Source organism: Xiphophorus maculatus, chromosome 18 (assembly GCF_002775205.1).
Source record: "Xiphophorus maculatus strain JP 163 A chromosome 18, X_maculatus-5.0-male, whole genome shotgun sequence".
Taxonomy (NCBI): Eukaryota; Metazoa; Chordata; class Actinopteri; order Cyprinodontiformes; family Poeciliidae; genus Xiphophorus; species Xiphophorus maculatus.
In genome coordinates this window covers 24,707,872-24,852,050 of record NC_036460.1, presented here as the reverse complement: position 1 = coordinate 24,852,050, position 144,179 = coordinate 24,707,872, and the positions used below count along the sequence as shown (strand labels likewise).

Below are 144,179 nucleotides of genomic sequence, written 5' to 3'. Positions count from 1 at the left end.
CAGCCAGGGCCAGGTTGAACATGTAGACGGAGATGCTGCTCCAGGGTCTCATGTGGCACACGAACATCCAGATGGCCAGGCTGTTGCCCACCAGCCCGGTGAGGAAAACCATGATGTAAACAGTGGGCAGGTAGTAGAACTGGAAACCTGTCTTGGTGAGGTTGCATCCTCTTTGGGAGGTTTCATTCAGGAAGGAGGTCAGGTTCAACTCCGTGGTCATGGTTTCAGGGGCGGGAGCTTGTCCTATTAGACAGATAAGGGGGGGAATTATGACCAATCTTATCTCGATTCAGTCTCATACAATTTACAGCTCGAATTCAAAATTCTTGAACTCTGCCTGTGTATTTTATTAACAAGAAGGCGGCAAAAATCAAACGGATTAAACACAACGCAGCGATGGACATTTCAGAGCACTTACCGTTGAGAGAGACTTATATTCCACATTCCTATACAGTGTCCTTCACAATTGCAGCAAAAAAGAAGATTTCCGTCATATCGCGGACGGGGCGCCTCAGCTGACAAATCCCTTCATTCGGTCTCCTTACGACGCAGGAAATAGTTTAGAAAGTTACAAAAAAAAAAAAAAAAATCCTCTGGGTTTCTATAGGTGGGGGGAAAAAATTAAATCTGCTGTCGGTTCCTCCATGCGTTGCGAAGCTTTCCCACACCAGTGGCGGTGGGACGCAACCGAGACAGCTGCAGGCTCTGGCATGAAGAGCAGGAATCGCAAACTGCCTCCGTAGAAAGAGAGAGAGAGAGAGAGAGAGAGAGAGAGAGAGAGAGAGAGAGAGAGAGAAAAGCGAGCGGAGACTGTTTGCGCCTCAGTCAGAAGAGGAAAGGGAAAGAAAAGAGAGGGGAGGAGAGAAAGAGGAGGGAAGGTGAGTTCGCTCACAAATGCGCTCTGACCCTCGCGTGGCTCGACTCCTTATCTACCTGCACGTATCCTGAACCTTTACTGTCAAAAGGCGCGTGAACCGCTTTGAAGCAGCCAGGTTCAGTTCGCGTTAATAATCGATTGGAGTCAGAGGCGGTGTTTGCATGAATGTCGCCAAGGGCGAGTCCCTCCTCCTTCGACACACCAAATAGTAAACATCTGTCTTTGAATAAAAAAAAAAAGTAAAATGGACCTAAGGCTTCAGTAATACTCAAATTGCGTTGCCATCTATGATTTGTGTTGGTTAATTCGGCTCAAACCTGATCAAAGTATTAAATAATATTACATTAGATTAATAGATTTTGAAGCAGTGAAAAAGAGCAACAAAAAAAAAAAAATTGGTGGATAGTTGAATTCTCTGATGTGCGTCCCACTTGTGGCTGGAATTGGGAAATTCCAACTTCCCAGTCCAAAAGATTAACTTGGATGCTCTCTGAATCAGATATCCCATCGGGAAACTGGGGGCAACTCCCAGTTGGGACTTGTACAGCAGTCTTTTTGTTCCAATGTGGCCGCTCTTCACATCAGCAATAGTAAGATGTGGTAAATACAAGACACACATGAAAAAGTGTGTCTAAAAATCCATACTAACGTGGAGTGCCTGCAACTCTAAACTGAACCAATTGAAAGTGGTGGTTAGCTTAAAATTATGTTTGTAAGAGCAACTGCAAACAATGTTTATGGACATCGGCCATTTTGAAATTCGGACTTTTTAAATAGAACGCTCTTACCTCGGGTCGGAGGTGAAACCCAACTCCGAGTTCCCACTTCTCAGGTAACTGGAATGCAGCACAAATATCCAGGTGCGTTGTGTTTTTGTTTTTTTTTCCAATGCAATTATCCATTACTGTCACTTTCTTTGTTCAGGCTTAATTTGCTCCCCAAAAAAGGGCATTGACCATTCTTAGATAGCTTTACAAACAAGGTCGTATTTTATTAGATATTTTTTAAATTCTTTTTTCAACAATGTCTATGAGCAACCCCATAATGGAAGGTGTCATGAACAGGGAGCTGTCTTGCTGATATCAAATATCATTACTGGACAGGTGACTTTTAAAGTCCGTATTTTCGCCACTTAACGTCAGACTGTCATTCCGATGGGGAATAATGTGGTATCATTGGAAAGCAATCAAGTATCCTTTGAACTCTTGTGTGTTCCATACCAAGACAGCCATTTGATCTCTCCGCAGAAGCTGAAACACAGAGCTCGGACTATGCGTTGCACAGCCAAGGACAAAGCGACCCTGGCACAAATGGTCCACAGGCGGAGGGTGATGGAGAATAGTGAAGGGATCCGGACATGCTGCTATGGCCAAGCATCTTAAAATAGTGTTCAGCAGAGTGAGCCAAGAGTTTCGCAATACTCTAATGGACACTGGGCAGCCAGAGGATTACGCATTGACCCGGGGCCCCCTTTACTGGTCCCACCAACAGAAGCCTAAACATCCACTGACTTTCTGTGAAACATTACAAAAGCTAACACTTTTATCCCACTAAGAAATATTAGTGAGTAAATATTGATGACCCAGCTGTCCATACACACATGAATATACGAAAACATGCCAAAGTCCTAAACTTTCTACACTGACTTAATCTTTAAATGATTGTGTTAGTTTTAAATCCCCCAATAAGTATGTACTCGTTTGATTGTACGTGCAAGTATTTTGGAGAATGTCGTTATGAGCCTTGGACACCCAAATGCTAAAGATTTACCCAAACTACACAAGCTTGGATGCAAAATAGCTCCAGCTCAGTAAATTTATCTGTGACCATTAAACGTTTAGCCATCTCGCACACTTTTAAATCAATTTACCTTTGAGGAAGCCTCAGTCAGGATTTACAGATTGACATGTTTTGAAATATTTATTTAGAGTCGTAGCTGTATGCTTTGCGCCATTATCCTGTTTAAAGGTGATCTCGCTTCCAGTTTTAAATTTGGCTTTAATTTCTATGACGTAATAAAGTACACTAAACTCTTTAGCTGTGAAGCTAAAACATGTACAAGTTTAAGAGCGATGAATACGTTTGCAAGGCAGTGTCCACGGCACTATTTTAAGGAGGTTACTGGAAAAGAAATATTCACCAGATCCGCGATTACTTTTTCAATGATGTAAGCAACATTATGGCCCGTGGCTTCAAACACAACAAAAGCCATTTTATAATGGCTTTATAATAGGATTATTTACATAGTGTTTTCACTTCCTGCCCCACAATATCTTTGTTTGTACCTGTGTCTCTAAGGCACTCCTTCCTGCAGGCCCAGGCTGCTCTTACTGTTGGAATAACTGGCCGACAGACCGGTGGACCCTGAGTAGATGCACAGTGGATCCACACCATTACTCGGCCGGTGCACAAACAAGAGACCCTGTTTAGACATGCAACTAGCATGCATCCTTCTCAACCTTTTGGGCGACTAAAGCAAATCTAGATTCCACTTCATAGGGCTCAGAACTAGCTACACTTCTAAATCTATTCAGTAACAATTACAGACGAGATGTCAGATGTCTACAATTTTGAAGATGAGATCCAATTTTAGCGACTTCTTACCACGACACATGAATGCCGTGACAGAATCTTAAATAACAGTGAATCCTCGAAGGCGGCTTATGATATTAATCTCCTCTTCTGTTTGAAAGTGACTGGAATGAATCACCTGGTGGTTGAAAACATTACACAGACAGGTTGTTGGCATCCAATAACTTAAAAGATTTTAAAAGTAAATCCCTGTGCCTGATTCAAAGCTATTGTATGAATTACAATGATCCTTCCTCGATTTTCTTTTTGAAGGTTTTTAAAGGACTGAGTCATTTATGTAAATAATTAGTGTGACGCAAAGTAAACAATAACAGCTCAAGCATGGAGATTTGTGGGACACCTAAAGTACATCTAAGGTCAAACTTAATTCTTTTTTTTTTTTTTTTTTACGAATCAAAGAATTACTTTTTCAGAAAGTGAAAGCGTACACATTCGAATACGTTAACTAAACGAGGATCGGTTTTTAAATACGCTCCTTAAATATGAAGAAACTAAACACACAAACCCTGGAACAACACAACTGCTCTTACTAACTAAAGATTTCAGAAAGTAATACCAGTCATCATTTATCTCTCATGCTTTCAGAAGAGAACCTTTGCATCACTTTTGCTGTTGCGGTGGAGGATAAAATGAGCTCCAGCTAAGTGGGTGTAGACTTAGAGAGTCCTCAGGGCAGAACAGAAGTTCTGAGAATCTAGTCTGATCTAGGAGCCGTATCAATAAATGACTGATTCCATGTCTGCTTAGCCAAGTCGGGGGCATTTTCTCTGCCTGTTTGCCTGCTGGGAATACTTGGAAAAAAAATAAAAGTGGTCAGTGGGCAAAGATATAGATTATGCTTGGTACAATGCCGGTTCTTTCTCTTTTCTCTTGAACACAAAGACATAAACAAGCTTTTAAATGGCGAGCAGCACCTTTACCTGCGCCGCAAAAGAAAACTTTAGGCCAGTTGCCATGCTACACAACGGCGTAGTCTGAAATCGCAAACTCACTCAATTTAGCGAATACGTTGCATTTCGGGCTGCTCGAAAATCCGAGGGGTGATTACTGGTATACTTTCGGTGACATATTTATCTCAAAGATTAACGACACAATAAACCTGGATCAGCGTGACAGATCATCCCCGCTTTTCCGTGATACATCATCCTACCTGTAAATGTTTTTTTATTTTTCTCTTCTTTTAATTTCACGGCTATAGCCGTCTCCCATTATCGCGTCTTTGCTGGCTGCGTCGGCATTAGAGAAAGTCAAAGACCAATTGTTGTTTAGGCTATGCCAAAGTAGTCACATGGGAGATATTAAGCAAATGAATTATGTGGTAACGAAGATAAGCGATGGCAAGGAGAGCCTGGAATACAAACGAGGTGTTTACGCCGGGAGCTGCCATTGCTTGAAAAGCAGATGCATGGATTCTCCCACTGCAGTGACAATTTCTGTCCTTGTTCTCTTTTTTTAGGGAGAATAAGCAATGCATTAACTTATTCAGATAGAAAATAGGGCCAGATTTTTAATTTTTTTTCACTTTCACAGTTTAATTGTGCAATCCATGTATCATGCATTTTCTTGTTGCTCCAAGAACAAATAAGGTTATTTATGTAGCCTTTTCCAAAATTTTATTAAATCAATCTCTTTCCTCAAAGTTCCCTAAGGACTTTAAGGAAGCATAACAGTTTAGTACAGTTTGGAGTAAGGCTCTAACAGACCAAGAAGTGAAGCACTGTGAATATTTTCCGTATCAAATCAGATTTTCGTGGGCCCGATGAGCAGGTTTGATAAGCTCTAATACTGATTCTGTATTCATCTGCAATGGTGGCTTTTGTCGAAACCTAGTCCCACGGAACAGGAGTTTCGTCGAAACATTTTAAAATTAAATGTTCCGAGACAAATTGAGCTAAACGAAGAAGTGATTCAGCCCTTCACCGCTACAGTTCCCGATAAAAGACCCTATCCTATTTAGCTCTGACCTCTATTTCCCCCACGAGCAAGAAGCTGACAAGATTTGAAACATATTGGACACGGCTGGATGCTCCCTGTAACACTAATGAATGCATTAACCATTCACATTTGCAAGGTCAGCGCACCTCAACCTGTCAGAACGAGCAGCTTTGCGGTGCAATTCCCCCCCCCCCCCTCCCCCACATCCTTTTTGAAATCGGGTCCTCGTCTCTTTGCAATACAAAAATTTTGGCAAACGCTAGAAAGGAAGCGCCAAAAAGCACTAACATTTAGTTGGTGGGTGATTTTTTTTTTTTCTGATTTAAAGCTCAGCTTTTGTTAAATTTTTTTCCCCCTTGTACCTTAATTTAACATTTGTTTCTCAATGTTGCTGTGCGTTGTTGAAGCTGTCAAATGCAGACAACGTATTCAAAATGCGCAACAAAGTAAAACCTCAGGCAAATTGTAAATTTGCTGAACATGAAGCACATAAACCAGAAATATAATCTTGTAGCTTAAGCAACTATATGAAGTAATGATAAAATTATTGACAAAATTGATACATTAAATACAAGATTTCAGCATCATATGTATAAAATTGCAAATGGCATGCTGACTTGAAAAAGCTTTGTATAAAACGACAGCTGACAACTTTGTTTTTTTTTTTTAAATCCTGTTTGTTTTTTCTACAAACAAACTACATTAACTAACTACATTTCTAACTACATTAACTACTTCCTTAGCTGATGTGAATTGCGTTACATACTGTACATGGCATTATGGACTTCTTGCTGATAGAGGCGTTTCATCTCTAGCAGTTGTGAAGCACTAGGCGACCTTTTGAACTGGGAGTTCTCATCACCTCAACGCTTTTTCATCTGGTTTCATCCACAGCGCAAGGTGATGTTGGTAAACAACTAACAACTTCTTTTTCTTTTCCTACATAAAAACAAAACAAGAGAGAGAACAGCATTTATTGTTTGTTAATCAAATGCAACCCGGTTTATTTATTTATTCATATATATTTAAACACACATTTACTTACAAATCTGTCAGTCAGTTTAATATGCAATACTACATTGAGTTATATTTTAGAGCAGTCAAACTTAGTTTGTACTGCCGATTGGATAAAAATTGTCTTGTTCTAAGGAGAATTGTGTCGAGCTATTTGCAGCAATCGCTCCACCTGAGTATGTATGTGGGCTTAATTATTATTAATTATCATTAACTTGCAGTTATTCCCCATTCTGATCAAGTGCGTGATGACAGTGGCAAGAAAAGTCTTCCTTTTTTCACTAAAATATCCAAACGAACCATGCTACGAACAACTTGCGGTTGAGAGGATGAAGAATGCTCATACTATCCGAATGCTTTTCCACCTTTAAGCCAAAAGGTTTTTGTTTTTTTCTCATAATTTCTATGAAGCCCTTAATAATACTAGACACTTTTCCAGTCCATCACAGGGGAGGAAAACAAATGAGGGAAGAAAAAAAGACTTTAAATACGCAGGATGTAGGGAAACCAAACAGGAAAGTATTAAAAATATATAACATATCATAAAACATGATGGTGGTTTTTGTGCTTTTTAACCAATTTGCACTTTTTCCACTTAGGTTATCTTCTGCTCAGCCATTTTTATATGAACAGAATCTGCTCAAATAAAAAATGCCTCTGCTTTCAATTTGTCTCCTCCTTAGGGGATCGCCTTTTAGACAAGCCTTTAAATACAAAACGGTAGATGTGAAATGGTTATTCTGAGGAAGAATCAAAATAGAAAATGAACAATTAGCATTTTGACAAACATACACTGTTAAAAAAGTCACTGTAGAATTTACAGTAAAGTATTGGCAGCAATGTTGCCAGTACTTTACTGTAATTTTTAAGGTAAAAAAAAAACACACAGTAGCCTTACTGTAATTTTGTTGCAGTTTCACTGTAATTTTATCACAGTCTTACTGTAAATTTATTACAGTTTTGCTGTAATTCTATGAACATCTTATTTAAAATAAAACAAATACAGTACTAAAAGTGTACAAATAAATAAATAATAATCTAACAACTACCATAGTGCTACTGCGACTGAACGTCGTTTGTGCTTGGACCGTGTATGACTCTCATTCACCCGGCTCCAGCTGTTGCACATTTTGGTGAGTCAGGTGTTCCTATCACAACTAATCCATGTCATACGGAGGAGCACCGCTGGTCTGCACACGCTTCCAGGTGTAAACACAGATAAGGATGAAGTTGAAACTACCTTCTGCAGCTCCCAGTGCGGCTCATGCATCTCTGCGTTCAACGACACAAAACAACCCGGCTGCTCCGGTTTGCTCTGAAATCCCGACATGAGATGCGGCTAAAAGAGCGGACACAATCTTTGGCCTTGAAATGTTCTGGGCTTTAGTAGAAACTGGACGTCTTTTGATTATTCGGTGGTTGATTGTTAGAGTCTGACCTCTCTTTAAATCCATTCCCCATCAGAACTGACATGGTTAACAATCCCCCAGCTGTTGCTAATTTTCCTTGACTATGTGAAAAGCGGGCCTCTGATCGGAAGACGTATTAGCTTGTTAAATTGAAGACACGTCTCTCGAAGTGGGGAAATCTAATTTGACAAATGAGGGTTTTGTGAGAAAACAATTTTCCACCCAGCTTTCAAGTCCTCTTTTTTTTAATCTCCTGAGCTCAAGTCCATGTAACCTAATTTATTTTTCTAATTCTGTTCTCTTTGTACTTCTGTCTATTCTTCTGCTCATTTCACGTCCATCTTTTCTCGACTGAGTTTACCAACACAGATTAATATGTTGTTTTTTTTTCTTTTTGTAATTCCATTTCCAGCCTCAGCCGCACGTCTATAACAAGACCAACACATGTGTTTCTGATGAGCATCTTCATTTGTTTTGATCTCTCTTATCAGCTTTCCACCAGACCAGGATGGAAAATATTTATATTTTTTTCCTTTTGCTTCCCCTCTTTCGTCATTCTGCATCAGCCTGCCGTTGTGCATCTTTCCATCCCCCTTTTTGGGTTTAACTCTCACACTGCCTCCCTTCTGCTCTCCATCACCTTCTTCAACTGTCTTTTGTAGGGAAGGGAGGAGATGGTGACTTCAATCTACATAATAAGACTTGGCGGCGTTGTAATTCCCAGCACTATGCACTTTCTCAGCTTACTTTCTGTCCTGAAAACTCGGTGCCGGAGGAGTTCCCTGGAGGAGGTCGGTGGGAGAAACTTAGATACATTTATGAATATTTGCCCTTCTTTAAACTTGGTTGACTTTTTTCCTGTGGGATTCATGGTGCACTGATGCCTCATGGGCCAAATTTGCGCATAAAACTCAGTGGCGACTTGTCGACAGCCATGAAAGGTCGACAAATTGTGGAGCGTCATGGCTGATGATCAGAAAGATATAAAAATACATTTGTTATGGTTTCCAAAGGTCATGTAATGATACAGGTAACCCTGTTAAACTGACTTCCTGGACATTGTCTTGTATAAGAACAGGTGTTAATTGAACTGTTGTACACTGTCCACGAAAAAATAAAATAAAATCACACACACAAAAAAAAAAAACACAAGTCAACCAGGGATGCAAAGTGAATCTGAAAAATCGTGCAAAAATTCAAAACAAAATAAAATGTTTTAAAGAGCATCAAATAATAGCTATGGGATAAAATATTTCTTAAAATACTGAAGTGTCCATGAAAGGGAACATCAGGCGTCATTGGCCCGGGCTCTGAAATGAAATCTAGGCAGAGCAACTTAAGGTCAATACCAAAGTAAATGAGCTTTGAGTCTGGGAATGACATGTTTCACTAAACATCATGCAAAACTCACTGCGAGCCAGAAAAAGTAAATGACACGCTGGAATACACGGAAGAGATCCCACAAATACATTGAATTCCTTATTATTTAGATCGTGGATGTTTGCCAGGTGACTCTAAACTGAAACGAATAGAAGAACAAGGAAACAGAAATGTTTTCTATTCTTAAGAACTAAGACAAAGACTGATGGGAATGACTAACTAACCTGTGCTTTCCCACATTAAAATGCATCACTTTCTATAGATCCTCTTGAAATTCAAAATAATCACGGCCAAATTCTGCTCAGTCTGAGGATGTGACTGGCTTCAGTTTTCTCAATGAGTCACTTTGGAAATTGAAACTTTGACTTGCCTGTAAGTCTCTGCAGTGTGTTTGAACTAAGGGTCGCTGTCCAGTCAGTGCGGTTCACCACCAACTTGGTCTTACTTCCGGGCTTTGACACAGACAATCGGCGCTTATCTTTCCCCTGATCTCACTCCTTATTTCCTGCCTCTCCCAGAAAAAAAAACATAAAACAACTCTGCTGCAGCGGTCAGCATGACTCCCTCACAACCACTTTTCGCTGAAGTCACACTCCCTTGTTCGATTGGCCTTTTCTATGCGAGATTGACTAATTTATGATTGCGAAAGTGCAAGGTTTCTTGTCTGCAACAAACTTAACATACGTGACAAATATAGGAGGAAAACAAAAACTGTATGATTTATTTGGTCATGCTGGCGCCCACTGGGACTCATGAAAAACTAAGAGATACACACGTCTGATCAAAATCTCAGCCGCAGTGAAAAAAGGTTAATGACAATTTGAAAAGGTTGTAAGTTGAGCCTCAATATGGAAAAGAGACAAAGGAAAAGGAGAGGGGGAAACATCTATTAAAATCAGCATTAAGTTGAATATGAAAATCATGGCCACAGAAAACATTAAGTATCAGGGGTCAGTATTGAATAGCTCCACCACTCTTGCTGATCACTTTGAAGACCCTAACCTTGATCTCTGGACGAATTAATTTTTCCCTCTCAAGATGAAACTTTTTTTCCAAACAGTTCAGTTATTTAATGTATTGTGCGGTTAATAAATCCCTGGTGACGCGCTTAGCTTCAGTCATCAGATTCTGTCGGGTGTTGCCAAGTGTGAGGATTGGCTTGTTATACCGCTTGAAACCAAGCACGTGGGTCTTCCAGGTCGGGTTTGGAGTGATTCCTCCTCTGCTTTTTAATGTGGAGAAGTTTTTAAAGTGACGACCTGCTGCTCTTTGACTGCACTCACACCTGAATGATGTTGACCGGTTGTCAATACGGTGACAGTACCTGAACCGTTACGCCTTTAATAATCGGCATCATTTCAATGTGACTAAAATATTATCTGTCACACAGTAAATGGAGAACCCTTCAAAAATAGTGAAATCATTTCGTCCGTGTCGTTTCGCGGGCCCCGTCATGTGGAGACCGTATTTTATTTGAGGAGAATACGGAGATGGTTTTGTGCTTTGACTTTCATCCTTTTTCAGACAAGATCATCTGAGCTCACACTAAATGAACTTCCGACTCTGGTTATCTTTTTACAACTTAGCTCATCATACAACTTCCAAACGACAGCTGGGCGATGCATCCTGTGCATAATAAAGTGATGTGAATGTCACCTTGCTTAAAAGAACTCAATTTGGAGTTTAAAGATGTCCCTGATGTATACATTTCCATTTCTTTGCCTAGTTTGGACACTAAATATCTATATTGAGTGTAGGGTCAGTGGTAGCATTAAGGTCTTTCACACTGAGACTTTTTTTTTTTTAACTTATTTAAACAGCATATTTTGCAAGCCCTCTTGTTACTTAGATCAGTAAAGATGCTGCTGCCTTTTCACTCTCTCGTTTAACAGAACCTTGAGCAGAGTTTCTAGAAGGAGAAACCAATCACTGGAGTTTCTGTAACAGGACTCAAACGTTGAACTACAGGGAGGTTTTGCGTGTTTATGGTAAATGGGTCATTGCAGCGGCTAGAACGGCTTCCCAGGGACATCTGCTATCCCTGCCCCACATTCACATCAAGTGCAAGACCTTAAAAGAAAGGTCAGTTAAATCAGGTGTGCTATTTATTTTTTCAGTAAACGGTTTGGGCGAATACACACTCGATCACACAAAGGTCAGCTGCTCCCCGGGGCTCCTCTGACTGCAGCTGTGATCAACTGGCTGCACCTTATGACCGACCCGACATGCGGCCTCTGCCACATGTTTTCCTTCTCCTTTAATCTTCCTTCTCATTCCCAAATCTCGTCGCTATCTGCAAATTACAGGTGCAGGTCAGTCTTAACTATCTGACGTTATTTTGGTTACTTTTGATGGGCTGGATTGATGTTATATGCAGGACAATGCCATAAAGCAGTGTGTGTGGGGGGGGGGGGGGGGGGGGGGTGGCTGTGGACCCCCTTTTGAAAAATGCTGCCCCAATCACGGTCCATTCATGCAAAGGTCTACAGAGATATCTAATCAAAAGGTAAATGTAAAACCCTATAGAAAATAAAATATCTATATGTGCTGATATTAAGATGCTATATCCTGCTAGTTAAGTAATTAACAGTGACAATTATTTGTGTATGACTGTAAAGTCTAACTTTGATGATTAATAAAACAAATGTTTCTTTAAAAAGTTACTGGTTATGATATTTAACGATTCATCGATGGCTCACCGCCTGTTTGAATCTTTGTTTTGTTTTGTAAATGTTACTCTGACGTTGCCACTGCAAATTCTGTCGTTCTCTTATCAGCAAGTCGACTGCGATTCAGTAACTGGTGACAGACAGTATGACATTAGCCTCAAGAGAAGTGATATTATGTTTTTGTTTCTGAATCTATTACGTCTACCTAAACTCACAAAAAGAATCTCTCGATTCCCAACGTTAAGAGCACAAGGCTAATATGTTTATGCTAGCTGTTACGCTGATACATACGATAAAATCTAATGAAGGGGCTTTCCGATGCTGTGTCTTACGTGGCAGTTCTAATTTGTCTAAAATGGCAAAACATGACAAAGAAGATAGACTTCATTTTCTCACCAAACTAAAATAACATAAAACGCATACTTTTTGGACTTTGTTTACAAAAAGTTCAATCTTCTGCTTGTCAGACATTTGTGATGCAAGGCCAGAAAAGAGGTTTCACTGACACGACTCTGAAACAACTGATTGGCATGTGTGGTACCTGCCGGTTGTTATGGAAACTGGGTGACCTGAAGATGACCACGTTTTGCTGCAGGTCTCATAACAGTGAGCTTCAGAGATTTATTCAGTGAAAGTTGAATATGGATCCTCTTTCAGCCTTGCGTTCAGGCACTTAGAGAAATTGGCCTTTAAGCTACATCAGAATTATACTGCCGGCAAACAAGAAGTCATGCATTATTGAAATGGTCTACTTAGAAAAAGTCAGGTTTAAATAAAAAATAATGGCTCACGTTAGGTTTTTAGGAATTTCAGTAAGGCCATTTCTGTTGCTAAAGTTAATACCAAACTGGAGGCAAAAACTTGATCTCCCAAAGATTTGTCAGTGTCAGATTACGCTACTCCAATACAAGATAAACCTATTCGATTACCTCACACATCTGCAGCGGATGAGCCAATGACAGTGGAAGGATTGGGTTTTTATAAGGTTGTGTGAAATTTTTTCAATCTAATTCTCTCAGTTTTGTAGAAAGCCATCTGTAACAGCGGGTGACGAGCGTAGCTCCCAGGAGAATGGAGTCAGTCTGGCAGTTAAGGAAATGAACGCTCTAATGGAGCGAGCTGCTCGGCTAAATTTAATTAAGGTGAGAATTGCTCCGGGTAGATTTACTCGACGCATCTCGACAATTCTTTGCGGAAGCATTTCTGAATTAGGCCGCGCGATGTTTGGTTTGGCCTATCATGAAGAAATGTTCTCCCAGTCTTTCTGTGTGAGGCAAATGTTGAGCAGCAGATTATAATTGGCACAAAGTTACTTCATGTTTATACAACCTGCGCTGCCTCACTTTAAATGTTGGTTTCTAACATCCATGAGGCGCCAACAATGAGTGCATTGGATGAGCAAGACTGTTTAAGCCATGCATAATACTTATTAGGTTGAAAGGTAAAGAAATTTGTGTGAGGTCAATAATTTCTCTCCAACAAATTTTATAAGCAGTTTATTTACTTAGAGAATTTGGGAGGCAGAGTTGAGGAGACTACCTGCAGTCCCTACAGAACGCTTTAATAACCTTTTTTTTTGTGCCAGAAGGACCAAAAGAAGTGAATTGGGTGAGTTGCGATGGTATCCCACAACAGCGTGTAACCAAGCTAGTGAGCAGGACCAAGGCTCTTGTTGGACAAAGTTTTCCAGTGCACTGCTGGAGCTCCTGTTTGTTTAACGGGTCGGCAGAGAAAATGTTGCCATGTTTTCCTTGGACTCAGTTCACATACTCAGCTTGTCGCTTAACTCACCAATAGTCACCTCACAAATGTGGCACATTTGAAGGGAAACAAATGATATAGGCTGGTCATTACTGGTCATTTTGCATGTCTGCCTTCAGGAATATGCAATGCATATCCTCATCATCAGAAATATATGCAAATTTATTGATCTAGAACCCGCATTGTGATTTATTTAAATCAGTTTGCCGGTGCTGTTTCTGAATCTGTAAGCAGGCGCAAACTGACGCGCAAAAATGTCTGCGGTAACCGCGGAAACAAGGAGACATGGATACAACCACAGAAGATATTGCTTGTCAAATATTTGGAACATTTAAAGAATATAAAAAATATAGAATAAACATATTCCCCAGCAATGCAAACTTTGAGCTGCAGGACTACAGAATAATCCCAGCACACCATCAATTTACGACGGCAAATCACTGCCGTGTGTTGACGCTTTGGAGGAGCCCGTCCACATAGCCCGGAAAAGGCGGGACAGATCATATTTATCCACTGCATGTTCTATAGGATTAGCAGAAAAAAGATATCTGCATGGGACAAATTACCGCCACCGAAATGCTGACGATATATATTCATTTAAACCAAAACGACAAACATAAATATTGTGCCTGGTTCCTTAAAAAAAAACATGGTGAAACTGAACATTAGCATTTACCAGAGACCAGAAATCCACCACAGATCCAAAAAGCAAGAAATGTCCTGTGCAGGACCTGCAAAATGTTACTTTTGCGATGCTTGTTTGGGATTTTTGTAGCTCAGACCCACAGAGTACTAGTAACATGCTAATAAAATCTGACAGCTAGCTGGGAATGCAGTTGACATAAAATCCCACATGGTGCCCTGTGATGAGTAGCAGCAGTTGAGTCAGAGACTCCTAAGCCGCTTCTTTGAAAGTGTTTTTAAGCGAAGCCGCTCTAATTCGACCTGTCTTTCATTATTTCAGGGAGTTGAGGCCGGTTACCCTTAAAAAATCCTTCAACTTAAAGAAATCGAGCGCATAGCCTGAAATCCACTGATTGAGCTGTAAAAACCGAGGCTAACCAACGACGCCTGTTGAGTAGCTGTGGTAAATGATAAAAACATTTTCCAAAGTGGACAGATTGGGTAAGTTAAGACGTTGGGAGGCTTTTCAGGTCATGTAATGGAAATGATCATCTGTTTCTCCATAAAGTTGACACTTGGACGAGTTACACAAAGTGGTAGATAACATGCTAATGGCTACTTGAATGTAAATCTCTTCCAGTGACCATATTTTGCGACCAAGGCCAATCCACAAACACTGAATGCACTCCAGTCATCGATCCCATTTCTGCTGGTTCACCCACAATCTGAAAATGGAGATTAAAAACTAATTCATACAAATCACTGCTGACTATGAAGCTTTAAGCAGTTCTAATATGCTGCTTTGAATGAGGAAGAAATATCTGGTGCCAATGAAACTTTTATTACCTTTCAGGATAACTATTAACTCCCATCTTCCTCCCCCTCATTTTTGGGGGAATCTGTCATGACTTGTGAGTGTGTGTGTGTGAGTGTGTGACTGAAGTGGACAAATGCAAACAGGAACTCGGGAGCAAGAGCAGAAACAAATGGGGACAAGAAAGATGAAGAGAAACGGAGAATAACGAGAGGAACCAGCAAGGAGAGACTGAAAAAGAGTGGATGTTAGCCAAGAGACTGGGTCTGATTGGCTAACGGGTATAAATAGCGGAACTAGGAAAACAATAATAACACATGGAATAAATAATGGACATAATCTAACTAAATTAAGAGCAAACTTAACTAAGTAAAACAGAACAAGGCATATCTAATCACAATAAGAAACTATGGAACAACAAATGAACAAAACTGCAAGTCCAGAAAAACTCAAAGCAGCCCAAGAGCCTGACAGAATCAAAATATTTCTGATGCTATAGATTTACTCACAATTTATGAAAAATAAACATTAAATGAACATTCTTATTAAAAAGCAAATTAGAACTTTTTTTTTTTTTTTAAAGGTGTTTTTGGTGATTTTGAGGACAAAACTAAAAGTTGTAACAGTATACAGTAAGAGAAAAATCTCAAATGTCAGATCTGGAGATGTGCCCGTCAAAACATGCTACGGAGCCTCCGCACTGCCAGCGTACACTGCATAAAGGAAAGGAAAGAATGGGAAGGCAAAGGGTTAAAGAAAGAAGTGTGAGAGGATAAGTCGGAACGGCATGACGCAACAAGTTTACATCCTTACCAACTCGACCTAATCAGGGCCTGTCTCACGCACACGTGGGCTTAACGATGTTTTTGTATATTTTGGAGCGCCTTAAGATTTTTTTTTTTTTTTTAATGACGAGATTAAAGACATTCTCCAGGTTTGTTTCCTGTGCATTTTTCTTCCTTTCATTTGTTTCCTTTTCAGCATGAGTCAGATTTATTCTCCCCCTCGCCCCATCATCATCACCATCATCATTATCATCGTGCAGCAACCTGTTTAAAGTTGTCATAGCACTTACAAAAACTCATTAAAAAAAATGACAGATTACATAAGACCACATGGCGGCTTGCCCACATAAACAAGCAGTCTGAGGTTGACTTGAATTAGCCCGGTAGTCAGCCGCCGTGGCGATCCCTGATATCCAGCTGGGAAAATATCATAAATGAACATTACAAGTGGATATATTTCCTATCAGATTAACAGCAAGAGATTCACACCAGAGGTCAGGGGAAACCCCCTCTAATCCGCAAATGTGAACTTAAACAATTTAGTCCGTGAAATAGGTTGGGTATAATAAACTGAAATTGCCATAAAATGTAGACAGGACCAAACTGCAATAAAAAAATGTATTAAAAAAAAAAAACTGAAAATACAACGGGGAGACCGGGACATGAATGAGACCTCATAGAAGAGAGATGAGAAGACAAATGGACGTAACCTGCTAAGATGAATGCAGTCTGAAGAGCTTAAGCACTGAGATGGAAGTGACACAGCAAACAGAAGAGCTATTCACTGGTGACTAGGCGCAGCTGGAGAGGGGAGCAGGCGGAGGCAAGTGGGGGAAATGAGAAACATCTGGGGAGGGAAGCAGAATGGCAGGATGAGGGAAAAGGTCAAAGATGAACAAAGCAGAAAGAATAAAGAAGGGGGAGAAAATCCCTGAAACTGACATAAACCATAAGCAGAGAGGAATCCAAGGCAGAAATGATGGGAATAAATGAGCAAACACGAAAATTAAATTTATTTGTCAACGGGATGCAAGCTGTTTATACGTAAGGAGTAGAGACATGACTGCCGCTTGGAATAAAAGAGGACTGGAAAGGACGGATGGAGGGACAGCAGAGGCAGAGAAAGTGACGTGACAACAGAGACGACTGGCGACGGCCTCACAGGGGGTTGAATGAATGACAGATAAAGACAGAGGGAAGGAAACAGAAAGGAGGTTAAAACCTGTAGTTGGAGCCGGTTTTGCCGTAATGGCGGAGGAAGTCAGAAAAGTGAAGTGAGAAAAAAAATAAATCTGGCTCACTGCGCGGACAACTGCAAGTTACCTGAATGATTGTTGCATTTTAAAATGTGACAATGCTGTGAAACGGCTACACAGTTTTGAAAGGCCGTATTTTATTATCATTATTATTGTTTAACAGTTCTCTTTGCAGTTGAATACCTAGCTGACAATATAAATCATAAACTCATGTCATATAAACATAATTTTTCTTGTTTTTTAAATATTTTATTTTATTTACAGTTCAATTTCTGGTAAAAAAAAAAAAAAAAAAAACAACAAAAAAAAACATTCTAGACTTTTTCCCTCTTTTGTTGCCCCCTTACTCTCCCTTTCTTATCACATCACACCAAACAACTCACTGGTCTGGTGACCAGAGTTTTCCAAACCTAATATGGTGACAGAGAAGGCTGCAGCCAGAACTTGGTAATATTTCACATACTCTGCCTCCTTCATGAGTGTTGGTCTGCTATTTTTAATTTTTTTTTTTTTTTTTGCTAACTTCTTAGATTTGTCGTAAACATTTGCATCGACAAAACTCTGCCTGGCTCGGGCCGGCGGTGCTTCAGATAAAAATAACACTTCTCGAGCCTCCGATAAACTGTCTGGGTCAGAACGAACGCTGTTGAAAATGATTCACACTCAGGTTCACGGGAAACCGCCTGCCTCGGGTTCGGCTGCTTGCGCTGTTCGAGCTTGAAGGCCGCCGAAGTGGGTTGGCTGCTTTGGAAAAAAAAAAAAAAAATCAGACTTTATTGTGCAAGAAACGTCCTTCTGACAAAAAAAAAAAAAAAGAAAAAGAAAGAAAACGATTGAGGACTTGTGACTTAAATGTTTTTATTTAAAAATAATGTATCGGTAAGAGCAGTATTATAAGAACATTTAAAAATGGCAACAAAATCAAAATATACATTCAGTCTGGAAAAGCCACTTGTTTTGTTGACAAGAGATTATTTATATTAGAAGATCATTGAGTATAACGGAGGTATTTTCAGGATAATTTTACAATGGTTTGGCCAATAGAGGCGGCGGCATTCAAGCCATCCGTCACCTTGTAGTTTATTTTACATTCGTTGTTGAACGGGCTCATCGGTGGCAGTTGGGACGACGCTTTCACTTTTAGTTGGTTAAAATAACCAGCTAAATGGACATATCCCCTAAGCTCCCCGTGGTTTGAGGCGTCGGCGGAGATCCGTCTCAACACGTGGCGTTGTTGCCACTTGAGATTGAATCTTAGCAGGAGAGGAAAAAAAGGCGAGGATTACGGACAACAATGGCAACGCGGTCAATTCAGTGATTATGACGGATCGCTCTGGCGGGGCCGCCGGTCAGATGAGCCGACGCAGGTGTCGATTGTGTGGCGGTGTCAAGTTTCTCAGTGGAAAATGCTGCTGAATTGTCCAATTTTAGATTTTCTAAAATAGGAAATGTCCATTGGTGTCCAGAGTTAACGTTGCATTTATCACAGGCTCGCCGGAACTTTATTCCGTACATGGGTTTTTACCTGTTTCATTTTTCAGCAAACACGCATGTCATATTGCTAGACAGTGCTCGTCATCTGTTGTTTGGCAATGGATTGGGCGGCATGACAGATGGAATAGCTTTTCGGCAGCTGGATCACTGGAGTAAACCTAGACCCTTGCATAATAAAATTAAACGCAAACTGAATATCTGAAGAAAAGTGGGACTTTCAGCCTCTGCCACTCACTGCCGCAATTTTTTTTCCCCCATGATATATATCGCATCTACAAGATAATTTACCAAACTTAAATACATGTAGTCGCCGTGTTGACTGTAACCGGAAGTACAGACTTTATGCTGGCCGTCTGCATCCGCTGGAGTAACACACATTTTGAACTCAGTCTGAATACAAAGTAGATCGTCCTGAGACAGATCTGGCCCAGCAGTCTGAAAAAGCCCTTGTCTTTTTTTTTTTTTTTTTATTGCTAAGCACATCCGGATTTAAAAAAAAATAATAAAAAAATACGTATTGAATCAGCCCGTCTGCATTGCACAACAGGAAATTGGGGATGTGTCAAATCATTCCTCGTAGAAAACCCTGGCGAGAGCGCACACTGGGTAATGAAGAAGCTGATTTATGGCGGGTAATTGCCTTTCTGAAAAAGTGAAAAGTAACGAGAGCGGCGGTAGATGAACCGTTTGAACAAAATGCTGCGCTTTACGGCATTAAGATAAAATCGATGAAACGGAAACAAGAGGAGAGGAGAAGAAAGGCTGCTGAGCGGCTGCTTTTACGCCAATATGGCCGTCTCAGCAGAGAGTCCGCTGACTCTCCTTAAATCATAGTAAGTTAAAAGCAACGCTGTGATTTAGTCACCAACTATTGCAGTGTGCAGATGGGCTATATAGATAAGTTACTTGTGGGGAAGCTTTTGACAGGAATGTGGAAAGAAATATGAAAGACGGCGCAGCTGAGAAAAACGAGTAACAACAGAGATGAATATTGCGCTTTATGGCGACTTAACGGTGTAAACTGGTGAAGCTGCGGGTAGTCCGGGTTGATTCGTTGCGCAATTCAGCATTTCATCCCCTCCCAACCGTCAGCGGCTACGGCGGCACACTTTGACAAAACTGGCTTGTGCCCATTGTAGCTTCTCGTCCCCCATTTCTTCAATCAGTCCCTCCAGCTCTCGACGCCGCCCTGCTGTCGAAAATGACGAAGCTTTGGTCGAGACCGAGGCGGTTGCGTCCTTTCGACACAACACTGAGATCCCTGTTTGACCCTCTCAGTCGATTCTCTGCCAGGTTCTCCTGTCGCCGTCCCTGTTTAAGAAAAAGACAGACCAATTAGCTGGCACACAGGAAAATCTCAGCGCATGCTAATGGGGCCTTCTGACCTCTTCGTTCTTTGCTCTGGCCCTGCCTTTGTGTGCGGCGCGGAGGGCCGAGGGACATCCTGTCACCAAGTGAATAGTGGCTGTTCATCTCTGAGTACAGCTGTGCCCTCAGTGCCCTCTCAGTGTGACCCATATTCCTCCAGAAACATGCCTGGAAACTTGTTAATGTGCTTTACAGAGTGGTCTTTCTTCCATCGTCCGAGAACAAAGATATTCAGTTAAATGTAATAAGAAAAAAGAAAAAGCAAAAGTAGGGTCAATACTTCACTTCTGAAAATTACTGATTGATTCAAATAGGAAGTTCTTGTTTCGAGCCAATACTTGTCTTCCTTTATTTGTGTTTTTATACAGCTACTAAAGATGAATAGAAGGGCCTAAAGACATAATAACCCTTCTGGTAAAAAAACCCAACAATAATAACATATAACTAATTACATTTTTTTGTTGTTCTTTTTGCTTAACGCATCAATAAACGCAAAAACAAGTTACAAAACCCAACCTTATCACTGAGCAATGCTTTGATTTCATGGAAAAGGTTAATAGTTTTCAGGTAAGCTGTCTGAGAGCATCAGAAGTCTAGTTTGATTAAATACGTAAATATATTGAAACAAAAATAATAACCCCAAAGACTTCAAGAGGCAGATAAAGGTCAAGGAGTTACAAAAAGAAAACACAGAGGTTGAATTCAAATCAGCTCAGTTTATTTATACAGCGCAGACTCAGACTGGATGCGAGCCTCAAGGCACTTGACGATGCGTTTGGGTTCAATTCATGTCCACAAACATACAACCGCCAACGCCGTCAAACCGTCAAGGCAGATTCAAAGTGAGGTCGAAAATTTGCAGTCTTTTCAAAGTTTGATCGCCGTCCTTTCTGAGGAAACCCAGCAGTTTGTATAAAGCCACCGATTTTGGAGTTATTCCTCTTACTGACTAACCGTGCAGCACGGTGACTGTCCTTATTCCACAGTGGACTTCAAAAATGTCTTTTTGTCGGCTCCACAAAGGCGTGTAAAGCAAAACTATTTGCAGTGTTGAACGACTCCAAACGTTGAAAATCCAGACAGAAAAACCGGGGAAATGAATATGATGAGTGTTTTTATTTATTTATTTATACAGCTTTTTACAGAGTGCCGTGAAACTCCTCTGCCGGAATGAAGTCCTCAACGGCTTTGGATCGACGTGGGCCGAGATGAACCCATTAAACTAACCAAATCCCAGGCTCCCGTTGTCGGCGGCAGCGCAGCAAGCTGCCTGGCATTACATTCCACCCGCCTGATCAATATTTCTCCTGTTCCAACAGGAAATGCGATTAGCCTGACTCTCTGCGGCTCTTCTGCTTCTTGTTCCATTTAAACCCAGGGAAAACGCTCGCAAACACTGCAAACAAACACTTATTGCAATTGCACACACCTGGATGGATACAGTTATACATACACACACACACACACACACACACACACACACACACACACACACACACACACACACACACACACACACACACGCCTACCGACATACAGTCTCGGGGAAGATGGGATCTCTGGGCCATGATTAAAGCAGCACTCAGGGAAAGTCGAGTAGTGACTCAGCAGACAGATGGGAAGGAGCTGAAGCCAAGACAGTGGGAGAGACGGTGGTACGCAAGAGTAATGAAATTAAAATCTTGTAATAATAAAACTGTCAGAATGACCAACAGAGTTGTTTGTTGTTTAGCTCAGAATCCCCCCAGAAGTCTATTTCTTCTTGCACGTTTGTGAAAACGACAGCATGACAACATGCTTTTCTCCAAAATGTTGTTTGCCTGAATCTCAGAGGAAACGGGCCCCTTATTACGTTTTCACAGCTTTTTTGCGCCACAGATGATTAAAAAGACTCGGCATGCAACTTAAACAGGTTTATTTTTTTCTTTCTTCTTTGTCGTCGTCGGTTCGTGCTCCTGTTTTTATTTTTGCGTTACGACCTTGGAAAAAATGAGGTTGGAACTCCTTATCTTTCTACTTCATGAAACACATTTCAGTCCAAATCCACAGATTAAAAAATAGACTCATTTTTCTCCCCCAAGAGGTAAATCCGTCAGATGACGATTTATTGCGTTCTAAGCGACACTCGAGGCGGCCGAGCGTCGTCTGTGCGACTAATCCGTTTCCCCCTTCTTGCTGCGTGACAACTCGGCTGGGAGGTTCAGAACCCTGGCAGGATAAAATCCCCAATGCAAGAAATGACTTAGATTGTTTGTTGTTATATATATATAACAACATATATAACAACATGTATAACAACATGTATAAACCAATCCGATTGGAAAAAGTAGCCGTGATCGGAGGGGGTTTGGGAGAATGGGGAGTTTGCTTCGCGACGTGTTGCAGACACGAGGTCGTACATCATCGTTTTGTTAGGCGGGCTGCGGGAGCTGACGCTATTGGATCAGAACTGCTTCATTGCGCCTCCACAGGACATATTCGCCCTCCGACTACAGAGAGATGGAGGGAAGCGAGAGGGAGGGCAGACGGGCCAAACACACCAGAAAGGCTCATGATGACAGGAGTTAAGGAAAACCAAATTGCTGGATTAAAAAGAGGCGGGAAGGAATGTTTGGCAGAGGGAGAATTTGAATGTGATCTAATGAATGGAAGCAGGCTTCAGTGATTTTAATTAGTTATTAATTAACTAGTTATGGAGAGATTCGGTTCATCTGAATACATTTGAAAAGTGGTCTGATTTTTATAATTCATGTTTTGAAAATTCACCATTTCTGTAGACACAGTTTGATTTTTAGAAGATATTTTGTCATGAGGTGCGGGGTGTGGTGGTGAGGCAGACGCTGTAGGCCCAGGTACGGAGTAAAAATGGTGGCTTTAATGCGCAAAGCTATAAACAAAAATCCAAAACAGTCCAACAACCGCGGCAGCACTGCTGAGCGGAATCCAGGGCTCAACGCAGGTAGCAACAAGGCACACGAATGGACTAGACGACAGACTGAAGAACATCAGACGCCAAATGAGACGAGGACCCGACAAAGACACAGACACACAGGTGGCACTAAATACACAGGAGGTAATTAGGGAAACGAGAAACACCTGCGAGTAATCGAGGGGAGAACAGGACAACACGGAGACACGAGACACAGAAAACTCGAAATAAATACACAGAAAAACACAGATCATGACATATTTGTTGATTAGGGCTTTCAGGGAACAAGAAACTCCTGGACAAGTTTTCTAAAAAAATAAAAAAAAAACAGGAATATTAAGAGTAATAAATGTAATGTTTAAAATCCAAAACATCAGCCTACCTGAAAGTACTTACAGAGTTCGCTCTGTCATCAGTAGATTTATGACAGATATTACCATGTAACACAGGCAGATCAAATTATGTTTACCTTGCTCATAAAGAAGCACCAGTAATACTTGAATATTGTCAAATAAAACACAGCAAATTTACCCAGTAAGTAAAGGGAAACAGTACAGTTAAAGAAAGTATGTCTGTAAAATGCCTCAAGGACTTAGTTGTAAATTGGCGTTGCGTAAATATGCTGAATCTGTTTGACCCTGTGACCCAGTGACCTCGTCCAGGGCGTCAGGGGCTGTTAGGAAAATCTAAACTCAGCATTCCATCCAGCGATGGTGTAGACATTAACGTCACCTTCGGTTAGAAACCCTTTGATACCTTTAGATATTGAAACTTAACTGATGGGAGTGAGGAAATGATGAGACAGCAAGGAAAATATAATTACGCTGAAAATACAACAATTACCATAAGAATCCACCTCGGTTACTGAAGGCAGTCCTTTCAACTGCTCAACCTCCATAAACATATTTCCACCAATCCAGTAACTAAAGTTCAATGGAAAAAAAAACAACAACTACTATTATTATTATCATTATTAAAAATGATTACAGAATCAGGTTTTTACAAACAAAGTTCACCTGAGTATTAACAGATGATCATAATTAATTGCTTTTGCCATCAACTGTTGAGTTTGCTGTCGAAATTCAACAAAGCGGCAGTGCCATCTAGTGGCGCTGCTTGGAGACGCATCTTTTCCCAACATGCCTGCCCACACACGAACCCGTTGAACCGACTGGACAAACCCAGGAAGCTCAACACAAATGTTTTGGATTATGGTTACTCAACCGATTCTATGGTTAACGCGAGAAAACAGCAACACAAAGCGTCTCTAATGGAAAACCGAGTTGTGCAAACCTAAATCCCAAAGCATGCTGATGCTGGTTAAAGCATGCTGATGCTTTGACCAGGATCAGCATGGTTAAAGCATGCGGAAATGTGTTTCCTTGACCAACTGGATCCAAATTAGATCCTGTCAAAAAGCCCCGACACCCTGCTCAGCTAAACGAGGCACATGTTTCTATCTCAATTAAAAATCTGTGCTCCAAATGAGAAGCTTCGCCGGCCGAGACGAAGCGATGCGTCATGCATGGAGTTATCTCAAATAGCATTTTAATGAACAACACAATCGGAGCGAGGTCTCCGAGGGCCTCGAGAAGATTAAAAACAAGCCCGCAACATATTAGGCTGATAAAATTAGAAATCAATTGCGCTCGTTACTTCCGCAAAAATAAACAATGAACTCCTGTGAAATGATCTTGCGCCGAAGCACTTTTATTGGCTGCATCGATCACCATAAATGTTTCAGCAATAAAAGTCTTCTCTCTCTCTCTCTTTTTTTTTTTTAAATCACATCAGCATCGGTGCTGAATAATCAAAATGGTTTGTGGTGATCCACAATCCACAGTTGTACACACTTATTTTGTATTTTTCACTTAATGTTTGTCTCACGTAAAAAAAAAAAAAAAAAAAAATCTGTTTGACCCATCCGAAAAAAAGGGGAAACTGAGGAATTTTGTGAGGGACAAAATACTTAGCGTCCAGCCAAAGTACGGCGAAGTAGGCTGACAGTAGAGGGGGTTTCAGAATCGCTTCTGCTTTTGCGGCAACTTTGTTGACTCAAAGGCCAAATAATCATTTCCACAGCACGATGCAGCCTCTTGGTTTGCATTTTTTTTTGTGTGAAAATGTGCAGTGTGAGTTCAGCTGGTAGCCCAATAAATTTAGTTCTGGCCTTGTCTGAACAGAATATCTTCTACTTCATGCTCACAGATTCCTCTAAAATAGACTTCATTGTGAGCAGGTGGCAGCTGGAGTATTATAGACACCCCTCCAAAAAAAAAAATATAGGAAAGGAAGGCATATGGAGCATAAAAGATGCAAATTGCAGTTGCATCTATCCTGAGATAAACTGCCCTGTTAATATGAAAAAATAAGACTTTTTTAAAATGGGTCTATTCTTTTCTTCTACTAATCTTTCATTTACATTTTCTTTCTGTTTGCACACTGTGATTCACAGATGTAGACAGATGCTTTTTTTTTTTTGTACTTGATGATACATCAAGACATATTTACCCCATCTACAATACAAATTATTAACACACAAGAAAACAGGCAAGATTTTTATAAGCCGAAAAAACAAGAAGGATACAAAAATCATAACTCTGTACATGTTTTTGTGAATGTTTGCCACATTGTTTGCTGTAGTTTGACTTTGAGTATGTCAGCTGAACTGGGCATCTTTTGGAGTTGTGCTGCCATTCTTTTTTTTTTTTTTTTGTAGAAGATAATTTAGTAGATAAATGTTAAAAGGTAAAAATAATTGAGCTGGCTTCTTTAGATTTCACAATTCTTTCATTTAAAAGTTTCTTGTTTAAAATGGTGCAAAAGTGCTGATTTTACTACTACGTTTCTGCACCTTCAAAAGAAACAGAAATTGTTCTTTTATTTACAGAATCAGACGAATAAGACTGTGGAAAGCAGTGTCTAAAGTAGCATATTAGGTGCACATAGTGTACAAATACTGTAAAGTTTTAAATTTACAAATTGTGATATGTGAATATGTAGTTTTCTAAGCAAACATTTCTTTAAATCAATCTGTGTTTTAGTTTGAATCTACATAGTTTTTTTCAACTTAACTGGATTTTTACACATTCAATTTGAGCTCAGAGAAGAATATAACTTAAACAAGCTTTTTAAAATGCGCAAATGCATGAAACTCTACTTGATTACGTGGTTAATGTACTAAATGTAAAATTTTCCGCCAAAATACGAAAAACAAAAACATGCCACAATTAAATGTCAATTTAATTACGAATTGCTGCGAACCAAGTTGATGAAATAACTCCAAAACAATCTGCATCGGTTGTAAATTTTATTACATTTTTCAAATTCATAACAGCAAGAATACATAGCAATACAGGCCCCATGAAAACAAACAAACAAAACAAAAATGAAACTTTATCTCATAACACCACACAACCTGTAAAGTTGAAACATCACTCCAAAGGTTCTATTAAATACTCTACACGTCTTCTTGATTTAGTGCATGATGTTGTCGTCAGTAAAACCGAGGCATACACGCTTTTCTGTCAACTCCAAAAAACAAAACAAAGTACCGCGCCCCACCCGTCTGCGAGCTCCTTCCTTATTTCGTTCTGATGATTGAAGTTTTATGGCTTAAGTCTGTTGCAATCTATGCACATCGTTCCCCGTGAGCGCCTTTCCCAAACGAGGCGGCCAGCATGCAAACGCAACGCATTCTTCCAAGGGGCCTGGAACAGTAAAACAAGCAGAAACAAAGTGCGGCAGAGGACAGGATACATCATCTTGGCACTACGAGCAGAAAAAGCAAACATACAAATCATAAAAAGAAAAACTAAACAAACAAAAAAAAAAACCTACAGTTTTACACTACATCATAAATATAAGAAGAGTGTGCTTGTAGAAGAGGAAGGATAACGTGAATGTTCAGAGCAAACGTTTAATATTCAAACAGAAATCCTTGGGGGGGGGGGGGGTTTGATCCAAGGACGAAGTACGCACATTGAAACGATAAGGACTCCATTTGCAATAATTATAAGGTATTTGGAATAAAATGTACGTACAAGGCGGTTTCTTTAGGACTCTGACGTCGCCCTGACATTTCTGTTCAATCCGTTCCATCGACCACAAGCACAGCTGACACAAACGGAAACAAAAATGACTCTTATAGCTACGGTGTTTGTGTTGCATGTATTTTATCTCCCCAAGTGGTGAAAAGTTAGTGAGTATAGCCTCTGAAAACCTTTTTTTTTTTTTTAATAAAACCACTACTCTATGTTTTTGTATTTCATATATATATATTTTACTCCATTACATTGATAGGATATTGTATACTGTAAATACATCTTTCTGTGTAAATGAGTTCTTATTCAGTATTAGTGTGTTGTGAAGGTTATTATCTTTTTTTTCTTCTCCGTCACTGTATTATATGTATTTCCGTTGACATGCATTCCACTCTGAGTAAAGGTAAAACAGACAGAACATGTTGTGGTAGGTGGGGCCTGGGATGGGGGATAGGGGTGGGAGGTGAGGGGGGCGGTCATGGCGCGGACCGTCGATACAGACAGGTTAAGGGAAACCAGACGAACCCCCTCACCCCACTCCTGACCCCCGTCAGGCTCTTATTTGGCAGGATGGCCGTGGACGCCTCCTTCCAGAAGTTTTACCGGGCAAACTACAAGCTGCTGACAAAAAAGAGGGAGCAACAATTGGCCTTTTATTTTTTTATAATTATCATCATCAAGGTTTCCCCCAGAAAACATGCTAAGCCTGGTGGTTGGGTCTCTTGGCAGTCATTCATCCTGCCGCCTGTTGTGTTTTTGAGTTAAAAAATGTTTAAAGTTTGCAGGAAATCGGAAAATATCACTTGATAGTTGTAGTTGGCGTTCAGATATTAATCTTCCAATCGTCCAATAACACACAAAGTCTTAAAAAAATGCAAACATTTATAAAAACTTAAATAGATAAGCAATGCTAAGCCTGGTGGGGGCACAAGTAAAGCCCGGTGGCCCGCCAGGCTTTTAATACACTGGGGGAAACCCTGATTATTATCATTCCGAAAAGAGGCAGGAGAGTGAGAACTCAGGGCCCTCTAAATGCAAGCAATTTTTGTTCAGCCTTTCAAAAAGAATTATTTTTTTCTTTTGTTGTTTTTGTTTTTTTTGTTGTCCTAGCAAAATTCCCTGTCATCGTTTTTCTTTTTTATTCAAAATAAGATCTCAATATACACGATACTCTCTATTTTCATTTGTTTTTTTACTATGTACAGAAGTGCAAAAAAGTCGACCTTTATTACCTCTTTATTCCCCTCACCTTGTCCTCCTTGCCTCCCCACCCCCCCGTTGTTTGCGGTTGGCGAAACTGGAGACGAGCGCGTCGGACCGCCGCTCGCCAACTTCACCTTCACCCCGCCGGCAACGCCTGTAAAAGTGATTAAATATGCAGCTTGTTTTCCAACATGGCCCAATTTCCAGGGAGAGTAGAAATATTTAAACAGTTAATATTTGAAATGGATAGAAAATAACATCTTTACTCTTAACATCTATGAACTAGACTTTTCGATAACATCTTTTTTTTTCTTCTTCTTTTTTGTTTTTTACGCTTATAGGACTAGGTACAAACCTTACAATTGTTAAAATATTAGTCAGTTATTGACGAACGTTGCCACAGCGACAACTCAGCCTCTTGTTTCTGTTGTGTCAACACTGTTAGATACTCATATAAAACATCTTTGTTCAAAGAACAAACACAAAAAGAGACTAGAGAAATGAACAAACAAATGCATACGCTTCAACAATATACATAACGTAGAAAATATTGAGCTTACAATCGCAACTGTACCAAAAAAAAAAACAAAAAAAAAAGACATTACGTGGAATTTTCGGGAAAACTCTGGATGGGAGGACACACGCAGAAACGCCCCCACACACGCACACACACACCCCGCCTAATATACTCATTATTATAAAGATAAATATCATCCGCAAAACTAAAAAATAACAACTAATATCAAAGTACTTTCCAAAGAAAATGAACACTCCTTGTCTAAGAAGGAAGGAGGGGGTTGGGAAAACACGAACATGACAGCCACGTAGTGTTCTGTGTGTGTTGCATTATGGCATGGATTAGGCAGCTGCATGGTTCAAAATGGCGTGTTGCATTGTGCTGACCCGTTGGTACATTCTAAGGCTTTGGATGAGTAATACAATCAGGTTCCATTTTCTTGCCGCCTTTAAGCTGTCCTTGTCCGTCAATTAACTATGCCTGAAGAACACCCAAACCACGAGAAAAACAAAACAAACAAAAAGCCGTTCCAGAGATCTACTCTAAACACCCGAACCTTCTTTGGGCTGGGGGTCCTTATGAAGTCAGCCCCTCTAGTCTACTCATTACAACAGTGACACAAAAAGACTTTGGCTGACTATCTGAAAGACAGTTCCCAGGTATCAAACAAATGCTCTTAAATATGTCGGACCATATATATATACACGCACTTACTACACCGACTTTTCTTCGACGACCTGTCTTGGAATACGCATAACCATGTATAAGAAAAACAAATTATGTTTTTTTTCTTTTTAAAGAAAACAAACATCATCACACCAGCAGACTCTCCTTTACAGATTTCTGTTTGGCCTCACAGCAGTTATTCCATTGTTTTCGTCTTTATCCCAGAGAGAGATTCTACAGGCCTAAATGCAACTTGCGCTACCTTGAAAAAGTATTATTACTATTACTATTTAACTGAACTTTTTCACATGTTGCTACACGACAACCACAAGACTTCAGAGTGCTTAAATGAAATTTGTTCTGTCATGGACCAACACAAAGTAGCGCAGAAAAATTGTGTGTGTGTGTGTGTGTGAAGTCCAAACTTTGATGACCTCAAGATTTTCCAGTGGCTTTCAGAAAGTCACCTGCATGCAAAATGTTGTATGAAGTGTCGGTGGCAGAACACCGACACTTCATACAACCCTGAACACACCGTCCTGACGATGAGACGTGATGCAGGCGGCACTTGGGGCGCGGGGGTTTCGCTAGCGGAACAGGAAGGCTGATCGGAGGTCATGAGAAAATGGATGAAAGTAAACACAGAAAACCAGGAGAGCGACTCAATTCGTGCGTTGCAACGCCTTACATCTAAATCTAACTGAGAACATGAGGTTATTTCACAGCTGTGCCATTTTATAGCTAAGAATTGGCAAAAGGTTTCAGTCTTTAGATGTGCAACAAAACAACTGCAGCTCTCCTCGCAGCAAAAAGTGGTGCCACAAATCATTAGTGAAAAAAGAAATTATGCGCTACTTTGTGTTGGTCTGTCACACAAGATGAACAAGCGATACATTTAAGTTTGTAGTTGCGGAGTGAAAAAATGTGAAAAAGGTGGTATGAATACTTTTGCAAAGCACATGCTGGCGCAGAAAGACAGATCGTTGTGGTTGCAGGTTCAACCATCGCATTTCTAAACAGCTGACAGATATGAAAGAATATAGTAAAAAAAAAAGTAAAAAGGTTTCAATCAGTAGAATATCCGGGGTGCAATAATCAGCGGTGCTTAACGGGAATTACAGGTAATGACAGGTCATGTGGTTGGACACAACATGGTGTCCTGAAAAAAAGCAAAACTCTAAATCAGACACATATGAATTAAAGGGAATTGTTGAGTTTAAAACGTTGTAACACTGCTTGAATACAATTCCTGTATATTTTGAGATGCATGGCACTTTACAGGGATTCCTGTAAGGTTAAAGACGTGTGCTTAAGAGATAAAAAGGTAGGCTACAAAGGTTTGAAAGACACATCACAGACATTCAGTTGCTTCCTTGCTCGGGCAAATTCCCTCATCACTGTTAGAAGAACAGAACCAGGTAAGAACAACAACAACAACAACAAAAAAAAAACAAAAGAAAAAAAATTATTGTGCATGCATATGTGGTTCAGTCAGATTATCTGTTCCTTTACCTTAACTGAGATACAAGGTACATCTCGGTGTAAACAAGTGAACATATTGACATTCGAAAACCCAATAAACAAACAAGACAACGCAAGACGTGATTCTTGGTCAGCGGACGTACCGATTCAGTCCCGATGACTGCTCCCCCCACATGAACCTTGTGTTGACATTCAAAATGTGTCTGGTGAATAAAGGTTAGTCGCCTCTGCAAAACGAGAGGCAAGTCTTGAAATACAAATGACGCTCTTCTAATTCTTCTTCTTCGCTCTTTTGTTTTTGTCTGTCGTCGTGTGAAACTGTGCATGAACGTCACATGAGAACCTCTCTAGCAAGTTGTTCCTTCTACGCTAACATGCAGGTTGTGTTCCGAACCGGAACCTCGGCTCTCGCTGTTACTTGTATGAAGGTTGACCGTTAATCTTGGATTTGACACCAGCACGCTCCATCTCCAGTTCCATCTGGACAGGTTCAAAGAAAAAAAAACACAGACATTTTGATTAGTATTACTCTTCTTGTTATTATGTATTGCTGTACTTTTTGAAGTTCTGCCTTTTTGAGGTGTGAACACTTTAACAGTCTCCATCTCTAATCCAGTCAAAGTAAATCCCCACCCCCACACGTAACATGTTCAGGTCTTAAAAACATGAGAAAAATATTATCTTAGCTATGCTAACGCTGCATAACCCAAGATATTACAGTCTTTGTCATATGAATAATCCGATTTTTTTCTTCAAAACTTAGAAAGTTCATACTTATTCATTAATTCATGAATAAATGTAACTGTAAATGCCGACTGTCAGACGTGTTCCAGCATGTTAGCATTTTTTCCCCCCCTCCAAGCATTAATTACATGTTTGTAATAACTTTGAGAGCTAGATTCACTTGTGCTCCCAAAGTCTGTGCTTGATTGGTGGTTCAAACACCGATGGCTACTCAGAGATGAGTAATTAAGGAGTTCATGTTTGAAAATGATAGATTGATCTGTTGCTGTGGACAGTAACAGCAAGAGTTTCTCTTGCTTTATTTTGTCAAGGCTTGAGAGAACCATAACAGCTCCAGCTAACGTGAAGGCCATTATCATTTTGAAACTAGTGTTTAAGACTTTACTCATTTAAATCAACCCCTTAATTTGACTAACGTTCTCTGTTCTCCAAAACATTTGATGCACGATTTCATTCTAATTAGTTCCCATCATTACTTTTTTCATCCCATCGTCTTTTCGTCTTAATTGAAGTTTTGATTATCTCTTGTTGATTCCAAATAAATCTTAAATCCCGAGATTCCTAAAATTGCGTGATTATTCCTTTTGTGCGACAGAAGGAGCTGAGAAGATCAGAAGATCTTTGAGGGCTTTATTTCTACACATCAAAGTAGTTAAATGTAGATTAACTCTGTTTAATTATAAACAATATAAGTCTGGACACAATACAGCGATAATTTTTTATGAGAAAATTTGATTTTACAGTAATAAAAAACTTCCCTTTTTGTGAATCCCACACTGTTTAATTTCAAGTAAACAAAAACACAACATCAGACAAATTTACAGAACATAACAAAAATGAGTGCAATATTTTGCTAACATTAAAAAAAAAAGTTTTCTATAAATTTAAGGTCTGGAAGAAGTTTGATTGAAACCTGCTCTCTATAGAGAAGAACATTTATATTTTTGAACAGTATCCTGCTAAAAGACTCGATCATAATCAGTTTTCCTGACAAGTGGCACCATGTAGTAGTTTATTATTTCAAATTTGAGGTTTCACAAAGTTCCCAGAGCTTACAGAAGAGAAGCAGGCCGACTGCTTTAAGGTTTCTTCACCATAGTTGATGCAGTGGCGTTTAATCCAGTGGAGTATGGTGAGATCACTAAAAGACTAAACCTCTTTTTTTCTGTGGAGTAAAACGCATTTTTGTCAGACCCACAGAGAGCTCCTTGCCACGATGAACTTGCAGTGACCGGAAAGAGAAAGTCTGAGAGCGATAGCACCAAATTTAACACACCTGCTCCCCATTCACTCCTGACACCTTTTAACGCAAACGAGTGGCATGACAGCGGGGAGAGAAAATGGCTAATTGGGCCCAATTTGGACATTTTCACTGTGTGCTCACTTTTGTCGCTCATGATTTAGACGTTATAAGACGTGGGCTGAATTATTTTGAGGGAACTGAAAATGAATGCTGTTACACAAGCTGTACACTTATTTACATTGTATAAGTCATATTTTCAGTACTGTCCCATGAAATATGATAAAATATTTTACTTCTCACTTTTGTAAAATATTACATTCTATGTTTTAAATCCAACCCGGATTTTGTTTACCACAGAAAACCTAATTCTTTGCCTCATTTGACCAAATTATTCGCTTCCAGTTCCTTCACTATGGATGCCAATAAACGTGGACAACAATTTATATCCTTTTCCTTCTGTTTCAGCAAAACATTTAACTCCAGTGAACCATCTACGATGTGTTGAAATGGTTTTTGACAGGAATTGTGCAAGACACTCTAATAGGAAGAAGTACATACTGTTCTGACAGAGACTCCTACATCTGGGTCACATACTTGTGACTAGTCAGATGGTCCGCAGATATTATTGGAATCTGACGGAGAGGAGAGAAGAGAAAACAGGAAGACAAGGAAAAACAGAGAGAGAGTTAGCAAACGGACCGAACGAAACGAGAACAAACAGCAGTTCATGTGAAAGATAAGCATGGAGAGCGTGTAGAAACAAAACCACACATGAATGGCAAAAGATCAGAAACGAGCCTTTGTTTTCTCTTCGTGCATTATTTATGAGGAAGCGCAACAGAATCACATCATTTACAGGAAAACAGAAAAGCCTGAGCCGATTTGAAAAAATAAAAGTAATAATGTGAGAGAAAGTGAGAGGAGGCAGGAAGAGGAGCAAACCTGGTTGGCTGTTGCAAAGGGAACACTTGTGGCAGGTGTGGTGGCTGCAGACACAGTGGCTGGAGAAGCACCGTGCATCATGGGTACTTAAAGGAAAGATCACACAGGCAAGATGAACCATACTAGATTTAAAGCTTTTCATGCTTTGTACCTCATTTCCATGTCTGTGCTCGGACTGCTAATAAACATGAGAGAAGTCTCCAGTTTTGGGTTTTTTTTTTTTTGGTAAAGTAGCTGCACGTCTTAAATTTTTTGTTTGGTGAGTGAATTTAAACATCTGCTACTGCGCTTAGCTTGGTCAGAAACATGGACACAAAGGGTGAGAGGATGTTGTTCAAGTCACTTTATTCATGCACATTTCCACCCTCAGTCAGGCTAGAATCACAACAGGATCTTTTCATTAAATCCGTTAAAGCAGGGGTCTCAAACTCCAGTCCTCGAGGGCCGCTGTCCTACAGTTTTTAGATGTGCCACAGGTACAAAACACTGGAATGAAATGGCTTAATTACCTCCTCCTTGTGTAGATCAGTTCTCCCAGCCTTGCTAATGACCTAATTATTATATTCAGGTGTGGTGCAGCAGAGGCACACCTAGAAGTTGCAGGACTGCGGCCCTCGAGGCCTGGAGTTTGAGACCCCTGTGTTAAAGTAAGCCCTACACGGCTCTGCTGAGAACAACAATCTTCGGTGCAGACATGCTAACTTAAGGAAGACTCAGCATTTTTTTTAAAGGGCACTGAGGCATGCAAAAATGAAGCAGAAAGACGCAGCCTGTTTTTTTTTTCCTACCGAGGCATGCTGGCTGCTCATTCAGACTGGTTTTTCTGCTTCTTCTCCATCACATACTTTTGAAATTTTGGTGATTTGTTTTAACTGAATTTTTCTATTATTTGGAGCTGCGTATCAATGTCTGCACCCACCTCGGGCATTTTGGTAGAATTATTGACGAAGATGTAAAGTTGCTCTTTGTTATTCATATGAGGTTGCAACTGTTATTGAAAATGCTAGATTTTTACTTCTTTTTTTTATGTCAGTGTCAAAATAAGTTGATATATTAAGTTGCTAAAGATCTCACACACAGCAGGATATTGCCTCGGCTTCTACTCTGAATAATTAAAAAGCAGTCGCTGCAGAAAGATGAGAGAGGGAGATATATTGAATGCTGTTTAATTATGGGTCTCAAAATTGGATAAAATCCGCATTAGCAGTTATTGAGGTTTACAGAAACTGAAGATTTTGAAGTCGTCCACAAATCTTTGATTAGTGCATCGCTACAATCAGGTTCTCCTAAATACTAGTGAGTTGTTATGTTGCGTCTTGAACAACATAGAGTTCGAAACTTAATATTTAGAAAAACAAAAGTTCATCCAGCTGCTAAAATGTTAAGTGCCAAATAAAAAAATCTCAAATTGTTGTTGTAGCAAATTTAGTTCCCTCTAATATTTCTGTTCCAAATAAAAATTCTCTCATGTTTAAGTGGCTTTTCACAGCCTGACAGTAAAATGAAGTACTGCAGAGGTTAGAGCGCTTCAGATGGAGACATAATGAAGCAGAGGAATTAAAACTGCAACAAGCATCAGGTGACTTAAGAGCTGAAAAGAATAGAAATGCATTTCATACAGACGTACTGAGCAGTACAGTAAAACTTCCAATTGATATAAAAAAAACCCATTAATTTACAACTTTGCAATTCAAGTTGACTGTAACTTCAGTCAAAAGTTTTGCAGGGTGAATAATGTGCTCAAAATAACAGGATGACTTAAAAGTGACAGGAGAGACCACAAAGGACTCAAACATGATTAGTAAGGAAAACTGGCACCTACCAACACTTGTTGCAGGTGTCATGCACAAAATCGAGCCTGCCCATCATGCATTGCAACAGGGATCGGAGTGAATGGGAGCGGAATGTGGGGCCGGGGAAGAAGACATCAAAGAAAAAAAAAAAAAATTTAGAATCACACACAACACCAGATTTGACCTGGACATGAACAAATTACGCTCACAGTGGGTTAAACGGCCGGGCTGAAGTGAATTGCTTCAGCCGGCCATTGATACTGATTATGAGAAATAATAGCGTAGATAATAGCCTGAATTTTCTGGTCCATTGAATTAAAATTAAATACTAGCAGTGGCCTCATTTTACCAGCGGCCTCACAGCAACTGTTTGCACCATGAAATATTTGAGTGACCTCCTTTTTTGAATCCCCTAAGTGCGCTGTGGTGACATGACAGCCCAGCGGAGTGAGACATACGAGGAACTGCTGGGAATCGATGGTGAGCTATTCTTAGGCTGTCAGATGAGAACACTGGCCACACTGTAAGATGACACTGCAATGTCTAGAGAAGTACTCTGCAGCAAGGCTGTCCGTGTGTGTGTGTATGTAGGTGTGTGTATCCATGTACTTGATTATACGACACTCTTTAGGTGAAGGGTGTATCCTTCTTACTTTTGATGATCCAGTAAGATCCTGTCTGTCAAACGTCAACATCTGGTTAACTAAGCTAGAAGCCAATTAGGTGCCCTGATTGTCTGATGGTTTGGCTGTTTTTTTTTTTTTTCCAACAGAAATCAATTTGTAAAGAAGATGATACATCAATTGCTAGATTAGGCCTAAATTAGCCTCCAGAGCAAATGTTTGTACATTTGCCAACCTGCCACAAAACTTAAATTCATGCTGTGTCTAAATATTGACTTGCAAAAGCATTCATACCCCTTGAACCTATTCTAATTTTCGCAACTGAGAACTGCATTTTGTTGCTGAAGCCTTTTCACTTTTATATTCCCACATCAGATCCACTGCTCCCAATTGCACCTAATTCACAAATAGAATCAATCTCTATTTGATCTTGGCCTCAGAGGTTTGATGGAGAACATTAGTAAACAAGCTGCATCACTAAGGAAGGCACCAGGCAGATCTTTGAACATCTCATTCAGAACTATTCAGTTAATTCCTAAATTTCCCCACTGTGGGACAATTAGGGGTATTTCTATTCTATTCTATTCTATTCTATTCTATTCTATTCTATTCTATTCTATTCTATTCTATTCTATTCTATTATATTATATTCTGTTTGATTATATTCTACTATCCCACAACAAAACAAGAATGGCACAACTGCAAACCTACCAAGAGAAGACATAAATGTCCACCTAAACTGGACAGAGTGTGGCAATCGGTTAAATGACTCATGGAAACTGCAGGATCTATTAACTATTAGTTTTACAATAAACAAATCCATTCATGAAAAGGTGTCAAGATGAAAACCACTGTTGAAAGAAAGCCGTAAGAACTCCTAGTTTGTAAAACCATGGAAAACCGACATCATTCTGAGAACTTCTTTGATCCAGTAAAATACATATCATCATGGTGACCTTTGCCGCATGTCTTTCCTTTCTCTCATTTTCCTACTTTTGTGTCATAGGACTTTCAAATAAAGGCCTCTAGAGCCAAAAAACCCCCCAAAATTCCCAAAATGAAAACCTGTTAGAAACAAAAAAAATAAATTACTGAAGGTTCACCTGCTGGCTGGAGATTGGCCCAAAACAATGAAAGGCTTTATATCAACACATATTTATTTATTTATTTATTTATTTTGAACGGCTCAGGCCAAGTCCTGACTTGAATCTCACTGATCATCTGTGCCACAACTTGAAAGCCAATCCTCTCTCTATTAAATCTGGCTGTGCATTGGCTACAAAAAGGGTCAAATAGTTCCAGTCTAGCCTTTTAATTCCAAATATTTCCTCATTTTTATTCCACTTCACAATAATTCACTAGTTTGTGTTGGTCTTGCAAATCAAGGTTTTTGAATATTACGTGACAACATTTGAAAAAAGTTCAAGGTGTGTGAATACACGACTAAAGTACTGTATGCAGTAAAGATCATGCAAGTTGTTTAGCATGACACTGACACACACAAAAAAAACACACATTCAGCCATTCTTTAGTGATGCTAAAACATACGTCCAGGAGTGATTAAGCAGCCTGCATTACGACGATATTTGCATATATAAAAAACTAAGGTTCTACCTGATGGTATGAAGGCAGCCTGCTGCTGAAACTGCATGTTGGCCAGGGCCTGTTGGTACTGGAAAACGCCAGCATTGAACATAGTGTTGGCACCGTTGGCTTTTTCAAGTGCAGGTCTCTTTGGCAAAGGAGGCAAGACAGGAGGGAGCCCCTGAGAAGGGGGACAACACCAAAAGAAAGGGACGGGAGTGAGAGAAAAACAAAGAGCAGCGACAGCGAGAGTCAGATGAGAGAGAAGAGAGAACTCCATTAGAAAGCAAAGTTTTCATCTTGCTAGAGCTAATACAAATAAAGTGAATTGGCAGCAGGCTACATTAAAGTTAGAGCAGCACGTAATGTGGTGCTATTGAGCTAAATCAGCAACATTAGCAATACACATAGCTACATGATTGATACTAAACAGCTTAATGGCTTATGTAAAAGATAAGACATAATAATTTTATTAAAGAATATATGAACATTGATAGTAGAAGATCTAGTTCTCATCATTGGTCAGTGAAGACAAATAAGATATTTAGCGTGGGACATGTTAATATTGTTATGACATCTTTCTCAACAATTATTCATGCAAACTGAAAAATAACACCAACATGCAAAGACCAACCAAGTCACTAATAAAGACCATAACTGAAGGCTCACCAAAAGGCGATGAACTAAATTGTGAGTTTTCATTTGTGAATCAAATATTTCTGGTGTTTTGAACTAATTTCTCGAGCGAGAAAGTGCTCTGTAAACAGAATTAAGGCATCACATGAGTTCATCCCCAATCGGCGCTCTACAGTTAATGACATGTATAACACCATGGCGACATGTCAAGCTAAAAGGTGAAAGGTCATAGTACCAGGTCAAAAGTTGCGTCGAGGGGTCGCTTCAGTGATTTGACAGCCGACTGAGTCTTAATTAGCAGGCAGCGAGCGCGTGATGCGGCAATGGGCCAATGGGGTTCAAGCGCAATAACATAAACCAGCAAGCGAAGGTGCATCATGGGGAGGAGGGGGGGCAGCAGTGCAGTGTGGGTCGGAAAACAAACAAACAAAAAAATAAACAAATCATTTGAATGCAATATACACCACTTACAAGACTACAGCATGCGCATAGGGTTACTGGAATAAACACACGCCCGTTCACAGTTAGCAAGAAAATTCTGTAACACTTTATTTGACGGGTTGTAAACATGACATAGCACCTGTCATGAACATGAGTAAGTCTTCATAAATATTTATCACTGTTGTCATAATGTGTCATTCGGTAAATCATGAAACTTTTAATATAAAGTTGACATTATTCAAAATGTCTTTGTTATGACAACTTGACATTAACCAAGAAATCATGATCTGACATAAATTTGTTATAAAAGTATTACTGATTAAACTTTAGCTTTAATAACATAAAGCTACATAATTTTTTAAAGTTACTTACTCATGTTCATGACAGGTGTTATGTCATGTTTATGACGGTGTCATGACAGTCTTATTCACAACCCGTCAAATAAAGTGTTGCCGAAAATTCATGTTCGTCAATCGGAGCTGAAAAAAAAAATTTGCTGCTCAGAGAGGAGGATCAGCTGACCTTTTTTTCAGTTTAATGACGGGGAAAAGGAAACTATCAGTCACTGTCAAAGCAGATTTAACCACAACATATTTCAATGACAGTATTTGAAGCTAAAGTTTATTGACTGGGCTTTCAGCAGACTCGAGTTGATATTTGTCTGCTTAAGACGCAAAACCCATCAGTTATCCCTCAAAGCCGAGGCTTCCTGCTCTGATCACTGATCATTATTTTATATACGATGTAGCAGCATTAGGCTCAGACACTACTGTGGAAAGAAACTGGTGTAGTGTATTTTATTCTGCTGAATGATAAACTAAGTGCCTTATTTTGTCTTACTGTCTCCAGTACCCACAGAAGAGTTGTAGCTGAACACACTCCTTTTTTCTTTGTCTGTCTCATCTGCTTTCACAAAACCTGCAGAAAACCTTAAAATCAACAATTATGTCAGTTATTAAGCTTCCATAAGCTTAATAATAATTCCATAAGCTTCCATAAGCTTAATAACTGGACAATCTCCATCCATTGTAAGTCAAAGGGTGAGAAGTGGGGAACAATTCGGACAAGTCGTCATTCTATCTCAGGGTGCCGGTAAGTTTATTCAAGCTATTGTTTTTGATGCAGGACTTACTATTGTTTTGCACCAATTGTGTATTTTTCTAAATCTTTCAGTGGATGTTTTTTTTATCTGTCTTTTTATACATTTTTATGGGTGCCCTTATGAGTGGTTGGCGGTGTTTATGTTTAATTTACGGCCTTGTGACATATTATCTGCGAATGAGGTTCTTGTACCAATGACAATCTTTTTGACCTTATGCTCCAATCTTAACTAGGTACTTCAGTGTGTTATTTACTGCAAAGTATTAAACATATTTTCATTAAGCCACTGGAGGTTATTTACTGGCATCTTTAATCTGTGAGTTTTACATGGTTGGCCTATTGTGCTTTACATAACCTGCAGCCGCATTTGTGTCTATGATTTTGAATTTAAAATAAAATCTTCATACAGGTTGTCCGCAGGAGGAAGCAGGAAGTGACTTTCCTCTAGTTTTCTATCAAGTCAGCAGTCTTCCCCATGACTGTGCAGGCCATAATATGATCGCTACATAACATAACTACCAAATCTCCTTTCTGGATTTACCTGCACAATGTCATCTACAGCACTTAGCTAAGCAAAACATTATTGTGGGTCCCTAGAGAAAGAGATCTCTGCATTGCAGAAACTACACTAACTTGAGCAGTAGTCTCCACACAGTTGTCCTCTCAGCAAAAATTTTTAGCACAGGCTAACTATTGACTGTGAGCATCGAAATACACGGCTAATGAAGCAGCAGAACAAGGGCGAGGGAAGAGAGGAGCAGAAGGCTCAGTCACATGCTAGCACAGTCAAATAAGCATGTGTATCTTTAATTGCATAGTGAGTTATAGTTGTACGCTGCAGATGTAATGGAGAATTTCATGAGTAGGACAGAAGCGTCTTCCTCTACACGTAAGAGGTTCGGTGGCATGTTTTGCTTGCTCCGAATTTAAAAATTTCACAAAGCAAATCGAGAATGAGTTGGGAATAGCTATATGAATTTATCTCTTCCATACGCTCCTTTGCTGTTGCGATGTAATTATCGGACAGATACCTACCAAGGCTGCGGCGGCCGCAGCCTGGTTGACTTGGTGCTGGGCGGCTTTGATTTTGGCCTGCAGGTGAGCCGGGGGGTGAAAGTACTTGCACTTCTCCCTCGAGCAGCGGCCCTTTATGTAGTCCATGCACACAGTGACTGTGTTGTCATTTGTGTCAATCATAGTGCTGTCTGACGGATGGGCAAAGCGGCAGTCGTTCTCCCCTCGACTGCAGTTACCTCGCTGGTATTCCCGGCAAACCTGGGCGACAAACAGAACAGGGAACATGTCACGGCCTCCCATCCATAGACGTTCACATCAGGACAAGACAGAAATGATTGAGCTGTTGCTCCTTTTACAATGCCTTGCCAAAGAGTTCACAGATTTCACATTTTTTATATTTTGTTAAAACCACAATTGAGAGTACCTGTGAGCAACAGTTTTAAAGTACAGCCACAGATTCTCAGTTGGGTTGTGGAGTGGACTTGATTGATGATTTGATCTAAACCACTTCCTTGTATGTCTGGCTGTATGTTTAGGGTCTTTGTCCTCCACCTAGATTCTAGGCTTTAGTCACGTATTCACATTCTACTAGGCCCTAGAAGAATCTCTGCCCCTGTCTCAAGTCTTTTGGTCTTTAAAAAAAAAATCATTAGTTCCCCTCATCTTTACATGAACTTTTCCAGTGTGCCTCTCCTTGCAGCAGAACAGCATGCCCACTAGGGGAGTGGCATGCTCACCCTGAATGCACTGAATTTGTAAGGCAGAAAGTTACTTTTTAATTTGATCTGAACGTGGGATCTCCTCCCACTCTTTAGTGTCTGTCCTCCCAGATTCGTTCAGAGCACAACAAACAGCTTTCCTGTCAACAAATAATTCTCCCACATGAGCTGCACACTCCTGCAGCTCCTCTGAAACAATGACTTCTTTGTTGCTTCCTGATTAGAAATGTCCTAGTTGACCTGCAAGTTTATCTGGACATCCGTTTCTCTGTGACTTTGGAGTTGTGTCATATTCTGTGCCTTCTCAGATTACAGATTAAACTGCGCTCTCTATGAGACGTTCAGAGCCTGGGATTTCATTGTAATCTCTAACGCTGCTTAGAGATTCCTCACAACCTCAACCCTGATCTGTTTGGTGCATTTTGTGATCTTTGTCATGCTAATTGTTCTCTAAATTTGTATAATCAAACGTTATGGAATGACAATAGTTATACTGAGATTAAATGACATACAGGAAAACCGTTTATTTAGAGGTGTCAGAGTAAAAGGGGTGTCTATAAATGCCTGATTACATTGATGAAAAAGTAAAACACTAATTTGTAGTCTGTTACATGCAATTCCAATAAAATTAATTAAGAATTTGGTGGTAAAAGGACAAAATATGAAAAAAATGTTATTATAAATTTGACTTCAGAACTTTGCATCCCAGTAACCATCCAAACTGTGACAAACGTGTCCATTTCTGTTGATTGACACACCGACTTGCATTTATCGTTCAAGTGAGCATTTTTGTTGTTGTTCCCAAGATGGACAGAAGGGGGCAGCATCTCCACGACCTCGGAAGGAAGCTGAGGAGGGATGTAATTGCTTCAGTATGAAATTTACTAGCTTAAGTGAGGCCCATGGGAAATATGCGGCTGGTTAGCCTCTGGGGAGGCTTTAACTGACGCAATCACCTGAGTACACATAATAAATAACAGAGAGAGACGCACAAAACCTGGGTACACACACACACACACACACACACAGAAAAACATTTTCTCCGGTGACTCAAAGCAATGATTGACCCTGAAGAAGCATGTCTCCACCTGGCTGTTTTTCTAAGCTGCATTTTCACCATTAGCCCTCGCAGAGTGAAACATATTTTCATGGCGGGCTGAACTAACTGGCGTTTCTATGACGGCACAAGGCCTGTTTACAAGTCTGTTATCAGGAAAACAACTCTGACAAGACAAACTCCCGTTCACCAACACCGACTAACGTTGAAGACTGACATTACATCCATCTTATTCCTCTTACCCTTGCTACACCTCCTTGGGTTTTCTATTTTTGATTTTTTTCTTAGTTTGTTTGTTGTTCTTCTAAAGCGAGATCGCCTTGTTGTCGGGCTGATGTTGGCGGGGCAGGCAGGAGGGCAGGCGAGGGAGAACAGAAGATATTAGCAGGGCTGATGAATAAAGAGTAAGCAACTGACAGATGGCGAGTGAGGAGACAGAGGTGCCGCTGAAAAAGATTAGAAGGCAAGAGACGACTAAACGATAACAGATTAGGCATTCGGGGGCGGCAGGTGTGAACCGGCGAGCGTCTCCTTACAGTTATGCATTAGCAGGAGTTAAATCAGTAAAACTAATTCACTCGACAAACACACAAAGGGCCCCTTAATCATATTTTTGGCCCCACAGTAACTGTCCCTCTGGGACATTTGCATCACCAGGACTGCAGGTAAGGAACAAATGATTTAATGCACATGGAGATAATGATGTATTGAAGCGGATTAGGAAGAGAAGTCTGAGAGACGACAAAGAAACATTTCTGAAGAAAACAGTCTGCAAGATTGTCTTCTAAAACTGGACCTTCTGCCAGCCACGATGAATTATCTACTGACTGGTATGAGAGTTTGGGGGGGTTTTTTCCATGGAATTTCTGGTATGTTTATTTTAGACGACACACTAGAAAATCTAAGTCAAGGCAGGCAAGTCTCTCTAAGATGTTTTTAAGAAATTCTGGTGCGAAAGTACAGAAACAGGCATGTTTTTTTTCTTGCTGCTGTTGGTTTTTTAAAGTTAAATAAACAAGAATTATTGGCACTTGATAAAACCCCTAAATACAGTGCAAACGCTCGAATAAAGCCACATGATGGCCACAAACTTCAACACATTTCATTGGGTTTATTCTGACAGCACAAAATTGCAAAGTGGAAAAAAATCAGTTTACCGTCATTTAAATGTAAAATTCTACCACTGGGTTTCATAGTTGGGAAGACTGGTTCAAAAAGTTAGTTTCCTAACTTTTTGTTAAAGATCCAAAAAGTTCAGTTTTGGTCTCCTCTGACACAAACAGGTTCATTTTTTCCATGTCTCTTGCCCTGCATGCAGAAAACTTTTAAACTGGACTCCTGTCTTTCAACAGTGGCTCTCTTCTTGACACTTTTTTTTTGCGGAGAACTCAACGAAATGTTGTCCTGTCAACAAATTCTCCCATCTCCCATCCCTGCTCTCTGCTATGTTCTTTGGTTAGCATGATGCTATTTAGTCACTAATGTTCTCAAATGGACCTTTGTGTAATCCAATTTTTGCACAGCTATTCCGAGAAAGACTCAAAAGTAGCTCCTGTTCACAAAATAGGCAGCTTATTGAGGGATTTGAGTGCTTTGGATTTTATTTAAAGGTATCAGAGTGAAGAGGACGGAACAAACATGCATGCCACAATTCTCCAAATCTATTTGCAAAAGAAAGTGAAATCAAGTGCGGTAATTCCCTTCCAAGTCACAACTATCTAGTACTTTGTGTTGCATTTGACAAAAAAATAAAAAATTCTGATAAAATACATTTATGTGCTGTGTGACAAAATGCAAAAATGTTTCAAGAGGTATTAATATTTTCCAAGGAGCTGTATTTTACCACTTTTGCCTGGGAGATACCAACTTCAAGAAAACAGTTTTAGACACAAATGACACCATTTTAGCTTGCAATCAAGCCTGACCCCTTCTTTGTCTGTGACATCCAATCTGTGCCATTTCCTTTTGATCCTTGTCTGTGCTCGCCTCCAACCCTCCTCTGACGACCACAACAAGTCTGAGGATCGATTTCCGATCGCCCGCTCCATTTCTCTTTTCCCGTCATTGACCCAGTCCTCCGTGTCACACGTCGCCCGCCCGTCCACCGCAATCTGGCGACTTGCTCGGCCTTGTCCCCCCTGTTAATTACCCCGCCACCAAACATCACAAGTGCAAAATGCAAGCTTCCCAGCGTCCTCACACGCCTCCTGCCTGCCCTCCAACGATTTGGCCATTATTCTGCTGCGAGTGTTTCCCCGAGTGCAGCTTACATAATGGATGAGATTGACTTACCGTCCAATTAGTGAGCAAGGGGAGGGGTGCTCATCAGGTTTCGAATGATTAATTGTTTTTCATCGAAGAAGGGAAGCAATTTTTTTTATACAGGAACACACCTTTTGTGCCGAACTACTTGAGATTTTGCCAAACACAGTTGTCTGCAGCCTGTTAATTGGAACAAGTTGAATGTTTATTGAGAGATAATCTCATTAGTGTCGTTTTGTTTTTCTTCTTCTTCTTCTTCCCTTTGCTAAATTCCTGGCAGTGACTGAGTTATGATAATAAGGTGAGTTACTGTGACAGAAACTGTATACAAGATGCATAATTAAGGCCTACAAACAAAAATTGTTGAGGCAAGACTTTCCAACTCCTGCCTTTATTATTCAAAATAGGCGACGGTTGACGTTTCAAAGCCTCGTCTGTTTGCGAGAAATAAGATCCTTGGCGGGCGCGACGTTTACTGGAGCTTTGCTAATTTATTTCCTAATCTGGGGCTGATTTGGAACTGACAAAATAAAAATGCTAATCCTTTTCATCTTTGTGATCAACAGCTCGAAATATTAGTGTTTTTTTTTTTAAATATATTTATATTCTTTTTGTCTCTCTCACCTCCAGTCTGTCTGTCCTCATGAGCTTCTGTGCAGCGGCGGCGGCGGCAGCAGGTACTGGAACGCTGGGGCTGCTGGTGACCAGTACGGGCGCGCTTGGCAAGATGTCAGCGGGCATCAAGCCGGGTGACACGGGGCCAAGGTAGGGGTTAAATGCAGCGGCTGCTGCTGCTGCGGCATTGGCGTTCGCTGCAAGACTGGGCGTGACTGAAAACATGGGCTGCACAACACAAAAAAGAAAAATAGGTAAAGACATAAAATTAAGCAAAATCCACCAAAAACATACTTTCCAGATGTACAGTACTTCAATCTTGTGACGTCAACAGAATTTAATTTTATCTGATGGGCTAACACTAAGTAGCACTAATGTAAGCTGAATGGAATTAAAATAAAAAAAAATGCAACTCTAAATTGGAAAAGTGTGCACCTTTTAGCCTCTTCTCCTTAACTACACCTAAATAAAACACATTAACACCACTTGATTCCAGTTGCTGGCATCTGCATAAATTCATCTCACTATAACTCCAGATGTTCTGTGAAGGCCTCAGAGGTTTTGTCAGAGAACATCAGTGGACAAAAGAAGCATTACATTATGGAAACCAAGGAATACACCACCCAGGTTGGGGAGAAAGTTGTGACAAGGTTTCAAGTTGTTTCGGGTTGGAAGGCAAAACCCCGAGCTTGAACAGATGCTGAAAATGGAAACGCTTTGAGATATCTGCAAGCGTTCCAAGATGTGGTGAGATCCAAGTTAACTGATAAGAGGAAGGCTTTAATTAGATAGAAGAGAAAGAGGAGAAGCAGGAGAGTGGAATAGGAACCACAAAAAGACGTGTCGGGTACAGGTGCAGGGTACGGGATCGGGTTGGCATTATGGCTTTTCCTAATACTATATTAACCTGGTAATTGATCAAAGCATTGCGGTTCAAACCTTGACTTTTTGAGTCCACAAAATTCTTAATTCCCCCTCAAACATATGTAATTTGTTGTCTTGACAGATCTGCAAAGGAATTTCACCAGATGATTAAAACTGATTTCAGTCATTTTAATCATGTCCATAAATGTGCACAAGATATAAAGTAAATAAAATATACCTCTTTGATTATGAACATGAAGATTCCCTCTGGATTAAACTAAATTAGCTAGATCTGGCATGAGACATTTAGTTACATGTTTGAGGTCAATTTGAATGTTTTCAGCAGTTAAAAAGCCTAGGTTTTGACTAGACTACTTTGGTATTTAGAAGTTAAGATACAATCGGTATTAATTGTCATGTAGATGAAACATATGACCGTCTCTTTTTGATGGAGGATTTTATGACATAAACAGAATTGTACAGCTTTGGGGGTTGTTTAGATTTCTTTGAGCTGCTTGTTTTGTGGGCTAATTTTTAATTTTGTCATTAATTATATACACACAGGAGCTTTGTTTGCTCAAAAAAACGTAGCACTTCCACACCGCTATTGAAGTTCTTTTGTTTTAAAATTGCGGTTCCAATTTTGTCTCTTTTTGTCTATTTGATCCACTGTTCCTATGACTTCAAAAATCACATCTGCACATGCGAAAGATGCTTCTACAAAGCATTGACCAATCAAGTCGAAAATACGTTGACACAAACTTTTTTCAGATTTTTATTTGTATAAAGTTATTGAATACCCAACTTCGCTTTCCTTCACTACTTTGTTTTATCTGTAACGATGTCCCAGTAACACATAGTGACATCGTGAAGATGTTTCGTGAAGTACTGCGTACTATAACGTGAATAAATAAAATCTGCAAGCGTTTGACAAATAAAGCACGTTTTGCCGTCTTATGTCTTTGATCATAGCTTTCCTGGACTAGAGTCACGCACATCGCAGCAGTAGTAATGATGGAAGTCAAGCCGTGAATCCGTGTGATGTGGGAAAGGTGCTTCTCTGCTCTGCCTGTTTGTGCTGTACAGAAATTTACCCGAGAAAACATCCTCCTCACATCTCCTTTCTCCTCGCAATCTTCCAAAACAGAGGCTGAGGCGCAAACAGGCTGACACGGAGCACCGATGGTTTTCCCTGCACGCTCCTGACCTCAGCCCCCGGACCGAGGACTGTCAGCTGGGAGGACACGGTGAGTAATAGAGGAGCAGGAGCAGACAGAGCCGGACAGCTGCATTCTTCCTCGAAGCCGCCTCGCTGCTCTGCTTTTTCTCAGGAAAGTAAGATATGATGTTTTGAAGCGCCTAATCCCTCCGGGTCCCCCGACGACTCAGGAATGCCTGAGGAGTCCAGATTTGGGTAGGTAGGACGTAGCTGAGATCTCCGTTTGAGGTATTTGCAACTGGAGCGATGGGGGAAGACATGATATCACTGCAAAAGGCTCACAGTCATGAAATTTTAATAATGCAGTGATGTCATGCAGAAAGGAGCTGTGACCTCTTATAGCCTTTTTCGGAATGCCTCTTTATATGATACCGCAGATTCTCTCAAGCCTAGAACCACTGAACTAAGCGAGGGGGGTGGTGATGATGTAATGAATATATTTTCTCACGAAATACTTTCTGGCTATAATCTCTGTTGGAACAGTAATGTGGTTATTTGCACTTTAAAACATTCAACCTTGCTACTATGGAACCAAACTTATTCTGTGTTGGCTTTGAGTTAAGGAGAACTGCATATTCCATCTGGAGCTTATTCAGTATGACATTTTAATATATAGGTGATCTTATTCTGTATTATAAAAAGGTTGAATGAAGCATCACTGTCAAAACAAATACATTTTGTTGGAAAAAAAAGCATATTTTGGAAAATAGCTTTGGAAATTTTGTACAAACAGGGTTAGGAGAACAGTTTTTTTTGTTTGTTTTCTTTTCTTTGTTTTTGTGCAAAGTGTCACACTTCACACGTCCAAATCCTCACTCTACATTTATCTGGTGCCAGTTAAAAAAACCATAACCCAACCTCACTGTGGGAATTATCACAATTCAACCAGTTTACATTATTATTATTATTTTTAAATTGCATTTAACCCACTTTACATTTTCCAGGGAAAATATTTCGCCTGTGTTCTCATCCAGGAGATTTTGTTTCTGACGACTTAATGTGATTTTTGCTTGTTAAAATAATTCTCATGCAGTCTGTCCTGCCACTACCTAACAAATCGGCACACATAATATTTTGAAATCTAGTTCCGCATTTGGTTGACAGCTGAAAAAAAAAATCATGTCGGCAGAGCTAACATATTGTTAGAGGAATTAATTTCAGATTTTGACAGCCAAAACTGTCAAACCTTGTTCAGATTTGGTAAAAAAAAAAAAATAATAAAAAAACACTAAGATTGAATTTATTTCCACATTTTTTCAGATTTTAAACAATAAACAAACAAATGAAAACAAAAAAATAAATGAAAAAAATATGTGTTCACCACATTGTGTCTGAATAATGAGGGGGTCTTGCTAAAACTGTCATATCAATTAATTCAATTTGTATTTGGTTGTGAATAGCTACAGCAAATTTACAATGTATTTTGTTTGAATTTTATATGAGAGACCAAAACAAAATAGCACAAAAAAAGTGGCCACATTAATTATTATCCCCCAGGTGGAACGTTATGCTGGCAGAAATCCAGGATAGAATAAATAGTAAGGTTACCGACCCAGGACAAACACGACCAAAATTAAAAAGAAGGATTTAGATTAGTCCTCGGAGGGAGGCTGGCAAACTTCCACTTCTTCATATGATCCTTCTAAAACGCATCTTAACTGAATAGTAGGTTTTAAGTGGGTAGTTTTGTCAGCTGGCTCAGGTACGCCTGACTAGAAATGCTTCTACAAAGTTGCGTTAAAGTTTGTGGTGATGACAATAACTCAAGAGATTACAGGGGGATTTAGTGCTGCCAATAAATGTAATGAGCAGAACCGGAGTCAGCCTCTTGAAATTTATGCTTCCCACTCACTCTGTTCGGTGACGCAGTAAAACTGTATTCATTCAGTCTTTTTCTTTTCCTTCTTCTTTTCCAGAGCCTATCAACAAAATCTGAGAAACAAAGGCTGAAGAATCCATTGTGGGACTTAAAGAAGCAGTGGATCATCTTGGAACTGCAAAGCCTTTTCTTTTTTTTTTTTTGTTTATGTCATGGTGAGAAAGTGTTGAAAAGAGAGCAGGAAGAAGACAGCCTGGCAGGGAAGGACACAGCAGCAGAAGAAAAGCAGTAAGTGAAAGAGGCAGGAAGAGATAAAGGGACAGAGGAAAAAGGCGGGCAGGCAGGTAAAGTAAAGGTAATGGAATGTCAGCAGACCTTTAGACTTAGCCTACAAAGAAAAGTTAAAAAGAGAGCTTGTCGTGTGTAAAAGGAACAAAGGTGGACGCCCTTTTGCTCAGATTTTAGATTTCCTCCTTCCTTCCTCCTTTTCTTCTGAGTACAAAGTTCGCTTCTCTATCCCAGCATCTCTTGAGCTATTTTCCTTTTCCTGTGCTCCCACAACTACCTTTTTTTTGTGTGTCAAAAAAAAGTGCTTTCATTTCACTCATGAAACTGTCCAGAGAGTGAGGTAATAGAGATCCATTACATCTGGCAGTGAGTGACGAGGCTCATAATACTTTTTATTAGGCAGTAAGCATCGACAGATAGTTCATAGTATGTTGTTACAGAACCGCAGCACTCGCTAATTCGTTTTGCTTGTTTGAGCAGCTCCTCGGTTCTTTTATCCCGCCGCACAGCCCGGCGCTTTTTAAAAAAACGACCTGTGCGGGTCTAAATGTGAAGAAATGTAACGCTTTGCACTGCTCTCATCATTACACGTATTTGTTAAATAATTTGTATAAACTCTGGGGAAAAAGGGGGTGATACTTTGTAAGGACAGATAGAGTAAGTTACATCTTGCTGTGTTGTTAAGCACTTTTAAAAAAATCTTAATCATCAACTAACCATCTGGAAGTGCAATACTCTCTCCACACTCCCTCTGTGTGTCCCAAGTGGTCAAATATTTCTTAGCTGAATTATTCGATTAAATACATCCAATTCCCTTTGGAATGTCACTCTCTTCAAGCTCTCCACATCTTGAGGTGAGGCAGTCCAAAGAGATTAGTGCAGGATAGGGCTATGTCATAATGAGAATTATCTTCTGGAAGGGGCATTTGTATGCCTTTTGTGTCATTTTTGTTGCACTGGCACATATATCTGATAAGGGGGGGTAACTCTAAATTGTGATGGTAATTAAAAAATATTTTTTCAATGTTTTAAAAATGATTTAAATGAATCTTAGGCTTTTGAATCAATACTCCAGTACAGTTCTTCTTCTGCTGCTTCACTTGCTGTTGAGCAAAACTGGCAAAAGCAAAAAAATAGAAAATAAAAGTTTTAATTGTTTCAGAACTTCATCAACAACTATTTTAACTATGCAATTGTATTATTGCTTGAATTTTCTTACATCTTTTAAGCTGTTTTACAATATTGTTTTATCTTAAATGCAAGGCATGGCATCATTTTCTCCTCACAGCACAAAAAGTGACTTAGAATGGTTTCAGAGACTCTTTTTTTATTCATTTTTTGCTTATTTTTAGGAATTATTTTCTCGCCTTTTCAGTGAATTTACATTTGAGCAGGGTTATTTTTGATCCAAGCAATGGTTTTCAGGTGTATATATATATATAAAGATTCTGGTCATTGGTTGATTTAATGATCCTGTCATTTTGCTCATTAGTTAGATCAGTCATTAGTCGCTACAAATGTCAGTAAATGCTCTGCTCTACATGCCTCGAAGAAAAAAGTAAAACTCAAAACAAAACAAAAATCCTGACCCTGTTATGCACTTATATATATAACACTTTTTAATTAGCAAATATTGAAACTTTTGAAGTCATGAGTCTTGTTCTCACCACTGGTTGTAGCTGTGCTCCGGGGATCATGGCGTTGGCGAGCTGCATCTGTTGGGCCAACATGGCCATGTTTTTCTGCTGAATTAGGTTGTTCCTTCCGTTGATCTCCAGCTGTGTCTTTAGGTGGGGAGGAGGGTGCAGGTACTTGCAGTTCTCCCTGGAACAGCGTCCCTGGTTGGGTGGGAGAGAGAGGAAGGAGATATGAGAAAAAGAGGAAGGAGGAGGGGTGCGGAGGATGAAGACAAATGTATGGTCGACTGGAAAACTCTGTCTTCTAATTGCGGCTCAGTATCAGAAGGAAAGACCCTTGACTCAAGATGTTGCAGCACTGTCTAACAGAGATTTGAACCTAAGTTATCATTAGGAAACAAATCAAGGCTATATATATATATATATATAACTGGCCTGAATGAGCTCTTGTTCTGTTTCGTCTATGAGAATAAAAAAGTGACTTTGGGTGATATGGAGCCTTGGCGAAAATTCAAACTGGGAGACTCGACCAGCTTCACCACATCATCTAATCACTACGCCCGACCGCAGCCAATCCGGACCGGAGCTTCACGCCGCTCCAGCCAATCGTCGTCCAAAGACACCTTCAAAAGTCCAAGCTACCCTGGGGTCTTCCTGCTCGTCAGCCGTGCTTCGAACCTACGTGAACGCTTCTCCTACCTCTCCGACATTCAGTCAACAAGTTTCAGCTGCCTTCCGTCCGCCCAGATCCAGGGAGTATCCCTCACCGACCGGCTGCGCTCCTGTCGACTCCCCGCTACTCCTCACCAATCGAACCGCCCTCATCACGCCTTCCTTCGGCCTCCATCTGCGACGACGAGCGGAATTTTCCGTCCTCCCCTCGTTGACGTCTCAGTCCTCCGCTATCTGCCCGGTTCCCCGCTCCGGCTCACCATAGGCTGCTGCGGCTCATTGGCGCTGTCCCCCGCAGCAAGCGCTGGTTGTCTCCACGATCCGCCATCGCTGCACCGACGCACGTCGGCTCTTCCTGCTCGTCCCACCATGGACTCGATCCGTTGCCCGATCGTCTCTCCCAGTTCACCTCCGAGAGGACGTCGCATCAGACCGCTACGTTCACCTCCACCTATCTCGGCTCGCAGCTGGCTTGTCAGCCTCATCAACCCGCAGCTTCATCTGCGCCCATTGGGCGTCGTCTAGGTAAGACGTACCTGCTCCTGACTCGTTCATTTTCCCTTCGCTTTACGTCTCTGTCAGCGCACCAGTGCCTTTAACTCATGTTTACCACGCCTCCTATAGCCGGTCAGTCTTGGCATTTCCAGGGTCGCGACTAGCTCGTTCCGTTAGTTCCCCGCTCAGGCCGCCGTAGCCCTCTCTTCCCTCTGTTGCTAAGATCGCTCCAAATTCTGTCAGTAGTTCCGGTTTGCATTTCAGCTCATTCTGGCCTCCGCCCCAGCTGCCGCTGGTCTCCTAATCGCAGCACCATTTTCTTAAAGCTTTTCATGACTAGTAGAGGGGATCCGCCTAAAGTTCCATATAAAACGCACCTGAAAACAAACGGAGTTATGGGCAATCTTTTATTTACAATTTATCTTTCTGTAAAAAAAAAAAAAAAAAAAAAAAAAAGCCGTGCTGCCCCTTCTACTCCAGATCCATGCAAGCAGCCCATCCACACAGATGGCAGAGCGTCCGAGCGCTGCAGCTCCAAAATGGTGCAGTCATCAGGTGTCTGAAAGAGAAAATACCTTAACTATGGACCCAGCAGGTAGATTACCCGAGAGCAGAGACGCAGCCTACCTAGATCCGCGCTTATCATCTGGTGAACCAGGTGGAGACGTAACAACGCTGCAGGAACACACGAATGGCTTCATTAGTAGGTCCAGCATCCACAACAACCGCAATCCCAGCCATTGACCGTAGATGGCTTGACGATCTCAGTCGAGCAATCAGGAACACAAGCCACCCAGGCAGCCGACATACACGGGGAGAAACAGTCACGCACACACACCTTAGCAGCACCATCAATCACGGGGCCGCTCCTGGTGCACAATGCGGGGAGGATGGTTCTCCTTCCCCCCCAGTCGGGCCAATGTCGCACCCCGAGTAGTCTGATCATCAGAAGCCGCTCGTAGGCTCTCTAATTTTGCAGCTTGATCGCAGCCAGACCGGATCTCATCTGCGTACTTTCCAGTCGTCAATCTTAACCTCCACCCTCGAACAGTTAGCTCACCTGCACAGCGATACAAACTTCACGAGTCCTCTCTCAAGTGATTCATAGTTCACAACGCCGCTCGCTCTGACAGCTTTCTTTCCTCGTCATCCATTGGTTCCGACCCATATCAAGGAGGCATACACACAGTTGGTACGCAGCCATGCGCGCTAGGTGGTCAGCGTCATCTGTACAGCCGTCAGTTCGATTCACGCGACGGGATAAAACCAGCCAACGTTCTTCTGGTAAATGAATGGTCAGTAATTACCGCTGGAGCTAGTCGTAGCCGACCACAAAGCTCGCTCGTTTAAAACAAGCCTCCCGTTCCCCGATAATCCGACTGCTTACCACCAAGCCGGACCGTCGCTGGCAATATGGCTCACGAAGATCTAACTTCCCTGTTATGTGGCCGATTACCTTAAAGCGTCTCGGTAATCCCTTTCTGTCGGTCGCTACCAGCCGTTGGAGCAGGACGTATGGCGATCCTCATTGGCAGGAAACTAAACTCCGGCCCGACGTTGACTCTCGGTCTCGTGTACGTGCTCTAGTCTACCGCGCAGTAGGAATCCTGACTTGTTCTACCCTTTTCCTTGCGTTCTCTAAAGAGCTTTTGGGGGATTTACAGGCCCCTATTATTATTTAGCGATCCAACTTCGTCTCATTGCCCCCAGCATAAGATAAAAACAGTCCAGGATTTCGAGAATTACATCCATGCATTCATCCGTAGTTGCATTAATTAATTAATTAGTTAAGCAGGATTCGTATATCCGTACAACTTAATCATATTACAGCAGATCACAGGCAGCCAGTCTGCCCCTCCAGGTCCAGTTATAACTCCCACATCTGCCTCCGTGCAAAGCATTCCTACAGCTTCCCTTCTTCAGTTCTTTCCTACATCCGCAGTCTGCTCGCTGGAAGCAACTTTCACGCTAAGCTTTAGCAACCTACCACATCATCTAGTCTAGTCTGGTCGTCTAGTCTAGTCGAACCCCGCTGTGAATTTCTTCTCAAGGGATTTCTAAGCATAGCTCCTCTAATCCTGATAGCTGGAAACCCATCTCATTCCCATCACTTGGGAATCTCATCACTGCACACCAATCCGGCGCCTTCGTCCCCTACATCAGAGCTCCACTCATGCGCTTTCCTCCTAGCCTTCTATGGATTTCAGTTACGGAGTGAGTTCACACTGCATCTAAAGTATTCAATCAGTTAGAGACTATCTAACTCGATACTAAATTCTTCCCTGACCACTACAACCGCTGCCCGTTTCATCTGCCACCTCAGACTGATCTCAGCTGAGATCCTCCCCCTTGCCACTTCTCGGGCCATTCTTTTAGAATAGGCGTTGCCTCATCGCCATCGTCAGGCGTCCCTTCAGCTTCTCTCCTTCAGCTCGGCCGCTGGTCATCCCCGGCCTTCTCATCCTATATCCTACCAAATCTTTCAGCTGTGCTCGAAGCTCCACATGCAATGTCTGCAGGTGAGCATCTCTCCAAATAACTGGTGGTGGAGCCCTAGTCACCGTAAATAGCTACTAAATGGTGAAATTCTTCTTTTTGTTCATTGGTCCCACAGTGACACTTAGTGGTTGATTTGTGCTTTATTTTGAAGAGCGGTAGATTTCTTCTTTGCGTATTTTGTGTTAGGCACTTCCTGTTTCGCTAACCACGCAGAGTCAGCGTTAGAGCCTGAAGAAAAAGAAAATTTGTAAAATAGCGCTCTTGGAAAGCAGAATGAGGTAGGAATGTGCGCAATTGTGTTTTGTGAACATTTATGTTTATTTATACATTATGTATCCTTTATTTATGCTACAGTTTTCACGGTGCCTGACAAGAAAGGTCAAGATTAAGCTGCACCCGTTCGGAACTCCCTGCATCTGGCTGTCCATTCCGAGAGGCCGCTACAGTCACCTCTAACATTTATTTCACACCTAGGGAAGCTAGCAGGGCCCAACAGGCCCTCAGCCCTGCCGGCTTGGCCTCGCAGTCCATCACGCTGCTTCGCCATCAGTCCCGCCAGCGTGCGGGCCCTATCGCCTATCAGTCTCGTCAGACTGCAGGCCCAACCGACGCCTATCAGTCTCGTCAGACTGCAGGCCCAACCGACGCCTATCAGTCCCGTCAGACTGCAGGCCCCGACTGACGCCTATCAGTTTCGGCAGACTGCAGGCCCTACCGACGCCTATCAGTCCCGTCAGACTGCAGGCCCTACCGACGCCTATCAGTCCCGTCAGACTGCAGGCCCTACCGACGCCTATCAGTCCCGTCAGACTGCAGGCCCTACCGACGCCTATCAGTCTCGTCAGACTGCAGGCCCTACCGACGCCTATCAGTCCCGTCAGACTGCAGGCCCTACCGTCGCCTATCAGTCCCGTCAGACTGCAGGCCCTACCGTCGCCTATCAGTCCCGTCAGACTGCAGGCCCTACCGTCGCCTATCAGTCCCGTCAGACTGCAGGCCCTACCGTCGCCTATCAGTCCCGTCAGACTGCAGGCCCCGACTGACGCCTATCAGTCTCGTCAGACTGCAGGCCCCGACTGACGCCTATCAGTCTCGTCAGACTGCAGGCCCAACCGACGCCTATCAGTCTCGTCAGACTGCAGGCCCAACCGACGCCTATCAGTCTCGTCAGACTGCAGGCCCAACCGACGCCTATCAGTCTCGTCAGACTGCAGGCCCAACCGACGCCTATCAGTCTCGTCAGACTGCAGGCCCAACCGACGCCTATCAGTCTCGTCAGACTGCAGGCCCCAACCAACGTGGTGCGCCTATCAGTTATCCGACTGCAGGCCAGCCAGGCCTCGGTCCGGCTCCCTCTTTTGGGGGGAAGACTATCCCGAGCTCGCCGAGCAGACCGCCTGCTCACGGCGATCCTCGGCTCACGGTCTTCTGCCGGGTCCGAGCGCCAAAGAAATTGTACCATTAAATCTTTTTAACTGCTATTTTCTTCTCTGTGTGAGTCTCTCCAGATTGAAATGGAGCCTTGGCGAAAATTCAAACTGGGAGACTCGACCAGCTTCACCACATCATCTAATCACTACGCCCGACCGCAGCCAATCCGGACCGGAGCTTCACGCCGCTCCAGCCAATCGTCGTCCAAAGACACCTTCAAAAGTCCAAGCTACCCTGGGGTCTTCCTGCTCGTCAGCCGTGCTTCAACCCACCTCCTCCCCTTCTCCACCTTCACCATGAGGGTCGTCCTCCAGGATCCCTTGTGCTCTTCCTCTCCAAGCTCCGCTCCACCACCAGTTTCGGTCCCGGGGGGAAGACTATCCCGAGCTCGCCGAGCAGACCGCCTGCTCACGGCGATCCTCGGCTCACGGTCTTCTGCCGGGTCCGAGCGCCAAAGAAATTGTACCATTAAATCTTTTTAACTGCTATTTTCTTCTCTGTGTGAGTCTCTCCAGATTGAATTCACAGATCCCTCTTGCTTATTTTTGGGGAATTCTTTCTTTTATGCAGTAAGATGATTCAAAGCCAAATTAGACATAATGAAATATGTCAACATGGAAAATCAGGTGATTTTAATATTTTTTTTAATTGAGAGTTTTTGAAATTATGAATGGTTTTACTCTTTCAGCTTCCATTAATAGCTGAAATGGAAGGAAAATAGGAGAAGAGGTTCACATAGATAAATGTTATAGATTTCATAGAGGTTTCTCTGTTTTGGGGGGCAGGGAGGAAATCAAAGCCATTAAAAGTTTTTGCTTTTTCTTAAGTTGCAGCTGGAATTCTCAGTCTGTTTTACTGATTTGATGTGATCAGAACAAAGTAGCGAATAATTGTGAAGTGGAAAGAAAATGATACATTGTTTTCTTTATTTTTTTTTTACTACTAAAGAGACCTAAAAGCGTGCTGAGCATTTAAATTCGGCTCACCTGGGTCGATACTGTCTGGAATAACATTTAGTTGCAATTTCAGCTGCAAAGTCCGTGGTAGTATTTTGCACATCCGTCACTGGAAAGCAGCTCAGGCTAAGTCAGACTGGACGGAGAGCATCTGTGAACAGCTATTTTCTGCTCTGGTTACATATTCTCAATCAGATTAGGTTCTGAGGATTATCTGACGCATGAATATGTTTGATTGAAATTATTACATTGGAACGGTGTGTGTATGTTCAGGGTTCTGTTTCTGCTTTTTTTTTCTTCAAACTTGCCCTGTACTTAGCTCCATCCATCTTCCTATCAACTCTTTGTTTTTGCTAAAGAAAGACATCGCTATAGCATGGGATTGCTACTATTGTTACACTGAAAAGACGCTCTGCTCAGGCTGATGAAGTCTTAGTTTTCCACCACAAAGCACTTTGTGTGCAGCCCAGAAAGTTTAACTTTCATTTCATGTGATCAGTACTAATACCTCTAGATGTTTCATGTGTCCCCTACATTGAGTTATTGCAAACTTTAAATTGATGTCAAATCACTTTCAGGTTTTGATTTTGCCATTTCTCCACAAAGACCAAGTCAGTGGGGTGTGCAACCTGTCAACAGATTGCCCCACCTGGACAACATACCACTTTCCTTCATTTTATTTAAAGATAAAAGTAAGGGAAGTGAATACAAATGCATTCCACACTGTTCAGATGTTTATTAGTAGACATTTTTTGAAGTTTAAAGAAGGGGTGGTGGTAGTCCATAACATATGGACTTAAATTCTGATGGTAATATTGCGATAACGGTAAAAGACACAACAAAAACTATTTATTACTTCTCTTTTAGGCAACTGTATGGGAGTCACAGTGTGACAACAATCATGGCCTCACAAACACAAACACTGCTCTTGGCAGGCTGCCAAATGTTATGCACATCAAACAAAAGCTGTGTTTGTGGTTTGTGCTGAAAAATCTTTGTCTGTGCCTCCATAATTTTAAAGATAGTGTAAGTATAAAAGAAAAGGAAATGTCTCAGGTGTATCGTTTGTCTTCTACTTAGGAAATATGTGCTACCTAAGTTGGTACGGATAACATACAAATAAAATACCAATAAAATTAATAAGTTTCTGATCATAAAATACGATGGGTAGAAGACCTCTGCAAAATCAAACAGAGTAGAAAGACAGCAAACCGCCACTTAGATTCAGTTCTGCCTCTTTGGTTTAAATCAAAAGAAAAAGTATTGTCGTAATATCACGTCCTAATCCCTCTTTACTTTACCGCCCATGAGACTGCCTGATGTGTTGCAAAAGCTCCATAAGTGACTATTGATTGCCACCTGAATTAACCAAATGAGTTATGTGTCAATATTTGAGATCGTTGCGGAAACGAACAGGCTGGAGAACTGATGTGGGATCGATACATGATTGAAGCCTTCTGCGAGAGTGGCAAACACAAGCACACATAACAGCAGTCTAATATTATTCCAGTGTCTATAGACAGAGCCGTGTGCATGTGTGTGTCTGGGTGCTTGGTGCTGTGGGTGATTATATTCATCCAGCAGCCTAAGGGGACAAGGAGAGAGTGTAATTTACACTCTCATAATGCCGGCTCCTTCAAATACTCCCCCAGATAGCTGTAATATCTTAGATGTCTCCTCCTCTTTTTCTTTTTGACTCTACCTTTCTCTCTCTCTTCCTCTCTCTCATTGTTCCCATCTTTCTGCTTCGATCACTTCAATATTCTGAGCCCGGTGCTGATATTTACTCTCATCATGACTACAGAGCAGAGCAGCTGCAGTGCTGCTGTGATCTGTTCAGGTAAACGTGGAGAAGGCGCACAGCAGAAGTCCCGCTACTCTCCTTCTTTCTTCCTTCGGCTACCTCATCAGAATGCGCCAACTAGCCTCTCCTAGCACTACTGATTTTTTTTTTTGATTTTTTAAAAAGTAAAAGTTAAGGTTAAAGTAAAAGTATTTCAAAGAAAGATCCAAGAGGGGAGGGGGGTGGGGGGAGCTCTGACAACACTACAGTGCCACCTCTCATGGGGAATTATGGGCCCGCTGCTTTATCTCGGTGAGATTACCTGCAGCTCACTGCGACCCGCTGTAACACCTGCTTTTCACACCCCAACACATCCACTGTTCCAGCTCCTCTTTAATTCCTGACGCTTCTCCTCTTTCTCACCCCCACCCCTTCTGTTTCATCTCACTCCATGTCTCCCTTATCTGCGCCTCAGATTTCCTCGGCGCCGGCGGTTCTGCCTGGCGACAGACTTCGCATTGGAGAGCGGCTGCGTGTTGGGGGTACTTCTGACATTTCCATTGGCTGAGGCGGGAAAGGTATTCCGAGTCTGCCTCCTGGCCTCGAGGCACACATTATCAGAGCTCCGAGTCCGGTTCATCCCCGTGTGTTACTGTGACTATTGATCACGGGGTAATTGGTTAATGTCTTTTGATTTTCGAAGTGCATTCCCTCTGGCAGACTACACTTAAGCATGTCATCTCCTGAATGTGTTTGTCGGTGGGTATCACTGTTACATAAAGTCCTCCGTTGGCTCTTCAACTGTATTCTCGGCCGTTAAGAGTTTAGCTGGTTTGAAACACTCATAATATTTTATTTAAAGAACCATGATGAAAAATAACTACTCAGGACATAGTGAGTGATGAAGCTCACCAAAAATAAAATAAAAAATACATATATGTGCATATCTTAAATAATAATTTGGGCATGTCCAAATCAAAAGGGAAAGTATAAGTAAAGTGACTGTCATAAATAAATAGCACTAAATAAGGAAATCTTAAATTAAATGGTAATTTTTATAGTTTGTTTGACACAGAGCACCGTCGCATATTTTAAACAGTAACTGTGGCTTGTAAAGTAAATTGCTTATCTTTCAGATCAAATGCCTTGACTGGAGGCCAGAACACATAAATTCACCATGTACTGCAGCACGTGATCATTAAATGAGTTAAATAACACACGTTTATGAAAAGGTTTTGTTTTAGGTTTTTGACACTTCTGGATTTCCATACTTAAAGGACAATTAAAGGTTCCTTTTTATAAAGGGAGTTAAGGATGCAGATATTTAATGATAACATGATCAGAGTGAAGTGGAATTGTAATTGCATTGTTTTGATTAAATTAATAAATAAAATAAAAAAAACAGGTTAATAAAATAAATAAGAATTGTTCTCCCTAAAAAATAAGATGATATCTCCATGGCAGCACATAATTGAGAAATTTGTTTCATAGCAAACTGTTTGTAAAAATTGTTAAATAATTTTAGCTGAAGTTGAAGAGGTGCAGTTGCCTTTAAATTAAAAACTTAACAATGATTGTGCCAAAAAACAACAAACATAATATCTGCACAAATATAGTTGTTAATCTACACTTGTTAATCTACTGTGTTAATCTACACAGCAGCTGACTATTTAGGTATTCTACAAAAAAAAGCTTGGAAGGCTCCTTTAGTTTTAGGTTTGAGGAAACACCATCCATCCAGTTACAAAAGAAACACCATTTCAAAACCCAGATATTTTTCTCCCACACAATCTTCAGTTCATTCTGGGTGACCTCAGCCGCTCTAAGGTCAGAAGGCAGAATCCCTGTAAGGATTCAGCAACTCCAGTCCTCAAGTGCCGCCATCCTGAATCCCTGCTCCAACACACCTGAATCAAAAGGCAAAATCCTCTACTTGGCGTGTCAGCAGGTTTTGCAAAAGCCTGATCGTTAACTATTCATTTGGTTGAGGTGTGTTGGAGCAGGGATGCAACTAAAAATCAGGAGTTGCTGACCTCTGATCCTGGGGCCCTTTTTCAGTTTAAAGCAGGAATCGTGGCCAGATACACCAACCGCCTCAGCTGACTCATTTCACTATGGAAGAGCAGTAGAAGCTGAGGATTCACATCTATTGACCATATTTAAATGTATAGTTGGACCAATAAGTTGAGAATTCAAGGCTTTGCCTCATCTGTCTCTTTGCTGTTCAACAACTTCAACAAAAAATGTATATATATATATATATATATATATATATATATATATATATATATATATATTAGATTTGGATTTATGAAGCCACAGCCTTTCGAGCAGAGAATGATCTATATATGATAAAATTAAAATTTTTGTCCGCTCAGTTTTGCTGAACTTTTCCAGTCTTCTGGTCCCACAGAGCTGGTGAAGCTGTCCCAGTTGGTGGCATAAAACATTAAAATAGGCATGTTGATTTTAATAAATAAATTAAAAACATTTTCAACTTGGCTTCTTTTCTTTTGTGCCTTGTCCTTTGGATACTTGGCAGTCATTAGAAATGTATGAACAGCTGTACTAAGCTACATTTCATGGTTGTCCTTGGTTTTAACTCCAGTTATTGCTTGAATTTGCAGCTCAGAAAATTCTGAATATTTGAATACCCCTTCTATTATTTGTGACCGTGCTTCTGTCTGACCACGCAATTATGGCAGATGGTAATGCCCAGGCATTTTCCTGTCCCTTCTCTGACCTTTTCTTTAGACAGTGTCAGTGAAGGTTAATGGTGAACCTGTCTGATCTGAAGTCACAGTTCCTCTCAGGTTTGTTAACTGCCAGACTTTACTTAAGCTGACTCTGTTCTGCCTTCAGCTGCCTGCCTGTTGTCCCATGACACACTAATGTGCCAACAGGCCACTTGCAACTGTCTTTCACACATTATCCCAACTGCTCTGTCTTCTTGTCGTCTTGTCTTATCACGTTACCTACTTTCTGTCTGTTTCCTGCTTTAGATGGCGTCCCTCAAGATGGAGGGAAGCCAAACGAGTGAACTTGTGATTTTTATTTTGTTTTACTTAGAAGCTATTTCCTCATGTCCTTCACAATAAGGTGTTATTCTCAGAAGCAAGCAACACCTGAGTTTCAGATCAAACAATTTAATTTAGAAATGCATTTTTGATACAAGACCCTAACAAACATTTTCTAAAAGAGATTCATTTATTATTTCCACAAATTCTTTGCTTAAACATGAGCAGCATTACTTTGTTTATTTAGTTGAAATGTCAGTAAAATAAAAGAGCATATGTCAATGGCAGTAAAATTAACCAAGTGTCTCAAAGTTAAGATGTTCTTATAAGTATCTAGGTTCTTCTGAATGTCACCTGCACAAATGCTTTTGTTTTTGCAAGTTTAGGGAAAAAGCATGTCGAAGAAGGACGTGCAAATTTCAAAAAAACATCCAACCAGAACCAAAACAAGCAACTGAAAACAATATCACGGTGCAGCCATTGTATAAACCTTCATATCTGAATGTAAACATGAATCTAAACTGATGAGTACTGAAGGGAATATTGAAGAACAAAGTCAACACTGTGACCCCTTTTTGCACTATATTATCGCCGCCTGAAAGACAGAGTGTTTCTAAAATTACAATAAATGGAGTTTTTACATCAGCACTAAATAAAATGGCCGTGCAAATTGAAAGGGGGTACTCCTGTTAACACCACATTTCTACTCAATGTCTGCAGTCTCCTTCAACCCTACGGAGTGCTAAAAACCTGTTAACTTTGTCAGCGCTATTTTAAAGTCCTATTATCCAATAAAACATCACCATTGGCGAAGTTGCAATTACATGCAACAATCTGGTACAAGGTCTGCACGACAAAGGGTAAATGTTGACATCTGACAGCAGGCTGGAGGCTATGTGCACACATTCATGTTCAAGTCATTTTATTGTAATAAGAAAGCCTGTTTTGTTTGATGTTGACGCCGATGTATTTCATGTTCTCCCCCTTGTGAGCCCTAAACATGTCAACAATTTTATACGGGTATCTATAGGTATCTACAGCTCAGAACATTGTGGCAAATATGGCAAAATCCCGCAAAATTTTCCCTATTTTAATACTGGAGTCTTCAGCGACAATGTGTTAAAGTGGTCACATCATGCAAAATCCACTTTTTTTAAGAGTGCTTAAATACATTTTGTGATATACATTGAGTCTCAAAGAGTACAGAGAAGTTGCTATTAGTCACTTCCAGTGCTGCATAATTCTGTTTTAGTCGCATTTTCTTAAAAATCTGCTCAGTTTTGTTGCAGATTTAGCATGCTAGACTGTTAAACAATGTCATGGACTTCTGGCTAACATATTTTGCAAACATGCCAATTTATTTCTCGCAGCAATTTTGCAGTCCAAGTTCAAGGACGCTGATGCTACAAGTGGGTAAGTCAAAATGTTTGGTTGTTTGGTGTATTGACTCACACAATTCATTACACTGCCCCCCAGCTTCAGAACCTGGTTCAATGATGTTTTTCTTGGAAATGTGCCCACATCAGTGAAGCGCTTCAAGAACGAGGGCTTCAGCAATCTCTGCCAGTATCTAGAAGGACTTGAAATAACAATTTAGACATGACTAAATGTCCTGGCCATTGCTTTCATAGCAATAGCATAGTGTTTTCTGCTTATATTAGTGCCGTATACTCACTTTTAGTTCCTTGAGGACATAACCATGTTGTGTGTTTTGAATACTATTACTACATAAATAACTTGGCATTGTTTTTTTTGCAGTTTTGGTCACACAATCAAAATGCATTCATAGCATTCTTGGCGCTAGAGTTAGCTAACTTCCTAGCCAGGTTGAAGCCTTGTTTGCAGAATGTGTTTAATGCCCATGATTGACATTGAAATGTTTAGAAAGGTCTGAACTTAGCAAGGTTGTTATTTCTCTGAAAAAAAAAACTAAAAACTGAAAGCAGCTAATTGTGAAAGATTGATATAGCGTTCAGTTTAGCAGTGAGTGGCTGCTCAAAAAACTGAAAAACCTTTAAGGACAAACTTCAAGTTATACATCATATCCAGAAAAGAGTTATGAATATTTTCCTTCAAGTACAGGGATATAATATATGTTTACTACTACTATTTTGCAATCAAATATTTTTTTCTGACTATTGTAAATGTAATTATTTCTGAAATGAAAACATTGTTTCATTCACAAGTGGATGTCTTGTGAGATGCCATTGCCCTCAGATAAGATCAAGATTTATTTAAATGATAACATCAATCTCTCCCTGCATGACATACATGTTCACAATCTCATGAGTTAGAAAAAGTTTATGCTAAAACAGAAGAAGTAAATTCCTTTAAAATGGACGGATGTTGAATTGTAAATAAGTGAAGCAAAAGTGATTGAAAAGAAATCAGTTAGTGACTAAAGCAAAATCCATAATAATGCTCAAGAAATTTTCTTAATCACCAGAATAATAAAAAAACGGTGTCTCAAAACGTTTAGACAATACTGCAGGTTTGTTCATCTGCATGATGATCAATTGTGTTATCAAAATCCGCTTTGAGGCTGTGTTACTTTTCACTTCTTTTATCTGTGAAAACCAAAACTAAAAAAACAAAAAACAAAACCTGCAGAAGAATTTCTCTTGTGAGCTAAAAACAGAGGCAAAGTCAAGAGTACCAGTGTTCAAACCAAAAACATCCCGAGCAAGCTTTAAAGACAGAAAGCCAGCGGGAGGCAGACAGAAACACAAATGCCCAACGTGTTTTTCCTATTGGTGTTAATCAAAGACCATCTGTGCAGGTGGTTTCAGCACCGACTCTGAAGATGCACCATTCAAAGGGTTGAGCGGCGCGTTGCTTTCCAGCGCTTCTGCCGGGCTTAATCGCCCACTGATGCAAAATGATCTTTTAATCTACCCAAGCAAAATTACCAATTCTGACTAAAACTACAAAATCCAACTCCTCTGATCTTTCCTGCATCCTCTCCCCCTCCCCGCCCTTTTCCACTCCCTTCTGTCTGAGCTGGCTGCTGCCGCACCGTCAACACCGTGACCAGTGTGACAACTGTGGAGCTCAAGTCTGGACATCCCAAACCCTAGTGCATTATTAATTCTCTTTCAGCAGCTCTGCCTCCGCCCTGCTCCCAAAGACAACCTTCAATCAACTAAGAGCCGTCTGGATAAAGGCTGTGATGGGAATACGCAAGCATAGATTTGTGCACACCCCTACTCACGCACACATACACACACACACACATGCTGGCACAGTGATTTCCTAACTAAAGGTTCCTGTTGGCAAGCATACGTCAGACAAATTATGACATCAGACACGACACAAAGACAAGCCTGTTTGAGGACGGCGAGTGCTGCCAGACACTCATACAAATGCAGACTAATAGAGAGACTATATTTTTATTAGTAATACACTCCAGCCTTCATGCAGTGGCTAATCATACTCACACAGTGTATTAGAGAGCAGATCTGGCCATAAACAGCTTTTTCTCTATGGCTTCTTCTTCTTTGTCTCTCTCTGTGTGCTAATACGAGGTGTCTATATAAGTCTCATTATCTCCTTCCAATCGTTTATCAAATCTGGAACACCCCTGGTGCACCAGCATAATAGCCTGGATCAGTTAATGACCTTAAAAATCTAATTTAAGTGGGCAGAGAGATACGCCACTGGGACGACTAAGATAGAACCACGGCCAGAAGAATCACGGTGAGCGACCGAAGTGATGCTGCGCGCAAAGCCGAAGCTGTCTAGCATGAAACAGCGAACGGGTTCACAGACGGATGCTGCTCCAGACAGTAAATCCACTACGTGTCGCAAATGACACACCGTCTGAGAAAAGCTTTTAGCTATAGTGCTCAATTAGCAAAAAAGACCAATTACAGACCCCAACTGCACCACTTAGCCTGGCAGAGTTAGCATGTTTGGGTTGGGTGCGGGTAGAAAAAAAAAATCGTTAGCCCAGGAAGCTAATAATGGGGCAAAATCATTAACCATAATGGCTAATGACATCACTCTGATATAGTGGAGCTGAACTGTTCTAGATTTCTGATCCAGCTTTGGAACGCTATTGTAGCTCATCTCTTTTGGTCTTTTTCTCCTAAACTTTTTCTAGCGATATAACAAAGTCCAAGTAATGACTTAAATTTTTAAAGTCAAGCTCAAGTCAAGTGTAATTTCTACAAAATGGCAAATCCAAATCAGGACTTAAGTTTTTAAAGGACAAATCTGAGCCAGGAATGAAGTCTTTAATGATAGCTCCAAATCCAGTGTCCACTCTTTTCAAGCTCCCATTAAGCAAAGCTTCAAGTTTTGAGAGCGCAAGCCCAAGTAAAGTCTAAACTCTTTAGGGGGAAACTTTTAATCTTATCTCAAGACATTAATGGAAGATCCAAGTCACAACTCAACTTTATGAGGGCAATGTTAAAGACTCCCACATACTTCATCCAAAGCAGTTGGCGCGTGGTCATGTGGTTGCAGACCGTTTTGTCTTCACATACACCTTTCACACAACAGTGCGGACTACTTACGGACCACCTCTCCCACTTCAGTATACGTCACAGCCATTAACAGGCTGCATCTTCTGTTTTGCTTTTGCGAAACATTCACAGAGAGAGCGACACACCTTTCTGCAGACAGGCTCCTCTGTGGACAACAACATCACAATTTCCATTCAAAAGCTTTTAGATGTTGGACAGTCTTATTATTGTAGCAGCTATTTAGTGAATAATCTTGTAATTTGCAGATGCCCATTGCTGTCTGATATGCAACATGCCGGAGCTGAACTTTTTGGAAATGTCGCAGTTGAAGGAAAGGTCCACGTTCTCTGGGGAAATAACGTTAACGGCACTGATTACGAACCTACGGTGGTGAAGACTTCAAATGTCGCCATTTGTAATAACAATGTCTTTGCTTCCAAACAAATTATAAACAAAAGATTAACTTCAGTCCTGCCTCACAGCAGCTTCTCACCTATGGAACAATAGTCCACACAACTCCTTATGGACACAAATAAACAAACAAATTAATTTTCAGTTCATTATGCAAAATAAGGAATCTTTTTTTTTTTCTCAAAACAACTCAATTGGATTTAAGTGAATCCTCATATATGTTTAAAGACACTTCTATCAGATGCAACAGAAACTCTAAAACATCTTTTAATGTTTAGGAATGCTATCCTAACAAGCCTATTATAAACTGGTCATGTTTTTTTTTTCTGTGCATGTTAACTCATTCTGGCCTGCAAGCAAATTTATGGAACATATTGATGTGTAGCTAGACTAAATTACAAATATGACAAACCTACATGTGTAATTAAGTCAGCTGTTTGATTGAAATTAACAGTAGCAGCTTAGGAGTATCTCTATCAACAGTATGTTTAGACTGTAATTATGTTTGAGTGAACTGAGGCAGCCATTCCTCTCAACATCCTAGTTGTAATGCTGAGATGAAGATTATATGCTGTGTGAACAGCAGCAAATATTGACACAGAAACAATATTCTGCTTGAAGTAACAACTCACAGTTTACTGGCAGCTTTCTCTCTCACACACACACGGTTCTAATTCGCTGGCAGTCACACCTGTTTTGTATACAGTTGTTTTCTTCCACAGCACACATTCAGTCTAATGTCCTTTTCAGTGATGAGTCATGGGCCAAAGCATCAGGACGGGATAATAGGACAACATCATCTGCAAAAACCAGAACAGGTCACCAAAGCAGATCACCTCAACATATTGGTTGTGACTAGAAATTTTGTCCATTAAGGTTACGAAGAGAATCGGTGGCAAAATATAACCGTGGCAGAGTCCAACTATCACTGGAAACAAGTCCGACTGCTCTGGCACCGATTACAGGAACCTAACAGCCCGTGTCAAAGTGCCTGGTACCCCATACTCCCAGAGTACCTCTAAACATTCCCCGTCAAAGGATACTGTTTGTGGGATACCGCCTTTCGTCTGAACTGACAGGTCTAGTTCAAAGCAAACACTCTGGTTTGTTTTCTGGTTGTACAGAGTTGAATTGTAGAAAAGCTTGAGTGTTACAAACACAATTTTTAGGCACGTATATTGAGCCTGGTGAAGTAAGATATTTTTATGAGCTGCCACATATTTTTTCCTGGTTTGTTGGTGGATTTTTACCTTTAGTTCAACAGTTGAATCTAATTAATCCGTTTGTTTACCAAGACAGAACTTCCCTCCATCTTGCTGCATTTGTATCAGGCTCTAAACAGACGTAAGTCTCTGCTGTATTCTTTTTGGGCATGGCACAGGACATCAGTTGAATAAACTGGCAGATGAGGGAAATGGGCCACAATATGTAGGGCTGCATATCATGTGATTTTGGGGTCACATGACACCTTTGAGCCTGAACCAATCAGGATGTGTTGCTGACTGCTTTGAACAGGAATATCCTAGTGGTCAGAAAAGAAAGAATTGAGTGCAATGCCAACGTCCTCTTCTCAGCAGCAAGACATATTTTTATTCATTGCTCAATAAACTCCCTGACCTGGCTGTGGTTGCACAGAAATATGTTTTTTTTCTCTCTCTCTTATGCTTGTAAAATAAAATAAAATAAAATGAATCCAAGTTAAACTAAAAAAGCCTCTGCAGTGAGTTTTCCTCTCCAGAGGATGTGGCATACTTGTAGGTAGTAAGTGCTGTTGTTGGTCTTCTGCAAATGTCATGCTGAGTTGTGCAAGGCAGTCTCTAATTAGCTTTGTCCTCATTAGGTTTACAGCACTATCTCCCCTCAGACGGGGGGGGGGGGGAACACACACGTGCACGATCACCCCATCACAATCGCGCGTGTAAAAACAGAGAAAGAGAGAGATAGGAGAAGGCCACCCCACAGCCCCCGAGATCTGGCCCTTCTTCTTCTCTCTCGCTTTCAATTAACCTTCCTTCTCCAGCCTCAATCCATTCATCTTTTCTCTTCATCTGTTCTTTGCTCTCAGCCTCACGCCATCCCTCTATTCACAATCTTCAAAGTTTACTGCAATTCAGCTTTATCTCTCATTCACCGGGCAGAGGAGACAGCTAGAGAGGAGATCCATTTAAAACCGCCTGGGCGGAAGACGAGTGAATGCGCACAAAGGATGCAACAGCTTTTGGGCCTAATTATGACAAACAGCGTATTGAAGCATTTATACTGGAGGTACAGGGGTGTTCATAAGTTTGCATACAGTACACTCATCATTGATACAAAGATCATTAGAATTTTCAGGAAGAGTGAGATTAATATGTATGTGGAGCAAAAAATCTAAACACCTAAAATTAACAACTGCCCACAAAAACAACCATTTCAAGTTAACTCTAGTGGTTAAATATCTAGTCAGGATTATACCAGAAGCCCCAGCTCACTAAAGAATGTTTATCTAATATTTCCTGGTTTGGGGTAAGTGCATGTTTATGCCCCAGTATGGGTTTAAATGAATTAAAGTCTTTGCAACTAATTCCACTTTCTGAAATTCACTCAAGCAGTTTGCTGTACAATCTTACCATCCTGAAAAAAAATGGCTCCACCGTGTCGTTAAAAGGGCAAAATTGATGTGACATTCACGGCAATAAAAAAATGCATGCAAACGACTGAGCGGTGCTATTGACTTCACAGTCTGCCGAAGATACACTTCTTTCATTTATAACTTATAAACTTGCGATTTAATCCCAAAAGTAATACAGAAACATGCTCTGCAGTCACTGTGAAGAAGACCCGAGAGACGGGCCAACAAGACTTATTAAACTGTTTGCCTGCATCTCTATTTGAAGGTTGTAGATACTCTATGCACAGAGTAGGGATACAAAATGTGAAGTTGTCCTTGTAAAATGAACAAAAGCTGACAAAGTCTAGCAGCTGCCTTTGATTCGTGTTGTAATCTTTCGCATGCACACAAAAGTTTTTCCAAAGTAAAAACAAAGGATGCTTTTGGTGACAGTCAGGACGCTGCTCTCTGTAAACGCTGTTTTTGAAAACAAACAGTCACAGCTGCTTAGGAGCAACAAAAAAAAAAAAGTGGGCTCTTTGACATATTGACCTGTGAAGAAATTAGTAGTATCAAATGGCTTATTTATTTCTCAATCCACCCCCCTGGATGAAATGAGTCAGGATCAGATGCCTTTTTGTCAGGGTGCTGGAATGTATGTTCTACTTCTGATGAATCACGCGGGTAAGGCAAAAATTCAAAAGACCACACCCTGACGCTTCCAAGAAACACAGAACAAAAAAAAAAAGTTAAAGGAGACATCTCCTCTTACATGGACCCATCAACCGAAGCACACACATTGCAATTCCAGTTCAACAAAGGATGTCACTGTACCGGCTTCGGCTGCTAATGTCGCTGCCTTGAGTTTGAAGCAGATATGAGAGGATTAGCATTCATTACTCCATAAAATAATGGTAAGCCTAGCGCAAACGCATTCAGAACAGCGTAAAGACTCAAGAGTCACAAGGCAGGAATTTGTGTTATGTTCTGTAGCAACTCTTTCATTTGATCACAATGAAAGAGTGATCAAATACTAATTACTTTTAGTGGTTTGTATGAGAGTCCACTCATGATGTGCAACCAAGACAGGCATTCTGTGTGGCTATACGAGATCTTCATTATATGATGACACTGAGTTTGAACAAAAATGTATAATTTGTTAAAATATTAATATAATTAAATGTTTCCAAACAGCCACATTTCTTACAGCTGTGGGAAATATTAAGAGGCCACTTACAATGATCAGTTTGTCTGATTTTACATTTTTTATAGCTATATGTTTTTAGTAAAATGAACATTGTTCTTTAATTTTATGAACTACTAGCAACATGTCTCCGAAATTCCAAGCACAAATTTAGTATTTATTTGCAGAAAATGAGAAATGGTCAAAATAACAAAAAAGATACAGCGCTATCAGACCTCAAACAATGCAAAAAAAAAAAAAAAATCAATTAAATAAATTAAAATTCATGTTCATTTAGAAACAACAACCAATGTTTTAACTCAGGAAGGGTTCAGAAATCAATATTTGGTTGGAATAACCCGGAAGTTTTCAATGGAGTTCAGTGCAGTGGGCTCTTAATCTTTTCCAGAGCTGTATATAGTGCTTTTCAGGACACTCAAAGACATTTTACAATGAAATCAGTCGCTCCCATTCACGCACACATTGACATGCTGATGATTGTAAGCGAATGGGAACTGTACCAAGTACGCATTTTTTAAGCATCATATCTTTTCTGTATTGTAGCTGACATAAATCCCTTTATCACAGCTTATCCATCTTCTCATTGATATACTCAACATGCTAATGCACAATTGCCACAAATCAATTTCAAAGTTGTCACAGCAGTCACTTCACGACGCTCCGATGGCGTCCGTAGACAGGATTGTGCTTTGTGGATGTGACAAATCAGCAACTACTTAACAATTGTCTCATGACTATAGAAAAACATATCTGCCGAAAATATTTCAGACATTTAAGTAGTTCTAAATGTCTGAAATGTCTGGGTTACTATCAAGGTGTAGTTAAAAAGGTGGTTCTTTGACTGTACGACAGTATAAGCAAAAATGAGACCTCAATTCGCAATTACAAGAAAGACGTGAATAAAAACATACAGATCATGGAACATGCCACATGATCCCACACAGACAACATGAACAGAGGGCCATCGCCCATCTTCATCATGCAGTGTCTTCCGGCAGCACACTCTTCCACATTGATCCACATTGATCACCCTCGGCTTGTACCACTTCAGCAGGGAGCAGGGGATCAGTGGTCAGGGTTATCACCTTCCCTTGGGCTTCTGACAATATGCCCATTGTCAAAATCCCCCCCAAAATTCAGCCTAACTGACTTAAAGGATCGATTAAAATCTCTAATTTGAACGAACATTTGAAGAAAGACGTCTACAGGTTGATGCTGTAACAGAAAGCGAGCTGTCGGACAGATGCTGCACAACACAGCTGCTGCTGCCATTTCAGCTGAGCCTGAGACCGCCGTAATCCAGTTAGAGCCTTGTGAGGAATCACAATGACCAACAGCAAGCCCTTCAACAAGCCCTACAACAATAAAAGGGATATTACAGACATTATTCAACCCTGAATATTTCTAGCTGACGACTGACACAACTCCCATTTAATTCCGCACCTTTCCCCTTACGTTATTACTTCTGTCAATGCACACCCCGTCCATCAGCAATCCCTTCCTCTCCATCTGTCCGTCACTGTCCAAAATACCCTGCTGGATGTCCATGCACTCATCGATCACTCTTTTGGGTCTCAATCACCCCTATTGTTGAGCCTTCTTTGTTCAAATGTGTCATTAATCTGCTTGGATGACACAGCACTTTTCCCCGTCTGTCTCTGAAGAGATCATATTATTTGCCTCACATCATATGTCATGACAATCTAATTGCAGACTCAGGCATTTACGTACACAGCGTCAGACCGTTGGGTCTTTTGACAGACAGACTTGTCTTTGCTGCAGCTTTGCATGCAAGCAGAAGTGAAAATATTTTCAAAAATGTAATTCAGGGTTAGTTCATCAGCTTTTAGAAAGACACTGGAGTGAGAAGAAGAAGAAATATTGAAAGAAAACAAAAACATACACTCCATAATGGTCATGTAGGATCAATATTGGATGGAAAGTGCTGCCCAACAGTGTGAATTTATGTTGATGAGCACTCCTTACAGATCTATTTTGTTGTCCACATAACTCTTTCCCTTTTTTTCCCTCTTCCATTAAGACATGTTTTCTTTGGCCTCAACACTTGGTCTTTCCTATGACTGCCCATGCCATCTAATATTCTGTCTCTGTGCAGCGCAAACAAAGTCGAGAGGAGGTAACCGAGTTCTTTTCATAAGCGTGATAAATATCCCACTTCTGCGTTTGTGGCTGATGGGTCTCAAGGACGAGATTTAATGAAGCTCTCATCCAACTCTGATTATTTTCTAATTAAAGAAGTGACTGATGGGGGCAATGACTACATTCATGAACGCATGCTTATAGCTTGTGGGGTTTGTGAAGGGGTTTGGGGAGAGCCAACACAAAGACAGTAATCATACTTTGTCGAACCTTGTTTGTTTCCCTCCCTTGAGAGCTCAAATCACTTGGCAGAACCAATTACAATCTAACATAAAATGCTGTCTAATACAACAAAAATGAATTAATATTAATAATAAATCTGTATCTGATTGGTTATCATATAACCAATCAGGTTAGTATACCCAAGTCCAATATTTCTGGTGGAATCTGTCATTAAATGATAGGTGACCAGAGTCCAAATCCTACAACGTCAAGTTGATTTGTTGTTTTATCATCAACCACATTCATAACTGAGTAGTGAGCTACAGTGAGAAAAAATCCAAACACCCTGCGACTTGTGTTCTCCCACTTAGAAATCATGAAGGGGTCTGAAATTTTCATCTTAGGTGCATGTCCACTGTGAGAGACATAAGCTAAAAAACATAAATAAAAAATCCGGAAATCATAAAGTATGATGTTCAGATAGTTTTTTTCCTCACTGTAAATGAATTAAGCTCCGTTGTTCTTGTGGTCGGGGAGGGAAATCTAGCACAACTCATGCCTGACCTCAAATTAGCCTTTATTTATAGTGCATAACATATTTTTGTGGAAGAAGGAAAGAAGGCCTGACGAAGATATGCAAACGGTGCACTGGATGGGAATATTATTTGGAGTGAGACATTGCACAGCTCTGTTTTAGCAAGAGGAGTGTGAACATTTGGAAACCTTTTTTTTTTTTTGCTTGACAGAGACGGTTTCCTGTAGTGACATGTATTTTGTGGCGGCACATCCAGGAGGATGTCACACATATTACTGACAGATCCACGTCTGTCTGACTGCTGTCAGGTCAGGTACAGGCCGTCCACTGCAAAAGACATCTTTCTGTTTTCCAAATTTTCCTTCAACTTCTTTTCCGAAAAAGAAACTCAGGAAGTAAATACTGATGTGCATGCATAATCGATTTAAAAAGAAATACGAATAAAAATAAGACCCCAAAGAAAGATGTACTTTCCCTCCTCTTTTAGTCTACAACACAAGTACAAAGGCACCAACAGCTCTTCCAACCAGACCCAAAATGGAGTGATAGCTCATAACTTCTCATGACTCTCACATTTGCTAAGCTCTATCTTAGTATTTGACATTGACAGGAGAAGGTTTTTCTGTCTGTTGTCTTCTTAATGTCCTTCAGGTTGAAAGTGGACAATTGCACATAGGAAAGCTAAATTGATTGAAATCCAGAGAAAGGTTCAATAACTGCTCTAAGAGAAGGAGGAAAAGGTAAGAAGTACCCTCTGCCAAACAATGAAAGGAGGAATGTGAATGGGCAGACAACTCTATCAAGGTTGGATAATGTTAAGTTGCTCTGAGCTTCTTTACTTTTGCTAAGGTCCTTTTACACCTTCACTTATTTAATAGTTTGTTTTGCCGTATTACAATTTGATGAATGGTGAGACAATTGTGAAATAAAAGACAAGAACAGAAGAGCAGATGAAGGCCCCGGAAGACACTGCCGCTCCTGGAGACGCGAGAAGTTATCTTGTAATACAGGTAATGGGTGGGCGACACAAACAAACAGGGACCGATTCAACTATCGCTGTGGCAGGAACGACAACAGCACCGAGGCATCGCAAAATCAGACCGTCTAAACCGCCAAGGTCCTTCAGCTTTGCGGAGAAGTGCGGAGAGATCGGTTATATTGAGCGAAAGTTTCAGAGCAAACGTCGAGGTCATAGGCTGTAGGGTGTTTAGAGGTAGGAAAAGGATGACTGCATATGGCGGCGGCCTAACGTCTCAGTGCCCTTGCATGCTCGTCGGCCTTGGTGTTGTCGTGTCACGTCTCCATGCTGATGCAGCATGTCTAAAGATGGATGTGTGCAAGTCTATGCTGATGCAGCTTATCCACAAATGGGTGTAGAAATGATGGTCTCTCTGAGGACACAGAGACATTTAGAGGATATGCTTCAGACAAAGTTATTAGCTGCTGGTGGTGTTTTTACTGGTTCCATCATAGCTAATACAAGTATGTTTGTGTGGGTATCTGCGGGATAAAATGGTTGAGTTGTTTGAAATTGTTTTGCTTCTCATTGAAATGATAAGCTATAAAAGAATCTGTACAAAGCTGTTGATGGTAGAGCAGTATTATTATTCTTTAACATTGTTGAAAAAGGTGTTGCCTTTAGCACAAAAACACAAAATAAACTTTTTTTTCCTCCTAAAATGGATGCTCTGGTCATTTTTTAAAGCGGTTTGGTGCAAATTAAAATTATCTGTGATGTTTTGCAGTATGCTATTGTTTTAAGTCACATCAGTTTGCTATTGTGTCAATGAGCATTGGCTTTATTATAAAGCTAAGCTAAACTTAACCTTTATTTGTGTCTTATAAATTTCTAAGCAAATATGTTGCTTAGAAACCATTCTTGTGAAATACTTTTGTTCACAAATGACTATTTCTATGTAAGACTAAAATAAATTTTTTTTAAAAAGAATCTAATTAGAAACCTTGAAGATATTGCTTTACATCAGCAGTGCATGTAAACACTTAGAGCAGTGTAAAGGATCATTACCCTGACTGAGGCTGATCCACTGAAGAATTGCACAGACGTTGAGCCTGCAAAGAAGGTCCAAACCAGCAATTGTGCATTTCTCATTCTCATTCCAAGTGAAACATCCAGAAAATTCCGTAAACTATAATAAATTTGCTCAGATTTATTGCTCAGAGTTTATTTTGAAGCAATAACTTAAGATGGCGTCTATTAGAGTTTAGACCCAAAACTAAACACAAAAATCTAAGTCAAAAGCGCCTGGGATCCCTGGAAAAGAGGAAAAGAGGAGAGGAGATCACTGGGGTGTTGAATGGGTTGAGCAAAAATAGATTAACAGAGGTAATGAGAGGCAGGACGATGAGAGCAGGAGCTTGACGGTGGAATACAGATACAGAGGAGATTAACTGAGTTTGAGTGTGTTTTCCTTTCAAAGAGGTTCTTATCCATTATGTTGTATCCCTCTGTGCAGGGCATGCACACATGCAGACTCACACATACGCCTGCTGGGGCTCCCATCCCCTATGCATTGCAGTATCTTTTCTCTTTGCTTTCACATCTCCATCTCCTTCTCTGTGCACTCACACCTGCCTTTCTTTTCCATTTCCTTTGAACATCTAAAGTACACGTCAGTGTAAGGCACCAAAGATCATGCGCTGAAAAGTTGCGGCTTCTTACTTCGGCAAGGTGTATGGGTGAAATGCAATGAAATGCGGAATGGAAGTGAACTTTAAATGTGTGCTTTCATCTACAAAGAGGATGCAAAGTGAAAGCCACATGATCTGAATTTAGGTCAACAAGAACAAAAAATCTGTGCTACACAAGTAATAAGTACTATAGTCTGTGGTGAAAAATTTGCACAATACAAAATAGTCGTTAATTTAATTCTTCAGAAAGTTATGTTTTCTTTTTCTGTTCCATTAATTTACAGGATTTGTCAATTCCAGTCCTCACGCTCGTGGCGTAAGAATCAAGCTTTTCTTCTGCTTCTCATTCTCCCCATCCTTCCAAATGAATCCCAATCCCCCCCCCCAAAAAAGAAAAATGCCTGCACTGCAAACACTGTTTACTAGAAATAAAAACTTTTTATGCATTTCATTTTTTACGCAGCTAGGAATATGCGACTTTTAACAAACCAAAGAATAAGATTTGCTTGTCTACAACTGCATGCATGTATTGTTGTTTAAATACAAGTTTGGATGGCAACTATTTTACATTTTATTATGTCTTAACAAGCCTGTTCATAACAAGAGATAGTAGAGGTCCGACATCTATGTACCTTTTTATGCAGATGTTGATGTGAAATATTATCTATCTACCACGAATCCTATCCATATCTAGGATATTTCAGAGCCACTTCGACAAGTGACAATTTCAAGTAATTTTGTGTTTCTAGAAAAAAGCAGGTTTTCTGACTTCATTAAATGTTATCTATAAGAAGGTACCATAATCGCAACCTAGATTGTAATGTAAAAACACAAGAAAATAATAAAATGCATCACAAACATAGATTAAATACCTTAGAAAATTCCAGTAACTAGATTTTGCACAGTACAAAAAGAAGTGAAGACTGAAGAATCAGTTTGTTTAATCAACTGGAAATAATTAGCAATGAGGCTAACTGCCATCTGAATAAAATCAGTGTTTCTCAGTGACAGCTTGTTAAAAATGTGATCTGCTGTTTTTTTTTTACAAGATCTGATGTGAATTGAGGCTATAAAACCGATGATACTCCATTAGTTATCCTAACAATATTGTGAGTTCCCCCGAAGTCTCTGGCTGAACAAGAAACAAACAAAGATGCAAGCTGATTTAAACATTTCACTTGTGATCTGAATTTAATGTATTCTTGGAGTAAAATTAAAAATTAAACATCGGCGGAGATCATTTAGCAAACAGGAGAACTAAAAACACTCTGCACATAGAGAATAAAAATTCAAAGGAGGCAATACTGCAAGGAAATAAGATTTTAGGACTATTAAATTCCTATGTGAACAGCAGCACAAACTTAATTACAGGATAATCCAACATGTAGGTTATCTCACACCTCCAAGCCCAAGAAAAAGTTAAATAAATTAAGTTTACCTTAACCTTATGCATTCCACAAATCTCGTCCACCTCTCTGTGGATATAAAAACAATTTTAACATTTTCCAATAAGTAAATTTAACACGATTTTCTCGCCTTTTTTTTCATCAGAATTTGGCCTAGATTACGAGCTGTAGGACGAGGCTGAATGGCGGTAAAATTGCAAATTATAAATCATGCCCTTTCATGCTGCAGAAAACAAATTAGTCTTAATACAACAAACCCAATAGCAAGTGAAAAGCCGAGCATTTCCTTGGCACACTCTCGGCGGTATCTGTCACAGCCTCAAAGCGTGAATTTATTGTATTGTGTCAGCCTAAACACTAACAGCTTGACGTTTTCTTCATTTTCATTCAAACAAGCTCAAGCTCTCGCTGTTTATAGCAACAAGCTGCCGAATCCCTTCAGCAGGATCCTCTCTAAGTGTAAAGCTGTTTTTTCTGCAACCTGCACAAACTCTTCTTGATGAGTCGCTGTGTTACGCTTTGAGGTTAAGGCAGCTAAAAATACTAGGTTGGTGGAAAAACTGTTTCAGAGAAGCGGTTTTAAAAAAAACCTGATCAAACCAACTATAGCACTGATCTCTTCAGCATCCATCAAACCTAGAGGACTCTAGACTACTCCTCCTTTTTCCACAGAAGACGAATTTGAAGATAACTTGAATAAAGCCTTAAAGGGAGCTATTGTTGGCGTAAACTATATTAGCTCCATTGTTTCCTTTTTCTTTCCCCAAATGGCAGAATGGGGCATTTTGCAGACCGTATCCGGCCCTTTGGATGTTCAGCAATAGCCATTGTGGTCAATAGAAAATTCAAATCTTAGTACAGTTTACATGTTAATTCTGCACACGAATCAAAATCCTATTATTTATAAAACATGCTGGGTACAGAGATAGCTTACTGAATTCAAAATTGTAAATCGTAACTTTTCTGTCATCTGTGATCAGAGGAATTGAAACATTAGATGTTTTATTGAAGAATACAATGAGAAAATCTCTGCAAGAGCATTTTAATACAAAGAGGCGAAAATAGTGAAAAGGAGAAAAAACTGTTCATATGATTTCCTATTAGCTATGCTTAGGCTTCCCTTTCTTCGTGCGCTGCATACGTAATGAAGGGCCATGTGGCATGACAAATTCTTAGGAGTAGAAAGCCACGTCTACCAACATTCGTTTTTTTTTCCTGATCGTCCTTTCCTTATTCCCCTTTGCCTCGCTCTCTCCAGGCCAGATATGTGTTATGAATTTATGTGCAGATAAAGCAGATCTATCATCCTGTCACAAAGGCAGGGAAGGGAGGTAGACTGTGGAATGCCCTGGCACAGGGAGCAGGGAAGGTCTCCGTGCAAAGTGCCATGCTTCCCCGCACATTCCCCGTTGCTCCTGCCCGTCTCCAATAATTCAGCGTGGCTGCAACGCCCCGGCAACTGCACTTATCCATTCCTGTCGTACCTGTACCAGCCGTACCCACCCATGTCATCGGAGCACCGGCGCCTGGATTAGCAAGAAATCCGGCCGCAGGTAGGCAGCAGCCTGAGCGGCTTGACCGGCTGCCAAAGGCAGCTACCTGCCCATCAGATAAGAGGCAAATTACAGAGTGTGTGCAGAGCATGGAAGAATGAACTATCGGACACCATCGAAAAACATCGAGCTCGCTGATCCAAATCACGGCAAGGTCTGCGGTGATGCTGCCGCGTCAAAAACATCTAGATAAATAAATAAATATTAGTGCATTGTGCATTTTGAAAATCTGCTAAAGGCTGAGGAAGATGTTCGTCTCACTGCAGGATGACAACTCTAAAAAAAGTACAGCAATAATTACAACAGAAAGGTTTTGATAAAAAGAAAAAAAAAAAAAACAACAATAACAACATATTCATCTTTTTAAAAAACCAAAGCCAGGTCCAGACCAAATAGAATTGCGAATCGTCGGCAAGACCTGAAGATTTGCCTTTTGGTCTAATCTTCCTGGGCTTGAGCCATTTTACAAAACAGTAACAATGTTTTGAGTCAAGAGGGCCTGAATACATTTGCATCCTAAAATCTTGACTGTGAAAAATCCATGTAACCGTTTCCTTCCTCTTCACAGTTAAATGCTACTTTGTTGGTCTGACACATAAATCCTAATAAAATATTTTGTAGTTATAGTTTTACACTGCAACATATAAATACTGCTAAAAAACACGCTTTGGGAACTTCTTATGTGTCCCGTTCAGCTAATAAAACCACCAGTGTGCATATTTCCACGAAGACAATTTGAGTTAAAACTCACTAAACAGTTATTCACATTCTTAAACATCCAACATTTTGTCACTTACTGACGAGGAACTGATGACATTCAATGGTTTTTTTGCTCCTCTTTTGAGTCACTGATTTGCAAAAGAAGAAAAGAATTTTGTCCCAAGTTCGAATTCACTTCTCGAATGTTGAAAATAGTGCGCTGACCAAAGCACTGCAGGACAAGGCCAAGGTCTGATTGACTGAACCGAGCCAAAGTGGAGGATATTTAACCAAACACAGGATCCAGTCCAAATTGAGAGTAAGTGCAGTTTCATCGGTAAATGCAAGAAAATATGGTTAGATTTGGAAAAAAGAAATTTCGAGCTGTTACTTATGACTCTAAAAATGAAAAGAAGATGACTCCTCAATAGAGACAATATGAAGGGTGAGACAAAGCCTTAATACTCTACTGAGCTGAAAATTAAAAGTTTTTAGATGGATGTCAGCAAAACAATTTCAATTTCACTTTTGTAACTGGAAGAATGAACCTAAATAAAATATGTTTTACTTGACAAAGGGATTTTTACCCACTTTTACATGTGTAGGGCTCACAACCGTTAATTAATTTCCTTTCATCCATTAAAAAAATATATATATATATATATTTTCAACTTGCAATATTAAAACAAAAACACATACAAATTAGCTTAGCTTGGTTTGTGTGGATGTGCAGGGCAAGTTTTAACGTGGGCTTAATTGTAACCCAAACCTTTTATCTTGCAGCTGTGGGTGGAGACGTGTGTACTACGAGGCATTTTGAGACCTTTTCTAAATGTCTCTTATTTCCAGACAAGACCCACATGAATTTGCAAGGAAATCTGTCTTAATAAAGTCAGTACTTTATGTTATTTTATTGTTTGTTGCTGTGCTGGTTTTTCAGAAGGTGGGTCCAGCTGAGGAAAAAATATAATGATCAATTATCAGGCGTTAATAGTTTGAGCTTGAAGTACTGCAATATAATAAAAAAGTATTATAATGAACTCGCCCTTACAGTTAATTAGCGATGTAAAAGCAAAGTGTAAAGTGAGAAGAAGGCAAATTAACAGATGATGACATAATCACTAAAATAATAAATACAAATCAAAATGAAGGAGGCTTATTAAAAATTTACAGGAATAAATTATGAACAATGAATGTGTTTTAGTGTGTAGCTAAGAGGAAAACAATTAATCAAAAAAGACGTGTTGCTATTCCCCATCTCTTTTATAAATAGTCAAAAAAGGGACTAAATGGGAAGTTGAATAGTGACTCTCAAAGAATATTGTGTGAATTCAGTTGTATTTAGTGAATTAGCGACAGTATTTTAGCAAACAATAGTTTTGCCACTTTCATATAAAAAATTATCTAGTTAAGCAAAATGTCCTTTTGGTATTATGTTGATAAAATAAAAAATAATTACACTTACATATTCTTCATTTATTTTTAAAAACCAAAAAATGGGTTTTCCACCACATATTATGAGATTCAGTATGTAAAGCATGTATTACAAACATTTATTATCCAATATTTTTACCAAGTGCAATCGTATCACTATCGAGATAACTTTTGCGGATTTTTTTTTGTCTGAATTGGAGTTCAAAAATGGGTTTTTGTCCCTGCACTCTGTGAAACCTGGAGCATCATCATATTTTTCACCGACTCCATTTAGTTCTGATTGAGCCGCCGTTCAGTTTTCAAAAGCAGAGTTTGGATGCAAACGCACAATTAAAGACAGCAACAGAGCAATTGAAATAAATCTGAAAAATAATTCTTCTTTTTATAGCAATAGTATAATCTAAAGTAGGAAATTTAGATAAAGAAACTAATTTAATTTGACACTTTTACCAAACCGACTGCCATACTTTATCAGTTTTAATAATCTTTTATTTTTTCACTTGATCGGACCTTCAAAGTGGGAAGCACAAGAGAACATGTGAGTACAGCAATTAAGACAGACTTGTGTGTGTTACTTTTTGTAAGGCAAGTAAGGGATGTGTTACAAAAGCTTCTAAAGTTTTCCACACTGATAATCAGGTCAATAAAAAGTTTAAAACAATTGAAAATGTAATAAAAACATTTGGAGGAAGTGGTTGCACATTTTGTAGTGACTCACCATCTGCCAATACGCCACTGTATAACAATTTAACAGCATATAAACAGACTTTTAATAAGGTTGCAGGAGTGACATATGCAGCCACATAAATGGAAGCCAGTATAAAATTCAATCCCACTATGAGTTATTATGAACTCAAACATCCGCAGTCTATAAAGTCCATAAACATCCTAATCAGATGTGTGATTGCCTCACTTCACTGCATGTCTTGTCAAATCCCTTAATGTAATTTTTTTTTCTTTAACTACTCGGCTCGGTCCACTCTGTTTTCCCCCACCTCCCTCCATCTTTAATGCCGTTTGATTTCTTTCTTCTTTTTTTCCCCTCTCTCTCTTCTTCCCCCGTCTGTGAGAGGAGCTACACGGTGGGAGTGTGTTGTCTGAGCGCCAGGGCAAAAAATAGATGGCAAATTACAGAGCCTTCTGAGAACACCCCACCATGCAGCATGACCTCAAAATAACACAGCCAGACGTATAGTCCCATAGAAACGCGGAGTACACACTATGCTGTCCTACTTCTGGTTCTGCTCGCTTGACGTGACGGTCGTACAGAACCCTTTGCGACGTGCCAACCAGCAGTCCGACGCTGGGTTTGAGTTTATGTGCCTCCGGAGGAAAGTCTGAGTCTCATTCACAGATGTTAGTGTGATTACAGCCTCGTCTTGGTGCACTGTTTCAGAAAAGCACACACCTAAAAGTAGTTACACTTGATCGTATTGGTTCCTTTGCCAAGGTCAAACTTTGTCACTGCTATTTCCTTCAGAGCAACGACTGCTTTCCAGCAGGAAAAGATTTAAAGCTACGCTTCTCGCTGTAAATTGTCACATGCGGTGCAATACCTCTTCGACGTCCCTAAGTTTTGTCACATTCCAACCGCAAACCTCAATTGGGACTTTTTGTAGTAAACCACCAGAAAGTGATGTAACTGTGAAGTGGAACGATGAAGTTATACGTTTTTCAAAACTTTTCACGATTGAAGATGTAAAAAGCGTCTCGTGCGTTTGCATTCAGCACCTTTTAGTCAGAAAACCCATACAAAACCTAGCGCAACAAACAGGCTTCAAAATAATTAACTCCTAGTGTGTCCACCAGTGCACGACTGATTCCATTCAACAAGCCTCTTTTGTTTTGAAGGTTTGTTGTGGAATATCAGTGAGCAAACACCATCATTATGACCTAGAGACAAGGCTGACAGAGTGCCAGTGCAATTTCGGAGAAATCTAATTCAGGGTTAGGTTATAAAACAATATCCAGAGATTTGAACGTCTGGCAGAGCATTTGAAAATGGAAAGCGTCAATCATAACATAACTGCAAACCTACCAAGACATTGCTGTTCATTTTAACTGAGAGAGGCCGGGAGGGAAAACATTAATCAGAGAAACTGCCAAGAAACGAGCTACGGAGATCAGCAGAAGAAGGTGATCTGGTCATATTAAACCAGAATCAGACTTCATGGCAACGTTATGTTGTGGGAACTTGTTTCTTTGGGAATTGACAGCAAAGCTTATCAGCGTTCAAGGGATAAGCTGAATTCAGAGGAGTCTTCACTTTCTAGGAGGATACCAACTCTAAACATAAACCATATCTACAATGGAGTGGTTTAGACCAAAGCTTATTCATATGTTAGAACATTCCTGAACTGAATGCAAAAGACAAAAGAAAAGAATAAAAAAACCATTTGCTTACTATTGCTTTCTATTTGCTCACAGTTAACGTGATTTGGGTTGATCTATTGTATAAAAATCATTGTTGGTGATTGTAATGCGATTAAATAATACCTATTCCAAGACGCTGTATTTAAACCTCTGACAATGCTGATTTATGATGCAAGGGGTCAAAAAAACAGAAACCCAGCGGGAGTGATGAATGAGTATCACAGGTGTTTGTCACACTCACCTTGAGTGAGTCAAAACAGGCAATGACTCTGCCGTTTTCCACTTGACAGCTCTTGGCAGGGTGGGCGAACTTGCATTCGTTGTCCGGCCGCGAACACGTTCCTCTCTGAAATTCCCGACACACCTCCAGCGTCAGCCACTTGGTGTCCCGCATCGGTGTCACATTCACCGCCATTTCAAACTGAAACAGGAAGGGGTCGATCGGGGGAAGCTAGCCGTCCAGCAAGCTTGCTGTTCTCTGGTAAAACCGGGGCAAATGTTGAGAAGGGATAGGTTGAGAACATCAGAAAACAAAAAACCCCAAAACAAAACACAAAAAAAAAAAAAAAAAAACACAGCTTCAGAGGTTGTGCTCCAAGGTTGTGATCTGAAAGAAGCCTGTTGGGGACTCTCCTAACATTTGGGGTCCATCCCAGGAGTCTGTTTGTGGTTTAAACAGGAGTCCTTCAGAGCCTGTCAACCGGGGCTTGTGTCGCCGATGACCATACAGCTTTGTCTTGTAACCTCTCTCTTAACGCACACGCATGCACACACAACCCCGGTTCTCTCAATTTGCTCACTTGTCAGTTGAACCGTCAGACGAGATGAACGGCACAACGCGGTATCGATCAGGCTTGGCCCATGATGACAGAACGCAGGGGCCAGCAGACGATGGGGGAAAGCAGCTGGAGGAGAGGAGAGCCAGCGGAGACAACAGCAGTGAAACAATTTTCTTCAGCTAACAGGAGCCGATAAAAGCTGTTTGCCTTCAATATTTGTCTGCTGAGAAGGTGTGGGGGAGAGGGAGTTGGGCCTTCACAGAGGAGGCTGGAGTGGCATGGATGGTGAAGAGAGCAGGATCCGGGGGCGGGAGGAGGTGTCGTTTGCACAGAGATGGCCTTAGCGGATGGAGCTGGCAGTCATGGCAGCCCTGGTGCTTTTGGTGTGGCCCCAGCGGATCCGGCGAACTTGGGTAGGCACAGATGGCCTCAGAGGAGCCAGACAGCCAGGAGGGTCAGCACATGAAGGCACTTCTCTCTGCAGGGAGGCACAGGTCAGAGGTTAACACATACAGGACAGAATCACGTATAAAACGTCAGTCAATGCATCCTCCTATACATTTTCCTCTGAGAATACAATAGGAGACGCCACCGGCTCGGGGAAAAATCTTATTGGAAATTTAAACTGAAGAAGAAAAACAAAAGAGAGATATGAGAAAATGTGGGAAGCGGGCAATCATATTTAGAACTCTGACTCAGACTCAAAGTTCATTACAAAACAGCTTTAATTTATGCGTAATGCACTAAAAGATTTATGCAATCGAGAGGAATTCTCAATTTCACTTATTAGCATTAATTACAGTCCTAAAAGCGACGCCGCTGATATATTGTAATAGTTAATAATGTAATCATAGCTAGCAATACTACACCGAGAGCAACTGAGCATGAAATGTAAAGATTAGTAAGTTGTAAGTAAGCCTGTCCCTGGTGAGACTGCAAATGGCCAGTCAGCTAGCCTGACGACTCCAGCAATGCTGCTGGCTGCAGGCCAAATGGGAGAGAGCAATTTCGACGAGATGAGGTCACCATGAAGGACAGAAGAAGAGACAGAGACGGACTACCTTCAGTTTACACCTGTAACATATTCTCCCGGTTCACTATAAATGCCTTGCTAAAGATTTGACACAGTACATAGCTGATTACATTTGTTTATTTTTTTGTGTGAGGAGAAATCTTGTTCCTTTACCAAACAAATAAACATACTACATTCAAATATATGCACAACCTGTTGATGTTGAGATTAAAAGATGGCCACTTTAGCTGTTTCATTTGTTTGCCTAGCTAATAGCCATGTAGCTAGTAGCACGGAGTCTACAAAGCAGTCAGTAAGCTGGCTTTTTATTTATTTAACCCAAATGCTGGATTTATGCTGTAATGGCAGATGTTGGTTAGTTCCAAATGAACACTGGGTCAAAGATTTTGACCCAATGTCGGGTAGGAGGCCAAAACAAGCCTTGTTGTCCTTCACAGACCCACAGTTGGAAATGCACACAAAGCCTGATCAGACTTCACTGAAACCTGATTTTTTTTTTTCTCTTTGTGTAAAAGACTTCTGATGAGATGACATGAGTGTAGCAAACCCTGCAAGTAATCAACTTTGTAGCATAAGTAACATATGAATGTGTTTGTGCTCTGTGTTTGACAATTTGACAAAGCCAATGTTTAGTTTTTATGAGTTCTGGTGTTGGTGGAAAGCACAAACATTCAACAGCTGCAAAACGCCAGACGAATAGTGATGAGTCGGACAGATGAACGCATTTCATGGAACAAAATGAAGTGTTTTGTAAGCGATGCAAAACTGAGTGGAATTTGAAAAAAATATATTTCAATGTTCCAACTCTACATGAAGTTTAAAAAGAATAAAGCTTGGCACTTTGAGTAATTTTGTTAACCAAAAGCAGAGTTATATTCCTCTATGTCCCACAACATGAAAACAACTGAAAGTTACATTAAATGTCCATTAAAAGTGTCACCTTTGCATTATTGGGTAAATATGTGCACTTTTAATGCAAAGTTCCATTAAAGCTTGCATTAAAAGTGTCAACTTTGCATTCAAAATGTCCCTATTTACTGAATGGCACTTCATGACAAGACATAAACATTCATGAAGACTACTTCATTTTTATTCCAGTTATTATGTCATGTTTATGGTTAAGTGTCACGCCAGTCTCATGCACACCCCTTCAAGTAAAGTGTTAACAAGAAACAACAGTTTCAATGGTGGAAAAATGTACATACATGATCAAAGTTTTCATTCTCACATTAATAGCTATAATTTGGATATGCCTTTTTTAAATCTAGAAAGTAGCAGTGGATTCTGAAAAAACAAACAATTTAAACTCCAACCCAAAGTAACTCAATTTGTAAGAACTTCTAATCAAATGCAAGTGACTGGAAGAAGCAGAAGTCTTAAATGGATAGGTCATGACCTTTGACCAACAATAACTCCTAAATATATCTCAATTTCTCCAGTGGATAATTTTACAAACAAGAACAGCTTAACCAGTCAAGATGTGCACAGAGTCAAACTCCCCAAACTTTCAATAAATAGATGGGTGTGTATATATATATATATATATATATATATATATATATATATATATATATATATATATATATATATATATATATATATATATATATATATATATATATACAGTACAAACCAAAAGTTTGGACACACCTTTAAATTCAAAGAGTTTCCTTTATTTTCATGACTATTGACATTGTAGATTCACACTGAAGGCATCAAAACTATGAATGAAAATCATGAAAATAAAGAAAACCCATTGAATTAGAAGGTGTGTCCAAACTTTTGGTCTGTACTATATATATATATATATATATATATATATATATATATATATATATATATATATAATGTTAAGTTATATTAAAGCACAATACCCACATGTGCTGCATTTAACTGCACTATGGAATCTATTCATTTGTACAACACCAAAATAATTTAAATGGGTGAACATGAATTGTTTACTTTAATGATGAATTCTTGCTGGCTTACTTAGTTTGTTCGTATTTCCAAAGAAAATGCATTAAATTTAGAATTAAGTTCAGCCCTTCTGTATGCCACCAGACAAAGTCAACTCAAAACTTAGCAGTAGAATGGGGAAGCAAAAAGAAACAGTTAAAAAGAAAGTGCACTCAAGGCTCCCACCACAGCCCTGCTATTGCTTTTCCTGAGGTCATGCATTTAAGCAGAGAGGAAATGTGAGATCAGAGCAGAAGCCCACAGAATATCCAGTAGCAGTCTCAGGCACTGAAGCAAAAGAGAAAATAGTCCATTCAAAGTAAGTAACGGGCTTAAACAGCTGGAAAATTTTCACAAATTTCATTGGACAAACTTTCCCTTGTGTCTAGGGGCGTTTGGGTGTTAGTTGTTTTTTCTCAAAGGAGTTCTGTTTTCTTTGGACGCTCAGAAGCTCTTGTGCAATGCGGTGCTGAAAACAGCTACGTCAGTGCAGCCAATTCAATAAACTCGGCTCCACCTCTGTGTGTTATTAGCGGTTGTCCAACACGGAGGACTGAATGAGGTTTACTCCAAAATAGAAAATGGGAACAAAGTCATATCACATGTGAAAAATGACTTCAGCATCGAGGGAAATATATAAATAAAGGCTTCGTCAATAAGCATCTTAGCGTTTGTGAATAATGCATGTGGTCATTTCCCATAGCCAGAGGCTAAATATATTATTATACCTGCAGATCCACTAGCCGAGGTAATAAGGTGGGGTGAACGGTGAGCTCAAGGGAGATGTAGATCATATGCAACAGTAAATGCCCCATTGCCCTTAAAGTGTGCACTTTAGCATGTAGAAGAGTCCAGTAAAATACTAGCAAAATGTCTTTAACATTCTGTTTATGATTTACTAAAATACAACCACAAACCTAAATTTAATTTACTGGGATTCGAAGAGACAGACCAACACTAGTACCACACTGAAGTGGAAAGAAACGTGTGATGTGGTTTAAGGTGTTAGCACCCCCACCACGTCGAGAGCTGCTTTGGAGTTTATCTCACAAAAATCCAAATAGAATTGTGTAACATGATAAAATGCGAAAAAGCGGGGATCACGTGATGCACGCTGCGGAATAGTCGTGTTTTCCGTCTCCTCTCTGGGTCGAAGTAAATCTATTATTTAAGACAACAACCCACCGTGTGAGCTGAAACAGTAGTTGTGGTAAGCTTCGACATGTGACTTTAACTGCTCTGTATGCCCTCTCGTGGACAGGTGCCCCCCCCTAAAAAAAACACCCAGTCTAAAACCTCTAGGGTAGTAAAAAATATTCTAGAGGAACTGGATTTAATAGACATATGGAGGCTTTTCAACCCCTTTACAAAAAGCTTCACTTTTCACTTGTTGCCACATTCAACGATAACACGCATCGATTATTTGTTTATGTCGAATCATTTGGTCCACTTTGTGGAAGAGTCAGAGATGGGAACTATTTCCCTCTCTGACCATGCTCCTGTTAGGCTGGTGATGCAGCCGCCCAGATCACTGGATCGCACAGCTTCAAGGAGATTAAATGGATTGCTGCTGCTAAATGAAGACTTCACAAATGATGCATGTGTTTAAGTTTATGTATAAATTGGTTACTTTTCTCAAATAATTGCTGTAATTTATGTACATGCCTCCAGTTTTTTTTTTTTTGTTGTTGTTGTTGTTCTCTGTATCAGTGCTGTATAGGTTTTGTCCCATTATTGTTCTTTCCTTTTTTCTTTCTGTATAAATTTTCAAAATACCTAATAAACATAATACTAAAAAAAAAAAAAACTGTGAAAAAGCTTAAGGGGCGTGAATATTTTTTCTTTTGCAAGGCACAAGTGTAGCTGTGCCACATTGTAAGAACAGAGTGTAACGCCAAAAGTGCTACAGTGGGTCAGGTAATCCCTCAGATGAACAAAGTTGTCTGATCTTGAGCTCATCTGTCAACACTAGCCTCGACTGATTGCAGCGAACCCAAACACACACGCAGACCCACGTGTGTCAGAGATGAAGACTAATTTCTGAACTTAAAGCATTGTTTTCCCTCGTTTTTCTCCAGTGTTTTCCCCTGCGGTAAACAAGCCGGGGCAAAATGTAAACACATTGATACAGATTCTGTCTCCATGCTTCCTGTTGCTGATCGTGACCTTTGCGCACGGATCAGTTTGCACACACTCACAGCAGATGACGTGGCATAAATTACAGCAGAAGTTTATCAAGCCTGTCTAAGAAACAGTCTTCTGAGATGTAAACACTCTCGGAGCTAATCATCATTATCTCTTGTTCAAAATGTTAGAAATGCCTACAATGTGAAGCCAAATATTGTATGGCAAATTTTGCTGAACCGTACACAGTTCAGTCCGAAGTTATAGTGAATAAAACAAACATGTGAATTGGTCAAATGAGACCACTTTATTAACTACATACAAAATCATATGAGTGGAGGAACATTAACATTGCAAATCACCCTCAACTTATCAGGGAAAATGGTGGTGGCAGCATCACGAGAAGATGTGCAGAGTTATTGGGAAGATAGATTGAGCTGAACACAGAGCAATCTTGGAGGGAAACCGAAGGTTGCTATGAATTAAAATACATTAATGTGTTAGAAAGGCCTAGTCAAAGTCCACACCTAAATCCAACTGAGATTTTGTGCCAAGATCCGAAAACCGAGTTGGCACCTCAAAAGATGTACAGCTAAAATTGCAGTGTAAGATTGTTTCATTAAGTATTAAATACGCTACTTTTCTGATTTTTGTTCGTCAAAATTTGAAAAAATTTTTCCCACCGCTTAACAACTATGCAGTTCTGTGTTGATGGGTTGAGTAAAATTCAAAAAAAAAATTGTTAAAGTTTGCAGCTATAATGTGAAAAAAAAATCATGAAAAGGTTTAAGAGAGATGGATACGTTTGCAAGAAATTCCACATTCTTATTTTGTCGTTTCACTTTAAGAAAGTTTAAGACCCTTGAAATTGAGATGGAACACTGTGAACACTGCATCTCTATTTTTATCTTTTCACTTCAGGACTGCAGCATCCTGACCCCACACATTGGCATCGTTTCTGCTCTATTTTTAAATTAATTCACATTGTCTGGCTAAGAAAACAGCATTGAAATTAAATGAACGTCAGACACAAGTATGAGATAAACGTTTGGGTTTGTTCAGATGGAAAACCTTTGAGCAAAAATACAAAGCACAAAACGGCTAGCAGCCATTTAATGGACCAGTAACACTGTGTGTGCTAATATCCAGTGACAATTTAATATGAAAGGAACATAAATGATAAAAACAACAAATAACATAGTTCCATGAAAATTACGTTTAAGCAAGTGATTTCAAATAATTAAATGAACAGTGACTAACAAAAAAATAAAACCAAAGTTACAATAAACAGGAATCCTCAAGGACTTACGTTTTTGCATTAAAGCCACGCTTTCTGTGGTTTTTGCTCGAGGTAGCTGCAAATCCTGAAATTAATGTGCACAGTTTGGCACCAATCATGTGGAATTCCACAGTTAACTGAAGCCACATTTGGCTCTTCATGCATATGAGAGCAATGTGCAAAGGAAGAATGAGATGAAAATGTAGCAAACAGAAGCCGGAGATCTGAAGAGCCTATGAATAACTGCCTTTGGAGAAAAAAAAAAACAAAACAAAAAACCCTAACAGAAAAACAAGAAAGAGGTTAAGAAAGTTTGATGATCTTTGACACAAAGGGTGAAACACAGAGAGTGAAACACAGAGAGTGAAACACAGGTGCGACGGCAAATGAGAAGATGAATTTGATTTAAAACAAAAGATTCCCCAAGAGTCACTGCGTCAACTATCATCTGTTTAAATGTCCTGGGAATTGGTGTGTGGCAATCAAAAGGGTTGGAAATATGATATTCCAGACATTTCCTGTCACTTTTTTTTTCTTATCTTGCCACATGTTGGTATATGTAAAATAAAAATAAAAATTACACACGTCAACACATGAAAGAATATCGAACCACGAGAGAATAATTGAATTTTCATCAGTGACAACAGAGCATATACAGAACGTACATGTCAGGTCACTGATACTCAGCTTTTATTTTATATTAAGTGACATATATGTGTGTATTGCATCTCTATGTTGTATTGCTCGTGCTACAAAAATTGCTTGTGATTTTATACATTCATATGTGCATACATCATATAGAAGGTTGTAGGGCTGAAACGATTCCTCGAATGATTCGAGTACCTCGATTATTAAAATTCCTCGAGGAAAATTTACCTGCCTCAAAGCTTCGTTAATTTATGTTTTACTATTTAGCGCACCGTGCTCCAGTCGGGACATTATTTGCTCTCACTTCCGCCTGAGTTGTTGAGGAAAACAAAGTGTTCGCAGCATAACGTCCAGTTTTCAAGTTCATCTATTAAACTGACTGAAGACGAATACATAAACTAAAAGCTGGAGTATAGACACTTTTTATGAGCGTATTTGTGAGCCTCCCTCTTTATTATTAAATTGAATATAATTTCAGATTTTTGTATAACTTTTCTTCAGGTTAACTTAGAACCAGGTAAATTTTACAGGTACATTTTCCAAACTACAAAAAAGTAACTGTTAGGGAAGCTCAAAAATTAAAAATTGGACTGATGTTGATATCCAATAGTAACACTGCTGTTACGCCAGATTTACCAATATATTATCTTATCAATTTTTTATCCGATTACTCGATTAATCGTAAGGATAATCGATAGATTACTCGATTACTACAATATTCGTTTACAACAGCCCTACAATGTTGTAAATTATTGTTTGTCAGACGTCTTTTTTGGGGGGCTGATTGAACTGCTTGATTCTGATTGGCTTAGATGCCGTTTAACCTCTATGCAGACACATTGTGTTAAAGATATCTGTAACAAGATGACAACAGCATGTAGCTGAATTATAGCCTAATTTAAAACCTTTGCTCATGCTTTTGGAGTGCTGGTTATTTCTTTTTTTTTCTTCTTGAAAACAAAGCAGATGCACAAAAGTATTATCTAGGGTTGAATGACCAACACTGGCTCACAGCGTCACAGTTTGGCAGGTGGACTTTTTGAAAAAAGGAGGAGAAAACAAAAAATGAAAAGGAGAAAGTAAAAATGGAACAAGGGAAGCGTATTCAGCAAATTGAGAGGCTAAAGGACGCTGACTGCAGCAGATGGACGCTTCGTATTACATTGCATCGCCAGCTGACGAGGATATCGTCTGTAAACGACCTGAGCTGACCCTGGGGAGAAGCATTGAGGAAAACATAGATAGGGGAGTGGAGCCTAAGAGAGAGGTAGAACTATCAGATGGAGAGTGATGAGACACAAACCAGAGGAATTAGTGGTGAGAGACAGAGGCTGGTCTCAGGTTGAGAGACGTAGGTAGAAAAAGTGGCCCCTTCTAATCCACGGATGATAAAAACATACACATAAATATCGCTACATGTTCCACTTCCTTTTCTCTGCATCCCTTATATATATTGTTTGATTTCTTTCCCCATTTGGGTGGATTGTAACAATTTTTGCTCTAGTTCTGCCCTTGGACACAAACCAGTAGAAATAAGAGTGGAAAGCAGTAGGGAAAAAGTTGATTCCTTATTTCAATGGACTGCTGCTGCTTCTGTTCTACCATCTTGACACTTTTTATCACAGTTTATCTCTTTTGATTTTCCTGTTTTTGTCTTCTGTTTTTTTTTCTGCTTTAGTTTTTTCTCTATTCAGCTATTTCCTCCCATCAAAAATTGTTTCGACGTCTCCCCGGTTGCACTAGTCGCTTCGTGTGACATAAACAAGTCGGTGAACGTGAGCCCTCTTTTCAAAGTACTCGTCCTCATTTTATTTACCTACACCGCCTCGCCCTTCCCTCTACCTCTCCTTCACGCTGTCTCTAGACCGTTTCTTGTTCACACAGCACCTTATGCTGCAGTATCACCGTAAAGTGCTGCAAGGTCATCATCGCCACAGCAACGGAGTCAACCGCGCTCAAAGCAAGGACGAAGCGGTTAATGGTGTCAGCTCCAGCCTCATGTCATGGCCATATGGTCAGAACGGCAGAAAGACGCTGTCTTTAAACAACGGTGCGCCATCGATGCAGCCCTTGCTGAGTCTATTGCAACAAGCTTAGATGTTGCAGCAGCAGTGGGTAATGCTTGTTAGATGCAGTTGTTGAGGTTAAGGTGCAATGCTGGAATGTGTTATTTTAAATTCTAGTAGAAAAGATTGCATAATGACCTCAGATTTTCCAAACTATGCAAATACATAAATAGTTGGTTACAGATATCCACCAAAGTTAGCATGATAATCATGTTCCACCATTAAAAGATGGAAAACTAATAAAAAAGTCAATTATAGTTGGAGACTTGCTTAAATTCGTTCAGATATTCTGCTCCATCATCCTCGACCATCATCCTTAACCCAAAACAGCTGTTTAAAACATTTGTCTTAAATTACTTTTTATTTGGTATGAAAGAAATGATTTGGATTTTGAAAATTTATTGGTAATAGTTTCCTACATATCAACATGAGCTAGATGGTTATCTAGCTCATGTTGTTACACACTGACCTGTGTGTCAGTGTGTAACAAGCTGGTCAGATGAACATTGTTTGTTTTCATGAACTTTAGCCATTTGTAACAGCTCCAACAAAAGATGGCAATATCAATGGATTATAATGCGACGTGATCAACTTTGTCTAATGCATACCATATGGTTTCAAGTTTAAATGCATAAAATCTACTTCAATCTCAGGCATAGTCGAAGTCAAATTTAGTTGAAAATCCAAATTGTTGAAAAGTGATTTGTGCGAGAAAGCCAGGCTGATTACATTAACTTGAATTTGCAGCAATCCCTCGTGTTGAACAAGCACATAGAGTATATATATTATTTTGAATAATTCAGGTTGGCCGGTCATTATTCTTATTTGCTGAATTACATTCAGTTACAGAAAAAAAAAAAAACGTTAAAAGCCTTGCTCGGTTGGCCCTGTTGAAATGGGTTAAGTTAATCACAAACACTAGACATCTTTATGGGAATTGCTTTCCTCCTTTCACTTTCTGAACACATTTTCTCCTTGCTTAGACAGAGGACAAAACCATCTCCTCTATATATTTCCAATTAAAATTTGGCAAAGGGCCATGATTTCGAAAAATACTTTAGACTTTAGAAGGATTTATGAGCAACACCGCAGAGCATGGATACATTACCTTTCTTCTACCAATCAATCACCTCGCAAGCAAGTAAGAATGCAGAACATATCTGTTCAACGTCTTTAAAACGTAGTACTGACATTTTAGGGCTTTTTTTTGTAACAGTATTCTTGAAGTTCTTTATTTTACTTCGTCTTACTCACTAAAGTATGCTACAAAGACATATTGATTGAACGAAGTGACAGATCTGCATCAATTTCAGAAGAAACACACCAAAAAGCATGCATGAAAGAAACCAGGGTGTTGCTGTTCAAGACCCAACCATGTGAGTAGCATGTGCACAAGTGCCCCGCCATTTCTCGTGTGGTCTCTCGACGCATATCTTTATCTCTCTCGCTCTCACACAAACGCACACATAAACAAACTCAATCTATGCCTCGCTCCTTCGGCGATAAGACAAACAGAGGGGAGGACAGACGACAAGTGCAGCCAAGTGGCACGTGCGCAATCTGTTGTCTGCACCGTGATATCAACGCAACTGCTTAAAGAACCCTGCGTGCACGGCGAAACAGAAAGGAGCATTTATGTGTGAGTTAGACAAGAGATGCAAAACCACACGAATATGCTGCTTGTTGTGTGCTGCGCAGAAAAGGTAGTGAAATGATTTGTGTGCAGAGCATATATGGATACTGTTGTGCAGGGGCCACATTCTGCAGTATGGCTTGTGATGCCACCGTGGTGTAATGCAGCTCCAGTCGAGGGTGTCACTGAGTTCATGGACATAAACCAAGCCACCGCCAGACTAGTCTGCTCCTCTCAGGAATAGCAATGGCTGAGGTGTTGGTGTGTGTATGCGCATGTGGGGGCGTGTGTGTGTGTGTGTGTGAGTATTTGTGAGTGTTTTTATAAAAAAGAGTGTGGGTGGGAAGATTGAAAAAGATTGGAAAACAGCTAAAAGAAGAGGAGGATTCACAGGAGCCTAAAGACAGATCGATGGACAGACAGGCAGTCTCTCGAGAAAAGACAGTGAGTGATAGATGTCCAGGGGATATAGAAACATCGCTGGCAACAGGGAGAGAGACAAAAAAACCGCCCACTGAAGAAAAAAAAAGAAAAAATCCTTCTAGTTTGATTTCACCACATCGGCATGCGGCATTTCAAGCACATAGGCCGTTATTACTCATGAAAAATTGCAAACAGCAACTCATACACACACGCATTCTCTTCTGCACAGAGGCCTGCAGAAAGCCCTTTTAAGGTTAGTTCTGTCACTCCTACTCTGACACGAAAGCACATGTCAACCTGGACAGACGTGCAGCCATGAATAAGGGAGTTGTGTAAACAACGAGAAGGCAGACAGTGACAGGCAGATGGACAGACAGGTAGACTGGTGCTAAGGCACAAGTGGCATGGCCTGTGAAAAAAAAAACAACAGAGAAGAGATATTCGGTGAATAATGAGATAGGAGCCCAAACAGACAAGAGGGAAATGGAGAGGTTTCAGAGAGAGAGGGAACATAAATTGAAATAGAAATATTTCATAAGCGATCGGGGCGATGAAAATCTCTGGCAGGGTATGGATCACTAAAAGCAAGACGCTTGCTGAAAGATGCCAAACGGCTGAAAAACTTTTAGCCATTAAGATCAATAAATAGAATATAAAATATATTGTAGCAGTTCTTTTTTTTTTTTTAAATGGTGGGAATTTTGCACATTCTGAAGTCTGGAATTTTAGATCAAATCAGGAAATACCAAAGAAGTGGATGTTCCCTGAAAGAAAACATCTCCAGCTTTCCAAAATCCCTCTTTCTGTCCGTCATACACAGACACACACACACACACGCCAACACACGAACGGAGCGGCACAAAATCTCTTTTCTCATCATCAGAAAAGGCATCGGGCAAAACGGGGGGATAATCTGTGCTCTTCAGTCGTCTATGACCAGTGATTCAGTTTGACACCTTAATCTGTGGAAATCACAGAGGACTCCTCCATGGAGCCAACTGTATTTACTACAGATTACATCTTCCACTGGTGTGCATTAGTCCAGTGACAGCTTTGCAGACTGCAGGGAAAACGGCAATCATATGCCACTGACAAACTCCTCGTGATTTTTGCCACTCAGTGAATGGCCTTGCGGGACTCCCCCAAAACCCATCGGCGGAGAGAGTGGCTGTCAATCTGCTGCTTTAAAGCGCCATATGGAACTCCCACTTTCAGAGACATTCTCCTAATGTGACCTTGGTCAATGAATCCTCCGTTTTCTTTATCCTTGATAATTGGAGAACTTAGATCAGGCTGGAAACGTGCTCATTTAACGGCACATGTGAACTAGTTTCCATCACACCAAGCAAATGCTAGAGACAGCAGGGAATTTGTGTTGCATTACTTCAATGGGACATGTAAGATAATGAAACTAGAAGGAGGAATAAAAGAAATTAGAGCAAATTTACTGAGAAAATACATGTTTGGATGCACAGAGAACATGGCTGATCACTTGAATTGGCCAATTTTTAACTTGAAGCATCTTTGATTGGTCAGAACCTCAAAATTATTATAATTTTTTTTTTTTTGGAATTTGCAAAAATGCGCCGTACCTCGCCGCTAACAGGTCTCTTTTTAGAATGGATGTTGTTGTTGTTGAAAAGTTAGCTATTTACATTATCAGTAAGGTCTTCTAAAATAAAGTCAGATAAAGCACAGATATGTGGGAAACTATCCGTGCCAAACTAACTACTGTTCCAAGACATCAGTAGGTAACAGGACGGCTCAAGAGAGTGTGGCAAAGTTGTCTTCTTCAGATGTTTTCATGTTGTTTCCTTCAGCGGTTCTTGATGCAGTGCCACTGCAGGCAAAAGGCGGGGCAACAGGCTCTTCAAAGGGTTTGGTTCATTTGACACAGTGCAGCGGTGAAAGTGAACCGCACTTGCTGAAAATGTAGCAAATCTTTCAATTTTGGTCCCGAGTTGAACCGAGTCCACCGCACCATCAGGCGTGAAAACACGCTCAGTGTCTCTTTGCTCTTGCTACCCTATACTCTAATGACCTTGTGGCTCTCTGTACCCTGATCTGCAGAAAAGAATTTTCTTTTTTTGGCCAGACACACAAGAGACAGAGAGACGCTGAATGAACCATAATGAACCCCTAAGACAAAGAATCAGACAGAACGCTGCAGAGAGAGAGAGAGCAACAAAGGCGAGGATTTGTGAGAATGCAAAACTGTGAAACAGAAAGAGAGGCGTTGAGATCAGAGGCTGAGAAGGACACGTACGCAATAACAACAGACATGGCACAGATGAAAAGCAGAGTGTAATGCATCGGTTTGAAAAGCACAACGTGGAACCGCACAAATAAATGTTGCAAAAATTATTTGGACAGAAAGAAGACTTGTTGTGCTTCCAGCGATGTGCATATTAGTGGGTGGACCCACCCACACGTCTTCATGATTTCTTCTTATACAAATGAAAGTTCAGTTTTCAGATTCGGTGTGTGATTTCTGTAACATCGGCGCTGCACACTTAGAAGTTCTTCCCTCACGACATAAGAATCTGTGGCTCTAAGCAATGAGGCTTTTACCTCGCCAGCCTGTTGATCCAGACTGTTCGAGTTTCAAAACCAAGCTTAGCAACTGGCAAACAGCATTTAGTAAATAAGACGAACCAGGCCTTTGTTTCAGTTCACATGAAAGCAAAAAGAAAATAGGAATAAAACATCACAGGCAACAGGATCATAGGTGGTAAAAGTGAATAAAAATATCAGCGGATATTAGGAAATCTTAAAGATGAGATAAATAAACTGTTTATTTTTTCCCTCCAGAGTAGAAACTGGAAATCAAATACATTCTTTATTTAGGTCTGTGAGTTCACATCTTCTTACATTTTGTTCAATATCGCCTTTAAATATTTGGAAGAAAAGAGCTCTCTCTCTCTCCATATATACTGTATATACTGTATATATATATATATATATAATTATGTAAAGTTTTGCACATTTTCAAAAAAAAGGTTTAGAGAAAAAATCAATCAATCAAGTTTATTTGTAATAGCACATTTCAGCAACAAGACAGTTTAAAGTGCTTTACATCATAAAAACATAAAAGTAGAATTGTCATATAGTCAACAATTGTGAAAATCAGCATCAGGCGTAGCATTTTGTCAAGTGCCATCATTAAAATCAACTTTTGAGTTGAGTAAATTCATCCATGAAGGGGAAAAATAGCCAGTGGTAAACATCCAACATGTTTTTGTTTCTCACTGGAAGCAATCGTATTGTTTTGGAGCGGTCAAGCCAGAGTTCTGACTTGAACCTGATGAAGAATGTTTGGTGAAAACTAAAGATTATTAATGTTGGTTCAACTTACCAACATTAAAATAATCGGTCGGTAAATGAAAGAAGGGCTTGGTTGTTGCAATGCTAGGATGCTACATTTTCAACAAGATGTCCGAAAAAGAGAAAACTGAAACTTGATTGCTTATCTTTTGAGAGAAACTAACTTATTGGTTGAATAAAGATAATTCAAGCAATAATTAGGAATTTTAAAACAATTGAAATAAGGACCAACCAAAATGGCAAAGAGGTAAAGAAAATCTCAGCTGTTAGATTACATAGCTGCAATAAGAGTTAAATGTAATTTAGCTTTTTTTCTTACCAGAGGGGCCAACTAAAAATGTCTAACAATAGATTTGTAGCACACCCTCTGCTATGACTTCTTAACAGCATCTGGGAGGGGCTGGTTCACAAAACAACATACACCTTTTCTACAGCCATGATGTCCTTGCCCCACATCCTCTGCTTGTTTTTCAATAAAGTAACAATTGTACATCATCTGTAAAAAAAAAAAAAAGGAGCTTTGTCATTTTATAACTTTAGTTTCCTAATTGGAAAAACACCAAACCCTTTATTTTTTTATTTTACATTTTAACTAAGTGATTTGTGCTTCCTTGGGAGAAAATCTGCAACTTTTTGTTATCATTTTGATCCCTGAAGGGCTTGCTTGCATGTCAGAGTATAGCAGACGGCCAGAATGACACGAGATTTTGAATCATTTCCTGAGTGCAGTCTGATGTCTAAGGCAGCAGTCGTCTTGCTGGTAAGTTGGAGTAATGCAGTGAGAATGAAACTGTGCTTCTTCTTCTTTTTTATTTTTTTCATTCATTCCTCCATGCATGAGGATTTAATATCATTTACAACAAACGCACAAATCAAAGTGTTTTCTGGAGAAACTCATCTGCTCTGTTTTCTTTTTTTTTTTTTTTGAAAGATTCTTTACTGAGTTATTATTTGTCAGCTCAGGTCTTTGACCCGTTCAAACTGCTCAAGTCCAACTAACACTGATTTTGGCGGTAAACTAATTCATTCAGACGCATCCCTTAGCATCCAGATCGCGAATAAAAGGATGAACCAAAAAAAAAACAAAAAAAAAAACATAATTGACATAGAGCTTTGTTTCTAAGTAAGCACATAAAGACAGTAAACAGTAAAGACTTACTGCCTCTCTGCAAGGATTCATCTGACTGCTGCTGAGGGGAGAACGGAAAGTGAAAACCTCATGCTTGCTTCGCGGCAGTCCTCGCTCTTTCACTCCCTCTGTTACTGCCCTCTCTCCTCCTTCTCTTCTTTCCCTTCGCTTTCACCCTCCCCTGCCTCTCTTCCTTCCTCCTCCTCCTCCTCCTTCTTCTTTTCCTCCCTCCCTCACTCCCTCTCTTGGCAGAGCTTTACTGTATTCAGCAACACCAGTCTCCATATAAGGCGGCCCCGCTAAACATGTCGCACATAATTTATCCACGGCAGGCTGCAAGTTCACCTTTCACAGCTCACACTTGGACCGCATGAAAAAGGAGAGAGAGAGAGAGAGAGAGAGAGAGAGAGAGAGAGAGAGAGGTAGTCCAACTTCAGCCACGTTCCACAAAATTTCACACTCGGTAAAGGCGCGCGCGTGTGTTAACAAATGCTAACAGCCAGACCGTGGAAACGCTACCTGGAGACCAGTACGCGGTTCACCTACCTACATCGTTTCCAGGGCCGTGCAGAGACCTTTGGGGGGGGGGCAGGGGCTCGAAGTTAAAAAGGGGCACATTGAACAAGATCTTAAAACTCCGTACAACAACATAGCAACAACCCATATTGATCAAGAATCTAATTGGATCCTGCTGTATCATTGCCATCATGCAGGGACAATGCGAAGCAAATCTAGTCTATATTTTCCCCATCAGGTATAAAGTTTCTGTTTCTGCTGCTGACAGTCCTGGAGGGCTGAGCTGATCTGAGACTGTAGCTGTTAAACAGACCAGAGGAGAGAAGGTCTCTGGTTATAAAGTTATGAAATAAGCTAATTTGCTGCCATTTTACTAATGAAGCCCTAATAATATCTATTTAACCTCTAGAACAACTTGGCTGCAGACTGATTTATAGATCAAAAACTCAAAGGGGTTAACTCTATATAATAGTTTGATGTTAAACCTCTGAGACCTAGAATTATAAGACTGGGATATCAAGGCAAAGAAAACAGTAGCTGCTGGTAGGGGCCATTCAGGGCCCTCCAGCCATTCAGGGGCCCCTAGAAATTGTTTAATTGTACCACAGACCATAGATCTAAACCTGAAGCATCATTTATAGAGAATGACAATGTTGTTAAGTTTTATTTAATGCATTCAGCTGAGAAAAAAAATACATGTAGAATTTAATTACTAAGTTTACTTTGTAAAAGTTTAAAGAATCATCTTGATAGTTTGATTGTTGTGTTACCATGGCTACAATATGGTGTAATCTTGGTTTTTGAATTGGGTTTGTTCACAAATACATCACAGCAAATAACCAATAATCAGATTGATTTTAAACTCGTTTAAACTGGTCTCCCTCTCACAGATTCACCTTATCTATATTGAAACATGTCAGTGATGCTGAGGTTCTTAATAGGACGGGCATGAAGAGCCGTCTGTGAATCTTTGCAGATGCTGTGAAAAGCTGTGTCCACCTACAAACCCACTTTTTCTCAAGCTCTTGTCTGCGCTGCCGCATTTAAAACCTGACTGACAGGAATAAAATAAAAATAATAAAGAAAAATAACCCTTCAAGAAATATGTTGGGTTTTTATTTTAAAGAGGATTTAAACGTCTTTGTTTTGTGACCGAAACGGGAAAGTGCAGCAAGAGAAGGTGAGATGAAATAGAAGTGTCAACAAGCAAGATCCCTGCAGAGCGCTTCCTGGTTGTGAGCATCATCGCAACTATCTGTGATGATGGCTCAGTTTCTGCGCTATCAAAAAAAAAAAAAAATACCCTGCTGACCTCTCCTCCGCCTCTTTCTTTCTAACACACTCACAGAGAAAAAAAGAAAAAAAACACCATCCAGACAGCAGTTGCAAAACTGATGAAAACAAAAAGCGGTGAGTTGCAGAAAAAGACAGATTGGGAGCAAGAAACAAAAACAAAAAATGATAGCAACTCTTTGAATAGTGGTTCTGGTTGGTATTTTCCTCCCTCCTCCACAGCTTCGGTCCACTCACAGGACAGCAAGAGTCACAGCTCTGTTGCCATGGCGTCTAACTCCATCAAACGCTACGTCAGGTGTGTGTGTGTGTGTGTATGCGTGCGAGCATCTGTGACCGTGCCGGCGTTTTTTTTTTTCCAGCTCATCAAAGTGTGTGTGCATACGAGCTGCATGTGGGTGTTGCCAAGTGATTCAGAGCCACATCACCGGTTGCAATATATCAGGTTTGTTTGGGATTTATCACGGTGTTGGCTTTTGTGTGCACGAGATTGTATGCGAGAAAGTGGAAGAGTAAGGTGTTGATTGAACAGCAGCCTGCAGCCTGCTCTCAAAAGCACCTATGATGAATCTCTGCGCTGCTCAACGTGTTAATGTTTAGCTCCAGCTACTATAAATATTTATCAGCTCGCTCATAGAGCCGGAGCAACTCACCGTGGGGCCCCCGCTTGTGTGGAAATTTAGAATTTCGCCCCGCATTGTCTTGTGCCCTAAAAAGGTCCTGCGGCTGCTTTGCAGGATTATGCTGAACTTTTAACAGGTTCACAAATGTGTGTTGTTGTTGTTGTTGTTTTTTGTGTTGGTAGGAACGAAACAAATTCTAAAATATACACATATCTATACCGGCAATAATAGCAGTAATCTTCAGAGAGAAGCTACAAAATTTATTATAGTTAACAATTTATTGTCAGTGACAAAGGAATAAAGATCTCAGCGATGCACGCAGATTAGAGGAGGCGCCGTGCCAACGCTACAGTATATTATAAAAACACAAATTCAATAAAGTAGATTAAACCTTTAATTGTGGCTAATCACATTTAGAGCCAGCCCAAAGTATAAGCAAACAAAGGAGCCGCTTGGGCTCCCCTGAGAGTGGGTGACCTCTCGCTTAGACTATAGATGCTAAAACTTAAAATTTGTGGTTAAATTTATTCAGAGCAACCCAACTTTTAGACTTCAAATATTTCTGGATAGTAAAATTTTTTCCATTTTGATTAGAACTTAAAAAGAATATGCTAGTAGATACAATGCTAAATACAATATAACAGATAGTTATGATAAGTCATAATTTACTGTTGATCGACTGGTGGTGTCCGTAATGCACACTGTGATCGGCGGTAACTGCCAGAATTAATGCTCTGTAGTCAGGACTAAAAACAGAGTGAACACACGACTTATTCACTATTTATTTATCAAATGATATAAGCTGAATGTCAGTCTGATTCTGTAAACTAAATCTATCTAAACTGTCATGCATATTTAGGGTGCTGAATGTTCAAAATTAATCCTTTCATTTGGCCTTTCCAGATTGATAAAGACATAAAACTGTTTAGTAGCCTTCTTTCAGCCAGCTGACCGGCAGTGTGCAGCAACAGGCGGTTAAAGGGCAGAGGTGTGTTACTTTGGGTCACACTCTGACACTTTCTCGAGTCTAATATCTCAAAGGATTTCAAACTGTAGAACAATGTGATTTAAAAAGTTTATCAGCCCCAAATTTTATTTAACAGTCAGGGTAAAGCTTTCACAGTGTGTTTTGAAGAATCAAAAATCGGTTACAGTTTTTCCTTTTTGTTTAATTCTAAAGCACATTATGTGATTTCACAGACAAAATACGGTTTGATAGAAACTCAACCTCTGCTCCGCTTGTAGATTTTTAACTAGACATGCCGGCAGGAAGCACGATATTTGCAAATTGTTTCTAACTCGTCTGTCGCGGTTTCGTACACATCCTCAATGCGTAAAATACTGCAAGGCAAACTGGAGCGCTGTTAGCAAGCCCAAAGAAAAGTCTCCCTTTGTTGACTCACAAACAACTTTTTCCCTCATTCACAAAGAAATGAATCTTAAACATAGATACACCAAAAAGTCAACAAACAGAGCTTCACAGAAAGGGCTTACATTAACGGCTTTCACTCACTTCCTCGGACAAAAATGACTTTGGCAGGAACTAGAGAGTGCTTCGCAACACGTTGCAGACTTCATTCTCCTGAGAAATATTGCTGAGTTTTAATAATACAAATTCTCATTACACCTACGCTAATTAGCATTACCTTCCACACTAAGCTGCAACACACCAACCGCAGTTTTATATCCACTTGGATTGGCTGCATTTGTCATTTTGCTCCCTCTAAAACAATGCAGGAAGATGCACATTTATTTTTTATGCAACAATTGTAATGTGTAAGAAAATAATGACGGTTGTCTGTGGTCATGCCTACGTGAATTGATATTATTTGTGCTAGAAAATGTGTAGTTAAATAATAGTACTCTCCCAGTGACAGGTTTTTAAGTCTAAAGCGAGAGACACGGTAATAAGGCACCGAGGCACAGTGAAAGGTTTTGGACTTGCAGATAATTGCTGCAATTGCAGATAATTTAATGCACACTAAGGTTCCCGCTCACTGCTCCGCTGATGTCTGTGTAAGAAACCAAGGACTTTCTCTCATTTGCACGAGTTGGTAGCCCTCATTCTGCTCATAGCAAAACAAAAGACATGGACTCTTGAACATATGTCCCCTGTGTTCCACACCATTAAAGACAGGCACGAGTGGAGGGCGGGGGGCTTGAAAAAGAACAAAGGCAGGGCTAGTTTGGACAAGAAAATCTGGTTCCATATATCATCCCCGATCCACTGCGCTAAGGAAAGCCAGAGTTCGACTGAAGAGCAGAAGAAATTCCACCGAGGGAGTTTTACAAATCGCATGGCATTGAAAGTTCCTACGGGGAATCCTGGTGTGATCCTGACAGCTTTTTAACATTCGCAGCAGGCCAACGCTCTGTTTCTGAGTTGCTAATAATATACACACGATCATGCAGGCTGCCTGTGTCTGCAACGTGTGCTGAAATCGAAAGTATTCTGCAGTTTTACTTCATGGGGAATCATGGCGTCTGTCCATAGGCTAACCCCCAAGCTAAACCCCGGCAGCAAAACGATTCGAAGACATGCTAAATCCATCACTGCAACTTATCACTTAGAAATAATTGGCATGAATATTGTTTACCGGAGGAGTGCTGGACCGTCAAGATCGTGTTCGATCGACTGCCTTTGCATTTCCTTAACTTTAATTAGCAGATAAGTTAACTTGTGTTTTCTAACAATGTTTTGTTCAGAAACAAACGGCTTCCTTCACCTTCTTTGGTAAACTGTATGTGTTAAGAGGCTTGTGATATACAATTGTTATCATTGTTTGCAGCAGCGTAACAAACAGGGAACATTCTAGAAAAATCCAAACTTTATGGTGAACAAATATTTGGTTTCCAGAACAGCTCCTTTAAAAAAAAAAAAGAAAATCTGTCTTTGAAATGAACCGACGATCTGTCCTGGGAAGACCCTGACATTCGCCCAATGGCATGAACCCTCATTTAACGATGGATGGATGGATGGATGGATGGATGGATGGATGGATGGATGGATGGATGGATGGATGGGTGGGTGGCTGCTCCTTCTGAACACTAAGTTTTCAACATAGGAAAGACAAAAGAACATACCATTTAGCTAGCATCTAAATATTAGCTGAATTTGTTACTCAGTCAGGAAATGTCAACAAGACGAGAACCATTCACTAAATTGTACCCATATCTATAGTGGGAGCAAAAACTGATGAGTTAAAATTAAATCTTTGGCAAACAAGACCGAACAAAAGCCCATGTTTACTTTGCTGCCATGCACTTTGAGGTAAATGGTGGCAGAGTTTAAAAAAATCCAAAGATAACTGATTATGAAACGTCAGCAAATTGTTCATAGTGTGCCAATGTGGAAACTGTGAAATCAATTTTAATTCAGAATCCAATGTATCCATGCTAAGAAGTTTGTTTTTTCGTTTGGCTGATCTGAACCAGGAATGTTTTTTTTTTTTTTTTTTAAAAACAACATTTCTAGACACAAAGGGTTTTTGTCCATTAAAGTGCTTCCCATGTCAGCATGAATCAATCTGCTGAAACATTCAAGGTGAAAATAAATATCTCAAAGCTTCTATATGAAACACATTGAATGCAAATCTAGTAAAAAAAAAAAAAAAAACCTGAACAAACTCAGAATACTTGGAGGCGTGTCACTTTTAAGAGAATGTTTAACTGGAGTAAATCTGTAATTTAGGATTCATCGGTTTAATTTCTGACTAATCCCGCTTTTAATTTTCTGCTGAGTCTCCTCATTACAGTGCCGAAGCACATTTTTATGACACCGTCCCAACACGGGAGGAGACCAGAAATTTCTCATTTGGGTCCCCGAGTAATAAAAGTCAAGTGTCCCCTCCCCTGAGCTGCTGCAATCGCACTTCCCAGCCCGTCTGTGTCTCTGGTGCAACTGATACGGTCACGAGCCTCTGTGGCAGTTAAAACCACAAAATGACCCATTAAAGAAATGGCGCGGTTTTACCGATTAGTTCACGCTGGCTTGATATCTAAGCCTCCAAAAAAGAAAAAAAAAAAAAAGGAAAAATAGAGAACGTGTGTATTTTAGCAGACGATTTAATGCTGCTTCTGATTTCTGACATGAAAGTTAAACTTTAAAACGTGTCATTGAATCAGACGTGCTTAGCTGTTAACAGCCATACATTTCAGTTTCTCAGATAATTACTTTTTTTTTCACCGTCAACTGGGTGAAACACTGTTCCCCTTTGACACAGAATTCAGTTTTCCCAAAAGTGATTCTGTGACCTGACCTGGCCTTGTATCTAATGTTCACGCAAAATCTACATAGCACATTCAAATCTGAATACAGTTAAAAAGCATTTGCACTAGTACAGAAAAAAAAAAAAACAACATTAAAAGAGATGAAGTGACACAAAAAGAAAAAACCCTGAAATATTAAATCCATGCCAAATGTTTCGATTGGCCCTTCTTCCCAGGATTATTGCTTTTCAGCGAGGCAGAACGGAAACCGTCTGGAGCAACAGGCAAGGAAGTTGTCGGAATCATAACATGTCAAACATTAATAACGCCGTGACATCTGTGTGGAGCTGCGGAGAGCCACTCTCTGCTTCCCTCCTCTCACTGGGCAGTAACAGACACACACGCCCCCACACACACAAAAGGATCATCTCGAATAATCGGCAGCCGTCTGCAGCGGTCGCCTCAGTTTCTCCTTACCTGCTTGGTTCTCTCTCGTTCTCTCTCTCTCTCTGTGTGTGTTTTCTTCTGCGCTCGCTCCGGCCATATGGGTGCGCACAGGCTCGCACACGCACACAACCCCTCAAACAGGAACTGATGAATCTGCACGACTTCAACCCTGCAGCGTGCAGTGCATTATGGGGTTTCGCTCTCTCGGTCTCTCCTCTCCTCTTTTCTCTCTCTCTCTCTCTGTCGGCAGTGTTAGAGGAGGATGTCCTCACCTCCTGTCTGGAAAGAGGATGACAAAAACACACACACACACACACACGCGGTCATGCAAGCATGATGCAGAAGAAGACTCGTAAAGATGACTGCCGCGGCTTTGGTTACCATGGCAACAGCCTCCCTCCATGCCCCCCTAATACCCATCCCCTCTTCATTTTTGCTCCTCTGATGTAGTTGAGCCTCTCTTAGTTAAGCGTATTCAGTTTAAATCAGGAAAGAAAGTGAAACTAAAACTTTTTTTTTTTGTCAGATAAACACTCATCGCGCTCCTCTCCACTTGTATTTGTGCTCCGCGTTTAGAGGTGAGCTGAGCAAGAGAGAAATGACAAAAGACTTGTGTTGAGATGTTGATAAGCAACTGTTGCTTCTGCCTTCTCAGATAAAGAGAGGCGATTATGGCGTCAGAGGGAATAGAGATAGCTGCAGACGCTGTGTGTTTGCGCGCATGCAGATGCGTGTGGGCGTGCGTGGGTCTGTGTGTGCAATGGCTACAGGAGTTTGGGGACGGTTCCATCCAATGCTTTATTTCCTCTTCCTCATCGCTCCTTCTGGTGTAGAAAGCCTGGATCCCTAGAAGAACAGGATGGTTGACCGTACATAGACTTAGCTCATCTACCTTCTGACCATATGTGGTCAGTACATTTCCGGTGACTGTATGAATTTGACATTTCGAAAATAAAATTGCTTAATGGAAACACGGCAATTTAGAAAAATACTGATTGTTTTTTTAAGAAAACGGCTTTTGCAGCCATTTTGAAATCGGCTTATTCCGCAAACACTTTTTTCGTATCACACGAGTCACACATGATCAACGATCGGATGAAGAAGGCGACAGGAAGTAGGGATGTTTTTCAATGGCTTATCTCGTGAAAGAATTTGCAATGGAATTGCAAATCTATGTTGTTGTTTTTTTTTTTTTTTACATGAGCAGAATATTGACAAATAGTTTGCGTGCATTTGTAAAGAAAACCCATCCAACGGCTCTCAGTATCATCTCAATAGTGTGCCATCTGGCTTTCGGGTTGGTTCAAGGAAAAGGAGACCCAGAGGGGCATGCATTTATTCCTTTTGGCACAAACGGTGGGCGGAAGGGTCAGAGATGCAAGAACGACACAAGAGTGAAAGAATTACATGCAAGGGAAGGAGAGCGACTAAGAAACAACGTTGAGATATCCTCTCTCGTGTCTCCCTTGGTGACAGAGTGGGTGGGAAGCCGAGGCTGTCCTTCAGGTCTTGCAAATCACCAATACACAGCTGAAGCCAACAGAGTGACTTTAATTCTTCAACGCTCAGTCTTCCGACCCTTTTGTTTGTTTTGATTAAAAGCTACGAGCCCGCTTCCTTTAAGTTTCCCCTGCTGAGTTTAGCGATGTCCCACTTTTCTCCAGATGTGATCTGACCACTCAAACCGGCTTTGGCTGGTTCTCTTGTTCATAACTGTAAAGATATTCGCCGTTTATGAAACCCTCACACTAAATTTAGAAGCAAATAGGGGAAAACGCTGCATTCGCGTGGTGTTCCCTCTCTCCCAGTTGTTTGCGGGTACCGCTGGCAACTGGGCTCACTTTCGATTCATCGCCTCAATAGTTGGGACGAAAATTCAGCCAGAAGACTTGGCAAAGTAGACAAATAGGAGTGTGACTCAAGGTTGTTCTAGTTTTCCAGATAATTTGCACTTGTGGAGACCTACCTCGAAAGGAAAACAAAAATTACTGCACTGTGTTCCCAGTTATGTTTACTTTCCCAGTTTTCTAAGGGCAAATTTTATTTGCGTAGCAGATGAGGCGACTTGACAAATGACTGTAATTTGCACATGGTGCTTTTCTTTATGAAATTAGTCTTGTGGAGTAGTTGAGTTACTAATCCAACTTGGATCATATACTTTTGGATGCATAAACCAACAGTTTTTGTTTTGGTAAGTAAATGAATGTCACTTGTTTTGAGGCCTTAAGTCTGTTAACTCGACACATATGGCCGTTTTTCCACGTCATACAGTCGCCTTCCTAAAATAAGGAATCACTTTTTTGTCTAAATTATGTTTTGGAAAGAAGGAAGTGCAGATTATTTATTTAGTTATTTGTTTTTGTTTTTTGTTTTTTGGGGGGGTGGGGGGGGGGGGGATCACTTTAGTCAAAAAATGTCATTGTTTTTGGAAGGTTACAACATTAACTTTTGGTGTAGCTGTATTAAGGAATGTCAGCTATGCCCTCCTGAAAACAAAAACACGAAAATCCATAACAGGTTTGACCTAAAATGCATTTTAATGCATCATAATGTAACAACAGCAGAAAAAATGTTCCTGGTTCCTATTTCAAACTTAAGATTGATTTTTGCTTTCTGAGGGAGACAAAATCTGAAACAGATCAGTAAAGCAGACGTTTTCAATCTATTTTCGCTTTCTGCAGGAAGCATAAACCAGCTGGGACTCCTGTGGTCCTTGTAATGAACTGTTGCTGAATTTGAGGGACTCTGAGCAACTTGCTCAGATTTGAAAGCCAGTATGATTAGTCTGCTCGTTGGGACTAATGACAATAGCAGGTGTCCACAGGCTCCATGTGCCACATCTACTCATTAGGGATATTAACATTAACTACCTGCACACACACGCACACGCCCACAAAAACCCCTCACTGTTCATGGAACTATTCATTAATGACATTTCAGTGGCCCTTGAGCACAACGACCATTGATTAGGCTTATGCATAATGATGGTGGTGGAACTGCTGGTGTAATTATTGCTGCCTTCTGACTTCTGTTCATATGGATTCAGATTTTTATAACTAACATGCAGTGGAAGGTATAATACATCTTCCTGACATGGATAGCTGTAGTAAACCTCAACCTAAACCTAGGAGCGTTGCATGACATCTGGTTGCCCTGAACACAAATAACTTGTGTCGCTAACCACCAAAGACCAGTAATCCATTATTTTTTCGCTGCATCTTTTTCTTTCTTATTTGGTGGTGGAAAGTTAAGGTTCAAGAAGACAACAGACTTTAGTGGAGTTAAAATAAAGAAACAAATGAAGTTTCAACGAAAAATGTAACAGTGTAATACAGAGTTAACACTCATACTGTAAAATGTTGTTAGAATAAAGCTTCAAATATATGCGGGACCGAAGCTGACCTAATGAAAAATAAAAGCAGAAATATGGATATTTCTGCTTTTATTGTTTTAATTATAAAACTAAAAGCAGATATAAGTAAAAGTAAATATTGATGTCAGGAAATGGCAACAAGCTAAGATGAAAATGAAAAAAAAAATATATATATACATACATAATTTTTTTTTGGATTATGTCAGTTTTGGTCCTCCATACAAATAATGTGCTTGTTTGATGCAAAACCCCGAAAGCATCCAAAATGTTTGACTTTACAAAATCATCAGACCCATATAATCATAACAGGTTTTATTTTCTTTATATTCATTAGGAGGAGCTTATTAAAACCAGAAAATTCTCAAAATTTTGCAGAACTTAACATAAGTTAAGTAATTATTTTAGACTGAGAGACTTTAACACTGTTGCTGAAAGTAAGCCATTTTTGAAGCAGATGTAACAGCCTGAACATGGGCTAAAAAATTTTTATGTCTTTGTTGCTTTTAAATTTATTATTTTACATGTTTTTCATTATTCAAGGCAGTTTGGTGTTGCTTCAGTAGTAAATTACTGCAAGTAAAATGATGCTTTGCTACATTTTTCTCGTCTATAACAGTGAACTAACTGCTTAGCAACAACTAACTACAAAGCATTTTCATGTACAGACTTCTCTAAATTGAACACACACATAAAACATCATGTGGCAATTTTCATTACGGGCTGATTAACAACTCGTTTTTTGGACAATCAGTAGCTTTCTTTAACTGAGCTAATAAAGGCCAGAGCAGCTTTTGCTCAGAATCAACCCAGAGCTGTTAAGTCCAGCATGTGTTTAAATAAACTGCCACACAAAACCCAGGAACACCAGAACCAGCACATGTACAAAGAAAGTTCTCAAAGAGCAGCTCCGTTTTGAGTTGTACTTTAAAACGAGTGCTTTATCGCAAAATTGTGTTAATATTTAAAGTCCTCAAGATTAATTTTATCAATTTTCTTGTTACTGACATGAAAGAGAGCCAAAGGTTTTTTCTAAGATTTCAATTTTGACAAAGGCCTCAAAATGGGCTCTTCTTCAAACGATATTAGCAATTTCTGAGGATTTTCTGATCTGGTCCCAGGTATTGGCTCCAGGACTGTCCGGTGTGATAACCCCTGACGATGCTCAGTTCCTGATACCCGTTGTTTGTCCGCTTTCATGCGCCTTTCTTAGTTGATTATTTTCTTTTCCGTGGCTCAGAATTACAGAGTCCTGGGAGAGTTGTGAAGAGCACAGCTGTAACTCCCTGCATTAAATTTCAGGATGTTCAAACTGAAATACGACGTTTACAAAGACAGAGAGGGGTTTTTTTACGTTTTTTTTTTTTTTTTCCTCAGTAAATTTTGTCCAGACATGATTAACTAGCATAGTAATGAAATATGTTACAAGCCAAATCAATAACTCATTTCTGCCTAAGCACTTAAGACAAACCGTTCTGGCTGAAGGCGTCAACAGGAGCACGACGTGAGTTCATTGAGGAGTGTGGCTGAATGTACTGACCAATCTTTATGACTGATCTTGCATAAAGCTGTAGGTTTTTTTTGTTTTTTTTTTTAAGTGACACTTGTCGGAACATTCTTAATCGAGTTAACCCGTGTTTGGCCATGCTGAAACCGCAGCTGGAAGTAACGGGTCTCACTGGGAAAACAAAGTCTGCAGCAGACGCAGTGAGCGAGTTGAGTGCTAAACATTTGCTACTCATGTAGAAAATGTGTAGCTGATGAAATATAATATTTTCCTTTACTGTACACACATGGCATTACTGTAGAATTAGACAGAGATGCAGTGCTGCCTGTCGCTTACTCTCAAAAGACTTGGATAGGTATGTTGGACCAAATAATTCTGACCTGTGCATCCCCCTTAACCGCAACCCAATCCAAGTTATCTGCAAGTACATATTCCCTTGCTTACTCTCAGCCTGCTCCTGCAGAGACTCACAGCGAACAGAATGACCAAGCACCGCAGCACCAAGCTGATTTCTGTTTAACAATTCCCAACATGCAGACTCCCTTCTACACTCTCAGCATATCCCTAATAGCAATCAACAGGCCTTATGCCACCGTAGAGTTACATTAGGCCAGCCGAAATTAAATCAAGCGTCACACTCTTTTATTATTGCCATCGGAAAGAGGTTAAGCGCAATGACGCTGGCTGAGCCCATGAAATCTTCTACGAAATCGAATCATCATCCAATAAGAGCTCCGTATGAATGTGATTTACTACCCTGCGTCCCAAGACAAGACTGCGAACTAGCAAAAGGAAAGCAAAAGTTGTCCCTTTTAAATTCACGTTTCCATGTGACGAAAATAATGTTCTGGACTGTGGCAGCAAGAAGAAATGAAGGATTTTTATATGCAATGAGACATTCGGTAACCAACGCCAGATGCTATCACCACGACTAGGTGTCCTTGAGATACTTTTTTTTTCTCCGTTTCAACAGTTGTTACATGATTAAACTGAGCAACTTTTTCTTTTCCTGCGGCAGTGTAGGGGCTTAATTTTACTAATTAGAGCTACCTGTTTGAGTCTTTGAGGAAAAGTCAACACTGAGGTTCAAACAAAACGCAGGGATCGCTAAGACGCTAATCTGTATTTAGAAACACGACGTACAACTGGAGGCAAAGATATAGAGGCTCTGTCAAGGTCTGGCCTGGAAAACATTGAATCTGAATGGAATTTAAACAGAATGAGAAGAGGCGTTAGAAGCATAATAAACACCAGGAGGGGAAGTTTAAAGTTACTCATGTTTGAGGCCTAAAAACAACAAGTCTGGACGAGCTTCCGAAATGAAAAAAGAAACTTGGTGAAATAAGAAGCAACCAGAATAAAGGTGTAACGTTGCACTTTTTGTCTTGAATTGCTTAAGCGCAATTTTGAAAACAGAACCCGTGTTTTCATAACACTTCCCACCATTAGCAACACACTTCAGATTATTTTCAAAATGGAAGACTTCTGTGAAAACTAGGCAATTTCTTCATTTGTCCCCCATCAAAACATCAATCACCCCCCAAAAACGGCACAGATTTACTCTGTCAACACATTGAATTCAATAACACAGTTTACAGCTTTTTGGTACCTGCCCTTGACTCAATTCTTACATTGTTTGTCATCTTAAAATCACGATACACAATTATTTCCTCTAAGGGGGTTTTGAATTACTGCCGAGTAAGTAACTGAGTACTGTAATCCAAAAATGTATACCACTTAATGCCTCAAAAAGTGAGCCATGCTGTATGAAGGTAAAACCCTTAGTTACCGCACGTGTTTACAAAATACTTGTCTAAAACGCTTTTCACACCTGAATTACCGTTGAATGCCGTGAAACGAGGGAGGTCTCGACATTTCTAATAACACAGGCGTTTCTCTGGGATGTTAACTGAAAACCTGAGGCTGCCTCGGAGATCAGAGCGTTGGAAAAACAAAACGTGCGCGCCCTCCCCCCCCCCGCACGCATTCAACTGAAATATGGTTGCATGCATGGTAAACATGGTGGGAGTGAACAAATCTCAGCAGATTTCCCTTGGTAACTGGTGGTAAATATTTATAAGCAGGGGCTCTAGCCTCATCACAGCTAGCAGAGGAATGTGTAAATGTGTGTGAAAGTGGAAGAAAGACATGAAGAAGTAATGAATATTGACGAGAAGGCTGAACTTGAGAACACCTGCTGTAGGGTCGGAAAGAAAACCGATTACAGTGGAACAAACAGAAAAAGAAAAAACATCGGCTTTAGTGAGAATTAAGATGTATCCAAGAAATTATAGAAGAAGTTTAACCCTTCAAAGATGTCCAACACTGGATGGTCACACTGCGACTACCTAATGCTGAATAATGAATGTTCAGTATTTTGTTCGTTTAGCTGTGATGCATATTTTCAGGACTATATGAAAGTTGGAGCATAGTCCGATTAGGAAAGTAAAAGTTTACATGTTTGGCTCAGCCCAGAGAATTTTTTATCAGTCATCTACTCCAACCGGCCACCATTCTTGAACAAGACGCTAACTGATCCCCAACCTGAAAGGACAAGTGAACCTCTTTTCTGGTTGTAAACCCCCGTCTTCACACTCAGAGGTACTAAACCTCAGAGTTCCCTTTAAAGGCCGCCAACAAAACCTCATTACCTGCTAAAAAGCAAAAGGTGAGACCCTGAGGTTTTTTTTTAAAACCAGACACTTCTCCTCTCCATGACTACGCCTTTGGCTGCCCATAAACATAACAAACAAGATCGGTGTCAGAGGTCAACCTTAGTGGAGTCCAACCTGCATTGAGGAACAAACTAAACTGTTTTTGTTTTTTGGGGGGGGGGTTTGCAAAGATTTAAACACAGCTCTTGCTGGCTGTGGGCATACAATATCAGAATATTTAAGCTCAATGTCTGTGTGCATTTTTTTTGGTCAAATTTAAATTAGTCAGAGATTACATAATAAAATCATTAATTCATGAGCAGTGGACATAATTAGTTTATTGTAGGTGGAATTATTTAAGTTAAAAAAAACACTCTTTTTTTTAAATTTTTGGTTGAATAATGAGAGTGTGAGACTTCAATCCAGTTATAGGAAATGAGTAATAAACAGAGACTAGCTTGAGGACGTTTTGTCTTATCTGTAAGCTGTGTTATTCAAAAAGCCCACAGTAAGGCGAAAAGCAGGTCTCAAAAATGCAAATGCTATACAATGTCTGCAGATGAGAGAGCATGGACTCTTACTTCTTTTTTTTTTTTTTCCAATTCATGGACTACATTTTCCACCCTTGTGAATAATTTTCTAGGTGTCTAGTTAGAGATGCTGAAATGACGCTGTGTGGTGGTCATGTGATTTGTTTTGAGTTTACGATACTAGACTCAGCTGCACATGTGCGCTCTGCATGTAAAGTCTTGAATCTTAAATTAGGCGACATGCAGACAGGTTGTAATTGCTGCTGTTTACTATATGTAACTTATAGATGAACTAACATAGGGGCCTCATGCCATATTTGTTGAACATTTCAGTTTGCTCAAAGAACAGTTTTTAAGACACCAAAGTCTGTCCGAATCAGAAAGGAGACTAAATATATGTTGTTGTTGTTGTCTTTTTTACGATCGCCATTCTCAATTTAAACCCTAATGCTGTATATGCATCAAAAGCACAGGTCAACATTAAGTGTGTCTACAGCATTAGCTAAATATGTTCTATAAAACACTAAAAATTTTCTATTTCTGGGTTTTGACCAGAGAATATAAAATATTCCCCATACATCAAACAAAAGGTTTTCTGTGTCCCATCTGTCTGATCACTTGGTGTTTTTTCTTGGCAGTAGAGTTGGCTACTGTTGAAATGAAAATGGATCCTGATGACCCATTGTTCAACTGAAAAAAAAAAAAAAAAAAAAGCTCCGTCATCATTATGGAGCCTTGTACTGTTGACCTGGATGAGATCTCTAGTAACGATAAAACCCATCAGGAATATCCGTTTTGTTCTTGTCACATAAATGTTTTCTTTCTTTTAGTGCCCCACGTTTGTCCCGGCAAAGGCTGAAAGGGACTGTTGTGTGAGAAGAAGCCTTTGAATGCGTTTTTATTTCTTTTTTAGTTCTTCTGCTCTACAGTTGAGGACTGGCCTTCATGTTCTGCTCGCAGATCCTCTGGCTCGGGACAAGTGAGGGTTTTTTTTGTGGTCTAATTGATTTTTTTTTTTTTCCCCCATGAACTTTAGGGTTGTTAAAGAATTTCAAAACATCTGGCAGCAATAAATCGTCGTGAGAGTCCTTTTTATTGTGCAGCTTTAACAATCCTGCTACATTTAGACAGAAACCTTCTCTGCCTTTGCCATCAAGAGGTCATGACAAGAAACCAAAAAACCCGACAGAAAGTTAAACGAAAGCCAAACTGAGGCATGGGTTTGGACACGTTTGACGAGCTGAGTAACATCTTGCTTGAGTTCAGTGGCAGTTTGTAATAATTTGCCTACTTTATTTGCCTCTTGTACTTGTAGCTTCTTCTATTTTTATTAGTACTAGAACCTTTCTTAAAGATGGTCTTTAAACTGGGATGGCTCGGTTTTCGAGTCCTTCCCATATCGGCTCAACAGGGCCAAAAGGCCGGAGTCCACCCTGACGACTCTGATGGCTCAAATTAGCATCCCTTCTTCAATTGTAAATGTGGTCGTTGACCGTCAGGCCAGAAGGTAGGAATGTGAATAGTCCATGTTGGGGGTGGGTATCTATGATACCTGCAGGAGATCAGGTCTCCTGTAGGTAGTGCTCTTCAGTTTAGTTTTGAAGCATACATGAAGTGTTTTTGGAGAGATGTGACCTTTTGCAGCTGATCCATGATGTTGTGCTGCATTATCCAGGTCATTTTGCCAAATGTACATAGAGTTTGCAAAACAGAATCTGTTTCAAGAAATATGCAAAGGTTTTTCTAAAAGAAATTAGTAATGTTTCTCTTTGAAATAAAGCTAAGAGGGTATAACATGACAGTTTAGAAATAAACTAACCAAATTAATTGTGTTGATCCACCTCAAAAAAATCATGCAAAAAGTGTAAGCAAAAGAAATCTGGGAGACTTTGCACATGCAAATTTGCATGCAGCCTTTTGTGCTGTGGAGGATAAATAGGTGACTGCTTCACCTATTTAGTTCACAAGAACTAATGGCATTTATTTCAGTCATAATCTTGCGGGGGGTGACCAAGGTTCCATCACTATGTGACAGCTGGTCAGCAAACCTGGCAAACATGATTGACATGGCAGCACTGAATGCACATGTGCTTTATCAGGCATGCATTGGGGTGCAGGAGAGACGGGTGGACTTCCTGGTTGAGCTTGCAAAAGAGTTCGGTAACTCTCATGTGAGTGAGAAGAAGGCACACAAGGAGAAACTGCTTCGGCAACAACCTTCCACACCCAGCTCAGGCAAAAGGGCGAAGTGTCAGGTCAACCATCGATGCAGGATGCGTGTCCTGAGGCTGAAACATCATCAGTGACCCCTCACACCCCCACCATGGACTGTTCTCCCTGCTGCCCTCTGGAAAGAGGTTCTGCAGCATCCGGTGCAGGCCCACCTGGTTCCGAAACAGCTTTTTCCTACTTGCCATCAGACTTTTATTTTACTCACAACATTGGAACTTCAAACATTATCCTGAGCCGTATGCAACGAAATTTCGTTCTGTATACACCCTGTGCATTGAAAATGACAACAAAGTCAGTCGAAGTCGAAGTCTAAGGAACAATTGTGCAACTGTGAGATGCGTTGAGGCCATTACCAGGGTACTGATAAGGTAATGGCCCTATTTACTGAACAAAAGCACCTGCTAGATAAAATCCTTCAGGCCAGTTGGACTATCGAAGCCGAAATAGGTATACGTCAAAGTGGACTAACTCAAGCCATTCTAGTGTTAAAGATTTTTGATCAGGAGTGGAGATTTCTTTCGAACAAGTTCCCGGTCAGTCCAGGATCTCCTTAAGTGAAGCGTTGTTGGAAATCCTGGAAAGGGGAGAGACTGCGGAGACGTCCCGATCAAACTCACTGTGATCGATTCCTTTTCTTTGCTGAAAGGCAGCTCTTCCCCAAGTTCCACTCATACTGCGGAGGTAACCCCTCATAGCCATTCATATCTGGGATCTCGGTCTCGTTCATGATCCATATCTCATGACTATAAATGGAGTGAAGTTTCACTAATCAGTTTTAGTCGATTGCTCCTACAGAGTCAGGGGTCAGTCTTTATCTCGAGCAGAGTTCCAAGTATCTTGGTTTCTTGGTCGTAGGGTGAAGCGGGAGATTGATAGAGGGATTGGGATCTTGTATGAAGTAATGCCTGCTCTGCTCCATGTGTGAAAGGTCACATGATTTTAAATCAAAATTGTACGATTTTGATTGATAACCCTAACCCTACCTCCTAACCCTATTCCATGTCAAACAAAATCATAATGATTTTCTCATCATTTCTTAAGCAATACCTCCGCCTAAGGATTCCTGTTTTCACACAAGTGAAAATAGAAACATAAATAACTAAGTGCTATCACTTCTTAACAAATTGTCACTTGCTCTGTATTAGATTTAATTTTCAGTCTTCTGAAAATGATCATATGCCGTATTTTTCTTTCTCTATTGCTAAAAATAATTTTAAGAGGTGCTGGGCAGCTTAATAGCCTAATTAACACAAATCCCTGGAGTACTGTAACAGCCAAATTAAATTAAAAAAAGAAAATCTCATTTTTGCATAAAACCCCATGACTTTTTTTTTTTTACTCCTCTTGATGTGCAACACTTTTTTTTATGAATACTATTTTTGATGTCTCTGTCTTTGTGTACAAACATGCAAATCTTTGTCACACGCAAATACCCTCGTGAAATTGTTTTTTTTTTTCCTTTTTCACATCCTTTTCCCCCCTTTTCCTCAGCAGACAGTAATCCCCTGCTGCAGCACTAATAGCATTAGAAGAGCATATCCAATCCCTTTAGTATCCCTAAAGGGAGCTCAGAGATCAGACCTACACACACTGAGGGACTACACTACCCACGATGCCTGATCTATGCATTCTCCTCAGCTCGTTATTGAGTTAATAAAACAAAGATTGAATTAGAATTGGGAAATGACAAGCATATGTCACATAATGCATTAAGCTGCAAAAGTATCCACACCCCATTACATTTGGCCACTTTTCAACCATGGACCTCATTGTATTTTTATTAGGATTGTATTTTGTGGACCAATGCAAAGCAGCAGGTTATAGTGAAGTGATAGGAAAAACATGTTTCGTTTTTCTCTCTCTCTCTCTTTTTTTTTTTTTAATTGTCCTGTTCAGAGAAAGTCTGCTCAGCATTTGTGAGCAAGTCATTATCTTGTAGAGCCACCTTTCACTGCAGCTACTACAGCTGAAAGCCACTCCTACTCGTAGATTGATTTGTTTTATTTTATTCCCCCACAATTCTTTACAAAATGAAACGGCTCAGTCAGAGTGAACGGAGCATGTCTGTAAATACTTTGACTGGGTCGCACAAAACGTCTTCATTCTAAATCACCACCTTGTAGTTCTTCCTGGACGTTCGAGGTCGTAGTCCCATTCTCATGGCCTTTGCAACATGTAATATAAACAGTACATAGCATGAACACAGCTGAGTTAAATTCTAGTTGCCAAGAGTTCTAGAGAATGATTATTATTTTAAGTTCTAGAGCAAAAGGCCCAAGAGCACGTTGAGGACTTCAGCCTCTCCACATGGTGTACCCACTCTACCAACTGAGCCACCTCAAATTGTAGAGAATTTTTTCCCCAAAGCAAACATACTAGCCATTGATTACTAGCCAATCAATGTTGAGATGGCCAGTAAGCTAAGCTAATAGCTTGGGGAACTTTCTCATAAAACCTTTCCTTGTTTTAACTCCTCTTTCTACGTTCTTAAAAGAAAAAAAACAAAAACAAACCTCTGTTAGGGATGTTTGGAATCAATACACCATGTTTCAAATCTGACACAATATTTCAGACTGGCGTTCACTATACCCCCTACACGAGCTCTGTTTGGATTTGCCACGTGGTTTCTGAATTATTCATGTCCACACAAAGCCTTGACATGTATTCTCGATTTGCCCATGTAAAAACTATGCACATCCATGTCTTAGTGTGTGGCGCGCACTGTTTTTATGCCCCCCCCCCTTCTCTCGCTTGTGTTTTATGCCTTTCAATGAGAAAGAAAATGGCCCATTAGTTTTACAAGTCAAACAGATGTCAAGAACCTCCAAACCGCAGGCCTCCTAAGGCAGACCAGCAACCGGCAGAGGGCTCGTCTGCCCCTTCTTCCATGTGATATAAGTCGTGGTGCCAAACACTGTGTGTCTTGACTACAGCTCCATCACTCAGCCGTTACCAATTGCTTACGTTTGAGTCACTGACTTGAAACTGGGATGCAGTCTACCACAGCCGCGGCTTACAAGCAATCATTCTGCTATGCAGAGTCAATAATGCTACTCTCTCTCTCTCTTTTTCTCTCTCTCACACAAAAAGGGGAAACTACAGACAAATGAAAAGGAAAGGGGGACGCGTCTGTCAGACCTCAGAATCAGCTGTGAGCTAATGAGTGTAGATGAAAGCTGACTGTCTGGGCTAACTCAATTCTTTGCTCTGCTAGTCACAGTTCTTAGCTTAATGATGTTTGCTCCAGACTGCTGATGCAAGAGCCAATGCTGAATTGTCTTTTTCTTTTCGTCATATTTTCTCTGCGCGCTTCTCTAGCTCAGAGTGTTGAACTTGGCTCAGGCGGATGGATGACATCACCCACGCCGTGCAGCAGACATCTGTTTAAGACATGTTTACAGTGTTCAAACCACCGGCATGCCTCCATTCCCATTCATGTAAACAGAGCGCGGCCTACCCTGGCCGTGTGCGCACTCCTGCCCCGCGCGCACACGCGTGGTGTTTACACATAACGGATAAAGAAATAGAGCAGGAACCGGACCTGGAATAAGGCTGCGATGTGTGCGCCTATTGTCGAATGTGGCACAGCAACAGAGAAACAACGACGGGCGTCAAGGGCGATCCGGGGAGGTCGTCGGCTTAAAGAGCGCCTGAGATTCAGAGATTTCTGAAGGGCAAGGTGTTGGCGTGTACACAGAGGCGAGTGGGAGGCACGGCTCTTGCTCAGGAAGGCTTCAAAGCTGTTTGTACAGTCAGCGGGCCAAAGGTAGGGCTTAGATACTGGATGTCTGACAAATATTTGATGTCAGGGAAAATGAGACCAAGAAAGTAAAAAAAAAAAAAGAGAAGGTATTGGAATACATAAAGAAATTTCTAATGTGTGGCGTCCGTAGAGGAGAGTCTTACATTAATATTGCATGAGTTTCTGGTCTCGGGTTAATAGAAATCCTGGAAGATCTTCCCAGAATAAGATCAAGAATCCCTCCAGCTGAAACACACGGTTTCAACTATTTTTATCCTCTTCGGTTCATGTTTTCTCCCTGGAACAGATCTGTTTCACACATAACATCAATGAGAGCCAAGCGTGTAGCGTGAGTGAGTGTGTGTATCGGCTTAGAGAAGGCCGCAGTCAGTCACAGTCATTTAGGATTGATACACCCTAATGATCCTAATTCTGTTCCCTCATAAGACTTCCTTATTTCCAAACGCTTGTCTTAAAGGAAGGCTGCCAAAATCAGGGTTTCATTAAAGGTGGAACATTTTAGCAATGAAGATGCTGCAGGATGCGTACAGGGCACGCTCCTACAAGTCTGCTTCTTTTAAAAGCTAAAATAATACACTTGTTTTCAAAAGCCAGGCTTTTAAAGTTGGCACATTGCTTCATTTTTCAAAATAAAACTAAACCAGACATTAGGAACTTGTACAAAATGTATTTTGCTCCACATTTGTTAAAGCTGTCACTATGTCCTCATGGTGTAACATGAGGCAGATAATCTGACTTCCCTTCTAGTGGGCCTACGTACTCAGAAATGCATCGCTCCCGGTCAGAAACAACCAATCAGAGCCATGAGGAAGACATCAGCACTCTCAGTCCCACTTGCGTACCTGCTCATTCCCAGGGAAGAGAGCCAAACATGAATGTCCAGGCTAGTACGCATGGCGATTGATGACGACGGATAAGCAGTTTTCCTGTAACGTTACTTCTCAGCCGTTAGCATAGGTGCGGAAAAACAGCAATCTTGAGCTTGTGGATGCTAAAACAGGGGAACAGAGTGTACACAAGAATGATTGACAGCGCCAAGACACTCCTCCTGGTTCTGATTGGTTGCTTATTACTGGGAAAGTACATTTTTTCAAATGGCCACTGGGAGGAAAGAGAGGAGCTTCAGTGTTTTCACAGATGATCTCTCTCGTCTTATATAGTCAGGATATAGTCACACTTTTAACAAATATGAAAAAACACATTTTTATAGGTCACTTGATGTAGCGTGAACTTTTTATCCCCTTAATTTTTATGTTCTGAAAGCTAAAGGTCAGAAATGTGTTAAAAAGCACAGCCTTTAGCAAGTATCAGCACTTGGTTTTTGTAGCAGATCAGAGCCACTTTCTTCAAGAAAAGCTCTTTAGTTTGTTGAGACTGTAGGAAATATTTTCTGCTCTGCTGTTTCCAAGTCTATTCACATTTGTTGTTGTTTTAAATATGTTCAAGGTCCTTTTTAACAAAACCCCGTCCTGTTTCAGATCAGAATTTACAGAGTTTTTAGGGATTGTTTTTGATCTATTTATAAAGTACAACACGAGGGTTCATCATAAGTTTAAGGAAGACTTGGCAATGCATCATCTTTCCATACAAGCATTTGCATGGTTAAAGGGACTTATAGTTAGTCATATTTTTTTATGTAACTTATGGGAAAGCGAAACATATAAACTCCCAGCTAAAAACCCAAATATTTTCCAGTACTCCATTTTATTTTTCTATGATTAGCTTCTAAACCAGAAAAAAAGAAAAAATGTGTTCCTGATTCTCTGAGCCCTGCGTGAGGGTTCGAAATGATCTGAGCTACGGTCAAACGGCCTCTCTGCACATTTTTAATACGATCGCATAGGAAATGGCTCTTTCCTATTGTGGCAACCTGGGGTGGATTTTCTTTATTATGAAACCCAAATGTAAGATGTTAAAGTTTACAATGGGGGGGAAACCGACAACGCCACCTAGAATAACTCCAGGAAAATATAATGGTAATAAGGACACAGGTACGTTCTACTGGAAATGAGACGAGATTCAGACAGTTCTACAAAAATTTATTAAACTTCAATATGTTCTTTAAATTAACAACAACCTGAAATTGAATGGTTAAAACAGTCAATGTATTTTTAATGAAAATGATTATAATAAAATGTTTAAATTTCAAAAGGAAACTGAGGCTTACCCGTGGGGGTGTGTGTGTGGGTGTGTGTGTGTGGGTGTGGGGGGGGGGGGAGGTAGTGAGGAAAGGGGCAACATCCAGTGAGGAAAAGGGATCACCCTGGACACTACAAAAACACGGCAAACACACACACAAAAAGGTGCTCCAACAAAACACACAAGACAAAACACCGCCACCACAGAAGCCTCAGTTCCTAAAAGAAAGACAAAAAATGAAACATGAATAAAACAGTGATTCAACAGCACTACAACATTGCTTTTTATCCCGTTCGTGGTGCCATCAATGCTCCCGGCAGCGGGGGAAAAGGTCATACAAATCTTTTTAAACATTTCATCGTAGGCAAAACAGCAGCGAGTGTACATCCAAATATAATAGTCGTCGGGGACTCAGCAGGAGGCTAAAAAATAAAGTAGATTATTAATACAACTGCTGACGAAAACTATAACTTACGGTAGCTGCTTACCTGTAAATTACCACACTGCCAGATAAACAGATCCACAAGTTCGCCTATGCAGCGCAGCTGTAACAAAATACTAAGTAAATGCCTCGTTGACATGAGGTGGATGTTACCTAGCCACGCTTACCTTCCCGGCAGCAAACAAACGAATGAACAAATTGGTCCAGGAGTTGGAGGAGCAGCAAGGGAGGCTAAACAGATCAGACCAGCTTGCATTAATTGCTACGATTAAAGCTGACAAACGAAGAAACAGCCACGCTTACCCAGCACAGTTCAGCAAACAAAGCAAGCAGAATGAGTTGACGTCATGACGCAAGTAGCCTTGCGGCAGGTAGAGACCTGCTTATATGCAGCAGCTGAAATTGGCCTTAAAGTGGCAGCGTACCATTTATGCTGCTACACTATAATCAATCAGCATTTTTTTTATAGGCAAAGAAGTTCTTTTGAAGAACGACATTAAATTGTTGCACTTTCCTGCTTTGTTCCTCGAAAACAAATAAAATGTCTCAATGTTTTCAGTATTCAGCAGATTGTTAACCCTTTTTCTTTTTCCAGGTGAAAATGCACAAAGTTTGTTTTGATGACAGCTCGCCGAAAATAAGAGTTGAGCAGATGGCAGCACAACAGAACCTTGCATAAACACAGCCGAGTCTGGTAAATCTTCTGGGAGTCTTTCTGACTCAAGGAGGGATTTTTGATTTTGGTTATTCTCTCTTACAAGCTGTTCGTTTAACAAGTTGTCTTGGTTACAAGCTTTGGTTAGCGAGTCGGAGCCCTTGCCGAAATGACTACGACCACACATTTCAGCAACAACAAAAAAGTGCTGCGATGTGTTTGTGTCACGTGTTTTTGAGTGAATTATTTGCTTGTCAGTTTACCTTCGACCTACTTTGGAATTTAAAGTACTTTTACTCCACAACTGAACGTATTTATCTGAATTAGCTGGAGGTATTGCTGAAGATAACTTGATGCAACCTGTTGAATTTTCCCAGAGAAAATACTCCTGGCCAAGTGATTTTGTTATTTTTCTTCTACATTGTAAGAAGGCCTTGCTCAGTTTTTCCAGTTGCTCAGTTTCTCTATATCTCTCCTGGAAAAAGACAAGCCCAAATATTCTCATTAACCCTGTATATATAGTATTTCTCTTTTGCAAAAAAAGAAAGAGAAATTGTGTGGCTCATCCTGTCTCTCCTAAAGAATCCCTCCTGTTAGAAGGAGGTGGATATTTTCCACTGTTGCCACATTCTAGCTGTGAGTAAGAGATTGTTGCAAAAACGACTCCTGAAACAGTCCGACCTTTCTTAGAAAGATAGATATTTGACCGTATTATCATTTAGATAGAACTGAACGGCAAGTATTTCAATACGAATTTGACTAGATGAGTGAATTGTTTTGGACTCCATTTAATTTGATCTAATCAGAAATACATTTGGACTTTATCTTGTAAAGCAACTCAAGATGAGATTTGCTGTGAGATGGCAGAGTATGAATAAACTTTTTTGCATTTATTTTTTCTAACCGTGTTTATTTACCCATTCCAGAAGAGCCACCACACACAGATAAATACAAGACACGGGCTCCAATGTCAAATTCCTTATGTCAAGCAACTCCAGAACCGGAGACATCAACAACACATGCCCACTCTGCCAAAGGTACCAAAAGCTGGTCAAACGTCAAATGGTGTTCATGTTCTTGATTGGCCAGCAAACTCCCCTGACCTGAGCCCGACAGAAAATCTACAGGCCTGTTTGTCAAGAGGAAGGTGAGAGACATCAGATGACCTTGCAGTAATTCATGCAAAAGGAGGTCCGACCAAGTATTGAGTGCATGGAAATGCACAGAATGCCTGACATCTGTGCTTAAAACATCCGGTTTTGATTGCTCTGTTGCGATATCCAGTGAAATTGAATTTCTGCTTTTCTTTAACTGTATGAGCCATGTCAATTAAGACTGGCAAAAAAAAAAAGAAAAAAAGCTTGAATTATTTTAATCAACGTGGTCTGTAAAGTGACCACTTCACTTTCTGAGACGACGGGCAAGAATTACTGCAACTTTACGCAATATTCGCATTTTTTGAGATGTAATCTGAACGACAATGATATTCACAGAGCCACACTGTCTAAAACACAGATGATTCCAATCAAAGTACTGTTGGTTCTAGCTATTCAGAGATAAAAAAAAAAATATTGTGCTTTGAATTACAAAGCAAATGAGGGACACGGTGAGAATAGAGCGTCGGTGGAGTTTCATTTCAGGCTTTATCTTCATCTGAGTAAAAAAAAAAAAAGAATCCAGTTTAAATACATCCTTTCTCTACTGCATACCTGCTATATGGACACCTGCTCATTGTGCAGCATAACTCAAGGACAGAGTCAGCAAAGGGAATATGAGCCTAATCTAATCCACAGGCGTTGAAATCTAAGGAGCTGTGAGACGGGCAAACAGTCGGGATGTCAGTGGGGTGAGACTTTCGCTCCGTCTTCCTGCTGAGTGAGCCGATGAGAGGGGGAACCGCAGTGGAAACAGGAGACTGCTCACCTTCTCCAAACAAATACTTTGTATCCCTTGTCGGTGTGCAGCGGGGTGCAAAGTTGACAAGTTTGTACCTTGTGCCCCCCAGAGAGAGAAAGGAGAGGGGGGTGAGTTGAGGAAATGTCTAACAATGAAGGAAGGAATCGCATCAAATAGAAAAAAAGGAAGTCAGACAAATCGACAACAGACGCCTCTTACTGCCTTGTAGAGGAATTCATACTCTTTACACCTTTTCACATCTTTGTCATTGTTTTACCCATGAACTTTCATGTAATTTGGACCAAAACATACTAGCGCATAGTAAGGTGGAACAGCATCTCTTCTTGTTTTTTTTGGAAAATGAAATATTAAAACTGTGGCTCGCAGTTGTATTCAGCCTCCGCTAGCTTTGCAAATCCTGAGGCTGAAATGTTCCCCAGTTCAATCAAATGAAAACTTTTGCCACAGATCAGGCACAGTGCACCACTTCACAATTCAATGGCATCAAGGTTGACACGTCTACCCATGTGATTAACCTGAAAATTTTAAAACATTAATATCATATAACGCAGATTGATCAAAACCACTATTTTGACCTAAAAGTCTCTCTCCCACGTTGGGAGTTAGCCAGTTCGCAGCGACATGTTGTGGACTCGACACATAGGGAGCGACAAACGAAATCAAAAGATGCTGTGTCAGCAGGGAGCAAAAAGAGTTGAACCTTTCCAACTTTCTTGTGTTTTGTCGATGGCCACTTGTACGAGGTCAAAATTTCACGTGCATGAATTATGCTGATCGCTCATCTGGATGAGGACAAGCGACTGTCAAACAATGCAAAGAAAACAAGTTCATATTCACTTAGAAAAAAACAATACCAATGTTTTAACTCAGGGCGAGTTCAGAAATCAATATTTGGTGGAATAACCAGGAGGTTTTCAATGGTGTTCAGTGCAGTGGTCTCTTAATTTTGTCCAGAGCTCTGTATATGATTATTAAGAGTCATATGCAGTGGTCAGATCAGAGATGATGAAATAAACAAATGGATACATAAGTAAAGAAATGCTGTAGAGAAATTTCATGTCTGGAATGCAGCTCTATTGGGAATAAATATTTATTTAAAGATGATCAAAAGAAAAGAGAATTGCGATAAGTAAGAAGAGAGAAGCTACAGGCGATTTCAGAACAGCTGATGTTCTACTACTGACTCAGATTTGCAGCCTAAGGTTTGGCAGGAGAGCTCATGTGTTTCAGTCCCAGAACATCTAAGAAATCACGGGCACTTCGGCCTTTTTTTTTTTCTCTGTCGAATTATGTTTTACAATCTCCCCCAAGGTTTACAAGACACAAGCCATCTCCACAAACCCTGCTGAACCGTTACAGAGAGCTTTACATAACGCGACCTGTTTCACAGCTCCCAGGTTCCCCATCAGGAGCTGCATGATGTCATCAAGTCAAGACAAAGCACAGGAGAGCCATTATTTCCTGCTCAGTGCTGTAATGCTCACCTACGTAAAACCGGGTGACGCTGGTTATGAAACAAGAGAACACTCTGCGAAGCCCTACAGGTGTGTGTGTGTGTGTGTGCGTGTGTGTGTGTGTGTGTGTCTGTGCTTGGAAATCAGCTCCTTCACAGAAAACATCCAGTGCCAAACGAAGGATGGTGAACCACTTGAAAACTGAACATGAATAGGTAAATGGAATCCAGATGTACTGCCCAGCGTGGCACAGAAAAGGAGTTTTTCATATTGTGGAAAATCTGCAAAGGTTAAACTCAAACTACTGTTTAGGGGACGCATGCGAGCGAGTTGGCTGTAGGAGAAAGGCGTGAGCGTCATCCTCGGACAGTCTCATTTAAAAGTCTGCTTTGGGCCAAAAACTTAACGGGGGCGGTGTTAAGGCGCAAAGTTTGTGCAAGCTTAACACGCGGCGTCTGGATCAAGCCACAGCTTGACATCTGTTGTGCTTGAATGACCCAGAGAGCTGAAAACATGAACCGAGTTCAATATTAGCCCCCACTGAGGCTGCAAAGCCTTGGCTGTGTGTTGTGTCCGACTGACGGTTAGCTGACCTGAGGATGGTTTTGAATTAGTTTTTTTCTCTCTCTCTCTAGACAGCCGAGGCAATTACATCGGTATAAAAAAAATCCTCTCACAGCACCATGGAAAATAAGCTTCCAGAGGAGGTTCTAGTGAAAACAAAACAGACATAGAGAAGAGGGTGGAATATTAGGAAGTTATGTAGGAGGCTTGTTATACTTAATGGGGCAGTTGGGTATCAAAGGACCCCACATGAGGTTTCTTTGCAGAATAACATGGTGGTCCTGTGGATATCATTTTATTTTGCATCACAACAACCCAATTTTACTTCCAGTTTGACATGTGTCGGTGCTTGGTCTAAATTCACCAAGTGTCGCATTTCAACCCACAAGGTGCCCTGTTAGCGTCCCTTTTCAGTGGGCTTGGTAAGTCCAACAGACCTAAATAGAAATCCCCATAAAATCTGAAATAGAAACCATGAGACGTTACCCAGACACCAACAGCCTTAATTTGCAAACTGATCTCTTTTTCCAAACAGAATGACGTCCAAGATCTTATTAACCAAGAGCAAGAATATTAATTTAAAAAATGGTTACAAGCATATCTCTCACTAATAGGTTAGAAGGGTTTTCCTAAAGATGAAACATTTAGCTAAATCAGTTTAATATACTTTCAAATCTATGTGTTCTGCAGTTCATGTTTTCCTGTAAAGACACTGTGTACAAATAAACATATTTTTTCTCACTGACAAATCAGACCACATTTTTCCCTTTTAAGATCAGTTAGGATTAACAACATTATTTCCATTTGCTAAACAAAAAAGAGAATTTCTGTGACACTTTTCTTAGTATATTCATCAAAGTTTACATTCTCTAGATTTCCTTGGACTTTGAGCGGTTTGTGTAAGGCCAGAGGATGTTGCCGGCTTTGTAAGCTTCTGGTTTCCCAACATTTGAGTCAATACCTGTGGATATGTTTAATAGAGATCCTGCTCCCTTGTTTTCATATTTTTCAGGAAGGAGACTGAACGTATTTTAGTGTCAAATGATCAATAAGCCCAAAAAGTAGTGAAGTAAAATACAGAGAAATTGCTATCTTAAGCTGTTGAGAGAATACCATTGTCAACTATGAAACAACCAGAGACATGAGCTGAAGGGCCACTCAAAGAGGAAAAAAGCTATTACTTCAAAGGTGTGACAAGCCAGATTTCAGTTTGTAATATTTGTAAACCATTGACATTTGGTGGGAGAAAAGGGGAACTTTGCAAACCAGAGATTACAAGCCTAAATGGGATCTATGGGGGTTTGAGGGTTGGGGGCTTGGTGCAGGAAAAATGAGTGCATGTCCCAAAATACAGTAGATGGCATTATAGAAAAAGAACATTATGTAAAAATTCTGCATCAAAAGCAAAATTAAAGCCTGGACAAAAACTGAATGGAAAATTATGTCAGTCACACAGCCAAATTAGCAAGAAAAAAAAAAAGAAAAGAAAGAAAGAACGAAAAAAAGAGGATTGGGAATCACAAAGTCAGTGTTTGTAGAATGGCCATCACAAAATCCTTATCTCAGTTCCAAAGAAAATGTGTGTGCAGTTTAAAAGGTACAGAAGAGCAAGACGGCAAGCAACAGTTTTGTCAAAAGGTATATGGGCCAAAAACACGTTTCTTCCAAATATTGGTAATGTATGTAAGGTTTTGAATTTTATGAATTTTCTGACCTAAAATAGTAAATGTTTAGTTTGACTGTGAAAATAAACAGTATCTCTTTGTCAAGAAAAGGACAAAGGAACCAATTTTACCACTGCTTTAGATATAATATGGTGATTTCCTTGATCAACTTGAATATTTAGCACTATGAGTCTGGTTGTTATTGAGATGTTGTTTTTCAGACCTTGTTTATCTATTAGCCTAAAAAGACCCTAATATGTAATTTTTTAAGATGTCCTTAAATCAGTTTTGGAATTTTGTTTTTGTCAAAATGCTCCCTCAGTTGCGAAACTTGTGCCGTCTGTGTTGTCACTGCCAGAGGAGTCAACATCCTGTTGGTCAAGAAGTTTTGGAGAAGCTTGTCACACAAATAAGAAGCATGCTGTCTACCACAAGGTTGTGTTTAAATGCAGTGCATTTTGTAAGCGATGGTGTTTTCCTAACAGCTGAGGAGTTTCATCAACAAATATCGTCTCCTCAACTGTTTCTCTGACTGAACATTGCTCAGAAATCTCCAATAGTTCTTAGCGGTGAGCAAAACAGCAGCAGCAGCTAAGATCTATTTTTATTCCCTATTGCTCTTGAAGGTATAAATATTCATGCCAAGCCAATAAACTTCACCCAGCAAGACATGATAGTGTTTAATTTTATAAGCGTTAGACCGCAGTTTAAATCTCTTTTTAAGAGTTGCAGTAAAAAAAAAGATGCCATTGTTAATAGTTTCCATTGCCATAATTCAACTAACCCCTACTTGGGCAACCACAGACTCAACCCGCAACTATTTTTGACTTCTGAAAACAAATTATCTGTGGTGCAGAACGTGAAAGCGCAAAATATTGACAAGTTGGGGGTGGGTGCGTGTTGATTTTGACCCCAGTGAGGGAACAGGATCAGATAAAGCCCTCAGTCTCACCTCTATTTGAGAGCTGTTTAGGTTTTGCTTGCAAATTCCTGGATATTGAAAAACTGATAAACTCAAGTCTATGAGAACATTTTTCTCTGCTCTGTGACTGAAAAAAAGAAAACAACCCATGACGATAAAGCTGAAAAGGGTCACGAAAGAATGTTGGAATGATCATGAATCATAGAAGCTAAACGAGACGCTAAACGCTTAAGGAGTGTAAATCTAAAACAGCAGGACACATAGAGATAGGAAGGAAACCTGATGCTGCTATAGATTTAGTCGACAAAAGAACGGTACTGTTCTGCAGTAAAACAATCCAATCTCTTAATCTCTGAGCCACAGTTGTGGTTTTGATGGACATTAAAGCACTCTAAAGCCACAGACTAGATCACACACCTATGCAATTAACTCACTGTCAAGCGCAGATCACGTTGATAATTAGCACAGAATTGTGGTGATAAAGCCTTAAGTGTGTCACCTTCCAGAACTAGGACATCAGTGTAAGTTACAGAGGCTAATGGGACTCTCCGTCGCTCACAGCGAAGCAGCATATGAGGCACTATACTGAGTATTTAAAGGGAAAATACAGGGACAACCAACATATGGCTGTCAGGTCACATAATAAATATATTAAAAAATAAAAAAGAGTTTTGGTTTCCTTTAAGTCACATGTGGTTTTCTTCTTTTCTTTTTCCCCCTTTCTGAAAATGAGCAGATATATTGTCAGCTTCATTGCAGTAGCTTCATTTCTTATTCTTATTATTATATGCTATCAAGCCTCTTATTGGCTTGCATTCCTCATTCTGCTGTTTTGTGCTTCTGCCCTCCAGTTGTTGAAAATGATTAAATCATGCAAAAAAGTTAAGACGCCACATGACAGCACACACGGTTTGTTTTCGTTTTCGTATATGTTTAACACAGCTTTTTAAAAAAAATTGTAGAAATTGGATATGATTTGCATCACATCTCATTTTAAGCCGAGTGTAGATGTGATATTTAGTGAATAATAAGTGTCTCGTTGACAGCTAACAACAAGCAACATTTTTCTTTATACTGTTAGTTTGGTGCGCTTGTGACTTTTTAGGCAGGAGTGAACGTCAGGATGAGTTTAAAAGAGCAGCCTGAGGCCTCCAGAATAAATAGTATTGCAAACTATGAGTCTGATAAGCAGTGCTAGGAAAGTTACTTTCAAAAAGTAAATAGTTTTCAGTCATTTTATGTTACTCTGTGGAACAAGTTACCCTGACGATGAGGAATGTGACGGTGAGAAAACTTTGCGTGTGTGTGCTCGTGTACTTGTTTAGGACCATTTCTGGCACATTACTAACCTTCTGATGACCAATGGGTCTTATGGGGACCAAACCCCACAGAACCCCTTGTATAGGGTCTTTGGTTAGATTTAGAGGTATGGTTTGAATAAGGCTTTAGCTAAGGTTTAGGCACAGATGTAGTCACCAAAATGAATGGAAGTCAATACTAATTTGTGTGTGTGCTTGGGATTTATTTTGGCTTACAGGCCTCTGGTGAGTTATGGCTCACCAGATGAAGCATTGATAACACTGCTGTTCTGAAAGCATATGATAAAGTGAATCTATGATTAAAGTTTGACTATGGGGTAAAATGAAATGTGTGAGAGGAATCATGATGCAGAGTTGCTTCAATTTTCCACCTCACCATCTGCCTTCCCAGTTGTCTCCAATCTGAGCATATTTATGTGTCAGGCTTTGTTCGTTTTTTATAGATCACGACCTTTATGTGAAAAGTGACATATGGCAGTTTCAGGTCCTGTTTTTTTTTTTTGCCTATCAACTTCATAAATGAGCCCCATGATTCTGATCTCTTTGAAATGAAGTGGCATGACTTTAGACAAGGGTTGCCCAAAGTTGGTCCTCGAGGGCCGGCATCCTGCATGTTTTAGTTCTCTCTCTGGTTTAAAGCACCTGGACCAAATAATGGCTCGTTAGACGGACTAAGAAGAAAATTGACGTGCTGAAAAGGTTGTTACTGCCACCAGGGAGAGAACGAAAACATGCAGGATGCCGGCCCTCAAGGACCGACTTTGGGCACCCCTGCTTTAGACTGAACATGCAAGGAAGCCCTCAAACATTTCCTCAGCCCAACATTGTTTGTTTCCATGGTCTGCATGGCAATCTTACCATATGGTGGATAAGATTTTCTCTAACTGAACCTGACTGTTTTATCCAGTGCCTTGAAATCACTCATTTGACTGGACTTAAAAGACAATATAAATCTGTGACACATTTGGAAAACCCAAGTATTTTTATTATTATTATTATTATTATTATTATTATTAGGTTAAGCAAATTATTTTGAATTTTAGAACTTTTCAGTAATTAGACAAATAATTTTCTCATCCTTTGGTCATTTACATTAAAATAAGATACCAGACGATTTTGGGGTTTTCCACTTGTGGCTGGTGATTGCGGCTGGCTTTGACCGCACTGCCCTCTGCTGGATAATAATTGAGTCACACAGCTAGCTCTACAGAAAGATGGATATGTGTTAGGATCTGCATACAGGATTGCATGAAATGCTTATTTTGTGTTTCGTCCCTAAGACTTTCTATTGCACTGTAGACATTGCGTGGTTCCTGTTGCCAAGGCACCAGTTATGTAACACAGTGATGTTTATACACATGCAGGACAATAGAAGACAGCTAACTTTGCATAGACATTTATTTACTGTAGTTATTCTTGCTTTTGACATTAGTGGTAGTGGCAAACACGCCCCATGAATTCAAAAAATATTTTATTCTATATTCTTTGTTTTAATGTTTTGTTTTTTTTGCACTGTTTTCAATTTGCCACGAGAGAGCGCTCTTGCTTTAAATAGATCTTAAATGAAAATATGATTTCATATTTTCAAGTAATTGTCAGACATAAACAAGTGGGGCGTTTTATTTAGCAATATCTGATTCATCCAGTTATTTCCTTAACACAATTCATAACATTCATACAAGAATGTAATTAAAAAGGCAGAGAATGACATATTGTTTGTGAACTAAAGAAATAACAGCTATCAAAATTTGGCATTAAAACAGACTCGCCCCAAAGCTGACCTTCACTGGCACAAAACTCTTCACTATGCATGCCCAAGGATGATAAAAGATTATTCCTGATCCCTTAGTAACCAAACAAACCACTATCAATCTCAGATCCCTCGTCCTTTTGTCTCTCGCAAGACTTTGTCTCACATGTCTCTCAGCAGCAGATCATGTGCTTTCTAGGGGCAAATAGACATTGTTGGCCTTATTGCCAAAATATACTCAAAGCTCAGTATCCAAATCAAGATCACAATGTGTTATGCAACCTCGGGAAAACCGTTTTGGAGACAGATTTAAAAGTAACAACAATGTGGCGTTGGAATGAATAATAGTCCACAACGTTTAACACTCAAGCACGAATGTTTTGGCAAAACTGTGATTAGCATTGCAAGTAAAGTGTGGCTGCATCATTTTATAAATACTATGTAGTGCTTAGAATTAAAAATTATAGAATCAAAATTCTTGTACTTTCAACAAAGCTACCAGTTTTGAGCTTTCTTGGTAGTTCTTCCATGCATGCATATGCACACATTAGTGCACAAAGTTTCTGATAAGCAAGCAGATCAATCAAGACCATCTGTAAAGCACAAAAATATGTTTCACACACAAAAACCCAGTTAGACTGTCAAGACGATGTTTAGCACAGGAGATTTAATACAGGACCAAAATACAGACAGACGATTTGAGGGGCATTAATAGTGAGATTTTATTGATAGAAATAAGGACACTTTACAACCAAGCCACAAGGTAAGTGGAACATGAAGAGCAGGTAAAGTGTCAGAAGGATTCAGTGACAGACAATGAACATCCAGGAGCTTAAATACTGAGAAGTGTCATAACTGACAACATGCAGGTGGTTGATTACTCATAACAGGGTGCAGCTGGCAGAGAAGGCAAACAGACTGAAGGAAGGATGAAAAATAAAAAAAGAAGCTGAACAGAGACTGAAAGAATCTAGTACAAAAAAATGAAAAAGTCTGACAAATAATCTAAAAGGGTATAAAAAAATAATAAAAACAAAACACAAAAAAAAAACAGAACTGAAGAATTAACTAGAAGGCCTGTTGAGCAATAACAAGGAGAGTAGAAACAGAAAGAGAAATATGCACCAAAGTCCCACAGTAGTGAAATTCAGGTGTACCAACAGCATTGAGGCACGGAGGTTCACACAAAGATGCAAAAAGTATTACAATTATATTAAAAACAAATTTAATGCAACACTAACATACTGTATTGTGAGGTCAAGATAATAAAAATAAAAATACTACCAGAAATAACAGAACCATCTTAGTGATTTGAAACTGAGGAGGACATTGAAAAAGATTATTTACAGTGGTGAAAAATGAAAACTGTGAAAATAACAGAGATGTACAATACCACCAGAAATGTTATTTAAAATGATTCAAACTGTGCAGATACCAAATGGGATGTAAAAACTGGTTGAGTCTGTTGGGATCAGTCTAACAGCTGGTGAGAGGAAGGATCAATGGCAAAGCTCCTTTGTGCATTTAGGATGCAGCAGCTTGTCGATGAAGGAGCTCTCCAGCTCAGAAACTGCATCATGCCTGAATTTGGACACATTATTATATAACAGTGGTGCTATTTTAGCCAGAGTCCACAAAATCCTGAGTTGACGGTCTGTACTCTGAGTTGTCCTCTCCAGTAATGAGACAACTATGGCAGCATTATCAGCGAAGTTCTGAACACAAACATAAACGAAAACCAAAAGTCAAACAACGAAGGATTTGTGACAAAAACAGAGTGAGATATTACGACAAACCAGTTTTTCGCCAATTGACTCGTTTAACAAATGTCAACTGGTCATTAAATGTGTTATCTAAACAACTGGATTGGACCTGAACTTTCAATTATAATACGGTAAACTTAAATGCAAAATTTGAAAAGACACTTACTGAAATTAAGAAAATTATTTATTTACTATCACACATTAAGTCCTATTATATTTCAAGTTCTTAAAGTTCCTCAATTTATTTTGATACAATGGAAACATGTCAGCTTTCTTAGCTCCTGCCATGAATCAACTCTTTGCTGTCTTATGAATTCCTCCTTTCACTCACGGTTTCTTAGAATATCCACAGAACTAGTCATTAACAAAGATAATGTCTGTTCTTGTGAAAATCATCAGTATAAACCAAAGTGAAGCTAGATTTAGCCACTCATCTGTTTCAGTAGTATTGCTTTAATAGTGACAGAGCTCTTGAGTAGCATGTGAAGTTATTAGTAGACTGTGCACTATGTTTTCTTTCAGTTTCATTAAAATATATTTTTAATACCCTGACTACAAAAACTGACCATCCAACCAGGTAAATATGCCCCTCCTTTATCTTTTGATCATTTTTAGTGGCCTGGTGTTCTTAAGCAGTCGATGTCTGTGCATTCTGGAGGCTTTTGAGTGCTTTCTGAATCAAATGATGAAAGAAGTGTTGTATTTTACACAATGGAAAAGAAAAACAAAAAATATGGAACCATTTACAGATTGGTATTATGATTATGGACAGAGTTACAGTATGAGGAAGGCAAATAAGGTTACAGCAGAAAAGGCACACACCCTAACATCGTTATCTGAGCTGCTTCCTTCCTGTTGGACCTTCTTCTATTCTCAAAAAACAGGACAGACCTTTCTTTCATAGTGCAAGCGATTAAACTGGTAAACAGTAAAAATGGTACCATAAATTCAAAGCTCTTTCCTGTTAATGTCAGGATTGTGTGTGCATGTTGCTGTCCCTGCTGACACTGCTGCAAACCAATTTCCCTAAAGGGACCAATAAAGCCCTCTCTGTCTGTCTGTCTGTCTATTATAATCATAATAACACAATCCAGTAATGCTTTAGTTTTTTTCTGCACAATATTTATCTTATGTTGATCAGCTGTTCAGCATCACCTCACATTTCCCCAGGTGATTTTGAAAACACACCGTCGTTGTAAACAGTGCCGTCATTTCAATAAGTTCTCAGCTTCATGCAGAAGAATTTGATAACTCATCTGGTACGTACCACCTCTCAGACTGTTTTACATACTACCCTGGAAAAAAACAAAGTTTGTGTGACATTTGGCACGTGAAAGGCTTATGTTTTTATAGTTTGCTGTGCTGTAAAATTACCACAGACATTGCCCAATTGTGCAACAAATTGTGCAACAAACAGCTCAATTGTGACTACAAGAGTCCCAACCTGTCTCTTTACACCTTCTGCTACATACCTATTTCTCTTTTTACCTGAGAGTAAAAAGACAAAGAGGCAGAAAAAAAAGTTTGGCTTCTTTGAAATTTTGAAGATAAAAAAAATTATAGTAAAAAAAAAAAAAAAAAGAAGGACTTATTAAATAGTTTTCTTGAGACAAGACAATCCAATGAAAAACGCTGTGTGCATAATGGGGTGGTATTAAAGTCACTGGATCTAAACGCATTGCAGTCACAGAGTTAGCCACTAAATGAGCTACATATTAAAGCTGCATTATCTTTAATGTAAATACTGTCTTCCCCATATTTGTTAAAGCTGTCACTGTGTCGTGACAGCATAATAGCAGACAGATAATCCGGGGAAACAATGAAGCTCTTCTGCCTCCTCTCTGTGGTTCTACTGCTGTATGCAGAAATACAACGCACACTCTGAAATAACCAATCAGAGCCGGAGAAGAGTCTTGTTGTTATGCTCTGTTGCATTATATTCTGCTTTTACTTTTAGTTTCATTTTTTAGTTCGTATAGTTTTATCACGACAACATCAACATCACTATCAGGCTTTCGTTTCTCTGCAAGCAGGGTTTCGCCCCGTTTCCAAATTTCCAGCTGTGCTTTCTTTCCTCTTTAATTCTGCAGAACTTGCTTACTTTTATTTTTACTTCGGTTCTGTTGTTACTGAGTCAGACATACAAGTTGCCTTGCTCACACATTTCAGACCACTACTTTTCTAAGACACTCAAAAAAAAAAAACCCGGCTTTGACATAAATGTGGTGACTTTGTTGTCCTTAAGACATTTTGTAACAATTTTGGTTGCATCCTCAGTCAATACTGATTTGGAATAAAAAAATGTATTCTATATGGGAAATATTTCCCATATTTTCTCCAAATGTAAGAAAAAGTAGTAATAAACAAACTATTCCTATTTGTTTCCAGATTCCCTAGACTCCCAAAGAACTAAAGTTAATCTGAATATTTACAAAATGAATCTTGTCTTTTATATATCAGCCATCACCTTTATCTCTGGGAAACAAAACCCATCGTCTTCATTTTGAGAAAATTCACTTGAACTAGACATCTCCTTTCAATGAAACTGGATTCAAGTTACCTTGATCCATTAAGATGCATTGGTGGTGGACGGAACATGTCAACACGACCAAGTTAAAAAGAAAAACACACACCCCTTTAAATGGGAAATGCATCACTTCACACTACAAAAGAGGAAGGAACCAGAGAAAACATTTCAGAGAACCAGTCTGACTCCCACTTCATCTACTTCGGACGCTGCATCACTCTACGCTGAAACTTTAACTCAGGTGTGGATGCTGGACTGCTAAGTTTTGTAAATAATACTGTAAGTAATCTGGTTTGCTAGTTGATATTGGCTAGATTATTTTTGTGCAATGTGCGAATTGTCAAGTCTAACCGTTCACATTTCCAGCTATAAAAAGATTGCAATAGAAGTCAGATATTTTGTGTTTGGTTGTTCGGATTACTAGACAGGAAGAGCTGGGTGTCACCCTCAAGACAGTGGAAACTGATGTTAAATTTACTAGAAAATATTACTCAGGGGTGTCATATCCCTGGTTGTTTGGACTTTTTGTTTTGTTGTTTTTCTTGTATTAATTTCCTTTGACTTGTTTCTCCTCATCCCAGTTTATTCCCTCAATTAGTTCCGCAAGTTTGAATTTATTTGCTGTTCATATGATCTTCTTGTTCGTCCCTCCTGTTAGTTTAGATTCTTACTGTAGGTGTTGAATTTATCTTGTTAGAACTTGTGTTTAGGCTTCCCTCTGGTGTTGTTCTTGTTTCAGACAGTCTGCCATTCACTCCCCCATCCCCAGCTGCTAGTTATTTACCTCATCATACCTGACTCACTCCCTTCCCAGATGCAGTCAGTTTCCCTTATTAGTTTCTTTGTCATGTCTGCTCTGTATATCTACCTCCCGCTCATTACTCTCCACATTCCTCTTTCTGTTTCTGTTTCTGCTTCTCTCTGTTGCCCTCCCTCCATCTGAACTGAACTGGTTGCCTGTTCAGTTCAGTTTTGCAAATTCATAAAGAAAGTATTTCCACATGCTCTCTGCACTTGGGTCCTCCTTAAAACCCGAATCGTGACAAGGGGTGAGGATGTAAGTGATGATGAAGAGGGGTTCCCAGTACTGAGCCGTGGGGAACACCCGGGGTGAGAGTGGAAGGTTGACATTTGAACAACTTGAGTTGGATGAAGTGAGTGCGGCCTCATAGCAAGATGGTTTGAACCAGGTTTATTGGGGTGCTAGAGATACCAACTTTGCAGGTAATCTGTGATGTTTTGGAATTTGTACAAGAAGTGCTCCTACTGCTTTGCAAATGTCGAGAAACGCACCACAGTGACTGAGAAAAACTGCAAACACTGATAAACTGAACAAAATCAGACTTGCAAATCGGTAAAAGTTTGAGCAGCAACACTTTTAGAAGCTCTGTGAAGGCGGCTGCAGAGGGAAGTGCGATTAACTCATAGTTTCGTTTCCCGGGGGATTAAATATAGATTATCTATAAATGAATATATTTGCATCTGAAGATCGCGTACTTGAATCTAATAACTCATCTAATTTGATTCTGCGTATTACTTTTCCAAATAACCATGTTGGGTTTCTGTGAAGTTAAATCAGAATAATGCATATTTTATTTTTAACAAAGTAAAATAGAAAGCCTGTACTCAAGAGAATAATGTTGCATTTCCGCAAATACTGTATGTCTCTGTTGGTTCAATTCATGTTATCATGTACTACAAACTACAGTTCTTTATCAGATGATCTGTGGAAGTTGGAATGGGAGGAGAGCAACACCATTCTAGTTAAATACGGGAAAGATGTAAAGCAGCAACTTTGCTTGTGGAATCCTTATATGCTTTAGATGCAAACTACACAATCTCTTGTGTGTTCATCACCATAAAGTTAATGGCCCTGGTAGTCAGACGCCCTGTCACGCTGTACGAAAGGCACTATTTTCTGTTTACTCTCTGCAGTGTACAAATAGTGGCGGCACCGGCTCACTGTCTCACCCCAGTTCACGCCAGCAGAAACTGCAGGAGCCTCACAATGGTAAGCCTGATGATCACACATAAAAATAAAAAAATACGCTTGCTTAAACAAGAATTATGTGACCCTGAATGACTTTTTTTTATAGCCCACAAATTTTTCTTTAATCATCACTTACCCTTTTTGCTTCCTTCCTCCTCCTCATTGTTTCTTCTCCCTTTTGCCGTGGCAGGTGATCAACTGCACAAACTTAAACGAAGTGCTGGAGAGATACTACTTGTCGCCGCTCTACGCGCTCGAGTTCTGCGTCGGCTTCCCCAGCAACCTCGTCGTCGTGCTTGGCTACGTATTTTGCTTGCAGGAGTGGCAGAGCTGCAACATTTACATCTTCAGCCTGGCCATCTCCGACCTTGTGTTCCTCTGCACTCTGCCACACCTCTCCTACCTGTACGCAAACGAGCACGCCGTCAACGACCCCTCTGTTTGCGTCATAAACCGCTACGTCCTGCACGTCAACCTTTACTCCTCCATCCTCTTCATGGTTTGGATCAGCATGGATCGCTTCCTGCTCATAAAGTACCCGATGAGAAACCACCGCCTGCTGAGACCGAGAGCGGCCCTGGTCATCACGGGCCTGACCTGGCTGGTGGTGAACGTGGAAGTCTGTCCGTTGATAACCCTACTGGTGCAGGACTTGCAGGAACAGAACTGGACCCGCTGCGGGGATTTCGCCAGTCTTAAAGGAGATATTAACCCACTGGGCTACAGCTTGGGGTTGACAGTAACCGGCTACATCCTTCCTCTGCTTGCACTGTGCTCCTTTTCCCAGAAAATCTCCCATCTCCTCCAAATGCAGGAACGAGCTGTACAGCACAGGACGTCCTACAAGAGGCCTCTCAGAGTTGTTGCTTCAGCCACGGTCATGTTCCTCATCCTCTACACCCCGTATCACATTCTTAGAAACGTCAGAATCGCATCTGAGCAGCCTTGGGCCCAAGTTCACAGTTCTTCCCTGGATTACATCAAAGCCACGTACATCTTGACGCGACCGTTGGCGTTTTTGCACAGCGTCATTAACCCGGTCTTCTACTTTCTCATGGGAGACAAGTTCAGAGAGCTTCTAATTTCCAAAGTCAGAAACGTGAGCAGCAAAACCAAGCATAGACGAGAACCAGCCTGAGCACAGGAGTCTTGAATTATCACATGCAAACAAACCACAGTGTTGTAAACACATAATTCTTGAGATGTCAGAGTCTTAGCACTTATTTCTAAAATGCAAATTATGTGGCGGCATTTTGCTAAGTGCAAAAAGCATGATGATTTCATACTTTGTACGTTTAGAGTCTAACGTGTTACTTATGTCTGGTGGCCTGTGACACGGAATAATCCTTTATTTTCGTACATAGATATAGTAGGCACAATAATTTCTAGGAGAACTTGTACATTTGTGTATATAACATATGCATTTTTAAATATATATATATATATATATATATACTGTATATACTGTATATAAGCTAAAACACAATTGCAGGGTATTTGTTTGTAAACATTGGATTTGTGGGAAAAAAATAAAGGGCTTTTCATTTTTAAGATAAAATGTAATATTTTTATCACCACTCAATTAACAGAAGACGTGTTATAAATCTGTTGCCATTGACACTTGTTGAATCAAGAGGATGTTTTGATTCTGATTTAATTGTCAAATCACTAGGGTGACGCAATATCTAAAAATACAATATACCAGAGAAGTATAATAAGTATTAAGTAATACCTTAAGTAATCATATTACCAGATAAGTTGACTCAAGACTTAACATGTATTCATTCATTTATTTAGGGTTTTTTTTAAGCCTGTTATTTCTTTGATCTAAGAAATCATGTCAAGATGGCAGGTATTGTTTTATGGACATAAGCAGAAGTGCGTAGAGTATTTAAAAACTCTACTCCAGAAAAAGTAAGACGTAACCCAAGAAACACAGACGTATCAGTGGTAAAGACTTTAGAAAAAGCAATAAAAACAGAAACACAATAAAATTTTGCCACACACCAAATGCGGAAGAATTAGATTAGATCAAAATTGATACTTTTTGGCTGTGTGTAAAATGTGTGGCAGAAAACTAGCAGCGCATGTCACTCCGATGAATCCATTCCCCTCCTGACATGTGGTGACGGCAACGTGGTGTTGTGTTGTTGAGGCTTTTCCTCAGCAAGTAACATGGAAACTGGTTGCCTGCCTGCATGAAGAAAACCTGCTACCAGTAGCCTACAGCAATCTTACAAGCACAACCAGGGCTGAAATGGAGTGGATGAGATTGAAGCATAATCATGTGTCCAAAATAGTCAAAGACTGACATCCAGTGGAACCGGTGGCTGCTGCTAGCTGCAGCACATGTTGCTAGACCAAGGTGCACTCCTCAGCTACCCTCCATTGAGAAGGAAGGAGGATGTTTTTTTCTTTCTTTCTGTGCTCCTTCTGAGTATGGGAGAGCTTATTGATTGCTACGTTTTGTTCAGATGAAGAATTTGTTTTGTTTAGTGAGCTCATTATTAGTTTTTTTTGTTTTGTTTGTTTGTTCTGAATTTACAGTAGTTTGAGGTGAGAAGGTGTTTAGTGTGAAGCTTAACCCACATTATTTAATTCAGGTTCATTTATTTTTGCTACCTCCTGTCTTTTCATTCTTCGACTATTTGTTGCGTTCGCTCATCTCCCAGACGCTACCTGGGGATGTAGGACACAGGCGCATACAGGCCCATTCACATTTTGAAAAGCTGACTTTATAAAGTGCAACTAAAGCGTCGCCCCCGTTGTGGAACTGGGCAGGCTTTACAACTTTGAGCTGAACAAACAATTCTGGTTCAAATGCTAAAACACAAGAGGTCATCTTAAGGTAACAGTTTATCTCAATCAACGTAGAGGCAGCTACACATGAAGATGTGTGGTTTCATTGGTTACCATCCTCAAATGCTGCCATGATGTTTATTTTGTGTAGACCCTGGACAGGTCACCAGAGGGCCGCTTCACAAAACCGGGATTTTCCAGATATCCTAGCTGAATTAAGCCTCCACTCGGTTTCACAAAAGCAGTCGGACATAAGTTACCATGGCGATTTATCCTGCGCAGCTTGCCTGCTCCAGACCAGGCTAAGAGCCAGGAATAACCCTGGTGCCTTATCTGTTCAGTCAGCGGCCATGCCAATCAGAAAACAATGTGTTTTGTCAGTGATTTTGTTGACTTTACTGTTTGTTTTTCCTTTATTTATTTATTTATTTATTTATTTATTTATTTATTTATTTATTTATTTATTTATTTAATTTATTTATTTATTTATTTATTTATTTATTTATTTTTAAATAAAATGCCACTTATTCAAAGTGGAATTCAGTCAAATACTGTCATTCTACAATTATGATGGCAATCTATAAAATTATCAATTTTACAGTTGTCCATGTGGGCATTCTTAGTGTTTGTGTTTCTGAAGTTTGACAGAAAGGCTCCTACATGTGTTGAAGGGAATAGAGAAATCACTCATAACGTACCAAATGGGTTGTAACCAAGTTTAGCCGTATAAGGTGTAGCGTACCAGATTGGATTTGGAGACGGAGCACCAGGTGCAATTCCTATGCAATGACAGCAAAAAAAAAAACCCACCCTGGTTTC

General features: G+C 40.1%; 3 protein-coding genes across 9 annotated transcripts in view; 1 reads left to right on the top strand and 2 right to left on the bottom strand.

The window, feature by feature from the left end:
* The window catches only part of p2ry1 (purinergic receptor P2Y1), a 3,053-nt gene extending 2,094 nt beyond the window's left edge, over positions 1 to 959 (bottom strand). The window contains exons 1-2 of the mRNA XM_005800931.2: positions 419 to 959; positions 1 to 243 (exon numbers count right to left, since the gene is read on the bottom strand). The exon at positions 1 to 243 is cut by the window's left edge and continues 2,094 nt beyond it. Coding sequence (XP_005800988.1) covers positions 1 to 220 — 220 coding nt within the window. The 5' untranslated portion in view covers positions 221 to 243; positions 419 to 959. The remainder of the gene's footprint in view (positions 244 to 418) is intronic.
* Positions 960 to 27,861: 26,902 nt separating this feature from the next.
* mbnl1 (muscleblind like splicing regulator 1) lies at positions 27,862 to 107,661 on the bottom strand. Of its 7 annotated transcripts, XM_005800895.3 has the most exons (11): positions 100,342 to 100,472; positions 84,159 to 85,174; positions 51,453 to 51,623; positions 45,605 to 45,823; positions 40,961 to 41,200; positions 38,619 to 38,672; positions 37,778 to 37,928; positions 35,570 to 35,605; positions 33,748 to 33,833; positions 33,364 to 33,437; positions 27,862 to 31,298 (listed from the first exon to the last, which is right to left on the bottom strand). In XM_005800895.3, the coding sequence occupies exons 2-10, from the start codon at positions 84,330 to 84,332 to the stop codon at positions 33,381 to 33,383; spliced, it is 1,188 nt and encodes a 395-aa protein (XP_005800952.1). In that variant the 5' UTR covers positions 84,333 to 85,174; positions 100,342 to 100,472; the 3' UTR covers positions 27,862 to 31,298; positions 33,364 to 33,380. The 7 variants fall into 7 exon arrangements, with proteins under 7 accessions (XP_005800952.1, XP_023207108.1, XP_023207107.1 ...); XM_023351340.1 differs by lacking the exons at positions 38,619 to 38,672; positions 100,342 to 100,472 and adding an exon at positions 107,430 to 107,661; XM_023351339.1 differs by lacking the exon at positions 38,619 to 38,672.
* A 31,103-nt stretch (positions 107,662 to 138,764) lies between these two features.
* On the top strand, positions 138,765 to 142,034 carry sucnr1 (succinate receptor 1). The gene is made up of 3 exons (XM_023351956.1): positions 138,765 to 138,850; positions 140,507 to 140,582; positions 140,752 to 142,034. Exons 2-3 carry the CDS (start codon positions 140,580 to 140,582, stop codon positions 141,697 to 141,699), a joined length of 951 nt encoding a protein of 316 aa, XP_023207724.1. The 5' UTR covers positions 138,765 to 138,850; positions 140,507 to 140,579; the 3' UTR covers positions 141,700 to 142,034.
* The last annotated feature ends 2,145 nt before the right edge of the window (positions 142,035 to 144,179 follow it).

Bases quoted from the DNA above. Each gene is read 5' to 3' on its own strand.
- mbnl1 (XM_005800895.3), bottom strand. From the start codon at position 84,332: ATGGCGGTGAATGTGACACCGATGCGGGACACCAAGTGGCTGACGCTG. The intron at 45,824-51,452 runs GTGAGAACAAGA...TGTGTTGTGCAG, and splicing joins GAGCACAGCTACAACCAGTG to CCCATGTTTTCAGTCACGCC. The intron at 33,438-33,747 runs GTTTGCTCCTCT...CCTCTCCGTCAG, and splicing joins CCTTTGCAACAGCCAACCAG to ATTCCAATAATATCTGCGGA.